General features: G+C 34.7%; 1 long non-coding RNA gene across 1 annotated transcript; it reads left to right on the top strand.

Moving 5' to 3' along the window:
- The first annotated feature begins 47,284 nt into the window (after window positions 1–47,284).
- LOC128780288 (uncharacterized) lies at window positions 47,285–112,952 on the top strand. The gene is made up of 3 exons (XR_008426244.1): window positions 47,285–47,387; window positions 90,997–91,043; window positions 112,881–112,952. It is a non-coding gene; the product is annotated as an uncharacterized lncRNA (long non-coding RNA).
- Window positions 112,953–144,179: the final 31,227 nt, after the last annotated feature.

Raw genomic sequence — 144,179 nt, 5'->3', positions numbered from 1 at the left:
TGAACATAGGAGTGCATATATATTTACAAATAAATGTTCTCCGAATTTTCAGGTAGACAGTAAGAGGCGTGGTTGCTGGGTCATATGGTAACTCTGTTCTTAATTTTTGAACCCCCATACTGGTTTCCATAGTGGCTGTCTAACTGAACACCGAGATCTTTAAAGGGCTGCCATATCTCATTTACCCATTTATTCTCCATGGAGAGATATTTAATGGAATGTACTGATTAGACAACAAGTGTTTGTTGGTTCATTTAGCAAATTTTGGTAAACAAAAATATATAAATGTAATTTATCACAAAAAATAGCAGTGATAATGCTATGTCAGAATCTAATTAGATCTACCTTTGTAATTTTCTCTTGAAAATAATATGCCTGAAATATGAACACATGACCTCTTTTTAACAATAAGATTGAGTAGCATCTCATACAAAATTTCCTCTACTCTGGTTAGTTTGTTATTTATTTCACCCAGACCATTTTCCATCCTTTGGAGTATTATAAAATGAGTCTAAATTATCCTTTACTTGAGAGTCCTTCAAATATTTGAAGATAGCCACAATCACTTGTTTATGTCTGCTTCAAGCTAAACATCTTCAGTTTTTTCCTGTTATAAAATGATTGCCAGACCCCTATTTTTCTACTATATTTTTTCCGTGATTAAGTACCTTTAGAAAATGGAGGAAGAATGTAGAAATTTTTAATGGTTTCTATACTCTTTTTTCATTTTTTCCTATTTAAAAATATGCAGCAATGAAAATGTAATCTTTCTGCCTCCTAATTTTAACTCTCAGAGGAAATTGAGTTGGATTCTGCTGTAATGTCATCTCCGCTTATTTAAACATACTCAAATACACACACACACACAGAATGCCTCTGTAGTTTTGTTCTAAGAAAAAAGAGAACTTCTTATAATATCACTATGTCATTTCTTCTCATGAAAACATTCTAAATCATGGATGTTTTTTGGTTACGCTCTACTTTCTCAGTAAAACTCTTAAAATGTTGCACTTAGGACTAAATGTAAATTTGGTTATAATTAATTTTATTAAGCATTTAATAGACACTAGAGACTGTACTTGATATTTAAAATATTATATCATTTTAATTTTCAAAACAGTATATGAGGTAGTATTCCAATTTTATATACGAAGAAATATGTTTAAAGAGATTAAATTGCTCAAGTTCACTCATGAATAGAAATATGTTTAAAGAGATTAAATTGCTCAAGATGACTCATGAATAGTGAGTTGCAAAGCTGTGTATCTATTTGCTTTTTCCCAGCTTGATTCAGAAAGTATTTCAGACCTTTATTCAGGGTCCACAAATCAACTATATAGCTTAAATGTGAAAAATAACATGAAAAACTCATCAAAACTGAGAACATGAAATTATGTCAAGAATGAGGCTAGTAAAAAATAAATAAAAATATGTACTTGTTAAAGATAACCACAGGTGTGGTACATACAGTTAGTGCTTTATGAGGCCAGTTATTTAGTTTACAAAGCTAATAGGATAAAATATTATTTTTAAAAATCCAGCTAGACTTGGCACTAAGAATAAAGAATATCTACGGTGTCCTTAGAAAAAAGACTCAAGGAATATGTAAAAGTGAACATTTTCATAAAAGATATAATGATAAATTTAGGGTTTTTATTTATAGTGTCCTGAAATAGTCAAAGTTCTGACACCAAAGCCTTAATCAGTAAGTCAATTCTATAGGACACCAAAAATTTTGTGTTCTGAAATACCTAGAGCCCTATTTATTGGGGTCTTGTTTTTGTTTGTTTTTTGCTTTTTTCATAGATCAGTTATAAAGTTTAAAACATCCAGAAGAATAAACAAATGGATTGTAAGCATTATCAGTATTTCTCTCTCTCTGTGTTATTGTATATGATATATAGTAATTTAACTTTAGATAATAAGAGATTTATATATATCTAGATATCTTACTATATGATATATACAAGTATATATATCTAGTAATTCAACTTTTGATAATTATCATACGGTAGTGGTTAAAGACATGTGTCATTATGAAGACAGCTATTATCTTTGGGAGTTAAATATAAACTGTAGACCTGGGAGTGGAAATGTGATAAATCTGATTTCATTCCAACTCCAGTACTTTTGCTAGTTGGTCTGTAAATGTAGACTTTTTGGTGCAAGCTAAGGAGAGATAATTATTTGAATTGATCTGGCAATTATACCTGTATTAATATCTTTCAAATAAGTTTATTATGAGTGGTTAAATATGCCTAATCCAAATTACTTCTGTCCTGTTTTATTTCTACTGTATCTCTCACACCTTACTCCTCAGGAAAAAAAAAATCCAACATTGATTTTCATCACAAATTCTCAGAGGCCAGACAACAAGTGACAGCCAACTATCATAAAATCCCTTAGGAAGTGGATGTTCCTGGGTCTATACCACAGCTGTGTCTTAAGGGAGTGGAAAATGGCTGCCATAGTCATTCTGTTGCCTAATGCATTTCTACCAGGAATATCACTGCCAAGCTTGCTGCAAAGTCAGAATGTGTAAGATTTTTTACATTAAGAATCTCTGCAAGTGACAGCAGCAGCAGGGAATCTTATGTAAACCAGTCCTTCCCTGTGAGTGGAATGACGTGCTTACCACTGATGACAACTCTAAATGTTGCCAATAGCTGCTGTTCTTAGAGAGAAATGGTAGGAGTAGTTTAGACTAGACCTATTTTCCTCCTTTGAAGACAAGGATGGGAAAGCTTATCTCCATCAGCTGGAAAAAGCAGGAGATCTGAAATGAGATAAGAATTAGGCTTGTCCTGGAACTTGCCTGAAGTGGGAGGACTCAATGGGGGTTAGGGAAACAGAGATGGTTTTGTGATAATTAATCACAATTAAAATTGAGGCCTAGGTTTTCTCTCTATAGTTGGCTACTGGCAGAAATGCTCTGGCCAGCAGACAAGTAGAGAGAAAACCATATAGATACTAGAAAAGCTGAAATAAGTACCTAGGCCAAATTTCAAAAATCATTTATAGAATATAGCCATTCAGATCAGGAATTCCTACACATGAAGGCAGCCAAGGTCCATCTTATACTACTTGTAAATACCTAAACTTTGGAAGTCAAGTTAGTCTTCTATAAAACAGAAATATTGAAAAGAAAAGATTTGAAATTCAAATTTTTGGCTTATGCATATATTCAACTTCATAGCATATATGAACTTTGAGTATGAGAAAGAATGAATGAAACTATTTGGAAATTTTAAACTGCATCATCTTTTTATTATTGTTAGTTTTGAGAATGCCTATAGACAAATTGATCTAATCAGATGAAAATGAAAAAACAGCTTTCTCATTATTCAGATGCAAATTTAGTATTAATCAGTCCCCAAAGGCTCTTTTTTATGAGCATGTACTTATAATTCTATTATATAAGGAGGTACCTTTTAAAAAATATCTACAGATTGATTTCTGCTCACATCTTCAATTTTATATCTTAAATAAAAATTGGTAATTTTCTTTAAATCCCTTAGTCAGTTGGGATTACTGATTCCCAGTAATACTAGTAACTTGCTTGCTGAGAACATGCATGACCTATTAAACCTTAAGAAATGAAGAAAATGTTGAGATAACTTTAATCTTCTCAGTGTAAACAACCAGGCTAAAACAACTTAATTTACTCTATGGCTCTTTCTTTATATCTTCATCTATAAAGGGATCAAAAATTAGTTGAAATATGTTACTTGAATAAATAAGAAAAGTGAGAAACTAGACATAATTAATAATTTTTATTGGACATTTTGTTTTCTGTGCATATTAATACCCATGATGACATTTATTTTTCTTTTTAAATGTCTGGCTTCTGAAAGACAGACATTTTACAACTCTCTCCCTGACTTGTAATGTCTTTGATATTTACAGAATTGGAAGGACTACAATTTTCTTGCAATAAAAAACTGCTGGTGTTTTTCCCCTTAGAGAACAATATTGAACAATGCATGTTCTATATCTAAGTAGTCTGAATAAAGTTTGCAAAATATCACTTATATTATTAAGACATACATGAAAATATATAGCAATTTGAGGAATGCTTATTTATACTTAATGAATTTTCATCTGAAACTCATATCTCAGTATATTGAAATGTAAAAATCACTCAGATTATCCCTGGGTTGACATGGAGTTTGTGAAAAAACTTACTTTTCAAAGAGGCAGTAGGAAAAACATTTAGCAAAGATGAAATTAAATGTTTCTTTGAAAAGAAAAATAAGTATGCTTTAGTAATTAAAAATCTATATATTTAAATTTTTAAAAAGTAGATAATTGTCTAGGATAATTATCTAGATGAAATGTCTATTTTAAGGTAATGGATCCTAACTATGAAATGTTTGAGATCTTCCTTATCAATGAACCATGTTCACATAATAGAATAATCAAGGGTGTGTTCACTCAAAAATATTTTAGTGTGAACTCCATGAATGATATGTGAAAATGACACATGAATGAGGTATGGCTCTGCATCAAGAGTTCTATACTAACATGGGAAATATCTACAAACAATTGAGTATTTAAAAAAGGGTAGGAAAAACTAAGTGCTAAGAAAAGATACAAGTAATGATTGGAATTTAAAGAAAGATGAGTATAATTTTGATTAGGAAAAACCTTAGTGAAAGTTAACACATGAAAGAAAATTAAGATTTTTGATAGGCAGAGAGGTTGAGTGATGTGTACTACTTAATAACAATAGAGTTCAGAGGTGTGTAATAGAGTTCAGATGCCTTATCTAGAAAGGAAGTTAAATGTGAATGGTCAGTGATTCTGATGAGTGGATACATGCAGCAGGAGATAGCCACAAGAAAAGTAGTTAACATAAAGTTATATAATGTATTGAACACCATTAAAGAAATTAGAATTTTAGTGTTTAAGACAGAGAGACAATTAAAGGTGTTCCAAAGGGAAGTGTTGTGATTCAACTCAAAACCTCCGAAGGGAAGATTAAATCTCTCACAAACATTCTGTCTAAGGAGTTTGAAATAGCCACATTCATCAAATGCGTGGGAAGGAAATACCTGAGATACAGGGAAGACCCAGAGGCCCAGTGTATGCTTCCTCCCTGCTACTTATCCAATCTACCTAAATAAACAAACAAATAAAAAACAGAAACCCAAATTTACTTCCTGTTTATGGCAATTATAAATAAAATTCTATGAATATTTGCAGATGTACCTTTCTGTCGACAAAATTTTTCACTTTCTTTGGAGAAACATCCATCCAGTAAATGTATGTCAAATTTTATGAGAAATTTCAAACTGTTTTCCAAAGTGCTTATGCCATTCAGCATGTGTATTAGCAACATGAAATTTCTAGGTGTTCTGCAAGCTTGTCACCACTTAGTGTTATCAGTCTTTTTAATGTTAGCCATTCTCATGGGTATACATTGGCATCTCCTTGTGGTTTTACTTTGCATTTCTCTGACAACTAATGATGCTGAGCTAGTTGTTATACTGCTATATGCCAGTGTAGGAGGTATTTTATGCAGTGTCTTTATAAAGACACCTCACTGCTGCCACTGTTTTTTGTTATGCCATTTGTCTCATTGCTGAGTTGTAGGAGTTTATATATTCTGGAATTGTGTTCTGTCTTGTTCTACCTGAAAAATAATTATGCCTAAATATTTTCTTGCATTGTGAACATAATAAACTTTTTTAGGTCGACTACTTTACCTCTAAAGTGACAAGGCACTAGACATTACTTTTCACGGCTTTCCATGTTGCTTATAGTAATACAGATTTAATTGTTAGAGTAGGGCAAAATAGCAGTAAGTCCAAGACTGTGTTGCAAATGAAAGAAATCAATCCTGGAATTTTAGGAAGCTGATGCTTTCTTTAGTTGAAGTGATTAAAAGTCAAGGAACATGTATAAAGGACAGATAGATGAAGCTAAAGGAGGTAGAATTGAGGGTGGGAGGTGGGGATGGGTGTGGCAAGGGGGAGTGGAGGAGGAGATTGGAGACAATTGTACTTGAAAAACAATAAAAAAAAGAAAAAGATAAATAAATGGATACACTTTTGGGAACAAAGTGTGTACTAGTGTTAAATAATATTTTGAATGTCATTTAAAATTGAAACTGAGCCCTGGCCAGTGTGATCCGATTGGTTGGAGCATCATCCTGTAAACTGAAAGGTCACAAGTTTGATTCTCAGTCAGGGCACATACCTGTATTGTGGATTCAGTCTCTGTTCAGGGTACATACAGGACACCAACTAATGGATCTCTCTCTCTTGAATTAAAAAAAAAAGTGAAAAGCACTGATTTTTTTAAAGATATGATTTTTAAGGACAGTAAAATAACTTATGAGAATACTGTTTAACCTTGGATTCAATAATTACTTTTAAAGATTTGCTGTCCATTTGAAGAAGTAAGTCTATTATACAACATAACAATGAAATGATAAAATAAAAAATGCCTTGAAATTTTTTTGTGTATACACCATGATATAAATTGGTCCACCAAATTAAGCACAATATTTGGATTCATTTATAACTGTAACATGGTACAATAATCAAATGTAGTCCAAATATGTTCCTTAAGAAAAGATAAATCAGTTTTCACCAAAACTTCACTTATTCATGGAATGTGTAATACAATGTAGAAATAAAATAATTGAAAGGGTAATGTATTCATTCTAAATATTGACTTATACTTACGTACAGGCAGCATCCTCTAGACTGGCTGGATACTAGAGGAGTCACTGAATATTGAAAGTTTTGTGATTACCAAATTGGAGATTTTTCCCATCAGTTCTACTTGGCATTATTTTCAGGGCTCTCCCTTATTAGGTTACTGTGAGATTGTGATATACATCAGGTTTGTATAAAAAGAGAGTGCTCCCACCAAAAACCCATGATTAACCAAGTCAGCAAGTCAGGGATGTGGGCAAACCAGCTGTGGCAATAAATGGTGATTGCAAGCTATTACCCATTTCTCTGGGTCTCGTGGCTACCTGTCTTTGTCAGGAGACTGTACTTTCTCACGAGTGATTTATGAGTTGAGGATGCTAATTGAAAGAAGTTAAAAATATTGATAATATTCCATACACTAGGTAGTCATGGAGGCTCAGAACTCTTATCACTCTTCAAGAAAGAACTTGCGCCCAGGCTGGTGTAGCTCAGTGGACTGAGTGCTGGCCTGCAAACCAAAAGGGTGCTGGTTCAATTCCCGGTCAGGGCAGATGCCTGGGTTGCAGGCCAGGTCCCCAGTGGGGGACATGCAAGAGGCAAGCACACATTGATGTTTCTCTCACCCTCTTTCTCCTTTCCATCCTCTCTCTCTAAAAATAAATAAATAAAATCTTAAAAAAAAAGAAAGAACTTGCCATCTACCTACAGAGTGTAGTTACCTTCTACTCTAGCTCATCAAACCTTCAGGATTTGCCTCAGCTTTCCTGATGGAATGAAGGTCTCTCTGCTCAGCCCTCAGCCAAAAAACTGAGCATGACAGTGCTAATAGGGTCAGGCTCCTTTAACTCAATGCAGGACCTCTCTAACCGGCAATTCTTATTGCTCCCATCCAGATTGGCCATGGATCTTCATTGAGGACTCCCTGCCCAGTCCTATTTTCTCTTTCCAGTCCTTTCACAACCATCAGATCAACAAACATCAGGGTGTGAACACTTTCCTTATCCAAGCTTATGTTCTCTACCTTTTATTTTTCATAGGCATTGCCTATCCTGAAGAACTTCTTGCACGGTTAGCTGTATCCCATCATCCATTTTTGGTTAAAAGTATATAAATTTGCAGTTATATAATTTTCTTGAATGCCTTTGCATATTGTGTTGGTTAACTATGTTAGAAGTTTGGTTTCCTGAAAGCTCTGTTCTTTTTACCTTGCCCACAAAGCTCCAGATAGCCATTGCCTGCATGGATTTTGGTCTTAAACCTCTATGTGATAACGCAATAATCTACCTGTTGAATTGATCTAGTTTAGATCAGTGGCTGCATAGCAGAATCACACAGGTGACTTTTAAAACAGACTGAAGCCAAACCCCAGTCCACAGATTCTTACCTAATTTGCTCATGGTGGAGCCAGGATTGAGAAGCCATAACATAAAGTCATTGTTGAGAAAGTAGACCCCATGACACTTGTCTCTAAAGTCCACATCCTCATCATAGCTTAAGAGTTTCACCATCCTTTAAGAAAAAGGAACATGAGAAGTCAAACACAGAGGTAAGCATTTGCTTCGATTTCTGCCCATTTATATTGCCCCTAGTAGATCTCTGCATTCTAGATCTGAGGCTCATATTTTGTATTTACAAATTGCATATTCATGACCTGATTCAGGAGTCCTAATTAGCAGGGATGGTGAGCTCCTGCAAAGATGGGGCAATGCCATTAATAATGCTGATCAGATGCCAAGAACTGTGATATAACCTTTGGAAAAATTGATCCCTCCTTATCAATGAGGGCTTTTCTTGTTATTAAATAAAAACAACAGAATTGTTCTTTTCTTATGTAATTTACTACATTGTGCTTAATTCTCAATTTTCTATTATTTATTTTTGTGTTTTTATTTTCAGTTTGTACCTGTTTTCATACATTAACTCACTTTTAATTAAGCAGATAAATTAAAACACATGGCATAACTTCCAGCAAAAATGAAAATTATTATATTTTTTGGACTATAAGACATACTTTCCCCCCAAATTTGGGAGGAAAATGGGGGTGCATCTTATAGTCCAAATGTAGCTTACCTGGCTCACTGGGGAGGGGGGGGGCAGCAATGGAGCAGGGATTTTTCCCTATTTCCACCTCTAAAACCTCGGTGCATCTTACGTTCCGGTGCATCGTGTAGTCTGAAAAATACAGTACCTAATCCTCAGAGTCTTGGCTCAAGCCATTGTTTCCTGGGAGACTGGTTTATGTTTGCCTACTGCATGTATGCATAAATATCAGCACATTTGGAGACACAGGATACCGCAGTGCTTTTATAGTTTAATTAAAAAGAAGAAATCTTCATCTTAATATGTAAAAATTCATAATAACGAATAATGATGGGATGTTTATTAGCATATCGACAATTAAAAATTATTTTCCACTTGTTCTTCAAGTTTATATGGTATAATTTACATGCTAATTTTATCTTAAAAACAAGAGTTGACAAACTATTGTTAGAATACAGATATTATAGTTATTTTTTTATTAATTCCATTTTATTAAATAATAATACACTGAAAAGAAATGATTTAAAAGGGAATAAAGCAAGCATTTTTATAAAACATAACTGCTATGTTTGCAATATTTTGATATAATGAAATATATAGCATGAACATAAATAGGAAAAACAAATTTAACAAGAAATAAATATCTACCTCTAGCTATTACATTTTATATGAATGGATTAGTTGAGTATGGTATATAAACAGATACACTGTTTCCTGTCTCTACAGATTCAATATAGTTTTCCTACAATTTATTTTTGATTAACAGAAGTACCAACTGCAGAGACTTATTAGTCCTCTTATTAAGTCAAAATAAGTAAATTTTTATAAAATGCTACAAATAGTTTTTTTTCACTTAGTGAGTAAAAGCCAAAAAATACTGCTGACATATTGGTAGCTAAATTCACTTGGCTTAGAAGACCACCTGCTGTGTAAGCAATTTGTATGGTGATGTCTAAGTTTAGCTACAGAATAAAAGTCACAGTGGACAATAAATAGGCTTAATTTAGAATGCAGTCATTCTATTTTTAGCCTAAACAATATATTTTTAAAAGCTTAATTCAATGTTCTATTTAAAAACTGTATGATTTCTCATAAAATAATCTAGAATCTGGATTTTTTTAATGTAAAAGATTTCCAAATGCTACTCCCACACTTACACAAGGGAACAGAGAATGCAGCCAAGCTTACTTAATTTTTTTACCCAAAATAATGAAACAGGTCATTCTACCTGCTTAGAGAGAGTCAGAAAAGTTTTTTAGAGAGACCACATGTCTGCTTAATAAAAACACATCCTCATGGAAATTACCATGGATTCCAATAAAAAGATTTAGTTCCCTGAAGAAATTTTGTGTGGGTGCCATAAGTCATATATTTTATCACGTCTCCTTTTCTCTAGCAACTACTAAACTACAAACTCCTAAAATTCTCCTCAGATCTGCTCTTTTCAAAATCTTTCTAAACCAATAAATGGAATCTCTTCTACATTATTTAAAGCAACAACCCTGGGTCATTTGGAATCCTCTTTTCCTGTCAGGACTAAGTTTTAAACTAAAATGTTACCTCATTGGTCTGTTTATTGTAAAGTGTGAATACTGAGTGGAAGTTTCTACTTCCTTGTAAGAAAAGCAATCCAGTATGGAGGATTTAATCTGATCGAAGGAGTGAAAATGAGGTAGGTTATTTATTTATTTATTTATTTATTTACTTATTTATTTTTCAATAACATGGGGTGAGTCTTTCAGAGCTGCAATGGCCTCTGTCTTACTTTTGGAGAGCCAGGTCCTTGAGTGCCACTGATTACTGGTGCTGTATGTACTTATTTATAAGGTACCTTGTAAAAGCTCAGTGATGGTTGGCGGTTTCTGCTGCATCACAAACCTCTCTTTAAATTACAGCCTTCCCCCTGCTTTTGCTGCAGTGATGAGGTGCCCAGTTCAGGGTTATTGTAGCCTGTTGTCATTTTCACCAAAGTGATGTCTATGCTACTGTCAGCAGTCTCAGTCGCCCTATCAGAGTTCTCTGGCCTTTCACTCTTAAGAACCCCAAGAAAACTTCCTGCTTATCCCTCATTCCCATTATTCACAGTCACATGAAATACTTCCTATATGATTTTCTTAATTTATTTAACAGATTATATATTTTGCATATTCATGCTGTTATTGTATGACTTTCTCATTAGAAGGTAAGGTCCATAGTAGACGTTCATATGTTTTTCGCTGCTATATTCTCAGGGCCCAGGACAGTCTACTTAATAGCAAACATCCCATAAATATTTGATGAATCATTAATTGCAATCTTCTACTAGCAAATGTAACTTCATGCTGTGTTGTGCTGAAGTAGAATGAGTATAAATTTTAAAAAGGTAATAAAAAGAAAAATATTTTAAATGCCTATAGATTTTTATCCCAAAAGCATAGCACAGCTATGATATTAGCTACTGTGGAAAGAGGAATAATGGCCCCACAAAGATATCTACCTCCAATTCCCTAGACCTAGAGAATATATTCCTTATAGGGCAAAAGGGAATTAAGGTTGCAGATGTGGTTAAGATTGCTAATCAGCCTGCCTTAAAAAGGGGAGCTTATTAGGGATTTTTTTGGTGGATCCATGGTAATCTTAAGGATTCTTAAAAGTGGAACAGGGAGACAGAAAAAGAGGTCATTGTAAGGAGTTGGCCCATAGTTGTTGACTTCGAAGATGAAGAAAGAAGCCATAACCCAAGACGAACAGGTAGTCACTAGACGCTTAAAAAAATGAAGAAAACAGATACTGTCCTGACTCCAGGAGAAAAAGGTGGCCCTGTGACACCTTGACTTTACTCCAGTGAGACTCACACCAGACTTCCAGTGTGCAGAATTATATGGCAACACAGTTGTATTATTTTAAGCCAAGTTTACAGCATTAATGGAAAATCAATAGTTTAAGTATTTTAATGTTTGACTCTCTACTTATCAGATAAAAGACTTACTTATGTATTTTTCTTTCAAAAGAAATATTTACACCTGCTTTGACTTTCAAGGGACTGGAGTCAATGATCTCTGGGTCACTGGATTTTAGGGCAAAGGCTTCAACATGAGTTTTTCACCTTGAATTAGGTGACACAGTGTGTATCATTCTAAATAAATATTCAAATGAATTAAGATATTTAGATGATATAAAATCTTGTCATTGAAAACACAAAATACAACTATAATTTATATATACAGAAAAATTATATAATTAAAATAAAACCCAATAAACATTTAATGCTTATTATTCTAAATATTCTCTCTCAAAAATTAATACAGTGATGCAAATACTCTGTCCCTCTCTATCAACTGGCTTAAAATGGCAAATTCCAGCTAATATCCCATGCTGTTGCATTCATTTAAGTTTTCAAACTAGTCGAAAACTTTTGTTAGTATCATTCAGTATTTAATCTTTGCAATTATTGAGTGATTATTCACTACAAATTAAGAAGAGATGAATCTTCTTGAATATTCCTTGTTTGAAACTCCATTGGTAAATACTATAGCAATGATTCTGTTCTCCATATTCCCAACACTTGCCCTTTTTCTTCAGTCAGAGATAACATAATCTGAAAATTATTTCCAACTTCCTTTTCCATTAGAGCATTTTAGAGTTCTTGCAGGCCCCAATCAGTATGGCTCAGTTGGTTGGGTGTTGTCCCACAGAACAAAAAGTCACTGCTTGATTTTGAATCAGGGTGAATACCTGGGTTGAAGGTTTGGTCCCTGGTCAGGGTACATATGGAAAGCAAAAGATTGCTGTTTTTCTTTCACATAGATATTTCTCTCCCTTTTTTTTTCTCCTTCCCTTCCCCTATCTGTAAAATCAGAAATAGAATATTTTTTAAAGTTTTTTATATTGATTACACTATTATAGTTGTCCCAATTTTTTCTCTCCATTATCCTCTCTCCACTCTGCACCCCTCTACCCTCAAAGCATCCCCCCCTTAGTTCATGCCCATGGGTTGTATATGTAAGTTCTTTGACTTCTCTATTTCCTACACTATTCTTAATCTCCCCCTGTCTATTTTATGCCTACCAATTATGCTTCTTATTCCCTATACCTTCCCCCTCATTCTCCCTCCCCCTCCCCATTGATAATCCTCCATGTGATCTTCATTTCTGTGATTCTGTTCCTATTCTAGTTGTTTGCTTAGTTTTTGTTTCTGTTTTCTAGGTTCAGTTGATGATAGTTATGAGCTTGTTGTCATTTTATTGTTCATAGTTTTTGACCTTCTTCTATTTCTTAGATGAATCCCCTGAACATTTCATATAATAAGGGCTTGGTGATGATGTACTCCTTTAACTTTACCTTATCTGGGAAGCACTTTATCTGCCCTTACATTCTAAATGATAGTTTTGTTGGATAGAGTAATATTGGATGTAGGTCTTTGCCTTTCATGACTTCAAATACTCTTTCCAGTTCCTTCTTACCTGCAAGGCTTCTTTTGAGAAATCACCTGATGGTCTTATGGGAACTTTTTGTAGGTAACTGTCTTCATTTCTCTTGCTGCTTTTAGGATTCTCTCCTTATCTTTAATCTTGGGTAAGTTAATTATGGTATGCATTGGTGTGTTCCTCCTTGGGTCCATTTTCTCTGGGCCTCTCTAGGCTTCCTGGACTTCCTGGAAGTCTATTTCCTTTGCCAGATTGGAGAAGTTTTCCTTCATTATTTGTTCAAGTAAGTTTTCAATTTCTTGCTCTTCCTCTTCTCCTTCTGGTACCCCTATGATTCAAATGCTGGAGTGTGTAAAGTTGTCCCAGAGGTTCCTCAGCCTCCCTCATTTTTTCGAATTCTTGTTTCTTCATTCTGTTCCAGTTGTGTATTTCTTTCATTTGTTCCAAATCATTGATTTCAGCCCTGGTTTCCTTCCCTTCACTGTTGGTTCTCTGAATATTTGCTTTATTTCACTCTGGTAGCTTTCATTTCTTCCTTTATTTTGTGACCAAGCTCAATCAGTTCTGTGAGCATCTTTATTACCAGTGTTTTGCACTCTGCATCAGATAGGCTGTGTATCTCTTCATTCCTTAGCTTTTTTTCTGGAGTTTTGATCTGTTCTTTCATTTGGGCCATATTCATTTGTCTCAGCGTACCTGTTACGTTATAAGGGGGAAGAGCCTTATGTATTCACCAGGGCAGGACAACCTTCTTTGTTGAATTGTGGTGCTGTCTGTTGGGGAGAGGTCAGAGAGGGAAAAATGCCACTCACTTGCTCTGCTATAGTCCCACTTTCCAACAAACTCTCCTGTGAGACTGGGAGTTTCTCCCACTATCACAATCCCCACAGTACTTTACTGCTAGAGGTTTTGAGTCTTTAGGTTCCCGGTGAGCCAGTCCCTCCTCACCCTTGGTCAGCCGCCTTGTTGCTGGTCCTCTCCACCTGCCTGGTTGCCCATCTCCACCCCTCCTACTAGTATGGATGAATGTTTCTTTAACTCGTTGGTTGTCAGAGTTCCACACAATTTCTGGCACTCCTGGTTGTTTATTGTTTTTAAATTTGTTATCGTTCTTTTGGTTGTGCAAGGAAGTGAAGCATTTGTACCTATGCCTCCATCTTGGCCAGAAATCCCTAGAATAAATTTTTTAAAAATACATTGTTGCTGTATTTTTCTAGAAATACTAACCTTAGCTTTTTGCTTTCAACATCTATTTCATGGTTACTTCCTTGGGTCATATTTTTATGTACATAGAATATGGCAAGATCTTTTAAAAACTGATATAGAATATTATACTCTTCAAGATAAAAGAAAGGTTTTTATATTTCTATGACCTCTTTTTTGTCTTAATGTCCATAGATGACTCCCTTTTGCAATTTTTACCACTCCTTTAATTTAGTACTGCAGTGTTCTAAATTCATGGAGAAAATTTTAAAAACAAAACAACAATAAAAATACAAAATAACCTATTAAATTATAGCTTCAGATTTGTGTGTGTAAGCTCCACAAATCTAAGAAAATAAAAAGTTCTCCATTGTACCTGTAGTATGGCCTTCTTTTTTAAAAAAAAATAATCTAGGATTAATTTTATGGTTGTGTAGGTCAGATTTAATTTACAGGTTATCTGTGATAGACTATGCTTATCCCTAGGGATGTCTAGTACCATAACATTGACTCTTGGACAAAATAGTGATGAAATATTCAAGCTAATGATTTGGAATGTGCTAAGCCCAAACTCTCCTAGAGGTGTCCTATATCAGCTTGTTAAAATTGTTTATTTTTAATGTATGGCTTATTCATCTAAACTTGGTTTATCTGACTAGAAATCCTGGCCTTATTGGCAATGTCAGAATAAGCAGTTAGTTAGTTATTAATGAAAGAGAAGAGGATTCTGGTCAAGCCTGATTAAGTTGGGAGACAGCAGTTTTATAGTCGACTAGACAGGAAAGATAGCCTTACAGCCGTGGGGGTTGGGGAGAGACTGCCAGGGGAAAATTTTTTACTAGGTGCATGCTCAGGAGAAGCCAAATGATGAAGCAGAACTGATGACATATTAGGCACCAGCTTGGGAAAATCTGGGCAAGGATTGGATTGGGGAAGGGCACAAGCCCAGGAAAATCCGGGAAAATGATTGGGTAATTTGAAAGAAAGCCTGCTCTTTCCCCAAGCACAAGGAAATATATAGCACCTAGGCAAATACCCAGTGAGCCCTCCTTGGAGAGTTCCAGTACCCTTCTTTCTCTCGGACACTTACTTTTTGCCTTCTATTCTTCTAAATTCCAAGAACCCCCACAAGACTTGCAACCAAGTAGTGGCATGGGACACTCCTGAATCCACGCAGCTACTACCCTATAACCTGTCTGATTTCTGCCTCTCTGAGAGTGTACTGTCACATTTTCCTCTAATAAATCTTGCCACTATTCCTTAAAACTCTTTCTATGTGAGTGTCCCTGAAATTCTTTTCTTGCAACACTGCCCATTTCCAGACTGTGCTGGGAAGAACTACCTTAGTCCACATCTTCCTCTGGTAACAGCAAATGTGATTATCGATAACCTTTCAGTAAACAAGTGTTTGGGTTTCCCTGAGACTGAGCCCTTTTACAATTATTTTCATAATTTGTGATGTGGAGATGAAGTTTACCCTATGAACTAAGTGAGAGGAATCTGGAAGGAATGATTGGATAACTCAGACCTGCCTGATGCTTTCTTCTCTTGCTGTATTAAATGTCTTGTCTTTTTTAAAGGCTTATGTTTGTACGCTCTGTGACATCTCACCAGTCTTTCAATTGTGTGACCCTCTGTACTTCAATGTCTGACTTTAGTAAAAGTCTGAGAGTTATGACCTTGGCAAGATTGTTTGGCTTCTCTAAGTACCAAATTTGCTTTTCTTAAATCATTTCTAATATTATCCTATTACTCTTGATATCTATATTAAGCACACTTGAAATTATTCCAAGTAAGTGTTCAAGTAATGGATGTTTTCCCTCCAGTTGTAAAAGTAGTAAGTTTAGAAAATGTTGCTCTTATTTGTTTTCCCATTTGGTGGATTCGATATTCTAAAAGCAGCAAAGGTGAAGAAGCACAGTAAAGGTAGCTACAAATGCTACAACCTAAACCAATTCACAAAAATCAACAGAAGAGTAAGCAGCATAATATTCCAGTATAGAATATCAATTGTCAGATAGTTAAGACAACTTGGATTCTGAATCTGTGTAACTACAACTGGAAGAAATAACAGGGATGACCATCCCCAAACAGTTTTGGGATGACTAAGATGACCCCTAAAGATACAAACTCTTCTCCATATGATCGCCGTCATTGTTCTCTATCTGAACCACTCACGTTCTATTTCCTTTATTTATCATCTATTATAGCCACAATAATTTAAATCTTTATCACCTATGTGTCACTAACTTTTATGCTAATTGACATGTTAATCTGATGATCTCTCATGGTCTTAATTTTGTTGGTTATATGAATTCTGTTTTGTTTAATCAAAATAGCACATGAAGATGGTCAAAAAAAGCTAAAAAGTAAAAACTAGATTAATAGCTTTCTAAGGTACAATAAGATAATGACTCTTCCTTTTCTGCTCTGGATTCTTACCACACTGATGCCATTGCTTTCAATTTCTAGCTCTTCCTCCTGGTTTTAACTTTTATTCAAAGTCACATTTTTCCCCATATTTTTTTTACTGTTGTCTAAGTACAGTTGTCTCCATTTTCTCTCCCACACTCTTCCCACCCCACCCATCCCCACTTCCCACCCTTGATCCTAACCCCTTTTGATTTTGTCCATGTGTCCTTTATACATGTTCCTGAGAGCCCTTTCCCCCTTTCCCCCATTATCCCCTCTCACCTCCCCTTTGGTTATTGTCAGTTTGTTCTTTATTTCAATATCTCTGATTATGTTTTGCTTGCTTGTATGTTTTATTGATTAGGTTCCACTTGTAAGTGAGATCACATGGTATTTGTCTTTCTCCTCCTGGCCTATTTCACTTAGCATAATTCTCTCCAGTTCCATCCATACTGTTGCAAAGGGTAGGAGCTCCTTCTTTCTTTCTGTTGCATAGTATTCCATCGTGTAAATGTACCATAGCTTTTTGGTCCATTCACTTACTGATGGGCACTTAGGTTGCTTCCAAGGTGCATAGCTTCTTTTGAATTTATGTTTCAGGGTTCTTTGGGCATAATCCCAGCAGTGGAATTGCCGGGTCAAAAGGCAGCTCTATTTTTAGTTTTCTGAGGAAATTCCATACTGTTTTTCACAGTGGCTGCACCAGTCTGCATTCCCACAACAGTATACTAGGGTTCCCTTTTCTCCACATCCTCTCCAACACTTGTTTGTTGATTTGGTTATGATGACCATTCTCACTGATGTGAAGGAGTATCTCATTGGGGTTTTAATATGCATCTCTCAGATGGCTACTGATGCTGATTATCTTTTCATATGTCTCTAGGTCCTTTGTATGTCCTCCCAGGAGAAGTGTCTGCTCACTCCTTTGCTCATTTTTTAATTGGGTTTTTTGTCTTCCTGGAGTGGAGTTGTATGAGTTCTTTATATATTTTGGATATCAAAGCCTCATCCGAGGTATCATTGGCTAATATGTTTTCCCATACAGTTGGTTCTCTTTTCATTTTGATGCTGTTTTCTTTAGCCCTTCAGAAGCTTTTTATTTTGATGAAGTCCCATTTCTTTATTCTTTCCTTTATGTCCCTTGCTCTAGGGGGCGTATTGGTGAAAATACTGCTGCGTGGAATATCTGAGATTTTCACATTTTTATACAATTATTTCTTGAATTTTTGGGTTTTAGGTATTTATTACTGACTCTCAAATATAAAAGATAAGAAATTAGCTCTCATAATTGCCCTAACTCCTACACACTCCAATACACCTATTTTCTTCTGCCATTTTACTCTTAAAGTAATTGTAACCTCTAATGTAATCTAATGTAATTGGAACATAATTTTGCTTAATTAAATATATAGTGCTTACCATTGACTACATAAACTCCTTCACAGCTGAGCTACTAAAGAACTATAATTATCTGTATGGGAGAATTAGTGGAACAAAAGAGTGGCTAAGGCAGAAACTAGCTAGGTGTCCTTCAATTCCATTTATCTTTTCCTAGATACATGGCTAGACAACATTTCCCAGATTCCCTTGCATTTGGCTTAGTCAACATGCCTGGATTCAAGAAAAAGGGATTTAATTAAAGTGGTATAAATCACTTCCCAGCTCCCCATGAAATTCTTCATGTTCCTTACCTTTATACAAGCTTAAGTTATATAAACAGAAAAAATCTCATAAACAACCAGTTGTCAGCTAAATCTCAGGATGGAAAGAGATTGTGACTGAGGAAGAGTGTCGAATGTCAATCAGAAGTACCAATTTAGGTCAATAGACTAATTTTCAGATTTCATCTGTTAAAAATTTGTTAAGTAACAATCTCGAGCACTTGCTATATTTTTCTATGCATTTTACTTGTATTAATTTACTTAATTCTCTAACAACTCTTCAATTTGATTTCCCTCATCTTATTGAAGAGGAGCCTCAGAAAGTTAATAAACAAAATTAGTTAACTGTATATATCTGGTAACTGGTGAAACTGAAATTTTACTTTATGCATTCAGATCCCAAAATTTATTTTTAACTATTTGAAGCTATTATAGTTCTTTCTAAACAAAGAGTCTAATAGTGGATCTTTGGGAATTCTTGCTGATTGTAAGCTCCTCTTAATATTCACAGGCAATTCCTCTGTTATTACTTGGCTCAGAATTTTATTTGTCCTGAGAGAGTGGAGGAACTGGACATAGGTAGTTATCTTAAAGATTAATGCAATACTTACCCCATTTTCCCTCCTGCAACTTTATGTTGTGGAAGCAGAGTTACATTTCTCTGAAAGTTAATCTAGGGACAACATATTAAAATGTCTTTCTTGGCATTCACAAAGCTGAAAACAGAATTTCAGTGAGAATCAAGATGTTCTCTAAATAGAGCCAAGAAAGAAAATTTGAAAAAAGATCAGGGGTGTCCAAGGTGAAATTTTATTGGGTCATAATTCATATTATGAGCCCACATTCTCATAGCTGAGCAATCACATTTTCTGTGCAATAATAACAATGTTGCCAGAGCCTTACAAAATGCTTTCTCATACATGGCTTCATTTAGTACATCTAATAAAACTAAAATGAGCATATTTCAGTATCGTTTTAAAGATAAACATTTTATTAATGTATAACATAAAGTGTACATATTGAAAGTGTAGAGCTCAATGGATTTTCACAACATGAAATCATCCATATAGCCATTGCTCTGAAGGAGAAAAGTAGCATTGACAACATGTCTTTCCTTAGTCAATTTCCTTCCCCAAATATAACTGCTGTCTGACTTTTGACACCACAGGTTAGTTTTATCTGGTTTTCAGGCTTATGTAGTTGAAGTCATAATGTTTACCCTCCTTTGTCTGTTAATTTTTCACTCTTTTTGTTAAATAATATTCCATGATATATTTATCCTTTTTTCTCTTGATGCGCATTTAGATTGTTTTCAGTTTATCCATTGTAAATTGTGCTTATCTGAACTACTTCTACATGTATTTTGGTGAACGTATATATAAATTTCTGTTAACTTTTTATCTATAAGTGGACTTGCCTAGTCTAGGGAATGAATGTATTTAGACTTAGATCCTATGACAAATGTTCCCATAGTGATTACATCAATACATATTAGCACCAGCAGCATAGGGGATTCCAGTTGCTCCATGCTCACACAAACACTTGTCAATCTTCTTATTTTTAGTATTCAGTGGGTTTATAATAGTGATGTCTCATTTTGTTATTAATTTGAATTTCTCTTATGATTAATGGGATTTATAACTACTCGTATATATACCATTAGCTATTCTGATACATATATTTTTGAAGTGCCTATTGAAGTCTTTTGGTCCCCCATCTCCTTTTATAACTGTATTTACTATCTTGTTGGTACTGAATTTTAGGAATTCTGTGTACAGAAGTTCTTTTTCAGATATGTCTATGGTCTGTGGTGTGCTATTTTACTCTCTTAATTATGTCATTTAATAAATAAATATTCTTAATTTTAATGCAGTCTATTTACTACATTTTCTTCCTTTAGGTAATGCTTTCTATATTTTGTTTAAGAAAACTTTCTATTTTCCAAGGTAATTAATAATTTATACTTGTTTTTTAAAGTTTTGTTTACCTATCACATTGAGAACACCAGTAGATATGGAATGGCTTTTTCTGTATGGTGTGATGTTGGATTTAACTTTTATCTTTATTATAGATGATGATCCAACTGACCTAGTATCATTTAGTGAAAGGGTGTTATTTTACAATGTACTACAGCTTCGCCTTTGTCACAACTCAACTAAACAGATGTGTGAATCTGTCTCTAGATGTGCTCTTCTATTCCATTGCCTTACCTGTCTAGTTTTGCAGTAGGTCACAATGTCTAATAGTGGAAGTCTTAATTTGTTTCTTTTTCTTTAGTAACTTGAAAACTTGCATTTTTATTTCCATTTTAAAATTATCTTGTCATTTTCCCATGAAATTGCTGAGATTTTGATTATTCTGATGTTTAGTCTACGGATCAGTTTGTGAAAAATTGATGCCCTAATATTATTGAGTCTTTAATTTTCCTCAATAATTTATGATGTTTTCAAAGTAGAGATCTTGTGCAGTTAGAATTATTCCTATGTTTTTGATACTAACTTAAGAGTTAGTATTTTAAAATTTTATTTTCTACTTATTATTAAGGTATGTACAAATAAAATTGATTTTTGTTTATTGACCTTATACCCATGTATATTATGTTTAATATTAATTCCAAAAGATTAAACAGAGTGACTATTGATTAAATAAAATTAAAATTAAAATTATTGATTTAAATAAAATTAAAATTAAGTATATAATAGTCAGTGGGTATATAATCAATCAATAAAAATCAATTTGATTTATGTATATCTTAAATATAAGTAGAAAATAAAATTTTAAGAGAAATAAAGAAATAATTATCCTTTTTGTTTCTGGACATTTTTTTTTCAGCAGAATTTTCTTTTTATTGGCTTTATTGGGGCGACATGGGTTAATAAAACCATGCAGGTTTCAAGTGTACAACTCTATAACACATCATCTGCATACGGCATCATGCACTTACCACCCATGGTGAAAGGTAGTGGTGATAGTGATCTTCACCTCATCACTAATCTTACTGGTAATGTTCTCAGTGTTTGACCTGTAAGAATAATGTTTGCTCTGCCTTTCTTCTAGATTGTCTTATTAGATTGGGGAAGTTTCTTTTTATTCCTGATTGAATGTGAACTGGATTTTTAAAAAGTTTTTCTGGATAGCTTAGATCAGGGGTGTCAAACTCATTTTCACCAGGGGCCACATCAGCCTCGAAGTTGCCCTCAAAGGGCCGAATGTAATTTTAGGACTGTATAAATGTGACTACTCCTCAACTAGGGGCAAGGAGCTCGGCGCTGCCGCTGGGTAGAAACAAGGTGCCAGGTCGGGTAAGACAAGGTGGAGGGCCGGATTCGGCCTTTGGGCCTTGTGTTTGCCACCTGTGGCTTAGATAATCATTTCATTTTTCTCTTTTTATTACAAATAATTCTGTGAATTACACTGAATGTGAAATGTGAAATTTCCTTATGTATCTGAACCCCCCCACTAATTATGAGTTATTATTTTCCTGAATATTGCTAGGTTTTACTTGTTAATCTTCAATTTGCTAATATTATTTTAATGAGAGAAATTTACATTTTTTCTAATGTCCTCATGGTTTGTGGCTAACAGGATTTAATGCAGGCCCCAATAAATTTTGAGGAGGAGGTTATTTACTTATACTTTCTTTTCTCTGTAAGAATTTGTGTGACATTTAAAGTGTTTCTTATGTATAAGTTATTCCCCAGTCATTGACGATGCTACCAGGGCTGGATTTATCTGTCTTCATGAAGTTTTTCTTTAAGCTAAAGGTTCGCTTGATAGAGATAAAGCTAACAGATTTTTTACTTCTTGCGTCAGTTTTGATGAGTTGTTTGTTAGAAACTTGATTTCATCTAAATTTTCAAATGTATTGGATAGAGTTTTTAATGATAAAAATATTTATATATCTGTAATCTATATTAATTATTTTTATTTTTGAAATTATTTATTTGTATGTTCTATAATTTCTTCTTAAGGGTGGCAGTAGTTTATCAATTTTACTATTATTTTCCAAGAACCAAGTCCTAGATGGGTTGTTTTTTCTTCTTGCCCAGTTGTTTTCTTTTTAGAAAAACTTTTGATTTCTACTATGTGTTTATGATTTTCTTCCTTATATTTTCTTTATGCTTAATATACTGTTTGTTTTAACACTTTTTAAATATATATAATTTATTCATTCTTTTCTAGTATATGCTATGTCAAAAAATTTTACATTATCATTCCTTTCCTAGGTATGTTTGATGAAAGCATTGGTCTGCTATAAGGTACTCTATTACATTTTAAAGAAGAAATATGTTATTAGCAGTTAATTATGTTTTTTATTTTAGTAAAAGTATTTCATGTTACTTTTTAAATTTTTATAATTTACAGTTGCAGATACATGTGTTTTTATGTAATATAAAATAATTGAAATAAATAATTTATTTACTTTTAAAATAATTGAATCTTCTATAATATTATGAAATATAACAATCTAATCATTTTAGACTCTTTGACGTCTTATTTATCATACTATGATATTTCACATCTTAGTACATATTTTCAATTATGATTTTTATGGCTTCATAGTATTCTATTATACAGTGGAATCATTATTTATATAATAGTTGTTATAGTCATGAAAATTTAGATTTTTCTCTTTTTTTAGTTTAACTTTTTCTCTAATAAGTATATTTATATATATTCTTAAAAATAACTTATTGTTTCCTTATGGTAGTCTCAGAAAATTGGAATTACCAGGTCAAAATGAGTTACCTCTTAAAGGCTTTTCATGTCTCAAGAAGATAAAGTATTTTTTCTTTCATTTATAGATGAATAAACTGAGGAGGGTACGTAATGCAGAAAATCAAATCTAGTGTATCTCCGAGGTGACATAAAAGCATATTTTACTGAGTCATCCTCTATAATTTGGTGTCTTGTTAGTGAGAAAATTTTATGTAATTTTATTATTATCAGAAATAAAATTCATCCATAAGAATATTGCATATTTCAGAGTAAAAGAAACATTTTAGAAAACAACATAATACATTGTGATATGAAATGACTCATGTTAGTTTTCAGAGAGTAGATGAATCTTAACAAGGAATCAGCTGCTCTGTCTCCCAGGTTACTTTCAGACCCTTTCAAATGTATCAGTATGTTCCTGACCATATCAATATTATTTCAAAAAGTTAAACAATGTACTTGAATTATTTGCAGATGGCAAGTAATTTACTAGAAGAGGAAAAATGTATGAATCTCAAGAGATATCGTGACCCACTAACTGTAGGACACAGACCTACACTGAATAATAATTTAAAGCTATTACTAAGATAATTAGTAAGCCAATCTGCTGCTGAAGGGGTTAGACCTTAGCTTCTCAATTTATTAAAAAGCAGATCCTGATCTGTGAATGAAAAGAACCCAAAGTTTACTAATACCATAACCCCAATATCTGTCTGCCATAAAAAGATAATGATTTAGTACACATTAATTTCAATTCTTCAGGTAATGAACATTATATCAGATAATTACATTATTGACATTTATTTTCATATTGCACTACTTAAAAATAATGTTAAAAATAATGTTCTAATATTTGACAACAGATACTAGGAAATATCTTTTTAGGAGAATTATTTCTAATTTAAATTAGAAATAGTTTTTTATACACAATATCTCTTTCCAGTTTTTATTGTGCTACATTTACAAGAGCAAAGTGAAATACTGGACAAGGTTAATGTATTGGATAAAATCACCCCCATGACAATACTTCGGCCTTGTCAAAAGAATTCTTAAAGGTTCACTTTACCAATATTTGTCAATCTATTTAGAGATAAAGATAATTTTTTCCCTATTTCAGTCTACGTTCTCTAATAAGCAAGCAGCTGCTTGCCATTGGCTAATCTAATATGAATAGAAGACCTCATGATAATAACCAATGGCCTCTCCCTCCACCCACTCATCTCTCTCTTTCACACTTTATATTAGATACAGACATTTGGATAAAGAGATATTAACTGCAAGATAGAGCCGAAACATTTGACTTTACCTTCTTTGGACAAATTTTATTATCCAGAATAGCGTTTGAATACACACTCTCAATTTCCTTGAAAATGGTTTTGTATTGGCTGTTAACTATTCTTTAACTATATTATTTGCATTTACAGTAGGAGAATCTATGAAGTCAGGTAGGAATCCATATGAGCCAGCAATCAAAACACCTGGTTCAACATAAACTCTGACACTGTGCCCTCTAATTAATTGGGAAATGAATTAATTTCTTGGGAAATTATTTTCCTTTTTTTACAAATGAAACATTTGAATTAGTGAATCACTAATTTTTTAAGCTCTGTATTTTGATAAATTCTTAAGAATTAAACTTATTAAATGTTTTTGAATACTTATGGATAATTCTGTATTAATCTCTATTCTTTGTAAACATGGGAAAGAAGCTTAGCACTGACACAACCATGTCCCGAGTGCTGATGTTCTAAGGAACGATTATTGAGGTAATAATATTTTAGTGAAAATTAGGACATGATTGAAGAGTATATAGAATAGAGAATCATAACAACATCCAAAAATGTGACAAATTGCTGGTTACTAAGTGCAATTACCAACCCAAGAACCAGTGCTCATAAAATAAAGTTTTAGGTTAAGCTTCCCAAAGTAGTTAGTACCAATAAATTTATGCATCATACAAAAATAAATTTCCCTCGCCATATAGGTATGGGTATAAAACTCTTTTCTGGTTCTAATTTACAATGACTTGTCGCAATTCAACTACTAGGTCATGGAAACTTATTGATTATATGTGCTTTGTGCAAGCATAATTCATGGTTCAATTATATTTTATAAACAAAATGTATTATAACTCATCTTTAAAATTAATGACAGTTAACACATAGTATACAAGCAATTTCACCCTTTAAAAGGAAAATAAATCCACATAACTTTAAGCTGATAATTTAAATGCAGGCTTGGAAAATACAGTGCTGCTGGGTACTTATCATTAATTCATTCTGGGACCCGGGAGGTCCCATTCTGATGAGTACAGAACAATGGAGCATTTTCTCTTGAGGGATGGCCTCATGACTCATTCAAGTTCTAGCAAGTGGGATGAGTCGCGGGCGAGCGCCAGGGCTGAAACATTTTTCTCGTCAAAATGCGGTAAGTCCGGGTTTTAACATGTTCTGAAGCCGCAAGTGCCGAGGTATGACTGTATTCAGAGCGGAGGAGGCGTGTGTATAGTAGAAGGCTCTAGGTTTGCATGTTGTCCTTCTATAAACCATGACCCTTCCTACCCTACATTACAATATTGTTAAAGCATACTTTTTAATATTGATTAATTTATACTAGAGGTAGAAATAATTCTCCAGTATTTCAATCTTTAACGCATGTTTACATAAAAGCAACATATGTGGTTATGTGTATTATGAATCTAGCTACCAATTAGTTTCCTTGTCCTAGATAATTCTGCCCCTCACTCTTCCACACTCAAGTCTAAAAGATACACTAACTAGAAACATTTTTAGGGAAATTTTTGTTCAAATGATGCTTTCTATTCTTGAATAGAACTAGACAGGATGAAACAATGTCTTCAGCACTGACTCTAACCTATCAAAAAATAAAGCACCAAAAACAAAACCAGAATCTATTTATTTGTTGATCTACAGTATTTATTTGTTGATTCAGAGGGTAATTTGAGATTGCTAATAGAGCATAAAACAGAACTGAAGAGAACACATTTTATTTCCGTGAATTCATTCCATTTGTGTGCCAACTCTTACTCTAGTATTTTTTCATGATAACATATTTTTGAGTCATAGTTTTATGTGTCAATAGTCAGTGGAAATATTTCTTACCATTAGTACATAAGAAAAAACACTTTTGAAATCATCTTAAAATTCTACCATATAAAAAACAACTTTTGTTGCCTTAGACATTATTTTGTCATTGAGAACTTAATAAAAAACTCAGAGCTCTGGATTTTGGACAGATATATTTGGTGTGAGAATTAAGTTCAGAGTACACAAGATTTTCACATATAATTAGTTTTTATTTATAATACTTCTGCACATTTACATAATCATTTACTTATGCTGTATATGTTACTTTTCTAATGTCACATACTTAGAATCTTAAGCAATGTTGTATAATTGTGATGACATAAGGCAACTGCATTTTGTTTATCAAATTAAGCAATTATGACAATGTATTTCTCTCAAAATGTAATAATGTGCCATTATTTATAAGAACATGAAATGTATTGTTAATTATTTAACTGTGTTCATATATGTATTATTATTTTCTCCATTAGAAAGGTTAACACTTGAGGGTAAAATATTATCCAGAAATGATAGTATAATAAAATGAGATGTGGAAGAAAAATGTTGTAAACATAATTAAGTGAACATAATAAAAGATGGCATATGATATCTATAAATGATCAAACTATTAAAATAATTCTTTGCACATTTTATGCTCACTCAGACAATACTAACTGTGGCACATTGGATATTTAGGATCAATTTTAAAGTTAGAGGACCATGTTGGAGAACAATCCATTAAGTCTACTGTATTCACTTCTACAAATGAAGTTGATACAATTAATATAATCTCATTATTATACAGGAGGAAGTCACCCCAGGATCAAAGAATGAAAGCTCATACAAAATATGATCAATAAACTGTAGTGATTTGAACACTTAGTGCTTCAGTTCCTATTACATGATCATTCCTAAATTAGCACCTATGACTATATCCATAGGTGGCAAATTTTACTTATGAAAAGCAATTCTATAGTGCTACCAAGTCTTCTATTTTGCTTTTGTGCTTTGAGCAAAAAGCATAATAATTGTACAATGCTACTGGTAGCATAGGTTGTTAGCTAGTTGTTAATAAAGAGGGAAGCAAAGAGTTCAGAGATAGTTGAACCGAAGGGTCTGAGGATCAAGAGCGTTTTTGCTTCAGTAGGAAGCTATAGCATAAACAGACTTATTTACACACTCCAGGGAGGACTGCTGCTGAGGATTAGTCTCCTTGCTGCAGACAGGAAATCTCTCTGGGGGAGCCGATGGCCAGAAATCCTCTGTTGGACATGTAGACAGTAGAAACCAAACGTTGTAAAAGAACTTTTGACATGCATGAGAGGAACCCAAATGGCTACCATAGAAGCCTGTGTCAGTCTAACCTGGGAAAGGGATCAGTTGATCCGGGGGTGGTCCTATCATAAACCCACAAAAGCTTGGGAAGTTGATTGGTTATTTCAAAAAAGTTCCTGGTCTGTCCCAAGCCCAAGATAATATAACCCAGTTTAATAAAGAAGCACCCACTCTTTCTCTCCCCCACCCCCATGCTCACCCTGTTTGTTTCTACATTCTCACCATAGTAACTGTGCAGGCATAGCAACACAGAAATTGTGGACACTGCCCTGGCTAGCACGACTCAGTTGATTAGGCGTTGTCCCACAAAGTGATAGGTCACCCATTTGATTCCTAAGCAGGGCACATGCCTGGGTTACATGTTCAACCTCCACTGGGGACATGCGAGAGGCCACCATTTGATGTTTCTCTTCTGACACTGATGTTTCTTTCTCACTCTTTCCCTCCCTCTCAAAGATAAATGAATTAACATTTAAAAAAAGAAATTCTGGACACTGGTCTTTGTTTTGGCTTTGCTGAAGACATGGTTGGACTTTTTCTATGGAAGGATGGATGGAGATGGGACATAAGAGCAGCCTTCTATTTCCACCTGAACAAACCTTGCCACATCACAATTTCCCATGCATGGGTCTGTGAAATGCTTTTCTCATGATCCCATGAAAAAGTTCCACTTTCACCAGCAACAGGAAAATGGGGATGTTTTTTCTTAGTATGAATTCACTGGCAGTAAGTAAGTTGCAAAAAAATAGACAATTTAATTATTTACTATCACCTTGTCAGTTTAAGTATTTATTTTTTATATTTGAGGCTATTTTTCTTTTCCTTTTTACTTTTAAAATCACAGCTGGAAAAAAAAAGAACAATGTTTCAGCTGGCTTTTGAAAGCAAAAACTTTGTGAAACTTATGCATTCTTCTGTGTGCACATTTGATTTAAAAGTTTTAAACAAATGCACCTGTGATTATGTGATTTATAATAAGAAACATATATTTGGTCTTCATCTATTATTTCTGTCACAAAGTTCTTACAATCTTGGGGTTTTCTGAATGATGAAAGGAAGAAAGCTGTGATTTGTTATGTTAAAAGGTGATTTTTATTTTATTTTTCACTTGCTTATTTTTTTATTGTTGTTTAATTACAATTATCTGCATTTTCTCCCCACCCCTCCACCCCACCCCAGCCAAATCCACCTCCCTCCCCTGCCTGTACCTTCCCCCTTGTTTTTGTCCATGTGTCCTTTATGTTCTTAACTTCAATGTCTCTGGTTATATTTTGTTTGCTTTTTTCTTTTGTTGACTATGTTCCAGTTCACTTTCTTTTCTGTAATTTATTTATTTGCTTATTGTTAATTAAATTTTATTGATTATGCTATTAGAATTGTCTAAATATTTCCCCCTTTGTCCTATCCACCCATCACCTCCCACCCCCTCAGGCAATCTCCATACTATTTTTCATGGCCATGGGCCATGTGTATAAGTCCTTTGGCTAACTCCATTTCCTACCTTCTACTTTACATCCCCCTGGCTATTCTGTAACTACCTATTTGTACCTTTGAATCTCCTCACCTCTTCACTCATTCCCTCTTATGCCCCTCTCATCTGGCAACCATAAAAATGCTCTCTGTATCCATAATTCTGTCTCTGTTCTTCTTGTTTGCTTAGTTTATTTTTTAGATTTAATTGTTGATAGATATGTATTTATTGCCATTTTATTGTTCACAGTGTTGATCTTCTTTTTCTTAAATAAGTCCCTTTAACATTTCATATAATACTGGTTTGGTGGTGATGAACTCATTTAGATTTTTCTTGTCTGGGAAGCTCTTTATCTGCCCTTTGATTCTAAATGATAGAATCTTTGCTGGATAGAGCAATCTTGGCTGTAGGTCCGGGCTTTTTATGACTTTGAATATTTCTTGCCACTCCCTGCTAGCCTACATAGTTTCTTTTGAGAACTCAGCGGACAGTTGTATGGGAACTTACCTATAGGTAACAGAAAGCTTTTCTCTTGCTGCTTTTAAGATTCTTTCTTTATCTTTAACCTTTGACATTTTAATTATGATGTGTCTTGGAGTGAGCCTCTTTTCATTCATCTTGTTTGGGACTCTCTGTGCTTCTTGGACTTGTGCATCTATTTTCCTCACCAAATTAGGGAATTTTTCTTTCATGATTTTTTCAGATAGATTTCTAATTTCTTGCTCTATCTCTTTTCTTTCTGGCACCTCTCTGATGTGAATGTTGGAGTGCTTGAAGTTGTCCCGGAAGCTGCTTACACTACCCACATTTATTTGGATTCTTTTTTCTTCTTGTTGTTCTGATTGATTGTTTTTTTGCTTCCTTATGTTCCAAATCATTGATTTGATTCTCAGCTTCATACACTCTACTGTTGTTTCCCTGTGAATTTCATGTCCATGGGTCATTCTTTATTTGAATTAATGACTTCTTCATCTCTCACTAGATCTTTTTTATGCTGCTGAGGTCCTCAGTAAATTCCTTGAGTATCCTTACATGGCCCAAATGAAACAACAGATTGAAACTCCAGAAAAGGAACTAAACAAAAGGGAGATAAGCAATCTATCAGATGCAGAGTTCAAAAGGTGATTTTTAGACCTCATCTAAGATTAAAGCCTGGTTGTCAGAAGACCAAACCATGTGAATAGAGGATTGGAACCTTTAGTTTCATACCCCTTGTATCTGGAGAGGGGAAAGGGGCTGGAGGTTGAGGTCCATCAGCAATAGCCCATGATATAATCAATCATGTCTATGTAATGAAACCTCCATAAAAACCTAAAAGGATGGGGTTTGAACAGCTTCTGTGTTGGTGAACACGTGGATATCCAGGGACAGCGACGTGCCTGGAGAGCTGTTCCATTTTCCCCTATCTTGCCCAATGAACCTCTTCCATTTAGATGTTTCTGTATCTAAGCTAATAAACCATAAGCTAATAAGAAAAAATGTTTCTCTAAGTTCTGTGAGTTGCTCTAGCAAATTAAAGCCAAGATGAGAGTCAATGGAACTTCCACTCTGTAACTGGTCTGTCAGAAACACAGGTGATGATAACCTGAGCTTGGGATTGGCATCTAAATTTGGGGTTAAGGGCAATCTTGTAGCACTGAACCCTTAACTTGTGGAATTGGAAGCTATCTCCAAATGTATGGTATCAGAATTGAGTTGAATTGCAGGACACCCAGCTGGTGCCAGAGAATTGTTTGCTGGCAAGGAACCGCCCCCACCCCCACTCTCATATACACACATACATTAGAATTGGAGTGCAAGGAACTTTAACATCCTTGACTGTTATCTGGTGTCCTGATTAATTTTCTTAATTCATCCTTTACATTCTTTAGTGTAAAAACCATCAGTGGTGAAATGCATTATGCATTTGGATTCATAGACTAGGTGTGTGGCAGAAGAGATATGAGTTTATGTGTACCATTCCCCCTTCCAAGCCAAACATCCAAAAGATAAAGTAAAAATGATAGTTGTCACAGATTATTTTGTGAATTAGGGTGAGACACAATTTTCTTTACTTTGATTTTAGAGAGTTTAGCTGACAGCCCAACTGAGTTCCTTGCAAACAAGCTATTTCTGAAACCTCACCTCCAAGTAAACTAATTAGCCAGATAAGTTATATCTTTATTTTGGCCAGAGAAAATTATATATATATTATATATCCTCACATCGTATAATTTATCTAGACTGTAAGATTTCAATAATGCAGTTTGAAACCTATGATTGCCTGTACAAAAATTATCACTCATTGGTCATTTTATACCTTGCTTCTCTTTTACAACATGGGATTTTACTTTGGAGCTACAATGACACCATTGCCTCCTGACTAATGAGCACAGTCTGGATACTTTCTGTTCAGTAGGGTGTAAAGGAAACTGAAGTGCCTTCAGTAAACTGCTCTGTTTCAGTGTGTTGTTTTACTTTAAAACAGTAATGACTGATGGTCAGCCTCTCTCTGCAGAGGAATTTTATGTCTGCAGTCTGTAAACACAGGTTTTGAGAGGACATATTCCAAATGTTAAAAGGAATTTTTATCCCTAGAGAGTAGGGCTACAAAACTTTTTCATTTTTTGATTAATATCTCATTTATTATAATTTGTTTTTTAATGAATCTTTTTTGTAATCAAAGGAAACCATAAAAATGTTTGTTTTTAAAAACTAAGTTCTACTGAACATAAAATATGGCAATGTGTTCCTGATGTGTTTGAAATAATCATGGCAAAATAGTGATTTACTACTAAACTATCAAGAAATTATTTGTATTTGATTTTTGCATAAGTTTCTAATTGTTACCATACCACTTGAGACCTGTTCATATTTATTAATATTCTTTTGCAACCATATGACACTTCAATAGAATTTAATGATTTAATAATACTACATATAATATTTTCAATATATTAAAGTATATTACTCTTATGAAAAAATCAATATTATGTGAGTGGTAAGATTTGAAGAAAGAAACTTAATTTTCTCACTTTTTAATGGCTAAAAAGGGAGACTTTTATTCCTTTATAATATACCCGTAAGGCCAATTTCTATGACAGTTTTATTGTACTTTCTCAGAGATGAAGACATTTCTCATTAATCTATATTCTAAGACATTGTAGGTGACTCAAATGCTAAAGAATCATTCACTTTAACTGTGAGGCTGAAAGTTCAGCTGTTCCAGAAGACTTTGTAATTTAAATAGGAAAATTAATTCATAAATATTTTTATATTTATAGTAGCACTTCTTAAAGCTTATAGAATGGGTCATGCAACAAAACTATAAATTAGTTTAAAAAATATGATTTAATATTTATGACACTAGAGACATATAAATGGAGATAAACTTCATCTTTTTATTGTTAGAGATGTGTTGTTTTTTAATAACTTTTACTTGTGGATTTTGTCTTTTCATTTTATAACTGCTCTAACAAAAGGATTGTGTCATCAAATTTAATATATTCATTATTCATGTAAAATACAGCAGGTTCAATATACATAGTAGAAACTACCTAGGACATTTTAATATTACTCATATTCTTTTACATTACATATGCATATTAAGACTTATGTTTTGTTTGTGATATTCACCTAAAACATTGTGTATTATATATAACTGCTATAAAAAGGTATTCAGTAAAGACAATTGAGATAAAAAGAGAATGTATTTCTTGTAAAAATTAATATAGTCAATAAAATCCCTAAAGAAACAGATACACTGATTTCTTAAAAATAAACTATACCATACTATAAGCTTTCTTGTTAAAGTATAAAAGGATATTATAATAAGCTACAAAACAAACCATGACATTTTTAAACTGGAAGGGGAATTTTAGGTGTTGTAACTTCTTTTCCTCCATTTTATAGCCAAAAATAATGGAAGCTCATAAAAAATTAAACCACTTGACCAAATTCACACAAATTGTAGAGAGCTAATCAGATCCTAGATGGTATGCTTAAATTATGTTTCTATAAACTTTATTTTATTTAAACATTTATTCCTTAATGTTTACTTCTTCCTATTACCTGTTTGAGGGACTCAGAATTTGTCAGCTATCACTCTTATTTACATTAAAAATAGTGACGACATTTATTCATTCACTTGGCAAAGATTTCTCGAGTACTGTTACTTAGGTGCCAGGTATTCAGTAGGGCTAAAAGCACATTGGAGAAAATAGCAGTCACGTTCCCTGCTCTCACAAGATAAATAATAAAAGGGCCAACAAACAAAAGTGATTTCCACATTATAAATGTTACAAAGAAAATAACACATGGCAACGTGTTGAAGAGTGACTAGAGTGTGGCCAGCCAGGGCCTTTGAGACAAGATCTGACGAAATGAGGAGAGCTAACACTGAAAAGATAGTGTACTAAAGCGTTTTAGGAGACAGCATAGGAAGACTAGATGCTCTAGAGAGAAAATAAGATCGGGCGTTTGAGGAACATTGAGCGAATCGTGAACGAGCATGGGAAAGAGGGATGAGATGGCATTCGGATAGTTTTCAGGCTCCAGCTCACAGAAAAGCCTTTTAGAAGTTGGGATTTTATTACAAGTACAAAGATAATCTATTGGGAAGTAGGCAACATATTCTATGATTTCCATTTTGAAAAAAATTGCTTTAGTTGCTTATTGATAATAGAGTAAAAAACAGCAGGAATGCAAATGTGGTTTGCATTAAATGAATCCTCTTGCCAAGAAGAATCATAAAAGCTTAATAAAACACCAAACGACTACTATAGCAACAATGACTACTTGAAAGCATCAGAGATTCAGATAAAGGGGAAAAACACTTAAAGAAATATTTATTTAAAATATGGTTTCCATATTCTTTTAAGGGCATTTGCTGATTCCCAGTACAGGAGAATAAAGGCCAGGTGGGAGGGGGTGTTGACCATGCACAGGGAAAATGGAAACATTGAAACAGGCTGAATAATCACTTTGGTATTGAGAGTATTTATAGTCCATAAGCCTACATGTGGGAGAAAACACAAATACACATATGTGGGAGAAAACACAAATACACATTAGAAATATTAAGTTAAATATCACCATCAGAATAGAAAAATTTGCAAAAACTCATGAAACTACCTTGTTATATTCTTTGTCAATAAACTTGAAAATCTAGATTAAATGAGTAGCTTTAAGAAAATATGATTTATTAAATAGAAAGAAATTTTAAAAAGATAGTTTGTGTATTTAAAAATGTACAAAAAGTTTATAAAGGAGCTTCCTTATAAAAAACACCAGGCTCAGATGAGGTAATATGATAATAAAATACAACTAATTTCCTAGAATTAGATTTACCTTTGATTCTGATTCTAAATGCCCTGAAATTCTTAATTATTTTTAATGTTGTCCAATTACAGTTGACATACAATATTGCATTAGTTTCAGTTGTACATCCCAGTGATTGGACTGTAAGACTTAGTAAGTAATCATCCCAATAAATCTCATACCAATCTGGCACCATACATAGTTATTACCATGTCTTTGACTGTATTCCCTATGTGGTACTTTACGTCCCCATGGCTATTATGTAACAATAAATTTATACTTTTTAAAAATCCTCACCTGAAGATGTTTTTCTTTACTGCTTTTAGTGAGAGAGGAGGTGGGAAGAGAGAGACAGACAGACAGATAGAGAAAGACAGAGAGAGAGACAGACATTGATATGAAAGAGAAACATCCATTGTTTCCCTCTGGTATGCACCATGACCAAGGATCAAACCGGCAACCTTTCAGTGTATGGACGATGTTCCAACTAACCAAGCCAAACCGGCCAGGGCCAATTTGTGCTTCTTAATCCCTTCACCTTTTTCATCCATCCCCTGAAACCCCTCCTATCTGGCAAGCGTCAAAATGTGCTCTGTATCTATTAGTCTGTTTCTATTCTGTTTGTTAATTTATTGTTTTTTAGATTCAACTGTTGATAGTTATGTGTTTATTGCCATTTTATTGTTCATATTTTTATCTTTTTTCCCTTTTTCTTAAAAAAAGATTCTTTAACATTTCATATTATACTTTGGTTTGGTGGTGATAACATTCTTTAGATTTTTATTTTCTTGGGAGGCTCTGTATATATCCTTGATTCCAAATGATATCTTTGCTGGGTAGAGTAATCTTGGTTGTAGGTCCTTGCTTTTCATCACTTTGAATATTTTTGTCACTCCTAAGTTTCTGTTGAGAAAACAGCTGACAGTCTATGAAAGCTCTTTTGTCAGTAATAACTGCTTTTTTCTTGCTGTTTTTAAGATTCTCTCTTTGTCTTTAACCTTTTACATTTTAATTATGATGCATCTTGCTGTGGACCCCTTTGGGTTCATCTTGTTTGGGACTCTCTGTCCTTCCTGGACTTGCATGTCTATTTCTTTCACCAGGTTAGGGAAGTTTTCTGTCATTATTTGTTCAAATAGGTTTTCAATTTATTGCTCTTTCTCTTCTCCTGCCAGCACCCACATGATACAAATCTCAAGTTATCCCAGAAGTTCCTTATGCTATCTTAATTTTGTTTTGTTTTTTTCTTTTGCTGCTTTGATTGGGTGTTTTTTGCTTTTCTATATTCCACATTGCTGATTTGACGTTCAATCTACTCTACTGTTGATTCACTGTAAATTATTCTTCATTTCACTTAGTGTATCCTTTATTTCTAGTTCTTTTCATTGGTTTCTATGTCTTTTTTCTTGCTGTTGAAATTCTCACTAAGTTCCCTGAAGTTCTCACTAAGTACTTTGAGCATTCTTAGAACCATTGTTTTGAACTCTGTATCTGGTCATTTGCTTGCATCCATTTCATTTAGTTTTTTACGGAGATTTCTCCTGTTCTTTTATTTGGAATCTCTTTCTTTGTCTCCACATTTTTGCTGCTTCACTATGCTTTTTTCTATTTATTAGATAAAGCTGCTACATCTTTGGACTTGGAAGAGTGACCTTATATAATAAGTATCCTGTAAGGCCTCAGAAGCAAAGCCTCCCTACTCACCGGAGCTAGGCACTCCAGGCACACCCCTGTGGGAACTGTGTGCATTTTCCTATTGTAGTTAAGCCTTGATTGCTGTTGGTGTCACTGGGAGGTATTCACCTCCAGGCTGATCAACTGTGGAGACTAGCTGCAACTACATACAGCATAGGGGCTGCTGTGCAGGACTCGACCCTACAGAGCAGGACTTGCTTCAGGGGGCTTTGGTGGTCACTGAGTCCACCCCTTGAGTGTGTAGCGTGTGGAGGTTGTCACACTGTAACCCGTCATGATGTAAATCTGTCCACTGGGTGCACTGGCTGTGGGGCCTCCAGGAGGTGCAAAGTAGCCACCTCCTGTGCCCTGCCTCAAGCCATCCATCACCAGCTGCAGAATGCCTGCTACTTGTGCTGAGCTTGGAGGTGCCCAGGAGAGGTCAACCTGTGAACCAAGGCTGTCTGCTGCTACTGCCAGGCCTGGGGGCTACTTAGCAAGAGGTATGGGGTAGGCAGAGGCCAGATGCTGCTTGCTTGAGAGATTTTTATGAAAGTCCAAAGCATGAGGCAAGAGAGGCCATTTGCATGGAAAAATCACTAGAAAGGGCTTGGATGGGCCCAGAAGTTGAGTGGGGCAGGGTCTCAGGGAATCACCAAGATAGGGGGAACAGTATGAGCCTTATTGATAGAGACTCACATATGGTACCTGCTTACCTACTCTGTGGGGTGTGTCTCAGGAAAGGAACAATCTGCCAGAACATTTGTCTGGCAGAAAGCTGTCCCCCCCCCAAGTTCTTGTTCTGATGCTGGATAATTAATTTTTTCACCATGTGTCCCTGGTTCCTGTCAAGCTCATGGCCCAGTGCTGGAGCTCAGAGGGAGTAAGTCCATGCATGGGTCCTTTAAGAGGAAATGCTTGGGACTCAAGAAGCCCTGTGTCTCACTCAGCCACAATCCCTGCTGTTATTTTTAGAGAAGGGAAGGACAAAGACAAGGGGAGAAAAATCAATGTGCAGTTGCCTCTCACACACCTGGCAACTGGGGACCTGGCCCACAACCCAGGCATGTACCCTGACTGGGAATTGAACCAGTGACCCTTTGGTTTGCAAGCCGGCACTCAGTCCACTGAGTCACATGTGCCAGGGCTGGTTTTCAGAGATAGAAGTTATGGAAACTTCTCTTCCTGGCTCTGGAACCCTGCAATTGGGATCTGTTGTGGGGCTGGGACCCTTTGATCCTCAGGAAGGACCTCCGCACCTGAGACATCCCTCTTGGTTTTTAGCCACTGCACTGGGTGTGGAACCAGCCCAATCTGGGTCTCTGCCCCTCCTACCAGTGTTGATGTGGCGGCTTATTTAAATTCCTATTTATAGGACTTCCATTCAGCTAGATATCAGGTGGTTCTGAATGAGCCCCTTGGAATTGTTGAATAATTGACAAGAAACCTTTAATGGAAAATGGAAAAGAGGTCAATCATCTTTCTACACTTTATATATAAAGTTTTAACAAATGAGGAGGGAAGGAACAGGGGATGATTTGTCACTTTCATTGAAAGTTACATCTTATTTTCTGATATTAAGAACAGATTTAAGCCCTGGCTGGTGTAGCTCAGTGGATTGAGCATGGGCCTGTGAACCAAACGGTTGCTGGTTCGATACCCAGTCAGGGCACATGCCTGGGTTGCAGGCCAGGTCCCCAGTGGGGGACACACAAGAGGCAACCACACATTGATGTTTCTCTCTCTCTCATTCTCTCTCCATCTCTCTAAAAGTAAATAAATAAAATCTTTAAAAAAGTGCATCATTAAAGATATTCTTACATTCCCCAACCCCCTTTTTTTTAGTCATCTACCCTACTACTCACACTTTGCAGAGGTAACTCTTAAGAGACATTTGTGTTTTCTTTCAGGAATTGTCTGAGCTTCTATAAATATGTACTAAAATGAAAGTATGAATGTTATACATTTTTTTGCAGTTTGCACTTATCCATTATTGATCTATAAGGAGAGATCTATTTCACTTTTTAAACAACTGCATAAAATATTGTCTTGATGTAGTATAATTTAACCAATCATTTTCTAAAGGGCAAAAATGTTTTTTTTCCAGTTTGATATTGGTTTTAGTTACTTTTCTATTCTAAACAACACAGTAAAAAGTGTACAACATTATATTACTTTCACCCCAATGATTAGACATTACATAACTTACTAAGTGGTCATCCTCATACATCTCATACCCATTCTTTTCATTTGGTATCTGGAAGTAGAATGTCCCGCTTGGGCTGAGATAGTTCCCACAAAGTCTCATGTATTTCAAGGAGTTGGGAGATATTCTGCAAAGTTCCTGGATTACTACTACTTTGGCAATTAAAATAAACAATTTCTGGAGGTAATTAAAATAAATATAAAAATAAAATAAAATAAACAATAACATCATTTTCTTTGCAGCTATTGTAACAAGGATATGAGAGCTGATATTTATTTGAAGAATCATGTCGTAGTCATTTAGTTAATATGGTGTAAATAAGATAGGGTTTTTTTGTTTTGTTTTGTTTTTTACCTCATATTATGGCCAGGGAGAGGGTGGGGGAATGGCAGGTGAACCAGGGATAATGGAAGAGCTCTGCCATAGTTATCACAGGCTCCCAAGGTTGTTTCCATTGTCACTATTTCTCAGGCAACAGGAAGAGAGGCTGAGAAAACCTAGGGCAAACATCTTTGAGTAGATGACCTGGAAGTGACACTTATTTCCATTAGGATCCTCTGATCATGTATGCCCACCAGGGAGGCTGAAAAGTGTAGCTGAGAGGCCACACATCTAACTCTTAGGATGTTCCTTTTACAAAAGAAAGAAGAGGAAACAAGGGGTGTGAGGATAGTCCATAGTCTCTATCACTGGGATAAAGAGGAAAAAAGGAACTGCACTGCCAAAAATATCATATGTCTCATTGACAGAAAGTCCATCTTCAGGTAATCCACACTCATAGTGAATTGGACTTACTCACTTCACCCTCTGATAAAATATAGGGATTTAGAATCACTGGGAATAAAAGACGATATATGTTGGCAAGTCTGAGATTATAAAAATCTTATGAATGAAGTATATATTTTGCTGAATTTCTAAATTGGGTCATGCCCATTGACTTTGATCTGAGAATTTTGATGCCACAAAGCCCCACTTCACTTTAACTAAATCAAATCTGGTAAGAATGATGTTTTCTCAATCATCCTGCATTTGGTCTTTCATGACAAGAGAGGAACCACTTAGGCAGACCTGCTTTCACTCTGTTCCTACCTTAGCGCCTTTGCCTCTGAAGCGATCTGTAATCCGTGGCAGTCCGTCTAGCAGTGGGAAATTTGGCCTTCCTACACAATACAATTTTCTGCTTTTCACCACTTTCTCATTCTGCATCGTTCACTAGTACTTCATTTTCTGTCCATATATCCTTTGTTATTCCTCATTGCCATCACATTTTAATTAGTATCTATCTCCCAATGATGAAGAAATTATTTGGCAGCTATTTTCAAAGTTGGTCTCATTTATCATTCTGTGATGTCCATATATTTTTGTTTAACTACATGGTAATTAGTTCTTCTGATTCTTAGTGCAGATCCTTCTTTTCTGAAATTTATCTACCTTATAGTGCTCTGAGTTCCTGTCTAAATAAAAAACAAAGATGGTTATTTTTATATATACATGCACACTTGGTAGAATATAGGAACTACCTTATGTTTCTTCAGGCCTTTATGGCAGTACTTGAGAGCTATTTTGAAGTTAGTATAAAACACTTAGAAAAAATCAAATTTATTCCCCAAAATTAAATTATAAACTCGAGGCATAATGGACTAGAGCTTAGATAATTGAATTCACATGAAAGAAACACACTAGCTCCCAGGCCCTTGTAGTTTGACTGTGTCCTAAGTGAATGCATTAGAAAATCTGAAGAAAGCATCTGCCAACTTAAAGATTGGCTCGTAATCTAAGGATGCAACGAAGGAAGAGAAAATTATAAAGCAATTGTTGCCAATGCCCAGATAAATCCTGCCTGGAGAGAGGTAGGAATTAGTAAATAAACTTTGAATATTTCCAGTCCCATTAACAAAACTATCACACATGTGAGATACCTGCATCTGACAGTCTTGTAACATTAGAATTCAATTTACCTTTTGGTTGTCCTGATGTCATATTTACCCCAAACTTTCCGATGTCTATTGGCTTCCCATATATTTTGCTATGGCAAGTATTAGCATACCAATGATATTTATACTTCTCACAGACAATTAACATATTGTCATTCTGATATGTTTTATACAAGAGCCAGTCTTTCAGGGCCTGGTCTCTTTGCACCTAATGAAAATAGCTCCCTGAAACTTAAAGATGGAGAATAGATTTGAAATGTGACAAACCATCGATGTTTAGCCTGGGACTGCCCAGCTCCAGGAATGCTTTTCTATGCTTCATAAATTAGAGTACTCACCACAATAACCTGGGGAACTTTAAGAATATAATTTAAGAAAAAGTTATTAATATACCTTGCCCCAGATCTACCAAATCAGAATATTTATCAATAAAACCCAATAACATCTAATCTATAAAATTACCCTGAGTCATTGTGATGTAATTAACCTAATAATACTCTAGTGGCACATGTTTATAAAACCATTGTGAGAATTTTACTATGCTGCAATTTTCATTCATTCTTTCTCAAGGAATTCTTACTATTTTAATGAAAATTCTGTACATATGTGCTTAATATTTAGAAAATACATATGTACACATATACATGTGTGTACACATATGTTGGCTTACAATGTGCATGACATATTAGACAATCATTACTAATATAACAGCCAGTAGTCATCTCCAGACTCTATATAGTTAATGCCCTCGGATTTTAAGTGGAGATTGACTAACAAAACATTAAATTATTGCAAATATTTTTAAATATTTTAAACAACTGTTATTTACTGCCTTATTCTGTTAAATGATGCTATCCTTTGTTGGTGAATCAGCTCTTTTGGGATCATTTGTGTGCTTTGAAATTTGTCAAATTTTTATTGCCCTGGAAAGTTGAAGCCAACATATTAGTAAAAGCTGTAAGTACAGTATTCTTTTTAATAATTACATGGATACATAAGTCCTACTGATTTACTTAATTCTACCTGATACTAAACCTAAAATTATCTAAGATGAATATATACTTACATATGAATGGATTTATTATTTACTTATTTATTTACATATGTAAGAGCAGTAAGAAAATGTGTTCAAAATAATAGATGTGAAGAAATCTTGGTGATGGGAAACAGGGTGGAGAAAGTCATGGGGCAGTTGATACAGCAAATAATGTCATGAGGTGCTGAACATAGCACAGCTCAGTAGGAAATATGTCAGTCGATACTAAAACAGAAACACTGATTGGTTTAACACATGCTCATTGGGATATCGTACTGGGTACTGGCAACATAACAGTGAACAAGGCATTCCCCTCACAGAACTTACATATAAAGAAGAAACTACAGTCTGTTTGTAAAGATGCAAAAAGATGGATGGAACTGGAGAGAGCATTATGCTAAGTGAAATAAGCCAGGCGGTGAGGGACAGATACCATATGATCTCACCTTTAACTGGAACATAATCAACAAAAGAAAAAAGCAAACAAAATATAGCCAGAGACATTGAAGTTAAGAACAATCTAACAGTAGTGTGAGGGGATGGGGGTGGGGTCAGTGGGGACAAGGGTTTTCAGGAACTACTATAAATGACACATGGACAAAACCAAGGGGGAGGGTGGAAGCAAGGGAGGGAGGTGGGTTTGGTTGGGGTGGGGGGGGAGGGGTAGAGAGAAAATGCAGGCAACTGTAATTGAACAACAATGAAGTAATTAAAAAACAAAAAGAAAATCAAACTTCAGGGTGGCTTCAACTACTACAATCTCTGAACTGTAAAAACTTAGAGTAAGTTTGTCAAGGCTGGACCTCTTGAATATAATTTTATTCTGACCCGAAGATAGCCATAGGCAAATTGAAAAGTCAATAAGTAGGTCTCAAAATAATATTTTGTCAATCAGAATCTATGTAAGATGAACATAATGCTTCTCTGTCCTCATTCCCTATACTTTCCTTCCCACCCAATTGCCTTTATGTCTTCGTATAATCTACTACACTTTTCTTCTCAGATTTATCCAACCAGCACAAGATATATTTCAACAAAACACCACATGCAACATTTCTGTTAAAAATTGAAAGAGGACAAGAAGCAGACCAAAATTTATACTTAAAAAGTTAGGAATATAAATATATTTAATATTGTTCTAATGGTAATCATTAAAACAAATAAAACAAAAATCTATTAACAATAGTTGACTGAAAAAAGGATATTTATTTGAGAGTATTATCATTTTTCTGGCCTTCTATGCCATTACAAAATATATTCACAACTTCTATAATATTAAAAAATAACTGAAATAGGTTTTGAATTTCTAGATAATCAGCACCAAGAAAACTTATTGGGAAAAAACACAACATAATATAATTTTGCCACATATTTTAATGTTTAAAGTCATCACCATCATTAATGTTACAATAAAAGAGAAAATGGGACAGGCTTCTAATTTTTAAGCCCTGACTTTGAGCCATGTGCTGTAAAGATACATATTGGCATTATTTACATAATTTTGTCTCCTCACCCAAATATGGAATTAATACCCCTGTGGCAGAGATGGAGGAACTTGAAGAAAATCTTTTAAAGTAGTTGATAGACTGTGTGAAAAAGAATCAGAGACACTAATAATGTATTTGCTTCTCTGTACTTCACAATTTTCAAAAGAAAAAAAAACCCTATTCCTTAGAGAAAGAAAACTGATATTTAATCTTGTGGGAACTTACACACAGAGAAATTTCACATATAGGTCATTATAAAAAAGGATAGCATGTAATAACACCCTTGCAATAAATAAAATGAGTTTTCCAGAGCTGTTTCTTATGTTTTAGAAATCTTTTCTAAATCAGAACAAGCAAAACAGAAATATATAAAAATTGACCATTTCTCTACTCTTCTTTCCTTCTCCCCTCTCCTCCCAGATTCTCACCCTTTAGAGATGATCAATTTCTCCCCTCTGCTTACTTGGGATAATGTCCTTCTGGCTATGCCTATATATTATTTGAACAACTTGATATTTTTCTAAGCTAGACAGTAAAAAGAAAATTCTGTGACTCTCTTCTCAACACACAGCTTTCTGATATAGTTTACCTTAACACAAAGATAAAGTGTTAAACTACGGCCAAAATAACTTAATTTCACATTCTTTATACAATCTCCTATTACTATTTCACCAATCAGTCAAATATTAATAGAATACATATTAGGTGCAATGTGTACTGTGGTCAGTAGGTTCAATTTATTTTTGCATTGCTTTACTTAAAATATTCATGAATTAATATAAACAGTATTTAAATAAAAATAGTACTGGCTGGAATTGGTAAGTGCAAAGAAAGAGCAGTGGATGTGTTCAAAGAATTCAAAGGAGATGGAGACTTCTTGTGACGGGGTCAGGGATTAATGGGAAAGATGATTAAATGAAAACTGACATTTACTGTGGGGTTTTTGGCATGTGAAGGAATAGTTTTAGGAAAGGAGGAGAACTTACTGTTGGAAAAAACAAAACAAAACAAATCAAAGGGAGATGAGGTAAAGAAACAAATCCAAAGGGAAAAGTAAAGATGAGTATGGGGGGAGTTGCAAAGAATTGTTAATAAGACCTTTAGATGCTTGTAACACCCTTGCTGGGGCAGTGTTTTGAAATTGTTTTCGTGGAGATCTAGGGAGTTTCACTTTTGGAAGTGCCTCAGAAACCTGGACGTGAGCAGGGATGGCAGACTAGACAGGACTCACTGAGGCACCATCTAGACTTTAACCAAAGAAGGTCATTTTTACTTATTTCTTTGGAGGGGTTGTGAAGGAGACCTCTGGTTTAAACTAAAGTGAAAGAAGTTCTACTTCAACTTAATAGAAAAAAGACAAGTTGTCAATTAAAAGACTTAGGAATAGCAGGATTGCAGCTGGGGTTTGTGGAATTAAACCAAGGATTAGGATATTTCTAAAACAGACTCAGTACTTGTGCTTCATGTGACTGCTCGTGGTATGTGACATGCGATTGCTTTATGTTTCTCAAGACAGTTCCATTGGGCCTGCTTGCAACTCTTACACCTTATACCTCATGGAACCACGTTAGAGAAAGACCACATTTCCTACAAATCTCCTGTTTGAAAAATCCCAAGAAAATTATTCTTTCTGGGTCAGGCGTCTGTCCCTGGACAAATTAAGTGGAACTGGAGGACAGTAGTGTGTAAAAGAACATGCCTTATCTGTTTTTATTCTCATCCTCACTCAACGTGCTGCAGGCCCGGGTAACTGCTAGACCCACATGGTTGTGGTTGCACGCATCCCAGCGAGAGAGAACGTGCAAATGAATGGAGCAAGTGCATTACTGAGCAAGCAAGATATAGCACTTCTTCGTTCCCCTGAGATTATATTAGCTTGGGTTTGGGACAGACCAGGTATTTTTTCAAAAGATGGTTCTTATCAGCTTTTGATAAGTCCACCGCTAGTTAGACTGACAGGCGTCTATGGTCAGCTCCTCCCCTGTTGCGCCCCAACAAGTTCCTGGAGTATGAAGCTGTAGCTTCCTGGTGAAGCAAACAGGCTCATGCACCACAGATTATTAAGCTCAATGCTACCTGCCTTTCCTCCATTTCTTTTTATTTTTTAAGGATTTTATTTATTTTTAGAGAGAGGGGAAGGGAGGAAGAAACAGATGGAGAGAAACATCAGTGTGTGGTTGCCTCTCATGTGCCCCCAACTGGAGACCAGGCCTGCAACCCAGGCATGTGCTCTGGCTGGGAATCGAACTAGCGACCTTTTGGTTTGCAGGCTGGCACTCAATGTAATAAACCACACCAGACACAGCTCCTCCCTTTCTTATTAATAAGTAGCCAACTACGTGTGGCAACACTAGATATGAAGTTCTAGGGAGGAGCACACTTTTCCCCTAGGGTAGGTCTCAGACCTTCCCCCTATCTCAGATGGGGCAAGACAAACAACTGAATTCTTTGGCTTTAATAGTGAAATCAGGAGCTTGCTTTCTACTGACCCTCATAAAACAGGACATTTCCTTAAAAGGAATGAGCTTCCAACTTTGGATTCCTGAAAAAATGACAGGTACCAGCTAAAATCCTGTACTGTTAGTTTTTCAACTCTTTAAGTGTGGTGGGAGAAGTTAAAAGGCACAATCATATTGAAATTCTGATAAAATCTGACTTATACATGAATTATAGTACTAAATTAGGTTCTAAAATTTGTCCTAATATTTACAGCATTTTGGCTCACTTAATTTATACTCAAAAATAGTTATGTTATATTTTAGCAAAATATATGTAACTATTTAACACTATTTCTATTTTTGCAAAATATTGTTAAAGCTTTTCTATTAAAAAGAAGCTGCCTGATTTTCAATTTTCATCTTTAAAAAGTCCCCTCTGAAATATCTAACCCCCACAAGCATAACACACACAAAAAATAAATCACAAAACATATTGTTATTTTTTCTTTGTGTTAGACTATCAAGTTTTTCTTAGTCTGGAGAGATTCGTTAGCTTCCATATTGTTATGCCTTCCACCGGAGACTCAGATTGCAGTAATAGAGCTCATTGCAACTCTTTTCTGATAACTTCCTGAAGAATATCTGAAAGCCCATTAACATGCAGTGCACTGAGCTGCTTCAGGGTTTGCAACTGTACTGGAGAAACAGAGAAAACCTTATACAGCTCCTCTGGGGTGTGTATAAATCTCTTCCCCTCCTACTGTGTATGCTGTATTAATAACTAAAACCATGCATGCTGGAGCAATTGTATAAGGAAGAGAATATTAAGGTTTTTCTTTTCTAAACACTTCTCTTATTACCACTGTCTTCAAATCTCTATGTAACTGATTATGAAACCTTTTTGCTTGATAAGTCACAAATTTGGCTGCTTTTCCATTTTTTCTTAGAGATTTGTCTTATGAATTATTTAATAATTCATAATATTTTGACCTCTATCCTCCCTTCTCCAGTGCTGTTTGCCAGCACACATCATCTACAATATTTGCTGTATGTCTTCTGGGTACAAGATGCCAAGAATCAGGTGCTCTTCTTCCACCTCTTAGAAGCTGCAGTGCAGTACCAGATGGCCAACACAAGGACTGCAGCATTTTTTGCTCCTTTTGCTTGGCTGCTTCTCCTATTTTGACTTAAATAGTAGCTGTTGTGTATCTTCTACTGAACCCCCTGGTTAAATTTGCCTTCCCAATGTCATTGCCTCTTTGGTAGTGGATTGAAGCCTTTCTATTACACTCAAGTTTTTACCTTGCTCATTTGAGGTGACACCCCTAGCATTAATCCCAAATGGTTGTCCCATTTATCCCCTCTATTGACCATGTGCAACATCTCATTTCCTTCCTCAAGAGCAAACCTTAATATTGTTGACCCGCTGGGAGAATGGAAATGAAAGCCCCCTTTCCATTGTGTACAGTTTCCCATTTTCACCAATTGATTGTTAAAATTTCCTGAGTGAGACTTACAAGATCACAAAATCTTCAATGCTTTAAGATTTTTTCCTCTTTTACTCTTTAACAAAAATAATATTTATATAAATTGTGAAATGATGTAAGGAACTATATTTGGGGAGTCATAAATTTATGAGATTAAGAGTATGGAACATAAAGAGAAAGAAAAGTTTCCTATTGCCCCATCCTCAGTAAGGCAGAAGCGGCTGAAGTAGACTCCAATACCACCCACTAGCATCTGTATTTAAAGGTGCAATGCATTCTCTTCTTCTTCATATAATTTTGAATTCTAACCACACATTTCCATCTAGTGTATAACTTGATTTCCACAATCCTAATTTTAACAAAGTTTTCCCTGAGTTAAAATGAGTTATTCTTATTGTTGCTATGCACAGATTTGTATCATGCTTAGAACTTCTAATGAAGTTAGAAGGAAAACAGAAAGAAATTTTCCTCTTCTGGAAAACTAACAAATTTCAAGGAGGTTTGCTGTGTAACAATGCATCCTAATTCAGTGGTTCAAACCACTTATTTTTCACAAGCATGCAGGTCATCTGATTGGCTGATCTGGTCTGGACTCCTTTTGGTGGTCTTCTGGTTTCAATTCAGTCCACTCTCATGTAGTAGAGCAAATAAAATTAATTAATTTAGACTGGCATGTCTGGGTTTTGATTCGTTCCACCTATCTCTCATCTTCTCTTGAGACCAGGCACCAGCTGGGGCACATCCTTCTCATGGTGACAACAGAAGTGCAAGAATGAAGGCACTTTACAAGCTTCTCCCTGCATCACGTCAGCTGAAATTCCGTTTACAAGTAAGCTATATGACCAATTTAAGAGTCTAGAAGTGAAAAAGAAGCCCCACTTTCAGTGGGAGCCAGAGAGAAGTTACTGTACAAATGGAGTCAATACAGGGAGGGGCGAAGAATTGGGAACACCACTGCAGTCCAGCACACTATGTATAATGGTGAAATACGCATATATAGATCTCTCTAGAGTTATATCTGCTTCCCTAGCCATCATTTATTAGCTAAGTGTTTATAGTAAATACACAGCTTTAATATATGTTTTAATGTAATCTGTTATACAGTATATCTGTTTAAATATATATTTAATAAACAAAAAACTATTTTTTTCTAAAAGTGAGATGAGTGAGTAATCACAGCATGTGATCCCACTTACTAGTAATTAGGGTGAATCTAAAGGGGAAACCCATTTTCCAAGCTAGTTACTGTTTTCACATCCTGATCTGTTTGCAATATAGCTAAATGCAAGTCTTTGGAGACTATCCTGTAGGCAAACAAGGACTGGCAAGCAGAACAAATAGGTAAACAGCAATAACCAAAGGGATCCGTCTGAACTGTTCAAATAGCATTATTATACAGCTAAAGTGTTCTTCGTATAAGTTGTTAATGTGATTGCAGTTTTTAACTTTCTAACCCTCCCCTTTCCCATTTTTCTTATCTATCAGTCATGCAAACAAAAACCATATAGAAAAAAGTAGCTTTTGTGAGAATAGTTACCATTTCTTGTGCATTGCTATGTGTCAAGATATCTTGCAAGTTATTTTATACTACCTCTAATTCTTCCAAAAAAGGCAGGGTAGGTACTATAATCATCAAAATACATGGTCTTCATAACAATAAATATTAATAGGATTTTCTTGAATCATACATGTTTAAATAAAAACAAATGTTGCTCAGTAGTAACTTAAGTTCATAAAATCTTTGAAAAGAGAAAAAGAGTATCTCAGTGTTATGCTGTTACCATGACATTAACTTAAAATTTATTTATCATGGTGTCTATCAAGAGTGACTCCTTTATATCACCTCTTCACAGGGCAGAAATCTGTCAGTCAGACTTTACTGAAAAGACTACCCTTGATTTTGAGCAAATTCAAATAATTCATTTTACTCAATTCACATGTTGAACACAAAATGATCCCTTCAATAAAAAAGAAATGTCTTCAGAAGACTGTTCAGCACATTCAAATAACCATTGTAACTAAGGTTGAATCAAGAATTGGAAGTTTATTCGTGTCTTGTATCATAGGTATGAACATTTAGTTCATGTTTCAAATTGTCATATTTATACATAAGTTTATGTTTATATTTTAGCTAAGGAAATGCATAAAATGAGAGGACAGGCACACAGAAATAAGAACAGAAGAACAAATAGAGCCCAAGCAGTGACTACGATTAGAGCATTTTGGCCTGAGGCATGTACAATAACTATGGACGATTGAATACTTTACTGTTTCTAGAAATGATGCATCTGGTATTGCTTTGAGGGTGATAGTGAGTCAAAGCAAGAGAATGTTTAATTACTTTGCTCCCACATCTGGGTCTGTCTGTTCCTTGATCAATAGAGAACATCGGTCTTTCAGATACTCATTTTTTCTCAGAAATGTCAACACTGTGCTCTACAAGGAATTGGAAACGGAACACTTTTTCAAATAGATTATTTACATTTAGTGTACTAATGTAGAATCCCTTCAAGATATTCAGATTTGTTTCAGTTGAAAATGAATTTCGTATGTGATATGACTTGAGTTGGTATTTTTGCAGTTATAATGTTGTGTGAACATTGAAATATTATTTAAAGTTGTTTTCAATTTGAGGAAGTAAAGGTCATTAATTTGGAGTTGTTCCCACTTGAGAAAACTCAAAATGTTCAAAACACTGTTTTTGAATAGCATCTTAGAATCGCTCTCCCCAATTTAAATCACAACATTCCACATTGGCTTACTAGAAATGTAGTAAAAAGTTCAGCAGGACTAAAACAAAATAGGAATCATCTTGAAATTGGGAAGGAGTTGGATACAAAGGAAGTTGGAGACCAGAGAAAAGAACTGGGGCAGCAGAGTTGTGCAGGCTATTGTGCCGTGCCTTCACTAAGCTCCTGTGAAATGTCTTTACTGAGCTTTCTAAAACTCGTATCATGTTATAGAAACTTAGAAATTTTATCATTTTTGCTAGTAACTTTTTTCTGTAGAACTTTAAAATTTTTATTTAGTTTTTAATTGTGTTTATCGCATTACCATTTATCCCCCTTATACCCTCTCCCACCTCCCCCCACCTCCTCCCCCCATCACAGGGACCACACTGTTGTCCATGTCCATGAATCCTTTTTCTTCTTTGTCTGGTCCCTCCATCCCCCAAACCTCCCACACCAAGCTGTTAGCCTGTTCCTTATCTGCGAGTCTGTCTCTATTTTGCTTGTTAGTTCAGTTTATTCATTAGATTCCACATATGAGTGAAATTATATGGTATTTGTCTTATTTCTGACTGGCTTATTTCACTTAACATAATGTTCTCCAGGTTCATCCATGCTGTCACAGAGGGTGAGTCTTTCTATTTTATGGCTCAGTAGTATTCCATTGTATAATAACTTACTTTTGAATGGTCATCTTCTCACGTTTGGTTTTCTTTACTGATTTTCTTTGAACTGTCTGTAAATCAATGCAATAAGAACTTTTGTATTATATATCTCTGATGAGCATTTTTTTACACTATAGTGTGGAAAAAAGACCAGATTGATTGAAGTCATCAGGAATATTCTCTATTATATAACACTGAGTGTGAGTGAGTCCTATTATACCTTCATGGATAAAAGTCTTACAGAATGGCTTCAAATAGAGTGACCGGGGGAGTGTATAAAGAAAAAAAAAAAAAGCAACGTTTGACTGTGTTAGAGATAGAAAAGTCTGAATGTGGAAAAATCACCTTTCAAAGTAAGTGGGAAAATGTCTGCATAAAATACAGGACAAAATAAAATATAGGAGAAAATATAAAGTTGAATTGCAATTTAAATTAAAAGCTTGTTATGTTATTTTTACGGGAAGATAGTAAATGCATAATCTTACAAACAGCTCTTTTTCTCTGCCCAACTGTTTCTTACAACAACACTGAAAAACCACACATCGTATTATTAGATCATCTAATGCACCTCTTCTTTGTGAAATAACTATACTCTTCTCTTGAGAGAATGTCAATCAAAATTGTCAACCCAAACAATTCCATGTGTGAAAAACACTTCTTCTTTTTCTTTTTAGAAAAAGAATAAGATTGTGTTGTTTTATTGAACATACACAATGTGTAAGAAACTATGCTATTTTATTTAATTTAACCCTGTCAGATAGGTATTACTGTCATTACTACTAGTACTACTGCTACTGTTTCTATCAGTAATATTTAAATAATTCTTAAAAAGTGAGTCAGTGTGAGGTTAGATAAGTAGTTAACTTCATCAAGGACACAAAACTACATGTGAAAAAGCTGGGATTATGTTTTCAGTACATCATGACATGAGGATTAAGAGACTGAGATTTGAAAGAATGAAATTTACTGTATATTAGCTACAGCTCACTCAGCTAAAATTAAGCACAAAGTTTCCTATCTCACTCAGACAGATGTCTGTAGTGGGTCAGCTGGGAGATTGACTCCTGGTAGTCCTTCCTCTGGAACCTGCATTAGAGGGGATGCCACCCCCTCAGGTGTTGCAAAGAAAAAAGTGAATCCCATTCTAAAGCTTTCATGTGTTACTTCCATTCACATTTTATTAGCCCAAGGAACTAATGAGGTTACTCATAATTTCAAGGAAATTAGAAGTACAATTCTACTCAGAAGAACTAAAATATTCTTAACAGACCTAATGATCATTATATTTATTTGATCTTCTCCAAGAGAATAATAAACATTTTTTCTTCACCAAAGATTACAAATTGAGTTTACCATACCTAAAAGTTAAAAAAAATTACCATTGGGTTTTACCTAATATGTAAAACACATGACATTTTGGTAGACTGTTTATGTATTTTTTGAAAAATTAGTTTTTATAATGATCTTTGGTATTTTGCTTATGTAGTTTCAAAGAAAAGCTCTAGAAGAATGTTTTAATGGGTATAACTTCAGTATTTAGAATAGTGACTGGAAGATATTAGCCACCCAAAAAATAACTGTTGATTGAATAGTCTGAGTAATTCTAGTAAGTGGGTTGCCTTTAGAAGATATTTAAATATTTGTAGTCTTAATAAGAAAGAAATGATACCATAGATTTTGTCTTATTACATTATTAATTGGCCTAGGAAACCAGAAAAATGGTACAAACAGAAAAAGTAATAATAGTGGAAAATAGGTTAATTTTTTCATAAGGATTTTTTTAGATATTACTCTGTGAGGGGAGAATAGGGAATGTCGGAATTGCTAACATTCATTTTAAGGCTGACCTCATATTTACTGCTTACTTGAGAAGAAAATTAAGGTTCTGGAGCTGATTATCCACAGCTGTAGGCTGTCACAATTAAGAGAATGTTTGATCTCCTGTACATTTTAACCTGGACAGGTCTTACTCTGGGTTAGGGCAGAGTACTAAACCATTTTGTGTGTCTCACACATTTGATATTCCCAGAATCTGAGTTGAGGGTGAATAGCAGGTTTTAACTCTTAGATAACTTGAAATCTTTAGGATGGGGTCCTGGCTATGGAGGTTGGCAAAACTAAAGCATGATATATTCCTTAAAAAGGTCATTTTTCCTATGTCATAATGCCACAGTTAAATATTTAGATTTGTTTTCTTCAAGTAAATTGTTCATGAACAACAGAAAGATGTATTTAATGTTCCAGATTCTCATTTACTGAATTGCAAAGTGAGTTCTCTGAATGATTTATTATTTTATTTTTTATGTGTGTCAACCATCATATTTCAACATCTATGATATCTCTATTCATTTTCATAATATAATTGCATATCTAATAAACATAAGACTGTTTGAAAAAGCATTAAAATTCATAGCCTGCAGAAAGGAATAATATAATGTTAAAAATCAAAGGCAAGACCTTCTGCCTTGAATAAACCATCCAGATAAAACTGAGACTATTTTATTCAAGATAGTAAATAACCCAATGCCTTCATTAACCTTTATTCTTTTTTATTAGCAGTCTTGGCACCATGGCTCTGAGCTGAGCCCAGCAGGCTACCCATGAAGTGACATTTTAAAGACTGGCAAAGCAACACACTTTTTTGTCAGAGTCTATCTTGAGTTTTTTGTCCTCCACAGCAGGAGAAAGGCTCTTCGGATCCTTTTGTCCTTTTGAAAAGAGATTTGAGTGCTTGTACACAGAGGCACCTGAATATAAGAATTTTCCTTGCCAACATGAGAAACAAATTACTTGCCTTTTTATTTAACATAGAAGAGCAGGTGTTTGAGGTGGTTGAAAAGTATCTCAAACTAAGTTTAGCCAAAGAAAAATCTTCAACACAATTTTTGAGACTTCCTTAAGGAAATATTTTATTTTATGAATATAACTGGGCATTTAAGTAGAATCTTTTCTGTTTTGCTGTTTTCTCTGATAATGGAAATGATTATTTACAGCAAGCAGTTAGATAAGATGTGGTAGTCCAAAAAAGAAATGACTGGAGACCATATACCATTTGGAGGTGGCGATGATGTGCATGTAGCAGTGTGGCTGAATATTAATAAAGTGCAGCTAAATGAAAAAGGGAAAAGATATTTACACATATATAACATCATGTATGTTAATTAAAAAGCATCAATTCAATATAACAATACACACTTCTTTTTAAGAAGGTATAGATCAAAGCAATACACATTGAATGCTTTAGCATTGACTGTTCCCTAGGTTGAGAATGTGGAATGGGAGTCAGAATGTAGAATAGCAGACTGCAAATAAAAAGAGACAGAGGGAGAGAGAGAGGGAGAGAGAGAGAGAACAAGAAAACGACCTGTGTAGTACCATCTGTGGTACATAAGAATTATAATTAACTCAGATACCTTCCTTTTAGGTGAAAAAAATTCCAATGAATCGATTCTGAGAAATATTTGAAACTCTCTTGTCCTCTAAAAATGATGTATTGATAAAGAAACCACGTCTCAGGAATAATTGGGACAGAAGGATAAGGGAGACAAGAGAAAATAATTACATATATTTAGTACCTAATGCATAGTATTCTTTATGCATTTTGATTATATATATATATAAATTCATTTTTATATATCTTGAAATCCCTTTTTTCTGTATCAGGATTTGCTTGAGGAATAACACAATAAACAACACAAAGTCCAGACACTCCTGTAGTTTATTTCTATAGGGAGATCAAAAATACACAAACAAGTAATTCTATAGCATCTGGTAGTAATAAGTGCTATGAAGAAAAATGTAAAAAGAGAAGTGATAACTAGTGACTGGGAACTATATTTAGAGAGAGATAAAGGAGAGTTCTTTGAGAAGGTCACATTTGAGCAGAGCTTTGAGAAATACTAGATTCCTAAGGTCATGCAATAATTAATGGAATTGAGCTGCAAACATGGCTCTGTATTATAAAAGCCTGTAATAAGGGTGCATTTTCTAACCATAAACAAATAATTGGTTTTCTATAATTAAATATAAACTATTTTGAGCTGACATTTGAAATGATGGCAGAAAACAACTTAATAAATTCTAGGATAACTATTTTCTCATTTAAAATAAGTCAATTTAGTATTGTAATTAATCACTCTAACATTCTTTCCTTCTCCATGCGATTTATCTAAGCAACAGTGATGACAAAGTAGAGGTGGACAAGGAGGTAATGTGGCATCAGTTCCAGATGAGCTTAATAAAAGCATACGTTCCACAATTGTTTCATGTCGTTTCACTCAACGGACCTCTATTACCCGCACCAACTAGTACTGTGAAGTCAGCAACTGTTCCCGCATTCGCATTCCAGTCTGCTCTCCTTGGCTGCCAGGTTGCACTCAAGTCACGCAAACCATTCTTGTTACATTAACAATGGCTAGGCTTTTTCCAGAGAGACCTCATATATTTAGACATTGAGTTAAAAAAAATCCAATGACTTGCTTTTTTTAGTAGAATACTCCTAAAATAAAAAGACTGATAAAAGTAAAGAGTGCATGCTCGGGAAAAGAAATTCAAGTACTGCTAAGCACAAGAAAGCTGGTGTAGCCATCTTTGCCCAGGGATTTCTATTGTATTCTCATGGGCGTGGCTCGCTGCAGCAGTGGTAGGGGACTTAGCTGACTTTGCAGCAGGGATACCCACGAGGGCAGCAGGTGACGGGACCCAATAGGGACTGCTGTTAGGCTCCTGTGAAATAACTTCAAGGGGAATTGTCAGATATTTTTGTTTCAAATGAGGAGAGTTTTTTGTGGCACTACATTATTATGATATGTATGCCATTCAGGGACAAATAATGTCATATTGACTATAAGTAACACTTTCTGACTTGTGTTACAGGTGAGATGTGGGGAAATATGAATTGTGCCTTATTACTTTTGGTTACAATTTCCAAGAGACACTGACTGTTAACTGATGGGCCATTATTGACCTATCAAATGCATATTATGTCTGCAAATAAGTCACCTAGGATACTACTAAATATTGGGCAAATTTTTAAATGTCAATCATTTTTTGAATCAAACTATGAGGGAGGTTACAGATCTTTCATAAATATCAAATGAATTATATCTAAACCAGAATAAATTATAGTGTCCACAATGATAATAAAATAATAGTACCAGATTTAACTTTTGGGCATTATGTATATTAGGTACCAAGCACAGTTGGTACTTACTTTACATATTATTTAATTTTCAAAGTAATCAATATAGTAATTATATTATCACTATTTTTGGCTATGAAATGTAAAATTCAGTGAACCTGTGTGTTTTTGAGGTAACGTAGGAGAATTTAGTGCTATACTTCCAAGAAAAGTCATAGTCTGTTTCTCTGATTTATTTTTTTCTCCTTAGCACTTATCACTAGCAAATCCTGGTATTTATTATACCTTTTGTTTTTCTAATTGTTTCTTTCCCCAGTTAGAAAGACATTCCTTGAGAGCAAAGATTTCTATTGTTTGATCACTGTTCTTTTCCCAGCACCTCTAAAACTTTGTGTCAGAGTAACAACAAATTTTTTTAAGTATATTTTATTGATTATGCTATTACAGCTGTCCCAATTTATTTCCTCCCCTTTATTGTCCTCCTTCGTGCACTGCTCCCCTCACCCTCCAGCATCCCCCTCATGGTTCATGTCCATGGGTCGTGCATGTAAGTTTTTTGGCTTCTCAATTTCCTATACTGTTTTTAACCTCCCCCTGACTATTTTGTGCCTATCTAAAAGAATAAATGAGTGATCTGTAATTAAGAATTTAGCTTAATTCAATGCCTATTAATTCCAACATCTCTATTATGGAGAGATAGGATGGTGTCTATGGGATATTCCACCTGCCTGTGAAGCCTTTGTTCAAAGAGAGAATTTGTCTTTCTTAATAATAATGGTATAAATCATAATATTACGTAAATTGTCAAAAAGAATAGATTTAAAAGTTTCAAAATAAATTACCAAAAGGAAGTCAGTAAAAATGATGAGGTAAGAAAAATAATAAATGAAATAAAAATGAGTGTGAATTAATAATAGCATTTACAAAATGTAGAAATTAAGGAGATAAATGAACACATATTTGCACATTACTCAAGGAATATAATTACATGTTTTGTGATTTAAGATTTTGATATCATTTTGGACACAAACTGAAGCCACTAGCTATGTGTTAACTAAAAATAAAATGATTTACTTTAACAAAAGTCAAACATGTTTCAATTCTATGTGTATTGTAGTTGATAGAGAATACTATATGTTTACCTCCCCTCTTGCTCATACTATGGTTTTTAAACAAGCATAAATAATGTTCAGTTCTTTAGAACAGCAAGAGCAGAATCTTGCCTCTGGCATTAATTAATCGGTGGCTTGTAAAGTTGAGAGGCACAATTTCATTTATGTAAATATTCTGTTTCAATTACTGGGAGTCATAGATGAATCGTGAATAGCATAGTTAAAAGAACAAATCAAGATGTACTTCAATTAGTACAGTCAGGCCTTTCTATGCAGGGGTAGAAAGAATCTGAAAGGAATTTCATGTTTTGTACTCACTTTGAATTCATAATTTATTTTTGAAACTGTTATCGCTATTGTGTCAATGCTCATAAAGATTTTCTTGTTAAAATCACTAATTTTATTATAAACTCTTAAATATGTAACTGAATCCCTTATTTTGTGTGTATGTATTTTGCCTAATCTGTTATGAATGTGTTCTCTTTTCCTTCAGTCAACATGTAAACTTGTATCAGGCTTGTATGTCTATTGGACAACTGATGTTAATAATAATAGCTAACATTCATTGAGTGCTTACTGTGACCTAGAATTTTTTCCTAACACTTTCTGTATATTAACTTATTTTTCTTAAACACAATATGTGAAGTGCTTACTGTTATGATTGCTCTCATTTACCAGATGGGAAAACTGAGGCTAGTGGAAGTTAATCATCCAGGTGATATAACCCGTGGGCTGTGGATCCAGGATTGAAACACAGGTAGCCTGGACTAGAGCACAAGTCACTAAATACTATAATGACACTAATTATTATGAACATTACAAAATAGCACCTACCACTTATGAGATAAACATGGTGCTAGATGTTTTACATAGATTATCATCTCTTCATTAATCTACTAGTCCTCTTTCCTTAGAGCCAATGACTATAGATGTGCACATCAATTTTTGCATTTTCTTATTTCTACTAATAACACATCAATATTTACACCACTATCACACTTTAATGCTGACAAGCAATGAACAGTAAGACTCGGATTCAGGTAGTGTAAGTCCTCCCACATTTCACCTTTCTTTTCCTTTTTTTTTTTGGTATTCTAGATTATTTGCATTTCTATATAAATTTTAAAATAAGTTTTATATTTCTTGATATAAAAAAGGTTGTTTCCTTATTGTTAAATTTTAAAGGTTGTTTATTTTGGATGACAATCCTTTAGTAGATACATCCATTTCAAACAATTTCTTCCAGTTTGTGGTTTGTTTTATCATTCTTTTAATATCGTCTTGAATTTTTAAAATTTTAATAAAATCCAGTTTATAAATTTTTTTTCTTCCTGGATCATGTCTTTGGTGTTACATCTAAAAATGATTCACCCACTCAAGGTCATCTAGGTTTTTCTCTGTGTTACCTTCTAGGAGTTTTAATGTTTTGTATTTTACATTTAAGTATTCTGTGGATGGCCAGAAGTTCCAATACCACTTGTTGATGAGACTCTCTCTGCTCCATTGTATTGGCTTTTGTTCTTTTGTCAAAGATCTGTTGACTCTGCTTTTGGGGCTCTATTCTGTTCCATTGACCTATTTGCCTACTTTTTTCATAAAAACAACCTCTTCAACAAATGGTATAGGGAGATCTGGACAGCTACATGCAAAAAAATGAAACTTGACCACTGACTTACACCATATACAAAAATAAACTCAAGATGGTTAAAAGATGTAAATATAAGTCATGACACCTTGAAGTCCCAGAGGAGAACATAGGCAGGAAAATCTCAGGTATTCCAGGCAGCAATATTTTCACTGATGTGAGCCCTAGAGCAAGGGACAAAAAGGAAAGAATAAAGAAATGGGACCTCATCAAAATAAAAAAGCTTCTGCACAGCTAAAGAAAACATCAGCAAAATGAAAAGGGAACCAACTGTATGGGAAAATATATTTGCAAATGATACCTTGGACAAAGGTTTGATCTCCAAATTATATAAAGAACTCACATGCCTCTGCTCCAGGAAAACAAACAACCCAATTAAAAAATGGGCAAAGGACCTGAACAAACACTTGTCCAAGGAGGACATACAGAGGGCCCAGAGACATACCACACTGTCTTCACTACTGTAGTTTTATAGTCTTGAAGTCTAGTAGTGCCAGTTCTACAAATTTGTTATCTTTCCTTTTAGTATTCTGTTTGTATTCTGGGTCTTTTGCCTATTCACATACATTTTAGAATTATTTTGTCAAAATCCATAAGATAACTTGCTGAGATTTTAACTGGGGTTGCATTGAATCTATAGATCAATTTGGGAAGAGCTGGCATCTTGACAAAACTGTGTTTTCCAATATATGAACATAGATTCTCTCTCCACTTATTTAGTTCTTTGACTTGATTTTTTTTATCATAGGTTTGTATTTTTGTCAAATAGATCATTTCCATATTTTGTTAGATTATTAGATTGGATTTATATTTATATAAGTATTTCAGTTTTGGCTGTGCTAATGCAAATGTATTGCATTTTTAATTTCAAATTTCTCTCTTTTATTGTTAGTATGTAGAAAAGCAATTGACTTTTATGTTAACATTACATCTTATAACCTTGCTATAAATTGCTTATTTGTTCCAGAAGGTTTTTTCTTTTGTTAATTCTTTAAGACTTTCTTAGATATATGGTCATGTCATCTGTGAACAAAGAGAGTTTTATATCTTCCTTCTCAATCTGTATAACTTTTATTTCCCTTTCCTTTTTTATTGTATCTGCTAGTACATCCATTACTATAGGGTGGGGCAAAAGTGGGTTTAAAGTAGTTTGCATGGAAAATATATAATAATTAATAAATTATAATACAAGAATAAACTTTGTTTCACATACTCATAACTGTAAACCTACTTCCGTCCCACCCTGTATGTTGAAAATCTCAGGAAGGTCATCCTTGGCTTATTCCTGATTCTGGTGGAAAGCTTTGAGTTTCTTACCATTAAGTATGATGTTAGCTGTAGGTTTTCATGTAGACAGTCTATCAAGTTAAGTAAGTTCCCCTTAATTCCTAAATTAGTAGGTTTTTCAATTGTTGTTGTTATGAACAGATGTTTGATTTTGTCAAATGCTTTTTCTACGATTCTGAATATGATCATGTGATTTTTACTTTTTAACCTGTTGATGGGATGGGTTACTTAAGTTGCATATTCAATGTTGAACCAGCCTTGCATACTTGGGATAAATCCCTACTTGGTCTTGGTGTATAATTCTTTTTACATTTTTTATGGATTTGATCTGCTAATATTTTGTTCAAGATTTTTGCATCTATGTTCATGAGAGATATTGGTCTGAGGTTTTATTTTCTTATAATGTTTTTGTCTGGTTTTGACATTAGGTTAATCTTGGCCTAATACAATTAGTTAAGAAAAAATCACTTTGCTTCTATTTTCTGGAAAAGATTGTAAAGAATTTGTATAATTTCATTCTTAAATGTTTTGTAGAATTACAAGTGAACTCATAAACTTGTGTTTTCTGTTTTGGAGTATTATTAATTTTTAATTAAATTTATTTAATAGACACAGTCCTATTCAGAATGTCTATTTCTTCTCTGAATTTTGAAAAATTGTGTCTTTCAAGGACTTGATCCATTTAAACCATGTTTCCAACTTGTTAGCATAGTGTTGTTCATAGTGTTCCTTTATTATCCTTCTAATGTTCCTAAGGTCTAGAGTAATGTCACCTCTTTTATTTATGATGTTATTAACTTGTGTGTCCTCTCTTTTTATTAGTTAGCTTGGCTAGGGGGTTATCAATTTTATTGAACTTTTCAAAGAACCAGCTTGTAGTTCCATTGATTTTTCTCTATTGATTTCCAGTTTTTAATTTTATTGATTTCTACATTAATTCTTATTTCTTTTCTTCTGCTTATTTTTTTCATTTTCTTAGGTGGAAACTTAGATTATTTAGTTTAGATTTTTCTCCTTTTCTAATATTTGTATGGCAATTCAATAAATTTCCCACCAATTAACTGCTTTCATTTCATCTCACAAATTTTGATAAGTTGTGTTTCCATTTTTTTAAAATTTTTATTGTTATTCAATTACAGTTGTATGCCTTTTCTCCCCATCCCTCCACCCCACCCCAGGTGAACCCACCTCCCACCCCCACCTCCACCCTCCCCCTTGGTTTTGTCTATGTGTCCTTTATAGTAGTTCCTGTAATCCCCTCTTCCCACTGTCCCCCCACCCCCCGCCCTGGCTATTCTTAGATTGTTCTTAACTTCAATGTCTCTGGTTATATTTTGTTTGCTTTTTTCTTCTATTGATTATGTTCCAGTTAAAGGTGAGATCATATGGTATTTGTCCCTCACCGCCTGGCTTATTTCACTTAGCATAATGCTCTCCAGTTTCATCCATGCTGTTGCAAAGGGTATAAGCTCCTTCTTTCTCTCTGCTGCGTAGAATTCCATTGTGTAAATATACCATAGTTTTTGGATCCACTCGTTTGCTGATGGGCACTTCGGTTGCTTCCAGTACTTAGCTATTGTAAATTGTGCTGCTATGAACATTGGGGTGCACTTTTATTCAGCTCAAAATTGTTTAATTTCTGAGATTTTTTCTTTGATTCATGTATTACTTAGAATTTTGTTGTTTAATATCCATCTATTTTTGAATTTTCCAATAATCTTTGTTATTGATTTATAATTTAACTTCATTATGGTCTGAGAACAGATATTATATAATTTATATTCTTATATATTTATTCAGCTGTTTTATGATCCAGAATGTGGTTTATCTTGGGAAAATAAAGTAGTTTAAAGATGTCCAATATATCCAGTTGATGGTGTTGAGTTCAACTGTGCCTTCACTGATTTTCTGTCACTGGATCTGTTCATTTTTGAGAGAGGGGTGTTGAAGTCTCCAACTTATAATAGTAATTTCATCTGTTTCTTCTCATAGTTCTATCAGTTTTGTGCCTCATGTAGTTTGACAGTTTGTTGTTAGGTTGTTAGGTGCACATGTGGAATTATTATGTTGTCTTTTGGAAGTGACTCCTTTATCATTATGTAATACTCCTTTATCCCTGATAACTTCAGTTTGCTTTGAATTCTGCTTTGTCTAAAGTTAATATAGGTACTCCTGCTTTCTTTTTTTAGTGTTAGTATGGCATATTTTCCTCCATCCTGTAACTTTTAATCTATATATATTTATATTTATGTGAGTTTTGTAGACCACATATAATTAGCTCTTGTTTTTTGACCCACTCTGATAATGTCTGTCTTTTAATTGGTACATTTAGATCATTGTTGTACATAATGATTATTGATATCTTTGGATCAATATCACCTATATTTGGAACTGTTTGATAGTGTGAGTACTTTTAATTACAAAGTAGTTTTAATTTATCTCTCCTACATGTTGTATCATTGCTATCATTCATATTACTTACACATAACAATACTTAAGTATATACATATATATATACATACATAATTAAATATATTGTTGCTATTATTGTTTGCACTACTGTTATCAGTTCATTTCATTAAAATAAGAAAATAAAGTTTTAATTATATGTTCACTTATTTCTTCTTTGATGGTCTTCCTTTCTTCATGTACACTTGGCTTTCCAATCTATATCATTTTCCTTGTTCTAAGGATCTTCCTTTAACATTTCTTGCAAGGCAGATCTATTTGCAATGAAGTTCCTGTATTTTTGTTTGTCTGAGAGAGTCTTAATTTCTCCATAACTTTTGAATGATAATTTTGTGAAGTGTAACATTCTAGGATGTTGTATATTTTTCTCTGAACATTTTAATTATTTTACTTCACTCTCTTGATTGCATGGTTTCTGGGGAAAATTAAAATGTAATTCTTGTTTTTGTTCCTCTATGCTTAAGGTGTTTTTCTCCCTCTGCTTTCTTTTAGGACGTTTTCTTTATTTTTGTTTTTTCTTTAGTTTAAAGATGATGTGCCCAGGTATAGATTTTTTTTTTTTCCATTTATAAATCTGTTTAGTGTTCTCTGAACTTACTGGATCAGTGGTTTGTTGTCTGACTTTAATTTGAGGAAATGCTCAGTCACTGATGTATTAACTATTTCTTCTGTTCCTTTCTTTCTCCTTTTTCTGGAAATCCTATTACATATACAGGGGTGGGCAAAAGTAAGTTTACAGTTGGAATACATGAAATATAAAGTTTACTCTTGCATTATTATTCATTAATTATTGTATTATTTTCCATGAAAACAACTGCAAACCTACTTTTGTCATTGTCTCACAGACCTTCCATATTCTGTCCTTTTAATTTTTCACTTTTGTTCTCTTTGCTTTTCAGTTTTTGAAATTTCTATTAATATATCCTCAAGTTCAAAGATTTTTTCCTTAGCTGTGTCCAGTCTACTATAAGGTCATTAAAAAATTCTTTATGTTAGCTTTTTATCGCCATCATTTTATTGCTGTCAACAGTGCCCATTTGTTCTTGTATAACACCCCCTTTATCCATTAGAGCCCTTAGCATATTACTAACAGTTGTTTTAAATTCCTGGTGTGATAATTCTAAATTTCCTGCCATGTCTAGTTTAGATGCTGCTGCTTTCTTTCTTTCCTTTTTGTTCCCCTTTAATTCCACCTTTTAATTTTTTTTGATAGCTGGACATGATGAACTGGGTAAAATAAACTGCTCTAAATAAGCCTTTAGTAATGGGATAGTGAGTTGTTTGGGGAGGAAAAGCATTATTATTGTCCTATGATGAGGTTGCAGTCTTTGGGGGAACTTATGCCTCTAGACTGTGAACTTTAACAGTATTGCTCCATTTTTTATCCCTCTTACATGGGACAGGGTGTCTCGAGTGTCATGGAGATAAGTATTTACCTTTGCCAGGTTGGTGAGGTTCTGATGAAACCCCAGCAGGTTAGGCTGCAGCTTCTCCTGAGGGAAGAAGGCCTTGTTAAGAAGATTAGAGAGCTCTGGCACAATTCAGAATGGTTTTTTCTTCTCTCTCTGCCAGAAGCACAAGGGCTTCTTCTCATGTTTACTGTGGGAACCCAGTCAAGGTCCTAGGGATAAATCTCACAGTATTGTAAGAGTGACTCAATCACTTTGGAGCTTTAACTCCTGGGCTTGTCCCCAATGAGCCTCCCAGAATTTATCAGTCAGGATTCGGATTGCCCTATGCCAGCACTAGTGCTGTGGCAATTCTCCTTGTGAGTCTCTTCTCCAGTAAGCCAGGACCCCCACCCTGTCTTCACCTGGGTTCTCTCCAGTTTGGGGGTAGCACTTTGCTGTGTCTTCTCTTGCAGATCCAAGAAGAGTTGTTGACTTTTCAGTCTGTTCAGCTTTTTACATATCAAAAACTGCCAAATTCTTTCCAGAGTGTCTGCACCAATTTACCTCCCCCCCCCATGATTATATAAGTGATCCAGGTTTTCTACATCCTCACTGCTACTGATGGCTACAAAGTTTATTGTATACATCTTTAACATATCCAAGTCTACCTTCAAAAGTATTTAACTATTCAAAAGATATACTATTGCACATAACACAAGAACCTTGCAACAATATACTTCCATTTCTCTTCTTCCAGCTTTTGTACTGTAGCCATATCTTTTACTTCTAAATATCTGATAACCCCCCAAATGCATTGTTTTTGCTTTCTCTTTAAATAATTTACTGTACTTAAAGACATATAATTAACATGTATTTATATATATTTATGAAATAACTGGTTCTAATGCTCACCATTTTTTTTTGTTCAGATCCAAGTTTCCACACAGTATTATTTAAGGTATTGTTTTCCTTCTGCTTACAGGACTGTCTTTATAACCTCATATAGTGTACATCTGCTGGTGATGGTTTTTTCAGCATCCAAATGCCTTGAAATTCTTTATTTCGCCTATATTTTTAACATGTTTTGTGTTGCTGGGTAAAGAATCCTATGTTAAGAAGTTCGTTGTATTTCCTTTTGGTGGGGAGAGAGTTGTTTCTGTACTCAAAGGATGTTGCTGTCTTGAAAGTTGCATTATTTTGAGAAGCGAACTGGTACTATCCTTATTTTGTTCATTGTGTAATATGGCCTCTCCTTCTGGCTGGTTTTAAAATATTCTCTTTATAACCAGTTTAAAGCAATTTAATTCTGATGTGCCTTGGTGAAGTTTTCTCCATGTTTGTGTGTGTGAAATTAATTGTGTTTCTTTGATCTGTATTTTTATATTTTTTAACAATTTTGGGGGAAATTCTAGTCATTATGCCTGCAGGTATATTTTCTATCCCTTTCTTTTCTCCTTCAGGAATTTTAATTACCTTTTATATTTTGTTACTTTGGTTGTCCTACAGCTTACTGATTTTCTGTTCATTTTTTCTCCTTCTTGTAATCTGTATAATATTTTAATTTCAGTTAATTAAGTTTTTCCTCATTATGGACCATATTTTCTTGTGTCTTTGCATACTTTGAAATTATAGATTCAGTGAAAGATATTGTGAATTTTCTTGTGCTGAATAATTTTTATATTCCTAAGAATATTCTTGACCTTTTTACTGGGATTCAGCTTAGTTCATTAAAATCAATTTTGTCCCCTTCAGGTCTTGATTTTATGCTCTGTACATGGTACCAGGGAAGCATTTAGTCCAGACTCATTCTTTCTCCCTAATACTAGGGACTAGGGCAGGACTTTTCTAGGGTCTTTTTTTTGAAGTAAAGTGTACTGACACAGACATTTATTTATTTACTTTCTCTAGCTGTTTTGTGCTACCATGGAAAGGAAGAGTAGATATACCGAAGACCACGGGGCTCACAAAGCCTGGCCCTTTAGGAAGAAGGATGCCAGTTGTCACCCTGATGGATGCCTCACGAGTTGTGAAGTTTCTAGTGTGCCTTTTAGAAACAGTCATTATCTGGCTGTGTGTTGTTCTTCCTCTGGTCTCACGTCGTCGGTCACACATATGATAGTCAGTACTCAGATGAGTATGGAGAGGGACTGTCCGCAGATCTCTGGAGTCCTTTCTTCATGTCGCCATCACCTATATGGGGCTGTGTTGCATGAATCCTAGCCATGTGGCTTCCCTGAACTCTCATGTCTGTCTACTCAACTCTGCTTGGTTTTCCTCTCTCAGCCCTGTGGCTGAGAATCTTTCTCCAGGCAGAATGCATAGGGATCACTTTAGCATTTCCCATCTCTCAGGGATTGCTAGCCTTTGTTGCCTGATATTCAATAATCTGAGAGCCTTTGTTTTATATATTTTGTCATCTTTTTTCTCTTTCAGTTGTTTAAAAGGAGAGGAATTAAATAATTCATGAAATTCAGTTCCCATTATTTGATCTTGCCTGGAAATAGAATGACAAGAATTAATTTTTTAAATAAAAGACTCAATATGAAACTCATATAAAAGTATTAATTTGGAGAGATGAAGGAGTGTTTTATGCAAGTAATCTTTGGTAGGTTTAAGTAAATGTAAGAAAAACTTAGCTATTAGCAGTGACGATATTATATAGGCAATTTTATTTAATACGTGCAGTTTCAATCCAATAATTAGAGTATCTCTAAGATATCTTCCAACATAGATCATCTTTTTAAAAAATAAATGGTTCGTGTTTACTGTCATTGCCCTCTAGTCAAAGACCATTGGGAACACACTTGTAATTGAGTAAATTACTTTTCTTCTAAAAAGAAGGACGAAAACACTATTGGAAAGCATCTCACTAAGAGGCTGTTAGGAAGGACTTTGCGGAAGCAGGGCTTTGTTCTAGATCGGATGTTGTCAGGAAGTGGGGACAACTCTCTGGTTGAGTTTCTAATAAACATCATCCCTAAGGCAGGAGGAATAAATTGGGGCTAAAAATGTAATTGGTAAAGAAGCAGCAGTCAGTCATACTAATCGGACTTGAACTGTTTGGTCTTTTTTGTGTCTTAGGTAATGATTCTATTGCCTGTGTTCAGCCAGGATTATAGAATGTCTTTTGTTTTGGTCTTAATTCATTGACATCGCAGAGTAGCCTGGTTTGATGTTGATGTTCTGTGAGTGTGTTTATGTACAACAGAGCACAAGGCTGTGAGTGCCAGGCCAACTCGAGATGTCAGAGGTTGTTTTTCTCTTCTTATTGTCAGGTTGTAAAGAGCAGCATGGAGGACTGGCAAGGACCCTGAACTGGGATTCATAAGCCTTGGGTCACTATCATCCTTCTCTTATAATGTATGTCCTTGGATATGTAAACTAAAACTTCTGGGTCTTGGGGTTTAATTTACCCTGGTTAAATTTCTGGACCTAACTCCCTAAAATGAGTAAAATTAGAGGTTTAAATTTGAAGATTTCTAAAGCTATTTCCATTTCTTACATTTTATAAATAGAAAGTTTGTTTTAAAGCTAACAGAATTCCATTCTGAAATGTTGAATAAAATAAAACCACTAGGGAGTTTATTCATTATTTCTTTAGATATAGGCTTTGTCGTATGGATAAAAGGTGTCTATTTTCTGTGTATAGCTTGCTGAATCTCTGGGAACCAGTCCATGAACAAAGCTGTGCCATTTGATCTTTCCCAACAATGCTGATGATAATACTTGTAATTTGTTGAGTGGCTCTAAAAATAATATCATTAATTTTATTTCCTTTTCATAGGAAAGAAAACATCACACATAATTATTTTAATTATCTTTCCTACAATCTCAAATCAATATGTTTTGTAAAGTTTATTGTTTAGTGTATTTTATGGCTGAGTTTATAAACAAGTCAGAAAATGTTCACAATTTTATAATTATATATTCATCACTAGGGTTCTTATTTTTGTCATTCTTCCTTCTGTGTAGCTACTTGTTGCTGGTAAAACCTCACATTTTAGCAATGAGTCCTTTCAAAATATTTCACACCTAGGTAATCTAAAAGGAGGGTAGGCTTTTTTGTTGGCTTGTTGGTTGGTTTTTGCCTTGGCTTTCCATGGAGGTTCTGCTCTTTGTTGAAAGTTTATCTTCTGTCTTTCCTAACTGATTAGGAATATTATAGGAATATTTGCCATATTATGGTATAAAATAATTTCAGCAGACAACATGCCTTTATGTGTGTTAGAGTATTCTACGCATGATCCTCTCAATGTACATCCTGAGCTGCTAAGTCAGATTGTTTCCTTCAGTATGTGTAAATCCTCCACGAATGGCTCAGTCAGTGGCTAGAGCAAAGTGCTACCTGTCTGTCTGGTGTGGGATCTCTTCCAAATTGACAGATGGCCTTGCTTTATCTGTCTGCTCCCAGGACAGTTCCTAGGAGAATCACAGGCTGAATGTACAAAGATACAGTGAGAGTTTAGCCTTTAAGTAACCAGTGAGAATCTGCTTAGATTTACCTTTTCTTTTAACTTAAAAAAGTCATCAAACATGGGCATGTGATAACTTGGTTACAAATATGATGGAGATGGAAATATAAAGTTTAGGATTTTATTAATTGCAAATATTCTCATACATTTTTGCATATCTGGTTTAACTTGCCTCTTTTTTTGGAACAGTTTATTGACATAGAAGGTTGATATAGGATGTGGTGGAGTTTATCTTTTGGAGTTGTGTCGGGGGGCTTTAACACAGCCCCCCAGGTCCGCCACGGATGAAGAAAAAGACTACCAAGACATGATCTGCTTGGGGAGGAAAGGTGGCCATTTCTCTCAAGGGGAGAAGGGCCCAGAGCCTCTTTCTCCAGGGGCTTTTATTAGGTTCATTCGCATAGGAATACGGATAAAGCTCGTCAATCATTGTCAGCCAGTAAGGGTTAAACAATACATGATTTACAGAGAACTTTGAGGGCTTATTCTGAGTTACAGCCAATTAGTTAGAGGGCCATAAAACTTTAGGCGCCAGACTCATCTCAGGTCTGGACCCTTATCTCTTAAACTGAGGGTACAAATTAAGTAGGTTTCACAGGAATGTATGTATTTTTCTCAGGCCTGATTCCCCAGGGAATCCGCCCCTCCCAGCACTGGACTGCACTGCCCTCTGTTATTGCTTCAGGCTTAAGTCAGGCAAGGGAAGTAAGGCAGCCAAGAGATTAGGAGACTTCTTGCAGACAGAATGAGGACTCAGGCTATTTCAAAGCCGAGGGGCGAGGGTCCATCACCCCCTTTTTCCACAGCCCCCCCCCACCCCGAGTCCTTCCCTGCAGCCCTCTTCCATGACCAGAGCCTGTCTTAGGTTGATCCTCCCTTGAGGATTCTTACCCGTCATTGGCTAACTGGCCAAGCTCAGGGCCAAGCAGGGTGAAGTGGGCAGAGGTGGCACACCTGCCAGGGAGACAAGCTTTGTCTCCTTAGTGGCTTATGGTCCCAATTCTGACTCAGCCTTAACCATGGGGGGTTACAGCCTCTGAAACCAGGCAGGGCAGTTCCCAACAGAGTTGCAGTCTACTTCCCAGAAAAACCCTTTTGCATTGTTTTTAGCCTTAAATGTATTATCAGATCAACAGCGATCTTAGCATTTATTACAGGAAATTAAATATGCACATGATAGTCATATCAAAGAACTGACCATATAGCTGGCGAGATGAGGTGTTAAATATGAAAAACTATAAAAACTAAGACTTTCTAAGAGGAAATGATAATAATATCATGTTTGCAACATAGGTATTTCTGAAATAAACCCCTCTTTATGGAATTTTATTCTTTTCTTTAAATGAAATATTATGTGTAGAATTCAATGTCAATGTTTTCGCAGTATTTTCTGCAAAATTAAAAGAAAAAAATATGAACATGTGGCTGGCATCTCCATTTAGATCATAGTTACAGAAATACAAACACACACACATAAGCAGAAAGCCATAGTTATAGATAAACATATTCATGTATAAATAACTTCATAGAGAAAGTGGAATTTGCAGTGCATTTTAAATAATTAAGAAGATTAAAATAGAAAGGAGAGAACATAGAGCTTTTGAGGAAGAAAAACTGTATATACAAAGACATAGCATTGGGAGAATTGTCCTAAATACGGAGGATGGAAAGAAGACTAAACAAGAATGAGCGAGGGTTTGTGGGAGAGAAACAAAACATTAGATTGGATGGGTAAAACAATGCTAGTGTTTGGAGGGTCTTCAGCTGACTTTTAGAAGATAAGTATTACATTGTCTTTGCTATTCCATTAAGCAAAATAGTTTTTATTGTGATGAAAATAAATTTCTCATCTGCCAGAGGAAATGTAAATTATATAAATTTAGATATGCAACCTAGAAGCCAGCATAGCAAAGCTGACATGGAAAAAATATTGCATTTGAGGATTTTAGTTTGTTACTATGACAAATTTACTTAAGCTAAGTCTCAATTTTCTCTTTTGTGAATTCTGGGTTAGAGTAATAATACCATCTTATGGTATGTTCAAATAAAACAATATAATATACCTTTTAAAATGCTTCTTAAAACAATATTTACTCTTATTAGTCATTCACTTTTTAATTAAAAACTCTAAAAATCTACATATGATTATATAAGGGCTTGGCTAGTGGAGGTTACATGCAAAACAAATGCTTGGATCTAGAGAAATACAATTTTTTCCTTTTCATGGTGCATAACTTCTTTACAGTTCTTTCACAGTTTTGCTCAAGTAGAGCTTTTCCCAGCTGCACACTGGCTGAGAGATCTGCAGCTGTTGCAACACATCAGGCCAAAGCTATGCCACTCTCTGTAACTACAGTCCAGGGAGGCATTAGAAGTAATTGTAGGACTTGGTAACTGAAGAGCATAATAGAGAGAAAAATATCAAAACTAGCTCTTTCCTTATTTAGAATTCCCGAAGAATAATGCTGCTAGTGAAAAAAAAAGGCGTTGTAGGACATAGAAACATTTTTGTGGTCATAATTAGGGAGTTCAATTTTGAATAAAATGTTCGCCCTTTCGGACATGTTGAGAGTTGGTTGCTAGTGAGTCATCTAAGTGAAGACACTCAGCAGTGTGTTGCACATATACCCACATTGTACAACAGAGTGGGTGGGCCTGGGCACTCATTTTAAAGAAAGAAGAAAAGGAATACCTGGAAGACAAGAAAGAATATCGAAAGTGGTAAAACACCCCTCAATGGTGTGGCTTAGTAGATTGGGTCATGCCACAAGCCGAAAGGTGGCTGGTTCGACTCCTGGTCAGGGTACCTGCCTGGGTTGTGGGCCAAGTACCTGGTTGGAGGCACGCAAGAGCCAGCCAATCAATGCTTCTCTTTAACATCAGTGTTTCTCTTCCTCTCTTTCTTCCTCTGTTCCCCCTCTCTAAAAATAAATAAATAAAATCTTTGAAGATGGTAAAAACAGAAACAAATCAAGAAATACAATCTTAAGGAAATAAGTTTTTTTAAAACAGATGTGGTCAGTGGAGACAGGTAGCACATTATTCAAGGAAGTAAGGACTGAGTATGTTTGACTAGAAAAATATTTGATTTGGTTAGAATATTTTTATTTTAAAAGAGCAGTTTCATTACAAAAGAAGCTTGGGGATTGAAGACTCAGGAAAAAACCCAAGTGAAACAGAATACGTAACACTAGAATGGATCAAAGTACAGAAAAACTAGCCCAAGAATCTGAGGAAATCAGGAACATGTGTGTGGCAAGGAGGGGGGCTTATTATATAGTGTGTGTCATATGTATTGTATGGGGAGGGTGATAGTGATGGAAGGACTCAGTAAAGGCAAAGTCGGACGCTTGGTAGAGGGAATTGGAGGAGGAAAATAGGTAAGGATAATGATCTCTGAAATAGTTCAACGTCAGAACCATTAAGCTATGAAGTCGAAAGCTGAGGTTCTTTGCAGAGAGAAGGTCCTGCCTCTTAACAAAATATGTTGGTATCTCTGAAACAGTTTTTTCCAGCTCCTTATAGCTTTCTTAGTTTCTATAATGTCCCTAAAAATGGTGTGCACTCTGATAGAAAAACTGCTTTATAGTGATTTTTTAATGCTGATGGGAAAACATGTTATCTATGAAGCCTCTAGAGGCATAAAGTTTGTTTTTAAATAAGATTTTATTTATTTACTTTTAGACAGAGGGAAAGGGGAGGAAAATGAGAGGGAGAGAAATATCAATGTGTGGTTGTCTCTTGTGTGTCCCCTACTGGGGAACTGGCCCGCAACCCAGGCATGTGCCCTGACTGGGAATTGAACCATCAACCCTTTGGTTTGCAGGCCATTGCTCAATCCATTAAGTCATGCCAGCCAGGGCAGCATAAACAGTTTTGAAGAGCCACCAGCAAGTCAATAAGTTTAAAAATCTGTGAGATAAAGTCAATGATCAGAATTAACATGGAAATTTTTGTTACAGAAAGGCAATATGATATAGCAAAAGAGTTTTGAGATTAGAAAGACCTGGATTGAATTCTGTCTTTGCCATTTGGAGAATATTTCAAAGTCCATTTATTTCTTTAGCCATTAAAAGAGATGTTCATATCTGCCTTTATAACAAGAGTTTTGTGAGGATTTAATAAGTCAACAAGACATGTTGAAATGCTTTAAAGATGATAAAGCACTGTACAAATTGAAAATGTTAGAATTATTTTTATTACATGGTGATTATTTTTACCTAGTTGATAATGGATAAAATATGTGACTTAAATTTGAAGACCTTGGTATTTTAAAAATAATTTAACTAAAGAAGACTATTCCAAATGACGATAAGAATTAAAATGAAGAGATTTAGAGAAGACATAAGGGTTGTTGGTCAGGAAGTTCTATTTGTGAGAAGCAACAGACTTTTCTCCCAGTCACTGAGTAGAAACAAGAGAGCTGGCAATTTACTTGAGAACACAATATGGTCTATGATATTTTCAGGGAAGGGCCTATTTTCCATTAGAACATGCAACCAGAGATAAAAGGAGAGTCAAGACACAATAAGTATCTGTTCTTTTACATATATTACTATATTTGATGAATTCAAATACAATGGAGTAATACAATTATCAACTCCATTTTACGCATGAAGAAACTAGGAAAAGATATTAAGTAATAGTCTCAGTTCATCTTATAAGCAGTAAATGTTCTTTTTCTACTTCCAGTCTAGTTTTGTCAAAAAAAAAGAAAAAAAAAAAAGCTCATGATCTTTCCAAAACTACTCTGGAGCCTTAAATTTTAGATAAGATTGGGTTTATGTGAATGTCACAGGATTGAACTAAGTTTCTTGAACATTTCTGACTTTTTTTTAGTTGTTATATTCCAGGTGTGTTTTTAATCTAAGTCTAGATTTACCCAAACATACGAGATTTTCCTATGCCCAAGATAGCTTGATAATTAGGTTCAGGTGATAAGTGTACAGCCCTCTCTTTCATCTTAATGGTTTTTGATTGGACATACTGAACATGCTAATGAGTCCTGCTGTGAGGGTCTGGAAGTAGAGTTGAGGAAGGGAAAATGGAGGCAGGATTTCTCTCTTCTCTCTGTATATTTGATAAGAATAATCTAATATTCTTAAACAGAATATCTCTAAGCCAAGAAAAATTCATTTAAATTTTGGCAAATTCTTAAGATTTGGAAAGGAGTCTAAGGAAGAAAAATGCAAATGATCTCCTTTGAATATCCAGACAACTTCCTAGACTGAAAAAAAATGTTGAATGAAGACAATACTAGGCAATAACATAATATGTACTAAAATATGTTATTTCAGGAACCAAATGATTTGCATAGAAAGTATAGATTTTATAAGTATGTATTCAAAAGAGTTAAATCTGAGCTTCTATGTATTATTTAAATAATTTAGTAACTAATTCAATTAAAATAAAAACATTTAAAAATATTTAGTTCTAATAAAAAAATTCTGTCTTCTCCAAGATTTTAGATACATTCATTTCATCATCAATATTCTCAGTTTTATTTTATATTTGCTTCATTTACCTAATAGCAGATCTATTAGGAATTTCCATAATTGAGTTTTTTCCTTGTAAAATACACTTTTAATTTGTGTTAGTTTAGAAATAAGTGAATGAGTGACAGAGGAATATGTTTTTGCAGGTAGGAAGCAATATTGTTAATTTCCCCCAAGTGAATAGTCAACCATGCCAGAAATTGCTAAATAATTAAAATAGAAAGATAGAGAATGCACACACCTGTTGTAAGTAATTTGCCAAGTGAGTTTTATTATCAAAGCTGTTTTCTTGGAGCTGACACGAAGAAAACTGGTTGTTTTTGAAGATCTAGACAAATGGTCAAGCAACCCATTATCACAACAATACATTTTTGTGGATCTGCTAGAAGTTTTTTAGGTTCAAGTGACAAAAAGCCTGTCTAATTCCTCCCCTTCTAAATCCATATCTAAGGGAATATGAATTTCTAGAAATGTAGAGAAAATAATTCTCATTTCATTTTCTTTTTAACTCATTATAGACATGTCAACAAAATTAGCCACCAAAATATTAGCTGATCCCCTACTGAGAAGCCGAATAGTTCATCCAAGAGGATACAAACCTAATTAGGAACTATGAAGGCCGAAGGAATTAAGGACTCTTTCAAATGCCTTCTACTCCTAAATTCTACTAATTGTTTTGTGTTTACTAATGGGCTTTGATAATAACAGTTCAAAAATATGAACAAAAGAGCTAATTTTTTATTGACTTGTTTTATTTCTCTTAGTGATGTATATGTCACAATATACATGAATAATACATATGTAGATAATGTGTATATATATAATATGTCTATACATGGTATATATCACACAATAATGCTTATAGTATTATATTATTTTGAATATTAAAAGATAATCATACAAATATATATTTTACACACAAATACATATATATGTACATATATAATTCTAAATAATATTACTAACTGTAAAAATTTATACCTCGTGATTCTTGAAAAGTAAAGCTGTTCAGAGGAACTGGTGTTGTCTGATGCGCCTTTGCTGCTGTGGGTGCGGTTGTCCATCTGTACTGAAATCTCTGAGGAGGGAATGAGAGCCCCAGCATCAAGAGAGGGGTGGAACAGGATTCCTTCTTTCTTCCTGCTCTGTCATCCACTCAAACCACGCTTCCTTTTTCCCACCTCTAACTACTACTGACAGTAGACATGAAATTTAACTTTTTTTCCCCTTTATTGCCCTGCTCAAAAGTAGTTGGAGGTAGAATGGGGAGGATGCAAGTTCCCCCTTTCTAATTTTTAACACAGAGTGATCAGCCCCCACTTACCCACAAATGCAGAAATATGTATTATAGAACAATCTCAGAAGGAAAATAAACAATATAAGGCAAAATATATTTGTAACTCAGAAATGTGATAAAAAGGAAATTTTATAGAACACAAGAAAGACTCAATAAAATTTGAAATATGTGGTAGTATCTTTGTTCTTCTGCAGCAACAAGACTGGATTTTATGGTTGTTATTTAGATTGAAAGAGAAAAACAAAGGTAAGCTGTGTATAAGTTACAATGACCAACTTTGAGTTGCCACCTCTCCAACCATGTGAGTAACTCTGTATTCTATCAATACCAGCAATCACAGACACGCCTCACCCTGTAATAGAATACTTTTATTCTCCCCTCTCTCCCTCATTGTCTGGATAGGCAGCTTTTTAACTTCTGGGAATGTTGCTCACTTTCCCAGTAGGAGTTGCCTTTTTTCTGTACGATTACCACATTGGATATGCCTGATGCAGAACTGCCTACTGCATCTCCAAGGAGAAAATATATGAACTATTTTTACTTCTGTTATATCACTGGATTGAGAGTTAGCTTCATAGGCCTGATGTACTTATACTTGTTTCAGTATTATATAGCAAAGTGCCTGGCTCTCTTGTTCTCATTTAGTAAGTCTTTTCCCAATGTATCTAAAATGTACCTGTTTAAAAACAATCTAGGTCACAGTGTTTTAAAATGATCTATTTACAAATAAAATTGCACTAAGATTTTTATAATTGCTATTTAATATTAGTTAATAATATTAAGAGGTAACTATTATCAAAAACAAACAAAACCAAAGTTAATTAAGTAATGAAAAACAAATTAATAAAAACAGCACCCTTTAACTCAAAACTCCTCCATTGTATAATTTCACTTAATAACACAACCTGGCCCTGGCTGGTGTGGCTCAGTGGATTGAATGCGAGCTTGCAAACCAAAGGGTCGCTGGTTTGATTCCCAGTCAGGTCACATGCGTGGTTGCAGGCCAGGTCCTCAGTGGGGGGCACGCAAGGGGCCATCACACATCGATGTTTCTCTCCCTCTCTTTCTCCTTCCCGTCCCCCCTCTCTAAAAATAAATAAATAAAATCTTTTAAAAAATAATGCAATCTTCTATTGATTAAACAGAGACTTGGTGTCTGGTTAATTTCATATCTTCATACAAATTTTAACATATACATACATGTAGCTAACAGTATACATAATATTTTAATAGTGGTACTAAGTGTAATAGTTAACTTTATTTAATAATAAAAGTTATTAAATATTAATTTTAACAATTTATACAAGGTCTGGCACAAATAACTCCCTTTTTTATTACAAAATCTTTTATTACAAAATCATAAGCATGTGATTCTGTAACAACAATAGAACACTCAAGAACACTGTATGAAATATTAGGTAAAATATTTAAATTAAAACTATATAATTATTACACCCATATTATTACCCTACCAACCACACTGAAGCAGGGGTTACTTCTGCTGAACCCTGTATTATAGTCATGATTATAAACAATCTGATTATTTAAACAGCAAATATATATTTTGGATAATATTACTTAAAGGACATTTTAGGCTAATGAATATTAAAAATGACTGGAAAGGTAATATGAGTGAAGCTTAAAAGCCTTTAGGTAATTTACCATTAGAAGTGTATGAGGGGGACCCCAAAACAACTGGAATTTATTTATAAAAAATTGTGTATTTATTCTTACATTTTTGAACTTCAGTCACCTTCAAAGTACTCTGGGTTTGATGCAATACACCTATGGAAATTATTTTTTCCACTGCTGAAAGCAGTTGAACTTGTCGATTTTGACGCCTTTTAGTGCCTCTGCCTTATTTTTCTGTTTTACCTCTTCCACATCGGCAAAATGTTTCCCTGTGAGGACTTTTCCCAGGGAAACAAACAAAAAGTTGCTCAGCGCAAGATTGAGTGAATAGGGAGGGTGGAACGCAGGGATCATACCTTTTCTTTTTGGTCTAAAACTGCTGAGCACTGACTGAGGTGTGGGCAGATGCCCTCATAAAGTAACTCACCCATCATGAAGTGGGCAAAATGGTTAAAAGAGTCTTCAAAAAATTCACTGAAGCTGAATGCAGCCTCTCACAACAACATCAGCCAATATTCTGATACAGATGGGTTCCTAGAACACTCACCTAGTAAGGTCCCCCTTATCTCTCCTAACTCGTTAAAGAAGGAAAGGAAGACACTGGGTTTGTTTTCTAAAACAAGTCATTATTCACATAGAGAAGGACACAATTTTTTACCTGAAGTTCCAATTTTTAACTTTATGCAAAGCCATCTCCCCCACTCATTTAGTAAAATAAGATTATATTACACATTATTGTTATTGAACTTAATTGTCCCTGCCCACTGTACATTGAAAACTAGTGTATTTAATTAGCACTGATACTTTTGATTGCAGAAAAAGAGAAACAAAGCAATATTTATTTTATGCCTGTTGTTATCACCTCAAAACAGCTTTGTGAAATATGTATTATTTTTAGACACAAAAGTAAAACATCTGAGATTTTATGTTTTATTATAAAACTATTATTTAGCAAATTTATTATCAAATATGTAGTCTGCCTGCCTATAAAAACTAACTCCTTGTATAACACACTACCTCATCCCTAGTGTACTCAACTGTGTACTTTCTTAAAATATTTTTTAACTTTCTGGTACTTGTTAGTTTCTCAAGTGGGCTATAAGACCCTTAATGATAGGGAGCCTGGGATTCCAAAAGAATAAACTTTGAAGTATGGGGTTTGAATTTTCATCTGGCAGGTAGAAAATCCTTCTGAATCTCATTTTACTGATATGTAAAATGGGATTATGATATTACCCTGATGAATTTGTGAATAAGAATAAATATGAATGTTTGACTTCATATTAACAGGTATTTTCTGCCTGCCAGTATAGACCAATTCCTTCCTAATTTCATATACATAATGTATTTTATTTTAATTTCTCATTGGGTCTCTCACAGTATTGAGAATCAGTAAAAAATGAGCTAATCACATTTAGGTAGTACATACCTTTGTAAACATTATCTGTCGTTACAGCCTTATGTCAATCTTGTGAGACATTGACCTGCCCCAGCGTTTACCCCACTGCTCTTCTGGACCTCTGTGTTGTCCATGGGTATTTGGTCTTATCTATGGTGCCATAGCTTTACATACACTTCTAGATGTTCTCTCTGAGTTCCAGACTCCATATGTTCAACTATCTACTTGAAATCGCCACTTGCTTATCTAATAGATATATAAAAACCAATACTACTGACACAGAATTCTTCATTTCTGCAATCCGTAACCTAGTTCTTCCCTAGCCTTTACCAACCTCAGTAAATTTAGAAACTTCCATCCATTAACTTGTTCAGGCAAAACCCCTACAAGTCTTCACGTTTCCTTTCTTTTACTTATGATCCCACAAATCCTACCCAATAGCAACTCTTATTTGCCTACTGGCCAAATGTATACCTGAAATTATCCACCTCTTTCTGCTTCTATTATCATCAGAATGGATCATCTCTGATCTGTATGACCATAGTAGCTTTCTGACAAGTCAGTTCCTTCTAACTGCACACTCTACACAAGAGCCAGAAGGATGTTTTTAAACATGTACAGTACAGATCTCACTCTGATGGCCTCCCATTACAGGAGAAAAATTCAAACTTCTTCTCCTGCCCTACCAGTCCTGCATGACATGGTTTCTGCCTAATTTCCCCCCTTACTATACTTCAGCCACATTTTTGGAGGAGTTTTTTGAATAACCAATTTGTTCTGCCTCCAAAAAATGGATACTACCTTAACCTGAATATACTCCAGCAGTTCTCTGCGTCTCTTTATAGAACAAGGTCTCTTCTTGCATCGCAGGCCTCAACTCCATATTGTGTCTTTATTTGGTCCTTTCCCCATGACACCATCAACTGTGTGGTTAATTTCCTTCACAGCACTTATTGCTATTGGGTTATCCATTTTTTATTTGTACCTGCTTTTTGAATATAAAATCATAAACAGTTCATGAGGGCAAAGGTATTTTATATGTTATTCACCTCCATATTGCCAAGTACCTAGAACATTGACTGATATCTACAGGTTCTCAGTTAATATTTGTTGAATGAATGAATGAATGAATGGGTGGAAAAGAGATATTATATCCATTCATAATACATATGTGCACATATGTATATACATTACATGTATATATGTATACATACATACATATACATACATACACATCATAATGATAATAGACACAGGGAGTATAAAAACTCTAAACAAAAATAAGACTAAACAGAAGTCAGCTGATGGAAATAGGTGTGTATACAAAAGGTGTGTGGTATACATTCATCAATGGTTGACACATAAGCATAGATTTATAAAATATACCTTCAGGAATTCTTCTGAGCAATTTTTTAATTATAAAGACATTTTTGAGGATAAGTGGCTAGTCTTTTACATATTTCTACTCAAGTCAGTATGAAATTCACTGAGATACATGATTTCCTTCCAAGAAATGTCAATATACAATTCAAATGCATCCTCATCAACTGGGGTTAAACTGGTTTCTTCACACTTTCTGTTTTGTGGTCCTAACTGAAGATGTGACTATCAAATACCATCCAAACAGGCATTATGGATTTCATTTTCCGTAGTGTATACTTGTTGCCTAAGCGAAGTAGATGCAGCCAGAGTTGCTGCGTTGCTCAGCTTCGAGGGTGTCTTGTGTGCTGTGCCCCCTGGAGGTGTGCAATGATGCAATTGTGGCAATGATTGTGGGAGAATCTCCTCTTAGCCACAGTACATTCACATATTTTGTTGTAATTATTTTTTCCAACTATGCTCTTCTGGGTTCCTGCCCAATAATCAAACTTATCAAATGTAGTTGTTTTTAACTGGCATTATTAATTTTCATGTTCTACTTCATGTAGGAAGGGCACAAGAGAGATCTATCATGACCCATCTAGAAGTATAACATTAAGATTCCAGGAATAACCTGAGGCAGATTTTTGAGGACAAAGCATTTTGTTCCTCTGAAGGAAAGCCTTCACATGACAGAATGAAGGAGAATGGAAGCTGGGTTAGCGTCTAAAAGGGACTGTAACTTGGTCAGTTATTCAGCAAATGCGACGCTGCATTAAGGAACTCCCCCAAAGTAGCTGTGAACTATGAAATAGGTTCTGATCAAACCAGGAAAAAGAAAGGGGAGAGAGAAATTCGTTGAGCTGTGCCTCTCTTTGCTATTCTCAACTAGAATTGGGCCTTCCTCTCTGAGCTCCAAGGACAGTTTGTCTATTTCTGTACTAGAACTTGACCACGTTTCAGTTGTGCGTGCCATGCCATCCATCTCACACTACCTTACAGCTTCCTCAAGAGAGGAATCTGACCTGGATTTTTCTGTTTCTCATGGGTGCCAATAATAGACCATAGCATTTGGGTTTTAAAGTTCATTAGTAACAGTAACTAACATGGCTATCTTTTTAAGTGTTCATGAGAGATCTGGTAAGATATATGAAAATCATCTGCTGGCAGAAAAAAGAAGGAATGAATGAAGAAGACAAAAGAGGAATCAGCAACTCCTAGTTAGAATTGCTTTTTGGACAAGAAGGCTTTGATTTAAGAGCTAAGTTTTCCTCCTCATGTTTGTAAACCTTAGATTTATCTGAGGTCCACTGGAGGTAAAACACCAAGTATCCAGACACCAAATAACAGTTTGCATCGACAAGGTGACAGCTTGCTCCTAATGTTTATGCAATTAAAGATCTATCTGGAAGCCACTGCTGTTGCCAACATGAAAGTCTTCTGCCTCAGTGACTCTCCCACACATTCCAATCCCTCAACATGTGTCCCATTAATTTCTTAAAAGAGCAGCAATTAACTCCAGGTGTCTCTTTGGGCAAAGGCATATTCCTGGCTCATTTGTGAAATTGCATATTTTCTAACAATCCCCTTTACTGTCTATATTCAAAGAAAGTGCATTTACCTATTAATAATGCAATATGCTATGAATTCAAGATTTCTCTAGTAAATATTGGCTCTAACTCTCCAGTGTCTCTCAGAGCTCACTTGTGTAACCTTGGACAGATCTTTCAGCCTGCATTTTCTCTTTTATTTATTGACTCATTTAAAAAATTTAACTTATTTTCCCATTAGAGTCGACATAGAATGTTATATTTGTTTCAGGTACACAACATAGTGATTAGATATTTATATACTTAGAAGTTTTCCCCCAGTACGTCTAGTCACCCTATTTTATGCCTTACCAAGTTATTAGTGAAGGGAAAGAGGAAGTGAAATACAATACTGTGAAAGTCAGAAATACAGACGTGAGACCCTGGAGGGAGGTAGTGTCGGATGGGCGGCTCCCCACAGAGACACTGCCTACCAGTGACTAATCCTCAGTATTGTAGCGCATGCAGGGCTCGTGTCCTTGCCTAAATTGTCAGGAAGGAATCGAGAAGAACACAGCTAGGAGAGAATATTTAAAAATAAATGAAGTGCCAAGGAAGCAGAAAAAAAGGTAATCAGAATATTTGCATCATTCCTCCCCTCACCAGTTGAACATGATCAGGTTTGATGACAAAAATGTAGCCTTCCAATGGGAATGCTTTCTCCAGTGTGTCTTCTGTTATTATCTGAAAAATCACTTGTATCATTCCCTGTTCAATGTGAACCCAGGGAAATATATCTTTGAATATTATTTTTCTTAGTAATAATTTCAAGGAATTTAAAGCTGTGTAATATATAAAGAATTTTTGTATGAAGGATTAGAATGTCTGTCTCTGGTTTAATGTCTGAAAAATGGCCTAAACCACCCAATTTACCTCAATATTTTGTTGTTCCTTTTGTTAGACTTACTGTTTGGACAGGTAGGCAAACAACATAGTTGCAGTAAGGAAAACCACTTCTCAATATTTGACTTTTAAAATGCATACATTTTAGTATGAGAAGATATTTAATTTTCATCTTCAAAAATTGCTGCATTTCACATTTTTTACTGTGATATTTTGGCTTTAGGAGACATTAATTATAAAAATAGAAATTGATCATTTGAATTTAATGGGATTTCTTAGAGTAGTTTTATTTTTTTCTACTGGTGAGTTACAGTCAGATTATACCCTGTATAAAAAGAGCAATTTCTTCTCCCAGTATGTCAGGGCAAGTAGTTAGTTGTATGATTTCAAAGACAATACAAACACAACTTTTTAAATTGAAAAATAAATTTATGCAACTAAAATTCAATAATTAGTAATGAATAAACAAAAATGGATTAAAAGTGAGAGTTTTCAGAAAGCATTTCTTTAAAACATAAATTAAATGTGTCTGTAATGGTAAACTCAAACTAAGAAACTGTTTAGTCTTAATTCAACCATTCCAAGCATATTTCCAGAGGGACAATAAATCCATATGTTCTGCACTCCTAGACTAGCATGCTATATTATGCGACTTCTTATTTCCTATTTCCCCAGGTCCTGGCTAAATGATCTATTTCTTGTGCTCTCAGAAATCAAAATTCTTTGATTTTGACCCAGAGCTAAAAAAGTGATATTTTGCTTCTTATTATCTTTTACAGTTCAATTTATCTCTTTAAAGGAGATTGACATGTCTCTTTGGTCTCAAGCTACATCAAAACTAACAATTTCCCCAGGGTGGGATCCATTTCAGAAGGCCAGAGGTATAACAGAAGGAAAGGTGACGCCTTTGTTGTGAAGTTTTCACCTCTGTCTGGTTCAGAGGCATGCTAATGGGGTAAAAAGATGAAAAGACCCTGAAGTTACATTCAGAACAAAGGAGACAAATAGTCTTAAAATCAACACTTTCTCTGAGTAACAGAAAATAGAATATTAATTTCAAGTATTGCATATTATTAAAATAGTATATATATTTTACAATTTATTTTTCTTTTCTGGGAAATAAACTTACATAACAAGTTTAGCATTAATGATATTAACTATTGTTGGTTTGTTATTATGTGGTTTATTCTTCATTCATTGAGCAATGATCTAGTTTATTATAAGAATGATAACAGTGATACTTATTGTGTGCTCACTGTGTTCCAGGTATTGTTCTAAGCACGTATATATATTTTTAATGAATTGACTCATTCTATCCTCTTGATAATCTGAGAGATTGGTATGTTTTTAACACCATTTTTTTTTAGTTAAGAAAACTGAGGCAGAAGAAGATAATTAGTTTTAAATCTCATATGTAGTTAATGATGTAGATTAAATTCTTATCTAAGGAACCTGGTTCCAAAGTCCACCACATCTCTTTTATGGGAATAGTGGTAGATGACACAGGCTCTACTTTCAAAGAGCTTAAGCTCTAGAAGGGAGGAATGGGGTTTGCAAATGTGTGACACACGGCAGGAAGTCAAGGGAGACTGGAAGCACATAGCAAGGCCTGTCAAAGACAGAGCTGCCTTCAAGCAGCTCACATTTTCCCCAAGACAGGGAGGGGAATGTCAACAAATGCAGATATATAAACAATGAATCCACTGAAAGTGTTAGATGTCATTTTGCAGCAATCACAGTGGAAAATGTCACAAATCTCTGTGTGACAGATTAGAAAATGGTTTCCTGAATCTTGGAAAAAAAAAGTAGATGACAGAGAGTAAGGGTACATACGGAAAGGAAAAAGTCAAAAGAAGTGAACACTAAGAAGAAATAAACGAGTCTGATGCCGCATGAAGCAGACATGTCTGAGAATAGCAGGCGCTTCAGTTTGCTGGAGCATAGGAGGTGGGATGGACATCTATTTCGATGATGTGGTATCTCAACCTGGGGGAAAGAAGATAACTGAAGGAAAAAACCAGATAAAATGCTGTTTCCTTTTCTATGTAAAAATCCTCAGCCAATCACAAACACTCTTGTAAAAATAAAAAGGGGCTTACTAAAATATAGTCCTTGGTAACAGGTACTTCTACAGAGTCAGTCCCTCTAATCCACAATTTTTTCAACCATTTATTCACTCATAGTGGCTATATGTATATTTTCAAGAATTATGAGTCAGTTGTGCAAACAAACCATTACTGAAAAAATGAATAATAAAAACTTACAATTAAATATGTTATATTAGAGAGAAAGATAATACTCAAAACATAACTTTTAAAATGTATTTTACTATCCTTTATGCTCTTGAAGTTATTATTGATAATACTTGTATTATAAAATAGAAATACTACATAGTCATGTATCTCTTTCCAACTCACATTACATTCAATGATCAGCTTGTTATCTAAGAATCACCATCCTAGAAATATTTACATCATGAAAACCAACAAATCTATAAATCAGTATTTTCCCCTGTGGGGACCTGGTTGTTAAACATTTACACACCACTGCTCATTCATAAAATATCAGTACAAAGTGCATCACCATGTGTTCTCACCTTCTCTAACTGGGGTTTGTCAGTACCCTAGCCCCTCATTACAAATTAAAAGCTGAAGCTCCTCTGCATCTATTAGTACCATCAGAAGGTCTAGAATAACCTCTAACTGCCACCCTACGATATATTCTCCGTTTTCTGGCTCAGTAGTTCTCAGCCCTGGCTACAGATTAGAATCACCCAAAGACTGTGAGGATGCACCCTGATGGGTGTGGCCAGTTCCACCCCTGGCCAGGGCACACGCCTGGGTTTCAGGCTGGGTGTCCGGTGGGGCGCGCATTGATGTGCATAAGAAGCCGCACATCAGTGTTTCTCTTCCTCTCTTTCTCCCTCCCTTCCCTCTCTCTAAAAACAAATCAATGAAATATTTTTTAAAAAAAGAATGTAAAAATATTTCCAATGCCCAAGTCTATCTCTGCACTTGAATCAGATCATTAACCAGTGAGAACTGGGCATCCGTATTAAAAAAAAAATGTGTATTTCCAAGGGGATTGTACTTGTGCATCCAAGTCCGAGAAGCTTCCCCAGAAGTCATAAGTAATAGGAGTATTGCTAGAACAATGAGTCATGTTTTGTTGCGAGGAGAGAATATATTTCATCTCCCACAAAGTAAGCATGGGAGAGAAGCATGTGATTTTGAGAAAGACAAACAGAGGTCATGCTTAAAAAACAGTGTTTTATACTTAACTAAAAACAGGGTTTTTTTGCTTACTGTTCCATCACCCTCCCTTTCCTCAGCCAGAAATAGTGCCCTTTCATAACACCTCTTTGTTCAGTTAGTGCCCAGTGCCGCCTCCCCAGGCTGCAAACTCAGTGAGGGCAACCGGGTCAGAATTCATTTTGTTGCCTGTTTCCTCAAAGACTTATCATCTTCCTCTGCTTCGGTCGAGGAAATCTATTTTAATCCTTTGAAACATAAAAGAATCTAGTTTTATCCCATTCATCAGGACAATGCACCCCCTCTCCTGGTCCTCTCATTTCTAAGGAAAGGTACCTTTAGTGATTCCAAGGTACTGCCCTTTTCTTCTTTCTAAGGGAAGACGTTTTTGGCAAATCCCAGAAAACCTTATGAACTTTTTCCTTCTTTGGAAGAAAATAACACGAGCTAATCTTTATAAGGAGAGTTATTTTACAAGGTAAAAAATATAAAAGAGGAAAAATGTATGTGTCTCTCTCTCTCTCCACCTTCAAACCACCATTCACACTGCTATGCTAGTTTCTTTCTTACGCATGTGTATTTCAACACTTTAAAAAAATCAGTCTCCTTGGATGGACAAACTTTAAGGACACCCTCATGATCCCTGAACCCTGGTGTTTACAGTTTTGTATAATCCTATCCCCTGGAGTGTTGTTAGGACCTGTGACTTACTTTTAACAAATAGAATATAGCAAGAGTGATGGGATATCACACTCATAATTACATTATGTTATAGAAACTCCATTGTGCTAGTTGACTTGCTTTCATCTCCCTCTCTCTCTTCGTGCATTTTGAAGAGGCACAGGACTGAATGCTGCCATCAACCACCCAAGTGGGGAAATACCGGCTGCCTTAAGTCCAGTCTCCAGATAAGGGCTCCGCCCTGGTTCACACATTGATTGAAGCAGAGGATCCAGCTAAAGCCATGAATAGATTTCTGACATAATATAAAAATGTTACTTTAACCTATTAAGATTGTAGTAATTTGTTATTCAGCAAAGAAAACTAATACGGTCACCTTTAAAATAATTTCCAGTTCTTCAGTATGACACCCAAAGTCCTAAATGGTTGACCCCAACATCTTTTTAGCTTCCTCTCCTGCCAGTCAACTGATCCAAAACCTACCGAAAGTCCCATGTACATTTACACTTCACCTTCAATTCCCTTGCTCATATTCTTCCCTCTGCTTAGGATGATTTTCCCATTTAACATAGACAGCAACCTTTTAACCTCGAAAACCAAATATAATAGCCACTCTATGCCATCTATGAAAGCACCTACCACCCAATGCCCCTCAAGGTCAACTTTATCGACTCCATTTTGTCTGTTTGTTCTTATAACATTTCCTCCATACCCCTCTAATAATGCTTATCATGCTGTGCCAGGGTCAATTTTTGTGGGTTTTTTCTTGTTATATTGCGAGTTTTGTGAGAATGAGCACTTTATATATGTTCCCAGAACCTGGGAGAGTGACTGACATTTAGCTGGCCTCCAGTACATGTGGGCTAAGCTGAATCAAACTGAATTGGTGTTCCCCCAGTAAAGAATTTCAGTGTTTGGCACATTGTGGGCACAATCACTTTTTAATTACTGTGTATAATAACTTATATTCTTAACAACATTATCTAAGAGGAAAAGAATTGTTGTGGACAGTAAACTGCTTAAATAAAATAAAAGCAATTCAGGCTACAGAAATTAACTAATGGATTTTTCTGATAACATTAGGGGCTGGCAATCGCATTTCATAATTATATGATGCTTAGAGAAGACTTGAATAAATACATAGGATCGTAACATTTTGATGCAGAAGAAAATGAGTCAACTAAAAATCTCATAGAGAAATGTGTACAGAATTGTTTTTAAAAGAAGCCAACATATTGAGAATCAAACCAAAAAAAATAAAAAAGCTCACTTTCAATTAGTCATATAACTCAGTGTTCTGCAATAGACTAGCCACCAAAGTACTTTAGGGTTAAGGGTAGGTAACCTTTAGAGTGACTTGGAAATATAATAATATAATATAAATTCATTGCAGGAAGTGAAAGTAGAATCTAGGGAATAGGATGGAATTCCATCAGTATATTAAGATGTTAGACATAATAATGAAAATCACGTAAAGACTAAAGTCTAATATATTTGAACCAAGGGTGTTGATCTCTCCAAGGTATAAGAAGCTTTCCTTTGAAAGTAAAAGAAAGGAATGATGTGATCAATATACAATTTTAATATCTGGGAAAACCTCATCTCAAGTGTTATAAATTATTTATAGCCAACAAGGGAAGGTATGGCTAGCACCTCCCAGAATATTGCCGAGTCTTTATTCTCTAAATTTTCAGTCATGTATTTCTCCTGAATTTCTGCTGGAAGTCCAGTAGCTCCAAGTAACATCAACATGAGCTTTGCTGAGCTGGGAAACTCTCAAATGCTTGCCGTCTTCCTCAGAGGGGATTGTCTCTCTGCTTTAATTAAGGAACATACACAGAGACTTCTACTGATTCTAGAGCCTCAGCCAAAAGAAGCACTTCTGAGTTCCATAACTTTCTGGATATATCATCATAGGCAAATTTTAAAAGTTCTTTTTTTAATTTAGTATCTTTCATTGATTATGCTTTCAATTTCAGCATTCTCGTATAAAAAATTATATTAACTTCCTATCCTGTGGCTGTTAATGGACACCTGATATCTTAGCTTGAATATCAACTTAGCCCAACACTGTCTCGTATGTAGTACGTGATTCAGATCTATCCAGCAGTTCTTGTTTTCTTTGGATATTAGATAACTGAGGGACTTGCAATGACATTGGGGTTTACTACTGAAACTCAAGGTTTATAATAGTTTTGGCCCCACATGTTCAAGGAGACCCTGCTCTCATGCATGTATCATAGAGCTGAGCTGTCTGCCCCCACCCCACTTCTGCTTATACTTATTTTTAGGGGACTGGTGGAGTGAATCCTGAGAAAATGCTCTTATTTTGTTATTTTGTTTCTGAGTGACTTGAGGGTGCTAGAAGAAATTTAAACTGAGTGCGGTATTGTTAATTTTGCAACTGGAAACCAAGTTAAAATAAGAAATTCTCTATTTTCTATTTTTCTTTCTTTCTAGGTATGTACCTCTCTACTAAGTGTGTGATGTTTTTAGACAGCAGACTGGGTCACAAAACAAATAATCTCTAAATGCTGCACAACTTGACACTGAGTATGATTTTTATTTGAACTACTGCCCTGGAAGTGACAATTTTATGTGTGCCAGGAACTTTTTATCATCCAATACAAAATAAAATAACACTAACGGTATGGATTCTTCTGCATCTTGTTTTTTTAACCCTCAAGGAACAGAAGATACATAAGATGACTATCTGTTTATTTCAATTTCTTATTTCTAAGAACATCACAAAATGTTGGGTGTTTACTTTAAAAGTTTAAAATTTTTAATTTAAAGAACTATTTTTGGAATAAAAAATTATCTATGCCAGGTTCAGCTCTTTGCTATCCTCACTGAAGACAAATTATGACATCTCATTCACTTAGCTACAGCTGAATTGCTCTACTCACAGAATTTTTAAAACTTAGAAAATTCAACTACTGCACCTATGCCATTAGATTTGATCAGCTTTGGCTTTGTTAATTATTTTAATTGTATTTTAAATGAATTCTAAATTAAAAATTAATGATAAATTAATGAGAATTAATTATTCTCAAGAGTGAGGTTTTTGACACATTCCCGAGTAAAAAGGAAGAGCATGAGATTTATCTCACTTGACTTGACAGCGTGAAAAATATAGAAAGAACACTCAATTTAGATTAAAAAGATCTTGGTTATTCCACCTCCACCATCATAGTCTGTGTGCTTTTGGTCAGGCCACTAAATTTTGTAAAAACTTGCATGATAATTTCAGTCCTGTTTAAGTTACATGATTTTGAGATACATGAACACACTTTACATTGCAAAGTGTACAAAATTTAAACAATTATTTTAGAGATTGTTTCCAGTTATAGACTCAAATTACATTTGTAATGATGTATTTTAACAACCGAATGTTTATTCCACCAACTGAAATTCAATTAAATATCTGCAGAGCACAATGGACACATAACCTTTTTTGGTATATTTATTTGATTTATGTATATAAATAAATGTACTCATCATAAGAGCCATTTTTACCACTCATTGAAGAATAAATATGCAAAAACTATGAAACACTCATATTAACCAACATTTCATATCTGTTACATTATTTTTCCTTCCCACTATTTGTTTAGCATTTTCTTCTATTACCTGTAAATCCAATATCAATGGTTGATATGTCTGTCTCCTAGAGTTAATGGAATGCTGCGAGGGAAGCACTACATCTTTCAAAACTAATACAGTATTTGTACTACTGCCGTAACAACAAACACACATTGATGTAATCATTTCACAGTGTACAGGTACTAGAATTTGGTCTTTATAATCACTCATCTATATGAAGTTGAAACAAAGAGTTATATTAATTACTTAGGGTCAATCGGTTGATTATTCAATAGATATATATTGACAAGCACGTTTTTAGTCTATCTTTGGATTAGTAAAATTTCAAGTATTCATTTATTCCTCTGTTGTGGACAGCAAATCTTAACTGAGCTATTAACTTGATCAGAAATTAGCCAATATGTTGTGATACTAAGTACTGATGAACAACATCCACTGAAAGGATGCGTTATTCATAAACAATCTTTAGTATCTTCTCAAGTCACAAGTACTACTTTGAAATTCATCTAGTTCCTCAATAAAAATGTGTTAGTAACATAGCAATTTGCCAGTTACTTGAAAGGACATAAAGATAATCTATTATGAAATAATCTACTTTAGCTGATTTAAAACAAGACATATAATGAAACTGCCTAACTCAAGGTGGTATGAGCCAAGTACCAAAATAAATAGTTCAGACAAAAATATCATAGGATGCTATAGAGAGAAACTGGCATTTTTTCCTGATAAGCAGGTACAAAAAGATATTCTCATATATCTTATATATGATTCTAACTGTATGACTAGATTTTAATAGGTTACATCATATAGACACTCATCTGTATTTCATCTGTTTTTTTTTCTGTCTCCCATTATTGTTTATACATTAAGTACATCAAGATTGCATCATTGGAAACCACAGCTCTAGGTGTCTAGTTGGGTAGGATGACAAGTTTTGGAAGGTTTAATGAAGAATATAAACTTTATATTGTGTAGAATTTTGGTGATTTGGAAACAGTGGGTGATACATTCTGCATACAAATTCTGCGGAATCAAGGGTGGGAAGTGGGGATGCTGGGGTGGGAGGGAGTGGTGGGGGGGAAATTGAGACAACTGTACTTGAACAATGATAAGAAAAGTTAAAAAAAAGAGTGAGGGTAAATACTAACTTGCTCAATGTTGATATCTTACAAGATGCCCTGCCCCACTCTAGAGATGGTCTCAGACAGTGAAAAATCTTTTGTGACTTGAGAACACCCCATGGAAATTATACAAGTAAGTATATAGGACAATCAACTTGGTAAAATATTGAGGGGTCAGATCAAAGCTAGAAACCACTCTTAAGCCATGCTGAGTATCTGCAGCCACAAAGCATGGAACGAAGACCTTGACCAAGTCAGAGAAGGGAGTGCCACCCCAGATATAAAGGATGTGTTAGCAGAATAGTGAGGGAAGCCAGTGTTGACGTATCATAGGAGAATTTCTCTGTAGTTCCTGATTACATTGGGGAAGGAACTGATGCTTCCTACATATTGTAAAGTATGAGGCTTTGACACTCTGCTCTGACAAATCACTCTATGCTGCCATAGAATGCAATAAACAATAGGTACAACGCATCTGATCCTCTCTCTCTGCATTTCCCCTCATTAAACACTGCCTAGTACTGTTATTGATGTTCCCTATTCATTTGCCTTTGCTTGTTTCACTGATAGTAATAAGAATGTATACTTCAGGAACTGATAGAAAATCCATTCTCAAGCACAGATTTTCTGTCTGGGGAGGAGGAGGGACAAGTTTGCATATACTCATAAAGTGATGCAGAAAGCTTTTGTTTATTATAGACTCATGTAGGGATCCACTTGTCATTCACTGTCATGGTTGGGCATCTTATGGCACTTCCTTCAATACCAAACTTTAAGACAGACAATTTTTCTTTTAATTCTCGAAGTGGGGGTGAGGGGTATTTATGATGGGATTCCAGCTTATGAGAGGTATCAATATGAAGTTACAAAGTAATGTGTTCCCTGGCTTTTTCCTTCTTGTTCCTACTACTTTTAATCTATAAAAACTGAAACTTCAGTTCACTAAGTATCTAATACATACCACTATACATATGTATATATAAAACATACATGATATATATATGTGTATATGTGTATGTGTGTGTATATATACATATATATAAAACTATATTACTCACTGTGAATATATTCTAGTCTGTAGCTTTTTCCCTCATTGGGTTTTTAATTTAAATCATTATACTTTACATTAAAAAATTTCATTTGGCTTTGTTTACAAATCTGCCCAATAAAATTTTATTGTTTCTTATTTCTGACCATTTTTTCAACTTTGTACAAAAAACAGTTTTTAAAAAATACCTGTCTGTAATTTCTGTAGGTGTGTCCCTGTTGCCTCGGTGGAGGAGTGGCTAGATTATGCTCCTGGTGAGTACTTTTCTTGTTGCTATTGCTAAAAGATTTTGACTACAAACTACTCACTTTTATTAGAAAATTATTTGAGGAAATTCTGTGTGGCCTAGGATTATGGCAGGTTTCTCCAGAGATAATCTGTTGTGCTTTGCCAAGTATTTTGGGTGCATCCAATTGGAAGCCATATTAAACCATGTTAACACTTTGAGGAGCTTGGGAATTCATGGATGGTATGAATTTGGGTTGCAAACACACTTGAGAACTGGCTCTGAGAGGCAGGTCCACCATTGCTCTCCTCAATGACAAAGCATGTATACTGTATTTCTTAATTCCTCGTTTATAAGTAAAAATGACATAGACAGGTGTGAGAACAAACACAAGTGGTTCATGGTAAGTACTTAAGTCCACTCATGTCAACACCAGTCGTTAAGATTTATAGTTTATGGAGTGTGTTGTCTAATCCAGCAAGTCAGGTGAGTTTATTAAATATAGATAAAAGTAATTTTTATCTATATTTTTGTTTGGCTGGACTCTAGGGTAATTGAGGTAAAACTAAAAGATCTAAGGATACATATAAATCATATAACACCCTAATTGTCAAGTTAGGAATTATGGATATTATTCGGAGTTGGTCATGAAAAATCCTTAAACGTTCGTGTAGCTTTTTGTGTCAGTATTGGGATAAAAATAAGAGCTCTGTCTGAGATAATTCTACCAATAACGGATAGAATTTTTAAATTATGTATGGAAATCTGGAGATGAGGAGGTCAAGAGAGTTTATTATAGTAAATCAGGCGAGAAAGAAAGAGTTTGAACTAAGGTAGTGGTACTGAGGATAAATACAATTGGCCAGTATGAGAATGATAGTAGGATTTGAAAGGTACTTAGCAAATGATAGTGTCAGGAGAGAATTGCAGAATCTGAGGTAAGTTGCATCTATTACCAGTAATAAACAATGGAATTAATCACGAAGTGTCATTTACACCATCAAAACCTGTGTTATCAACTCATCAAGATTAAAGACAATTGGAAGAGACTAAGTTATAATAGACTAACAGTTGTTTTGAAGCAATGAGTTATTTCTAAAAATCTAGAGGTAGAAAATATCAAGACAGGATTTTATCTTCTGTTTTCCAATGTCATATACATGGCACATAAAGTATATTTCAGCATAAAGAGCAAGTGTCTTCTAATTTTATCTTCATTCCTTTCACTTAATCAGTAATTTGTTAGCAAACAGTAAGGGTATATAAACATTAAGAAACCTAGGTTAAGGGCGTATATGTGAAAAAGTTTATTAAAAACAAATGAATTTCCTCTATTGTACTTGTAAAATTTTGAATTATTATTACAATAACTTCTACTTCCTGTGTACTTGCAAAGATAACATCTGGATATATTTAGGATTAAAACTTCTCACCAACTAAAAAGGAAAGTAAAAATTATCTTAAAAAACCCCATACAATTTCTCCCTACTTGTAAAACAGCTGTTGCTTCTGATGCTTCAGTTTCTGGTTGAATAACAAGTAAATACATGATACCCTGAAGAGAATTTTCAATTACATTAGATGAATAAACCACGATGAATAAACTGTAAACTCTGACCACACCAATATATGGAAAAAATCAATTATTTATATTATTTCATTGTCTTAGATATTAAGACAGAGCCCAATATAGGAACTGAACATTTTAATATAACATCTTTTAATTACGTGACAATCAAGCCAGTCATAAATGACAATGCAAATGTGTCCTCAACATTACTGAAAGTAGCAGATGCGCCATGTACACTTTGCGCCTTTGCTTCCTCTTTTGAGTTTACCTACACACGGATTGTGCAAACCCCCCAAAGGGAAGTGATTATCCTTACTAACCTTAAAGACAGTAATACTTAGTGAATGCGTATCAGATATATTTAATATTTGCATGGGAACTGGGAGCAAGTTATGTATAATCATAAGACTTGTTTTGGTTTTATAGCCACAAGTATTCTTTTCTTTACAACTTGCTCTCTAACTATGGCTTACACTGTTAATTCCTAAAATAGATTATCTGTCTTAGTTCAGTAAATTCTGCCCAGCAGTTGTGTGCTCAAATATACTAATAAAATTATAATGACCATCCAATTTGGAATCTCAATCTCAGAATTTTCTATTCTAATGGGTATTTCCTTCAGTTGGTTGCTGTTTTCCATCTTAACAGTGCTTCTGCTTTCTTGAGTGATGCCCTGTCTGGCACAAAGAAAGTTGTGAAGCTACTTATTGTTCAGGTCCCACAGCCCTGCTCTCTTCCATTATTGGTGTATCGTCTTCTCCACCCCCGGTAACAGGGTAGTAGGTACCATTGGAGTAGGAGTCTTGTCTATTGTCTTTCGTCTATTTGGTACCAGTAACAGTTGTCGGTGATTTCAGTGTATCTGGCAGATGTGGTTTTCTTGGGCAGCAATCAGTTTTACCTCACCAGCCCATTAGGATCCAGAGGAGGTAGACTCATTTCCCTTCATCCCCCGCCAGTGCTCCCCCATGCCTCATTACCTTCCTAGGTGCACTACTCAGAGTTGACTAAGTAAACATTGAGACAAATCATAGGTTCCTTCCTCAACTAGCTACATGTTCCCTCTTGCAGAGCCCCAAGGTGCAGCTGGGTGCTCCTGTATAAACCCAGGGCAGAGCTGGGAAGAGATGAGTCCACAATATACCTTCCAGGCAAAATATACTGTGGCCTTCTCATAGTTAACAAAGGGCAATTTGTCAGATATCAAACTAAAAAAGTCATAGATGAGAACTGAGAACAAGGTCTACAACTTTTATTCAGATTTATCCAAATCGCTAGCAGAAATATAGCGAGTACCTTTTATGCTATTGTATTGTGGGAGTGAAAAGCAGTTTAGACAATGTATCTTAAAACACCAAGAAAGCTAACCTGTTTCATTGAGCATTCTATGATACTGTCGTCATTTTAAATAGGTGGAAAACAATCTTGTTTTTCAATTTTATCAAATGCTGTTGTTGTTGATGCTGTTCTTGATGGAAATATGCAACAATTTGGTGGATAATGTGAAGAAAAAAAGTGTTTTGGTGGTTTTATTTGACATGTAAAATCATGCTATGGAATCAGTGCACATGCACCTACTTCCTGTAAGCACGTAATCTACAATTACCTTTAAAGTGTTTTCTATTCCCTTGATGTATCATTACATGTCTGTGGTATAAATCATTACTATGATTTTAACAACTCGGTACTTTACAGTAGTTAAACATATATAGCTATCAGTTGTCCAGTTATCTTACTAAACAGATTTCAAAGTTCACTCTGCGTGCCTGCCAAGTTATTTCAAGATTCTGATTATTAGTTCATATTTGAATTTATATTACCCATTTCAGTCTGACCTTTGCCATAAGAAGCAATTCTAATTTGGAGATGTGTAATTTGTTAAGTCCCATTTATTCTTATTTAATACCTCAAATAGATATTGCTTTCTAAAAATTGCTGATCTTACTATTGGAAAAAAATGCAAAGGATTCAAGGTCACCTTGGGAAGTTTGAAAAAAATTTTGCTTGGTCATTTTCCATATACAATATAAAATACTCATGGTTCATACTGCTAGCTAAATGACCTTTGTGCCACTTTTAAGTTTCTATTATCATTGTGTCAAGTTTGTCACATATATGTGGTATGTACATATATATACCATGGTAGAGACATATATGTAATTTATGTGATCAAACAAATTAGTTATCATAGACATTTTAAAATAATTTAATAATTCTGGAAATAAATTGTTCAAAACTGACAATCTAAGATAATTCATTATTTGGTTGAATTTAATAGTTATAAGATTTGTCAGTACAAACATATATTGTCATCCTACATAAAACAAATGGGCAGGACTGGAATTAGCGATGCATGCCTCCCACAAAGGCATTTTCTCACCTCTGCCACAGCCCTGCGCCCCTGACTTTAATGTCTCCAGAACATCAATCCCAGGATCAACCATGCCATCCCTAATCAAACCTATGTCACCTAACAAAATGAGAACGAGGAAGTGCATTGAGTTTGGGTGGTCATAGAAACTCCTAGTTCAGGTTTTTGCAACTCTGACTGTAAGTCAGAATCATATGTACAGTGTCTGAAAAATCATCCAAAATTGGAAAATAGGGCAAAAAGTGGGTGATAATATACTTTCAGTGTTGTACTAGACTAAACAGCACTGAAAATTATTTAAGGGAATGTACTTCATTTGATCCACCATTTACTAAACATTTGATTAAACCTCCAGACATATTAAAGTTAGAGGTTGGCTTGTAGATTTTGTCCAGGAAAGATATAAATAATTTCTGCCTCGTGGAACACATAACCCAAAGATTCTGTTAGCCCTGGTGGACAGTAACTGATTTTGTAACCCATCATCCTAGCTTCTCAGCTGTTTTTTTGAGTCAGTCTTACTGTCATTTTACTCTCATGAATAGTGAGTTAAATACAATTTTAAGTTTTTTCTATTTTTTTCTATTAAGCTATTTGAAAGTTATAGTTTAAGAATAGCTTTTGACATATGTGGGTATGTAAGCCATAATACAGGTTCCCCAGTTGGAGACCAGTGCTCCAGATCCATAGGTTTTCCAGGATAATATTAAGGAAAAATCATCAAAATGATGATGTTTATGAAGGTTGTGTTCTGTATTCTACTGGTACCTAGCTAATGCCTCACCCTCATTAACATCTTCATCTGCTATGCTTCTCCTCATTTTTAAGACCCACCCAAATATTGTTTCCTCTGAGTCTTGTCTTATTCCCACCTGAGTGCAACCCACAGTTTCTTTTCTCTTGTAATCTTGTGGTATTTTACTCACATTTCTATTATACTGTAAATTCAGTTTATGTGTCACTTTCATTAAGCTATTATTTACTTGGGCAGAGATTTTGTTGAGCTGGCTTCTAACTCATTGACAAGGAGAGAATGTGAACACAGTGGAAGTATGCTGATTCACACTAACTCAAGAATGAGTGAATAATGAAGGAATACATTAACAGCGGACAGGACCAAGTCATCATATTAGACTAAGGCAAACAAGTCAACCTGATAAAGAGCATAGTGGGTTGCGTTGGAATTGGATAGGATGGAAAAGAGTGAGACAGTACTGGCCAAATCAGGAATGAGCTTGCAGACAGTATTATTAAAAATCTTTCAGTTAAAGAAGCTGACTTCAGGTTCTTTATGTTAGGTTACAAATTAATTGCTTTTGTAAATATATTTAAAATAAAACTTCATCTAAATAAGTTGTTTGTATAAAACTTTACCCAAGTCAACATACCATATACAGTTTTGATATATAAAATTATTTACAAACCTTAAAACATTCAATTAAACAACAGGTATGTTCCTTACTACCTAGTGAAATTTGGTAAGGAAATAATTTTCAGTTATACTACAGTTTGGAGTGCATGAAGAATTACATTTCTCAATATAACTCCTGATATAAAATGAAACATCCATTTTTTTTTTATTTCTCTCCTGAGGGAATACTTCAGATTCACTGAAGAACTGCAAGCCAAAAGAAACAGCCAAACTTTTTTGTAGAATATTTTCAAAGGAAAATTTATTTTTGAAAGTATGAGGTTTTTTTTTTTTAAGTTTCTGTGAATTGCATTCTCTTTCTGTGTCAGAGTGCCGACCTGCTTCTGTGTTGTGCCTTACTTTCTCTTCCAGCCCCTTCTGTTTTTCTTTCATGTCTCTCCTTGTTAAGTTGTATCTTCTTGTGGGATTAGACCTGAAGGTTTTCACGTTTTTGAGTTTTTCTTAAATCAGGTGTGGTTGCAATCAGGTAACTGTGTGGAGGGGTAAGGATCAGTAAGAACGGACTAGAGGGAAGGAAGGCCACGCTGAGAAGAAAGGCCAAGACAAGAACAGAGAAAAGGGGAAGCAGTGATAGCAATTAACACAGGTGTCCTTTTGCTTCAGGATCTGGAGAAATGATTGGTTAAATATAAGCTACCTCTAAAGTCCTTTATTGCACTTTTTTTTTTTTTTTGCATGAAACCAACCAAGTTGATGGGATGACTACATTTACAGATCTGAACTCTGCTTTGGAAGTAACAATGACCTAGCCCAAATAACTGTGGGGGGGGGGACAGAAAACCTCTGGAAAATTCTACAGTGAATTCCAGTTAGATGAATCTCAAAAGTTCATTTTTCTAAACTATCATAATGGACAAATTGCTAAGTATTAGTGCTGTAAATGGAATATGCATCTTTATTTCCCTAGCTTTTCTTCTCTTATATTCAGTAATCCTAAACTGTTTGATTTAATCCAATGTGTTTGTAGATGAGAGAGGAAAGAAACAAATCTTAGCATTGCTTTGTTTGAAAAATTAAGCTGCTGCTATCAACCTTCCCTGTTTTCTTAAATGTCTGATTGGTAAAGTAGATTGCAACAATTCCTCCCACTCTCCTCTTCAGAAGGTACAAATTTAATTATTAATTAAAGACAAGCATTTTGATCCTGGTTTTACCTTGAAAATCAGATGCACTCTGGGAGGTCTATTAGAATTAGTTTTCAGTGGTCGATTATGATACTATTAAGACAGGATATTTTAAAATGCTATACTTAGAAATGAGTCATGAGAAAGAAGGGGGTATGTTTCTACACTTAGAGAAACAAAAGAACATTAATCAAGCGTTGTTTTCCCTGCACCTCCCTGAATAAAAACTTGAGAATTTCATAGACAATTAAATCTATTTTATACTATTTTTAAAATATTGTATATCTGTTACAAATTTAATTCTGGAAAACTATGTGAAATCTGCTATTATAGAAAAACATTTTAATGCATATAAATTGTTATAGCAGAAACCAAGCACAAAAACATAAAGTTGGCATATTATCTAGAACCTTCCTTTTCTTCTGTCTCCCTGGGAAGATAGTGGCTATCGAATGCCAAGATACTGCTTAGACAGTATTTGTTTCAATTATCCACGCTGGTTCTGTTCCTCATTGTTACAGATATAATAGATCCTTTGATTAGACGTGTTAAAAAGGATTTGGGTCCTCCAGATGCATGAGGAACTTCCCTGATACGTGATAGTTTGTGACAGGCCCAAGACAAACTTGATCTCATCCACTGTGGGTCAGCTTGTGAGGATGAACAGGTTGTGGGCAGTCTTAGCTCACAGTCTCACATCTACTGCTGAGCATAGCTTCAGGTTACTCTGCGTGATTTGTGTATAGTCATATGTGTAGTAGTAACATTCTCTGGTTTTAAAGGAAAGTGAACCAATCACTTTTCTGTGTTTAAAAGTAAGGAAATCTGAAGGAAAACAAGGATGGTTTTAATTTAGATAAGAGGAGTTTTGGAAAAATAAAAAGTAGAATAATGAATTTTCTGTTCCTCTGATATAGAAATGACAAATACTTCAAAAATTTTATATGCATACAGAAGAAAGGAGAGAGAGAGAAAAAGAATGAGAGAAACTACTGTTTATTTCCAAACACAAATTTTTTCACTCTGATAAAAATTACTGTATTGAAATTTGAGAGGAAGAAAAAATTGTTGCATTAAATTCATAAATAATTTTAGTTCTATATTTATTGAATATTTAATTGTCTAAAAGGATCACTTAATATTATTAGTTATGTTTCATGTCATAGAGAATATAATACAATTTTTAATTAATCTTCACATTTTTGTTGCAGTTACAAATGAAATTGTTTCCTCCATTTCTTTTTCTGAAATTTCACTGTTATATATAGGAATGCCATGGATTTTTGTACATTTATTTTGTATCCTGCAACTTTGTTTATTGTTTCTAATATTTTTCAGTGGAATCTTTAAAGTTTTCTATATAAAGAATCATATTACCTGCAAAAAGTGACAATTTTACTTCTTTACTGCCCATTTGGATGCCTTTTATTTTCTCTCTTGCCTGAATCAACTTACCAAAGTATTTGAAGGACCAAACTATAAAGCATTATTAAGAGATTGAAAAAGACACAAATGGAAAGATATGCCATATTCAAGAATTGGAGGAATCAACATAGTTACAATGTCTCTATTAACTAAATAGCTAAATACCTTGAATAGCTAAAGCAATCCTGAGAAAAAGAACAAAGCTAGAGGTATCATACTGTCTGATTTAAAGCTATACTACAAAGCAACGATAATCAAAACAGCATGGTATTGTCAGAAAAACAGACACACAGACCAATGGAATAGAGTGAGAACCAGGAAATAAACCCACATGTATATGGGCACATAATTTTTGACAAAGGAGCCAAAAACATGCAATGGACAAAAGAAAGCCTCTTCAATGAATGGTGCTGGGTAAAGGGTAAAGGAGGTAAAACATATGGTGACAGAAGGTTTGATTTTGAGTGATGAGTACACAATGCAACATCCAGATATGTAGTGTAGAATTGTACATTTCAAACCTATATAATCTTATTATCCCATCTCAACCCAATAAATTAATTTACAAGAAAAAATTTAAACAATAATAGTCTTTATATATATATGAGTCTTTATTCAGGAATGTGTAGCCTTTATGTGTGCTAAGTATTTACTGTATGCATGTACGCATGCATGTATTTTAATAGAAGATAATCATCTAACCAAATATTTTTCCCCTAAATTTTAAAACTTAGTAGCTAATATTTCTCTACTTTATTAGTTTATTTAGGGTCTCTGAGTTTTATATGTTTCCTTGATTATCTCCACTCCTCTATATTTATTGTATGGATCCTGAACTTTCTTATAACAATAATACATATTTGTGGATTGACATATAACGAATAAAAACTTCACATGAACTCAGCAATTTTAAAATAAATTTACATATTTATCCCATTTGCAGACAGAATTTTCAGTAGAACAAAGTCTAACTTTTCTCAATTAACAAAGCCATGGCCTCCTTCTCATAGTTGGTTAGCTCCCTACCCTAGATATCCATGGTTTTGGAAAATAAAGATTTCATACCATTCCTGTCATTTGATTACTATAATTAACTGGTAATTTTATATTACTTTGCTTGTATTCAAGTAGGACAAATTTTCCTACTGTGTAGAAGCTGTGAATTGGTAAAAACCTGTATTAAAGAGATAATGTTGTATGGCCCTGGCTAATATGGCTCAGTGGATTGAGTGCTGGCCTGCGAACCAAAGGATCACTGGTTTGATTCCCAGGCAGGGCACATGCCTGGGTTGTGCACCAGGTCTCTATTAGGGGGCATGTGAGGCTCAACCACATGTTGATGTTTCTCTTCCTATCTTTCTCCCTCCCTTCCCCTCTCTTTTATAAATAAATAAAATCTTTTTTTAAAAAAAGAGACAGATAATGTTGTATGGTGTCAGGTGGTAGTAGAGTTATTGGAGGGAATCACCTGGTAAGTTGTATAAATGCCTACCCACTTTACTATACACCTGAAACTAATACAATATAAAAAAATATATTTTTAAGCTAATGTCTATTATACCACAAAGTGCTGGAAAGCTGTGAGAGGAGCAAGTGAGAGGAGCTGATATAGGTTTGAGCCACATTCTCAAAGATGCACAATGGCCAATGTGAAAGTTCCTTTACCCAGTATGCCGTTCACCAAGAAACTTGGTTGAGCTGCTTTATTCTCTCCTCAAAGTCCTTGATGCACAGATGTGGTTAATCTGTAGACCCTAAACATCTGAAGTAGATTCTGCTCACATACCTTTCAGGATTTTTTTTTATTAGAATGTTACTTTTGTTCTAAAAGCCATAGAGTATTTTTATGCCTCAGGCAATCTTTAGATGAATAAATATTTCAAGGTTTTACTTCATAGGTTTAAAACAGAATATTTATTTATATTCATGAACAAAAAGGAAAAAATATTAAGCTAAATGTACAATATCTTCAAAAGTAATTATAAAACTAAGTATATATGTGTATACACACACACACGTATCTCAACACATGAACACACTATGGTACAAATGATTGCATTTCTCACCCCACACATAAAGACTGTGAGGGTGTGTGTGCATGCATGTACCCATTTTATACACCATAAATAATAGTTAAGGAATTACTAATTTCCCAAAATAAAGTTATGCACTTTTAAATATTCAACAAAATTGCAAGACATTCATAGCTGTCCACAGTCCAGCAGATCTATAACACTGCATATTCAGTCTTCGATCTTGGATAACAGTCTACTTTATTTTATAGGGTAAGTGTTTAGAAAAAATCAAATCAGTTGGTCTGTAATATACTATACAACACTTAAGAATGGGTAAGATATAAGGTGATAATTGATAAAATGAGAATGGTAAATGTTGACAGTTTTTAAAATGGTTGAAATTAGTTAGGGATTTTTATGCTTCATTTTGTATTATTAAATTTCCATAATAAAAAAATACATCAACTTTCCTCATCAGCCAATTCTACATAATTTTAAGTGATTTTTTTGATTTTTTTTAAATTTTTTTTGATTTTTTTTCTTGAAAGACATCTAGTCATCATGAGAAAATGTACACTCTCTTGTCCTCATAGAACTATAAACTATTCAAGTTTAGACATTATGAAACACTTTAATCTTGAATTAGTGGACAGAATGAAATTGCTCCAGGACAATGTAATAGAAATGGCAAGGGTAACCGATGCTAAGTCTGAAAATAGTTTAATGAATTATACACAGCATATAAGAATATTAACATTTCCATGCATTGAATTATTTGATTACCTATATGACTGGCATGTTTAATGCAAAATGGTTTCAGAAAACCACCAAAATATTAATTAAATTTGATTTCACACAATTATTAAAGTTATAGCATTTGAAGTTCATATAATAGTGCTCTTAAGGAAATTTATATGTAGAAATTTTAAAGCCATACAGAAAGTCACCAAAATGAAAATAATAAAATATCATTCTGGTAAATCCCACAGAGTATTAATTTATATGATGTTATTTACATAAATATACAAATAAAAATAAGATAAATTCTTATGTAAAGAATATATGTAGGACAGTTTTAATTCTTGAGGAAGCTATCTTATTTCTTTCAGAAAATTTACTTCATGCTCAAATAATAATGCTTATATTACATAAAGAATCATCAAAAATAATATAAAAAATTATTTTGTTTCTCCAAAAAATTAATATTATTTTACTTGTGAATTGAAAAAAAGAAGCATTAAGGTAATTGCATAGATTGCAATTTGTACACATCTCCTATAGATTTAACACATTAAAAATTAAACTTTTCAAATAATTAATACATAAAAATAATGCATGTCTAATTTTCTCCAAAACACTGGGAAGACATTAATGAATTGTCTATAAATAGCTTTGCAACACAAAATTTCTAAGTAATTTAATTGGTATAACTAATCTGTAGATCACGTATAAAGAATCTGGATATGACTGAGTTATATTTACATAAACTTACAGCTATTTTAGGCAATTATAATACCTTTAGAATCATCATCTAAATTTATTTATCATGTTCTTTTGACTTATCCCTTGCTCTTCTTTCCACCATTCCTCCTCTTTCACCTACCCTCTGGCAGCTGTCAGTCTGTTCCATGTTTCCATATCTCTGGTTCTATTTTGCTCATTAGCTTATTTTGTTCATTAGATTCCTCTTATAAGTGAGATCATGTGGTATTAGTCAAAGAACATGTATGAATGGTCCATGGACATGAACGATGGTGTGGGGATTGACCATGGGAGTGGGGATGGGCTGGGCAGAGGAGGGAAAAGGGGGAAAACTGGACAACTGTAACAGAATAAACATTAATAAACAATAAAATTGCTTATCAAAGAAATTTTAAAACATGTAATGCGTTTGATAAACTAGGGCTATAATAAGTACTGCTCTATAAACTAAATCCAGTAGGCAAAGATCACATTAAAAAAGTGAGTTGTAACACTGAAGTCAAACATGCATGACATCTAGGAACATGTTATATTTACATATTCAAAAGTTTTATATATTTGAATATGTACAATATATAATATATGCATAAATACATAAAATTTATATATAAAATATAATATATAAATTATAAATACATATAAATATATATCATTTATATATAAATATATATTTAATCCATATTAAACATATATGAATTTATATATAAATATATATATGGAAAAATTAAATTTCTTTAAGGAAATAAGATATTTAGGAAGACAGCAGAACATTTCCATATATATTCATATATTTATACATATTTAATATATATAAATTTATACATATCTAAATTCTTATACATTTAATATATAAATATATAATATAACATATAATTATATAATAATATATCATCACACATCATATTATATATTATATTATTATATACATATTATATATGATCAACACATATCACATATATTATAATATATAATACTATATATTGTATATAATAGCATCATATATTATATTATATTAATATTTTATATAACATACAATACAACTATATTAATATAATATATAATACATAATATAATACATAATATATAATAAAATTATAGATGTGATTATATAATATGCTATGTATTGATATATTATATAATTAATATAATCTATAATATATTAATATAATATATAATACAGTCTATAGTATATTCGTATAACATAATTTATATATTGATATAATACATAACACATAAACTATATATTGATACACAGTGTATTAATACATTAATATATATTAATATAATCTATAATGTGTATCATATAATATATTACTACAAATTAATATAGTATATATTAATATTTAATATTATATCATATCTATTATATTATATTATATTATATTTAATACAACATATACCATATTAATGTTTTAATATATATAAACTATATAAATATATATAAAAATATATATAAGGAAATGTTCTGCTTTCTTCCTAAATATCCTATTGTCTTGAAGAAATTTAAATTTTTGTTTATTAATAAAGGGTAACATTTTCCAAGTTTCAAAAGTCAAAATAAAATAAACTGAGAAATCTAATCCCATATAGTTCCTAGTCATCATTTTTCCCTTCTCAATATGGAAAATCACTCTCTGTTCCTTTATATCATTCAACTGTTTCTTAACACACAATCAAGTATATATATTTTTATTTCCTTTGTGTTCCTACATACAGAAGTAACATATTTTATATTGTCTCTAGTGCTCTCATTTATTCACTTGGCAATATATCCTAGAGCTCTTCTCACATCAATTCATAGAAAGTTTCTTTACTTTTCTATAGTTGTGTAGTTTTCCACTGTTCAGATGGAACAGCTGAACAGCTTTATTTAAACAGCCCCCTGTTGATGGAACATTTCCCTTCATACTGAGAAGAAAATTCTGAAATTGTTACCATGATTATATTCTGTACATTATCTCTAACTTCCCTATTTTTCTGATTTATGCCACTTTTCTCCATTCCCACTAAACTCCAAGCACATATACATTCTCTTTATTTTAGGGGTATTTTAAGCCAGTGTTTTTCAGTCCGGAGTCCATATTTATATTGCCTAGAATAGTTTAAATATACAAATATATAAATGTCTAATTTTCTGCCTTTAGATATACTAATGAATAAATGTCTTATAATGTTGAATTCAATTTGCTGATATTTAATTTTATTAGTTTTCTATCCCTGCATAACAAATGACCATAAAGCTATTGGTTTAAAGCAACATACACCTCAGGCTTCACCCCTTACTACATAACAGGTGCTCCGAGACAAAAAAAAAAAAAAAAAAAAAAAAAAGCCCAAATGAAAGAACAGATCAAAGCTCCAGAAATAATACAACTAAGTGATAAAAAGATAGCCAAACTATCAGATGCACAGTTCAAAACACAATCAGGATCCTCACAGAATTGGTTGAATGTGGTCACCAATTAGATGAAAAAATGAAGGCTATGCTAAGTGAAATAAAGGAAAATGTACCAAGAACTAACAGTGAAGGGAAGGAAACTAGGACTCAAATCAGCGATTTGGACCAGAAGGAAGAAAGAAATATTCAACCAGAACAGAATGAAGAAACAGGAATTCAGAAGAATGAGGAAAGGCTTAGGAACCTCCAGGACATCTTGAAACATTCCAACATCTGAATCATAGGGGTACCTGAAGGAGAAGAGGAAGAGCAAGAAATTAAAAACTCACTTGAACAAATAATGAAGGAGAACTTCCCCAATCTGGTGAAGGAAATAAACTTCCAGGAAGTCCAGGAAGCTCAGAGAGTCCCAAAGAACTTGGACCCAAGGAGGAACACACCAAGGCACATCATAATTACATTACCCAAGATTAAAGATAAGGAGAGAATCTTAAAAGCAGCAAGAGAAAAGGATAGAGTTACCTACAAAGGAGTGCCCATAAGACTGTCAGCTGATTTCTGAAAAGAAACCTTGCAGGCAAGAAGTATTTGAAGTCATGAAAGGCAAGGACCTACATCCAAGATTACTCTATCCAGCAAAGCTATCATTTAGAATGGAAGGGCAGAGAAAGTGCTTTCCAGATAAGGTCAAGTTAAAGGAGTTCATCATCACCCAGCCCTTATTATATGAAATGTTAAAGGGACTTATCTAAGAAAAAGACAATAAAAACTATGAAGAGTAAAATGACAAAAAACTCACAGTTATTAACAACTGAACCTAAACCAAAAACAAAAACAAACTAAGCAAAAAACTAGAATAGGATCAGAATCACAGAAATGGAGATCACATGGAGGGTTGTCAGTGGGGGAGTAGGAGGGAGAAAGATGGGGAAAAGGTACAGAGAATAAGTAGCATAAATGGTAGGTAGGAAATAGACAGGGGGAGGTTAAGAATAGTATAGGAAATGTAGAAGCCAAAGAACCTATATGTATGACCCATGGACATGAACTAAAGGGGGAGAATTTGGGTGGGAGGGGGTGTGCAGGGCAGAAGGGAATAAAGGGGAGAAAATGGGACAACTCAAATAACATAATCAATAAAATATATTAAAAATTAAAAACATAAGACAACATACACTTATTACTTTGTAGTTCATAGATCAGAAATCTAACACGGATCTCACAGGATTGAAATCAAACTGTCAGCGGGGCTATGTTACTTTCAGGAAGGTCTAATGGACTATCAATTTCCTTGCCATTTTCATCATTTAGAAGCCATTCATATTCCTTTGCCCATGCTTCCTTCCTGTACCTTCAAAGCCAGCAACATTTCATCTCTCTGATCATAACTGGAAAAAGTCTCCACTATTAAAAGGAGCCATGACATTAGATTGGGCTAATCAGGAAATCTATAGTAATTTCCCACATTTCAAGGTCCTTAATGACATCTGTAAAATTCCTTTTGCCATGTAAGATAATGCCTTCGCAGGTTCTGGGGATTAGGGTGTGAATATCTTTGGTGGAAGCCATTATTCTGGTGACCATAGGAGTATTTAATTTATATTCATATATAAATTTAGTTTTGTTTTCATTGCTGAGCAGATTTTGGTATAATGGCTAATTGATAACATTAATTGTGGCAGCTTCAATGCTCTTTATGATTAAATTTACTTGATAGAACTTATCTATAATACAGTATATGTCCAGTGATTTTTACTGAGTTGGGATTAATGATAAATTTTTCAAAGCATTACATGGTCATTTATTTAAAAATATATTTATTGATTTCCTGGGCACCATTGAATTTAATATAGAAATATCTTTACATTCATAGAGTTGTTGATTTTTATGGTAGAAACAAACGATAAATATGATCAACAAGAAGATGTGTTATGTAGTGATATCTGCTAAAAGAAAAAAAAATAAAGGAGAAAAAAGCAAGATAAATTACAAGGGATTGTAATTTTAGGCAGAATGATCAGGGAAGTCCTCTTAAAAGTTAACATTTGTGTAAAACCCCACAGAAGGAAGGGAGTGAACATGAGAATATCTTGAGAATATTCTAATCAGACATAGTAGAAGGGGATGGAGTCAAAGAAATAATGGAAAACATTATTAATTTACAACACTGTGGGTCATGGGAATAACCTTTTGTTTTTCAATTAGAGAGATGAGTTAACATAGAAAGATTTTGAACAGAGAAGTGAAATTATTTGACTTTAGTCTAACAAGATGATATTGACTACTCTGTTGTACTACAGTGAAGGTAGACATGGGTGGAAGCAGAGAACCTATTGAAAATTTTAAATCCAAAAAGATGATAGCTTAGGCCATGGGAGCTAACAATAGCTCCCCTCATATGGTTGGATTTTAGGTATACTTTGAAAGTTGATTGGTGGATTAGATGTAGGGTATAAAAAAGTAAACAGGAATAACTACACAAGATCTTTGGTTTGAGAAAATAGAGTAGCAATTGAGTGAGATGGAGAATCCTGTGGCATGAATAGATTTGGGGAAAATAGAAACTTAGTTTTAGACAAGTTAGATGTAAGATGCTTATAAACATCTATATACAGATATTGACTGGGAAGTTAAATATATATGTTTGACATAATGGGAGGTATCCAAAAATGAAGATTGAATTTGAGAGCTGCCAATATCAATGATAATTGTGACTTGGGATAACCCATGGAATGATGGTACGAAGGAAAAAGAAGTCCAAGGGCTGAGTCCTGGGAACCTGAGAGATAGTGGCCAGAAGGGAAGTAGGTTTGATGGAAGCCAAAAGAACATGTTTTAAAGAGAAGAGAGTGACCTGTTATGTTAAATGTTGCTGCTAAGTCACATAAGATAAGGACTGAGAGTTGAGCTCTGAATTTAGCAACGTGGAGTGTTTTGTTGAGCTTGGTAACAAAAGTGTCAGTGGAAAAGTAAGGATAAATCTTGATTTGAAGTAGTTTCAAGAGATAATGGGAAAGGAAAATTGTGATATTGTAGCAGAAAGAGGGGAAATTGCTAAAGCAGTGAGTGGAAGAGAGATGACCCTGTCCTGGGCACAAGTGGAGGAGTTGACCTTAGTGAGTAGCATGGCAGGTACAATAATAGTAACAGGAGAGAAGAAGACAGTTGAAGGTAAGTGGCTAGAAGTGGTGGTACAAGCTCACAAGAGTTCTCTGCCAGTGGCTTCTATATTTCTTGTGAAATGATTGCCTGATTGTATTACTTATTTTTTATTATTTTTATTTTTAGAAAACCTCCCATACTCATGAAATTTTCAAATTTGTTAGTATAGAATTTCCTTACTTTTTAAGTTTTTGTTACTGCATCACCAAATTAACTAATATATATGTATATATGTACATATTTAAATTTTGTCTCACTTTTTATATTTATTACTCTATTCAGAAGTTGTCTATTTGAAGCACTTTAAGGTGATCCAGTAGAACATGATTTTGAACCAATGCTTTAGGTTATTTGGATTAACAAGTTCCATATATAGCTGTAAAGTAAGATATTGACAAACAGTGGCTACATTTTTGGTCCTTTGACTCATTACTGTGGAGCAATAGCTCATTTCCAGATAGACATAAAAATTAAAATCAAAATTTAAAGAACATGCTAGATACCACTAACATTTCTAGTTCTTTCTCTCTAAAGCAGGTTTTGTTTCAAAAATTCACTATTCACCACCCTCGCTCTTGGGAATTTTCATCCTTCAGGATCTTTATTTTGAGAAACAACTCTATTTAGTAATATACCAAAAAACAATCTTACATAAGAATAGTTTTCTGTGCTTAAGTCCCAGAAACTATTTTATTCCCATCTTTCTCCTTGTTACTTTTGTCCTATCCACTTACCTACATAACACTCACTCCCACAATGCAGTTGATAATGAAATTATGAGCACTTCTGGTCAGTCAGTGCCTTGGAAGCCATCACTAAGAAGTCCTGGCCATGAATTGGGAAGCCAGCCTATAACCAGCATGCATTATCAATTCCTACGTGTCCCTGACCTTCCCTACATAGTTCAACTCCTACACAGTAGGAATGATCAGTTCTGGGCTTCACATCACACATAAAGAGGGCCTGAACCATATCCCACTACAAGCTCTTTTTTGGCTCACTGAATGCTATTTCATTACATGTATTGGCAAAGGCATTACCAAACTTCTCATTTGGAACAATCATTTATACAACCAGCCAAAAGGCTCAGGGTAAATCAATGTGATCTAGCACACATACACTCGTTTCTGCTGTGATTTGTTGACATTCAGTTCTTAGCCTGAGGTTTAACTAGCCATAGGACTGAGGAGATTTAGCTTAGAATAATAGACCTACAGGTCTATACTCCTATTGTAAGAAAAATGTTCAAAATAAACTTCACAATAATAAATAATTAACCACAAATATCTTACATTTGTCAAGACTTGAAAATAATGTTTGAATATGATGTAGATTTCTCTCTTCAATTGTATTTAATTTTCCTGTTGACTCTCTGGGTTTCTTATTAAAAATGGAGCTTTGAAATAAACAGGCGCTTGCACGCCAGCGTATCTCCCCAGTGCGCTGTGATTGTCTTCAGTGTGAGCTGATGAAAGAAAAACAAACAATAAGATGTTGTCCTCAACGTAGTCATTAAAAATGAGACCAGCCAAAGCAAAAATGACCCTGAGAGTGAAAACATAATCCATTCCAAACTGAATGAGTGAGCCATTTGTGTTGGAAAGGAGATATTCTACCACAAAGGTACTAGTGCTGACTCTGGTGTTTCCAGGTTCAGGTCTAAAATGAAATTTAGGTATAAATTCAAGTGATCACAACTTTCACTTTTTTGTATGGTCTAAGTTATTTTCATGTTTACTATTTTTTATTTGCTATTCTTTAAATGGGAAAATATTAGAGTTATTCTTCAGATGAAAAAATTTAGATGAAGATGTTGTATTTAGATATGAAATGATTACAAAGTTTACATTAAATATGGTATAATATGTATGCTGAATTGTTTCAAAGGATACGTTTTCAAAAGGTGTGGTTATTTTGCTTAGGCCATGCAATTCAAATAACTGCCCGCCCGACGCCTCCCAAACGCCTTTTCAGTGTAAACTCCTTTTAATGCTGCATATTAGAATCACCTGGAAAGTTCAAATGTTGAACAACAACATCAGACTCTAGGCTTAGTCTTCACCCCTAAAGATTCTCATTTTTAATGGGTCTGTCATGCAGCCTAGTCATCAGCATTTTTAAACTCCCTTCCCATAGCACAGATAATTCTGATGTGCAGCATGAATTGAGAGTTATCGATGGTATATTTGGGAAGAATCTTCGAAGTCCACCCATATCTCAACTGCTCTCCAGATTGCTCTAAATGCATGGGCCTCTGCTTAAATTTATGTCTTAAATTTAAGATCTTGTGTTAAATTTTGAGATTGCCACTTGTAATTGCCAAGCTTTCCTCAGCCAAATGGTGTTGCGTAGAAAGATCACTTTTTCTGTTCTTTAGTCCCCCCAAATAAAGCAGGACTATTTGGCATAGCAAAAGAGAATTACATGGTAAAATAAAGTATGGTCTGTTTTTGAGGGGAAAAGGATGCATAAACTATATTTATACTTATGGGCAAACCTGCGTTTATATATTGGTTTCGTGTGGTGATTCCATCCACTTTTTTTCTACAAGAGACTAGAACTTTTCAAATCTCTAGAACATAAAAATCTGCTCCTTTTGATATTTGAATTCCCATCATTACTTTCCTTCTAGGGTCCTTTGTCCTACCTCTGCCCCAGGCACTCCACAGGATATGATATTTTTCAGAAATATTGTTAGAGGATTAGCTGAGAAGCAAAGACCCAAAACATAGTTGTTTAAATACTGTCATTGTTCATCTCTTTCTCCTATAAATATATGGGAGCATGACAGCTACAAAATCTCTGAGACCCAAAATACTTGTATAGCCTTAAATGAATAGTCCACAATGAAATTCCATCATTATATTCAGGATGGAAGGAACGAACATTTCCTGGAAACTGCCTAGTAGCATGTCTACTTGAATCCAGTTTTCATGTATTTGATTGCATGGCTACATCTACAGCCTTTGTTGCAAAGAACAAAATATCCAGACCAAACAAAATGGAAGTTTTTGAAGAGGAGAATAGGTACAGACTTTAGCAGCTAGAATTCAACATAACAGTAAAATTCAACATAATCTAAAACAGGATTTGAAATTAAGTTAAGGAAAAAGTTGGGAGTAGATTTTAATGCTAAAAATTCAATCTCCTTCAAGGCCTCTCCACCATAGTGGGGTAAAAGTATATATGGAAGATTTAGCATATGCTGCTCACAGCCCCCTTTAGGACCAAGGAACATGTTCCCCAACTAGTGGGAGTGTAGAAGGCAGATTGCTTGTAGCCAAGCCCTTCTTTAGGAATTTCCTTCGACTAAAGGGAGTTGCCTCACCCACAACTATGCCTCTTGTGGGGTGACAGCCCACATCTGATAATTAGTCAACGTAAAGGTATAAAGATCTCCCACTATGTTTCAGTTTTGGACAACTCAGAAGCATCATACTAGCTCCTAAGTTCCCTGGTCGGTTTGACTGAGGCCACTGGTGTCCCTTCATCTCAGTTCAGATTGTCCCTCTGCACAATCCTGATTTCCTCACTTCCTCTCAGGTGTTTTCTCTAAAAGCATCAGCAATAAACCTTGTGCATGCAAGCTTCTGTCAAGAGGTTGTGTTCTAAAGAACCAAATCAAGGAGAGTTGATGCCAAGATTGGACTAAGCTGGGTCATTGGCAAGATGACTGGAAATGAGGGCCTCATTGTGGACAGCAAGTAAGGGTCCTCCTAACCCCTCACACACTGTAATGGTATGTTTACATTTTCCTCTGAGGGGAACTGGGATAGCATATTCATAGAACAAAATGTACTGGTGGATACAATGTATCAAAATATCAAAGTTTTGGAAAAGAAGAAATTATGGAGACTATGAAGTCCTGGGCAATCTCTGAGGACTATCAATGTATCAGAAAAAAAACAATAAAGAGCTGAGGGCAACTAACTCACCAATTGAAAGGGCTTTCTGAGAGTCAGAAGTTCTCCTTATCAACATTTAAAGAATTTTACTATTACGTGCAACAAGAGGAAAGAAAAATCTCAGGACCAGGCCCAGAATTTAAATATATAAAAGAAATAAAACTCCTAAGCCATTTGAATTCTCAGCTGTCTCAGATCTGCTATGCCAAGGCCAGGGTTCTGATAGGGCCTCAGTCTTCAGATAGAGATATTTGGATAGATGAACTCAAGAATCTTATAAATCCAGGTATCTCTGAATTGTCTGGACCAATAAAATGGTGCCACACTTGCTGTTGGAGGCTGATGATCTCCCTTGCTTCAGGATCATGCAGATGCCTCATTAGCTTTCCATTCTGTATCCTTATGACATAGATCTCCTCTGGTACTCACCTCTTTTCATATGCATAAGACAAATAACTAGGGTCAAATTAAAACATAACTTGCCTGAAGAAAGGCTGGTCTGCTAAGGAAGGAAATGGAAAACATATTAAATATGCCAAATGTCCTGCCAATTATGTATGACAAGAGCCATGAGAGTATAAGTGAAGTTAAATCATGGAAGTTCTAGATCAACGGAGGTGAAGCATAAAACTAGGTAGGGAATAGATTGTTAAAATGCGAACACTCTCTCATGATACGGGAGTTAATACCTTTAGTTCCAAAGGACCTTCGAAAATGTGGCTAACATGCTACAGAAATGACTCTTGGGTGCTTGAAAGAACAGGTGGGTCCAAATTACGTGAAGCAGAAATGCCAGTGTTGTTGTGGCAGATAAAGATGTGGTCAGAAAGCCCAGAATAGTGGGCAGAGTGGATAAACTACTAAAGCCGGAAAACTCATCATTTGTGTCTAGTCTCTGGGAAGAGCCAACAGACACTTCATTTACCAATGTAGTAAGGGAGCCAACATCGTTGAGATCCTAACGACAACTCTTCTCTACAGGTCGTGATTGACTGTAGGAGATACTGTCAAAGAATTGGGCTTCGTAACAGCAATGGCGGTGATCAAATGTAGAATTAATAGAGACCACATAGTGGTACGTAATCATCAAAAACAAGGTAGTCATAATTACTGTAATGGGTGACAGAGTGGTACTGAGTGGAGGAATGATAATTTTCAGATAACTATGGATTTAAATGTAATTATAGAGCATTATCTTCCTAAGAACAAAATATTAATAAACTTTATTTTTGTAATGAGAATCCCCTCTTTGACAAAAGGGTAATACTATTTTGAAAATTCAGTTTAGGAATGTCAGATTATAGCAACAAATGGAAAATAAGAAAATAAAACCCCATTTTACACTTATGTTTTATAAAATTCCCTTTTCCTAACGAACAGCCATCTTGTTTTAACAACAAGAACAACAACAAAAAGAGAACAAAATAGATGGGCAGCCAATAAAGATATTAGATCAGAATTCTGATGGAAGCTGCTCCAAGAGAAATTCCTAAAAATGTTTTCAGTTTGTCACCCTAATATGGCTGCATGACCCAGAAACTGCCTTCTGAAGAAAAGGCAAAGTCCCAATGAGAAAGGACTCTCTAATACCACAATGTGGTACTTGGTAATAATTCCCCTAGACTTTATGCAAAAGGACCATGATACTTACACAGATAACAGTACAATAGGAGTCAAGAACCAGTGTACAAAGAATCTAAATGACATTAATACCTGACCTCGAGGAATCAGTATGATCTCCTCCTACCTCTATTAACGTGTAGGTGAATGGGGCACAGGTAGTAGTCAGAGTCCTGGCACTGGCTCTCGTGAACTCACGTGATGGAAATTTCCTGGTCTTCAAATGTATAGTTCAATGGTAGTTGACTGAACACACACATAGTTTATTAGTTTAAGAGCTGTTGTACTGTAGTGAGCCAAGAAGAAGCATCTGATGCTGTTCCTCCCCCTGGCCAAGTGGTATTTTTATTGAATATAAAGCATCAACTTCCAGGGAAAATATCAGAGATTTGTTCCATCTTTAAATATCTAAAGTTTGCAAGAGGTTAATTGGCATCCTATCCCCATTTAGTTCATGATCTAGAACCTACAAAAAAGGTGGTTCCTGGCAGATGACAGTTGGCTATCACAAACTCAGCCAAGTAATAGCCCCAACTGTAGCTGCTATGCCAAATATAACTTCTTTATGAAAGCAGGTTAGCTCAGCTGCAGGCGTGCAGCCATGATCGGGTGAAACATTTTTTCCATCCCTTTCAAGATAATTGATCAAAAGCAGTTCACATTTATGTGGGACAAACAAGATAATACATTTAACATTGAGCTTGACGGCTATCTTAATTGTTCTGCCCTAATAAACTCAGAAGGGGGCTGGACCATCTGGACATTTCCCAGAAGATAAAAATTGGTCCACTATTTTTTATGACATTAAGTTAATTAAACCAGATGAGCAAGACATGTCAAGTAAATGGGAGGCCTTGGTAGGACACATATGCTCCAGAAGTTGGACATGAACTCTATAATGTTTCAGAGGCCTGAAGATTTGAGAGGTTTAGTGGTCAGAGGCATGCCAGAAAATCCACTCCAAAATAAAGGGCAAAATTAAGGCAACTCACACTTTTCACACCTAAGGAAGCAAAACATTTGGGAGGCATCTTCAGGCTCTGCAGGCAGCCTAGTCCTCACATCAGAATATATGAAAACTGCTCTAATTTCTTTAGGAAGTGACATGAAGCATTTCCAAATTTAAGCTGGGCTCATAAGAGGAAAAGGCTCTTTAGCTTGTCCAGATCAGTGCAAATGATATTGATACTTGGGCAAAACAACCAGTAGTCCTTGTGGTACCTATCACAGTCAGTTTTATGTTTCAGAGTGACGGGACTAAGTGATGCCCAGGTAGCTGGTCAACATTATTTCTGGGTTTGTCTGTGAGCTGTTATTTACCTTCTCCTGCCCTAGGACACTGGTGCTCCTAACTTTCAAGTTTTGAGACTCAGATTGGGACATACACCATTCTCCTCACCCCTTCTCAGGACTTCGGACTGAGACAGAATTATGCTACCAGTTTCCCTCCTTCTTCAAATTGCCAATAGCAGGTGATGGCACTTTTCTGTAACTGCATGAGCCAATTCCTATAATAAACAAATCTATATATCAATTTATCGCTGTCTTTCTATTGATTATGTATCATCTATGTATCATCACCTCTCTATCTAATCTCCGATGGGTTCAGTTGATGTGGAAAACCTCGACTAATACAGTGCTACAGCAGTGTTTCTCACCCTCAGAACTATCAACATTTCAGGCGAGATAATTCTTTGTTGTGGGAACTGTTCTTTACGTTGCAGAATGCAAACCATCTTAAGCATGTTTTTTGGATTTTAAGAGAATTAAATTATAAAACATTAATAGGAAAGTATTTAGAAATTTACAAATAGTTGGAAATTATGGCACATATAAGTAATTGGTTAAAGAGGAAATCTCAAGGAGAGAATTTAAAAAATATATAGAAATATCCAACATGTTGAAATTTGTAGTGTTCAACTGAAATGATGCTTAGAGAAAATGTATAGATGTAAATTATATATTAAAAACATTAAATTAGGAATCTAAGCTTTGACATTAAGAAACAAACAAAAGTACCTAAACCAAAACAAGCAGTAGGAATAGAATAATATAAGCAAGAGTACACATCAATAAAACTAACAAAATAGAGAATGAGATATAAAATCAACCCAACCCAAACCTGTTTATTGAAAATATCAATAAAATTGACAAGAAAAGAGAGGTGATATAATTTATCAATACCAGCAATTAAAGGGAGGGGCATCACTGAAGACTCGACAGACATTTGAAAATATTTTAAGGAAATACTATGAAAAACACCATGGCCCCAAATTCAGCAACTTTGAAGAAATGGACCGGTTCCTTGAATGATGCAAATTAATAAATCATACTTGTGAATTAACAGATACCAAGAATAATGTCATACCTTTTAAAGAAATTGAATTCATAGTTTAAAATCTTTCAAAATAAAACCAAAAAAACTTCAGGCCTACATTGTTTCAATCGTGATTTCTACCAATCACTTCAGGAAGAAATACTACTAACCTTTCACTAACTCATAAGAAAATAGAATAAAACACTTTGTTCATATTCTGAAGCTGGCATTACTCGCATATCAAAACCAGGCAAAGACATAACAAGTAAGACAACTACAAGCCATAATTTTTCATAAACATAGACAAAGTAAACAAAATATATAATAAAATATTAGTAAATCAAATCTCTAAAAAGGATACCATACTATGCTTAAGTGTGGCTTATACCAGGAATACAAGACTGGTTCAAAATTTGAAAACCAATCAATGTAATTCAGCATATTAACTGAGTTAAAAAGGAATACCACTTAAGATAAAAGGAAAATGATCTAACCTGACAAGTTGCATATATTGAACAGCTTATATCTAATATATTTAAGGATAAGTGACTGAATGCTTTTTGACTAAAATTAGGAATATGACAAAGATTTCCTTTTAATATTTCTATTCAATATCATACTGGAAGTCCCAGGCAGTGCAATAAAACAAAAATGAATAAAGGGCATTCAGATTGGAAAAGAAAGAAAATCTGTCTTTAGTTAGAGAAAACATGACTGTCTCTATAGATAATCCAAAGACTCTGTATAAAAGCTCCTATTACCAAGCCAGGCAGTGAAAGACAAATACCATATGATCTCACCTATAAGTGAAACCTAATCAACAAAACAAAAAAACAAGCAAAATATAACTAGAGACATTGAAATAAAGAATAAAGTGACAGTAACCAGAGGGGAGGGGGCAGAAGGATAATGGGGGAAAGAAGGCGAAGGGTCCTCAAGGCACACGTATTAAGGAACCATGGACAAAACCAAAGGCTGGTAGGATTAAGGGGGTTGGTTAGGTGGGGGAGGATGGTGAGGGAAAAATGGAGACAATTGTACTTGAACAACAATAAAAAAAGCTCCTATTACCAGTAAATTAATTTTATAAAACCCCAAGATAAAAGGTAAATGTTAAAAAATTGTTTTATATACTCTAGTAATGAAATACTGGAATTTAAAAATCTTATAAAGTACCACTTCCAAGAGAACAAAATTAAATATTTATGATAACTACAAATCATTAATGTAAAAATTAAATTTGAAAGAATGAGTTTTGTTTATTTGTTAGTTTTAATGAAGAGATTTTAATATATCAATTTTTCCAAAATTGATTTATAATTCAAACACAATTGCAACTAAAATCCCAACAGACATTTCTTTTGAGGCATCAGGAAACTAATTCTAAAATAAATGGTGATCAAGTAGTTAGGATAACTAAAACAATTTTGAAAAATATGAAACAAGCTGTAATTACACTATGTGGTATCAAAATGCCTCATAAAGCTATGGTAATAGGATACTTTGTCATTGGTGAAAGGATTGGATAGCCACATAGATTAATGGAGAGTAGAGTTCAGACATATCCAAAGTACTATACTCAACTGACTTTGACAAGGTTGCAAATGTGAAGAAAAAAACAAAACAAAACAGCCTTTATCACAAAGGTTGGTAAAACAATTGATAATCTAAATGTAAAACAAAACAAAAACAAAAACAAAATATTACTTCACATCCTCATGCACTTTACACCTAAAATTAACTCAAAATGGATAATCTATCTAAAGGTAAAATGTAAAAATATAAAATTTCAAAAATATACATGCAATAGTACACAAACCTTATTTCCTTACTTTTCGTTCCCTGAATATTTCTTTAAAAAAATTTTTTTGATTGTTATTCAATTACAGCTGTCTGCATTTTGTCCCCATCCCTCCACCCCACCCCAGCCAAACCCACCTCCCTCCCCAACCTCCATTCTCCCCCTTGATTTTGTCCTTGTGTCCTTTATAGTAGTTCCTGTAAACCCCTCTTCCCACTAGCCCCTCCCCACTCCCCTCTGGCTATTGTTACATTGTTCTTAACTAAAATGTCTCTCATTATATTTTGTTTGCATTTTTCTTTTGTTGATTATGTTCCAGTTAAAGGTGAGATCATATGGTATTTGTCCCTCACCGCCTGGCTTATTTCACTTAGCATAAAGCTCTCCAGTTCCATCCATGCCATTGCAAAGGGTATAAGCTCCTTCTTTCTCTCTGCTGTGTAGAATTCCATTGTGTAAATGTACCATAGATTTTTGATCCACTCATTAGGTTGCTTCCAGTACTTAGCTATTGTAAATTGTGCTGCTATGAACATTGGTCTTTCCCTGAGTATTTCAATATGTTTTTGATGTCTGGTTCATTAGCTGGTTGGTTTTTTTGAGAGTAGGAAAACTTAATGCACGCTTCTCTCATCTTCCATTGACCAGCCTTATATAATCTCATAGTGATAATGATGATCAATAAATACTTGTTAATTGACAGATTAATTTCCCTTACATGTTATGGTTTTCCCTAAAATATCACACACTTCTTAAAGGTGTGATTTTTTTAAAATTTAGGAATATTATTAAGTGCAAAGAAGAGTTTAACTGTTAAATTAGCAACCATTTAGCAACAGAGCAGAAGGTAGAAGTTAGATGTTAGTGAAGTATAATTTTAGCTCAAAGTGTGAGTTTTAATTGAATGCTATTGCTAGTAATACAGATGTAAAAGAATAATCACTTGTTAAGTGTAGAAACAAAGTGATTATGAAAGTTAAAACGGTGAATTGAAACAGGCAGGTAAATGGAGGGTCTTGTTAGCACAGCATCATATTCTAAAAAATAAAGTTGTATTCAGTGAGCCCAAGACAACAAGGTAAACAATTCTTGGTGTTCAAGTTCAATATTTTGAACACTTTAGTGAATTTTGGAGTCAAAGGGAAAATATAATATTTGACACATTTGCCTCTTGAAGGCAGTTACTACTCATGTCTATTGATTGTAGTATTCTAGTACTTAAATTACCTTTGAACTTTTGGACCCAAATTTATTTTTTAAGAGAATAAGTTGAATAATTTTATGGGCCATCTTTTAGGAGAATAAGTTGAGTGATTAGAAGGTAGTTTTAATTTTATTAACCTTATGATGTTAATATAAATTTAAAAGATAGTGCACAATTTGAAATAATGAACCTCTCTCTAACATAGAAAGTGAGGTAGATGTAGAGAATTTTGCCAATAGGTATGAATTATGGAATAAAATCCAAAAGAATATATAATTTGTTTTGGCAGTTACATTTGAGGCCATAATGATTATGCATGTTATTCATTATTTCTATTTTGTCCACCCTTTTGCTGTACATACAGTTTTTCCATTGTCTTCACACTTCAGCTAGATGTCAGAAGTAGCCATGTCTTAGGGTACGTGGGAACCATATGTATGGTCAAACTTGCAGATTTTGCCTGTCCTGGCTCATTTGGAAATTCAGTAACCTCTCTTAAAAGTACGAGTGTGCCAGTGTACAAAGCTCATTGTTACTTGATACCAAAAATGAAGTTTTCTGCACGTAAAAGTCAGAATCAGAATATCAATAATTAAGAGCACATTTTTTGTGGATATGGAAGAGATTAGCCTAATTATGCAGAAGGGCAAGATAGGGAGAAATTTGGTAGGGTGTTTGCATAAGACGAGGTAATGATCATTTCTTGGCGACAGAATAACTGTAATGGTGATGGATAGACTAGGCTTCCACACTTTATGCTATGCTACGTCAGGAACTTGGAAATAACTCTGAAGTTACTTGGTAGTATATGAAATCTCACTCAATTCTCAATTCAAGCAACAGATTATAGTCTAAGGCATTAATATAAACCTTCTTCTAAATGAAATAATTAAATCCATTCATATATTATGCTGAGGATACAACTTCACCTGGGATAATTGTTGCCCTCTCTATATATGACTGGTAGTACTGAGTACTTCTTTGAGTCTTAAATAATTTTCAAACTTTTGAGGAATAACAAACCCACAATATTAATCTATCTGGTAGTGAAGGGCCATGGGTGTCTTTGAGGCAATGCTTATATTATTTTAGGAAAATTTAATGAAAATGACTTCATAAAACTCAGGTCAGAAACTTGATAGTGAAGGGGAATGCTTGTTTTCTTGAACCTTTCCACTCTGGAGCCAAACAGCAGGACGGATCTGGTTCTAGTGAAACTCAATATACTCTGTGGCCTGGGATTAGGGTGTAACTTTATGTATGTGAAGGAGTTGGATTTACTATAGAAAAGGAAAAAACTTACATGGTTCTCAGCTCTGTCTTATCAGTCCTAGAATAGTGAGATGTATCAATGAGAAAATGATGTTTCTGTAGTAGCCCCTGAATGTTTAATGGAATATATTTCCATTAAACAAAATCCTTTGGTTATTATATTTGAGCATTAGCTGTTGCCTTTCCTCTAATATTTTTCTTGGGAAGACCTAGTTTTAGAGCAATATACAACTGCCTTAAGACTTAGAAATGTATTTATTTATAAATAAATGTATTTATTTTTTGTCCACTTTTGGTCATGTTCCTAGATCCAGAAGTTATTGTCTTGTCTAAGTGGCCTATGTTTTTTTCCCCTTCCCTCCCCTCCCTTCCCTTCCCTTCCCTTCCTTTCCCTTCCCTTCCCTTCCCTTCCCTTCCCTTCTTCCCTTCCTTTCTCTTCTTCTCTCCTTTTATTTCTTTTGTCTGTTCCCTTCTCTTTCCTTTTATTTATTTTCTTTCCTTCTCTTTTCTTTATATATACTGCATTTCTTTCTAGGCAATGTCTGAGAATATCCTAGAATGTGTAAATAGTGATGGTTTTGTAATCTAGTTTCACTGTACCCATTGTTCTCTCATTGTTATAAAATATGTGAATAAGTGGTTCCTCTTAACAACAGACATTGTATTGGCTGGACAGCTATTGTTGTCAAAAGTTTTGATGACGTAAAGTGATATGAGCTTGGAAAACACATTTGAAAGAAAAATTGGGTGATTCCTTTCCCAGCAACTTCACATATAGGTAGATTTCTAGGTTACTGGAGAAAAGTCAAAGATTCCCAATGTTCTTACATTTCAATACAGGGCCTTACAGATGTGTATGATGAAATTAAGAAAAATACCTTTTTCTCCATTTCCCCCCAGTTACTCCTTTTTACAATTTAACAGGATGCACTGAACTAATTAAACTCAATCAGGTCTGGTAGCTTGTCAAGATGAGAGAAATTTTTATTAAAAAGTATGTAAAGCTACTCATATTAGAGATACCTTTTCTTGCTTCTAAATTCACAGTGTTTGGGTCATAACTAAGACAAGACACTTCTGTTTTCCTCTCTGCCTTAATGAGCGCTCCACACTATTTGTAGCACACAGGATTACAGTGTTACCCAATTAGCAAAGTATACAGGATGCAAGGCTTATCTGTATTCTGCTCGAAATTGAGTCATGCATCTTCTACCATCCTCATTGTTTTGTCCTCCTCAGAGATGCTCATTATCATGCATAGCCTTTGCTTTTTGGCAGAATAGATAATGTCCTTTGGGGGTTGAACCTCAAAGTAACTTGACATCCTCATTAGCTTATATGGCAACTGCAGTGTAAACACCCTTACAATGAAGAGTTGTCTCAAATTCTTATCATTTATTTCTCCCTCTATTTGTTACACACAATCTTATATTATTATAGATCAGCAAAAATGAGAAGAAAACCAAAAGAAATCAAGCATATTTTTAAATATATTTTTAGTGTATGTCTAAGTACATATGGCTATTTTTTTCTCATAAGCTAAGAGGCAGGTGTTCTATGAAAATAAAACTTAGTAGTTCACATAGCCATTTAATGTTGTCATTTTGTAAAATTTGAAGTTTGAAAGGGATGTTCGAGATTGCTGAGAGTACCCATCTTATTTTATAGATGATGTTGCACAGACCTAAAGACAGGAAAAGACTCACCGAAACTGGCAGAAGAAAATTAAATTGACAGAGAATTTTTCTAAGCCAACTCTGTTTAATGCATGTTATAGTATGCTTAAGTATTTTAAAATATGAAGATGTAATATAGGTCTGGCAGAGAGATTTGCCTACATTTTTCCTTTCTATACCATCCTCCAGATTACTATAATATGTACATTTGAACATGGCATTTTTCTCTTTAAAATGCTTGGCTAGTTCTTCATCACCTATAACCATATTTCACAAACTCGTATGATCATCAGAATCCCAGAGCACCTACCATATGAAGCTCCTCATTCAGTAATCAAGAACATATTGTCTTATAATTGCTTACCAGGTATGTAGTTTCAGGGGAAGATCATTGTGACTGGACACTTTTTTCTTCATCCTGTATGTGTATCAGACAATCTATTATTACTCTCTTCCAACCAAAATATATCCCCCCTTCACTGGGCCAGAAGTGCACTTTTATAAATCACTTTATGAGATGCCTACCAGGGGCAAGGTGTGCCATTCACAAGGATCAAAGAGTTACTTGGAGTGTGTGGTGATGAATTAAGAAATGGCTGTGGCTTTCAGAAGTGCCAGAGGTTGAATTTAATTGAAGCAGTTGGTAGACTAATTGACTTTGCAAATGTCTTCACAAGATATCGTCACTAACCACACAGTTATAAATACGTCTTCATAATTGTGGAATAGAAAGGTATAGGAGTAAACATTTATATCCATATCCTCATTATGTCGAGGGACCTTGGAGATCTGAGTGTCCCAGTTCAGAGCTGTGCTGCATTTGTAAAATGATAGGTCAGTCTCTAAAAGTAACGTTATAATAAAACATTAAATCTTTTGCTTTCATCTTTGAAGCACATTAAAAGAGGATCAAAAGACATAATCCAAATTATTAAAAGCCTTTTATTCCCTTTCCCCTTCATTTTCTAGTTCCTTAAAACCCTCTGAAGATTCTCACCCCACAAACCACAGTTATGTCATTGCTTATTTATCTTGGATAACTTTATGTTCTTGACAGTTTTTGTCCCCACTGGAATCACTAATCACATTCACGACACACCTTCATAGCTCCCAAGATGATAACCCTGAAGCTGCCGGCTGCTCCTTTCTGGGAGGAGTAGACTCTACCATGCTTGCTGCTTTTCTCACTAGAACCTGCCTTCCTCTTCTAGTCTCAGTAAGAAAGAGGCAGCAGTATCTGATTGTAGAGACGTGCGTGCTAATAATTATATAAATTATATAATTTCAATATTTCTAATTTTAAATGTTCAGTGTACAAAATACACAAAAATGAAACATTAATAAAAACCACCTGCATTTCTACTACAATGATAAACACGATTAACAGATCATTGTGTCTTTTTTCCAGTTATGTACATATATGTATTTTTTAACAAATACAACCCAATAACAGGATTTAGATTATACTGTATATACAAGTTTCTATTCATACTTATCCCATGATGATGTCTCCAAAAAATATTAAATACTTACATACAAATGTAATTTTAAAAATAGTTGTGTTATATGAATATACCATCATTTCTTTCACCATTCTCATGTATGTGAAGAATCCATAATGAAATAAACTTTAGAGCCCTTGCTGGTGTGGCTCAGTGGATAGAGCACCATCCTGCAGACCAAAGAGTCACTGGTTCAATTCCCAGTCAGGGCAAATGCCTGTGTTGCAGGCCGGGTCCCCAGTAGGGGGCATGTGAGAGGCAATCACACATTGATGTTTCCCTCTCTTTCTCCCTTCCCATCTGTCTAAAAATAAATAAATAAAATCTTTAAAAAAAAAAGAAATAAACTTTAGAAGTTTCCATTTTAGGAAAAACTCCAATTTCAATACCTGAGGAGAGTCCCAGTTACTTTTGAAAACTCTTTGGAACTTCAAAGACCCACAGATACTTTCAACTACAAAAGAAAATATTTGGTATAAAATAAGCAAGTTTAGATCCAGTTGAACATTCTTTTTAGGTTACCTAAAAGTTAAGTCAAGCTGTCACTCCCTCTATTCCAGTGGAGAAAATAAATATTTTTAATTTATATTTTTTAAATTAAATTTTAAATTCAGCTTGCAAAGTTCTTCAAATTTTGTTTTTCATAATAACCATAAGTATATACTCATCAGCACATATTTTAAAGTCACTGTAATCATGCAATTACTTCATCAATCTGACACAGACAGTACTTGTTTTTCATGGTAATTTTATTCAGTACTTTGCAGCCCAGACACACTAAAAATTCATTTTTCTAAACAAATGAAATTGGAGCCATCAGTGAAAAAAAGCTGAATCTGATGGAATTTTTAAGTAAGTGCCAACTTCAGTATTCAATTTATTTATTCAATAAGAGGACAATTGAAGGCTAAAGAGAAAAACAACATGTCTCAATCAGATTCTAGATTCATAGCTTAGCCCTGTAAAAGAAGTTACCAAATAATGTAGAATAATACATTTTTCTTTCTCTGAGCCCCTTACCAAAGAAGCTTTCAAAGTTGCAAAAGTTAATCTTCTAGTAACCTTGTAAAACTGGCTCAATCCACAGTTTTCAGATGAAGAAACTAAGCAACGGATAGGTTAATATCATAGTGTAAAATGCAAATAGCAGCCTTGCAAGCATAGCCAACATAACTTTTGCACTGTGTTTACTCTTATACCTACCTACCTACCTGATGTCCTTCTTGGCAAAAGGTAATATTATCATGACAGTAATGACACTAATAGCAATAGGACAATGAAGATGGCTACTAACATTACCACTAATAATAGTGATAATCCTAACAACAATAGCAATAGAAACAAAAGATTATTATGATTGGGAAAGTTTGAGAAGATTCAAAAATCTTAATCAAAACAAATTAAAATGAGGAAATGCCATTCTAAAGAAAGTTTTGTATTTTTAAGAGAAGATTCTGTTTAGCTTATCATCCTCCAAATTAAATAAGCATAGGGGAGCAAGTTATAAGATTGGATTGCTTTCTGACAGCTAAGGTCGGGGGGAGATTGGGGGGAGGGATTGAACAGAAGGAAAAAGGATTCATCACCATTTACAACAGTGTGGTGATTGTGGGGTGGGGGAGTGGGGAATATAACAGGACTAAGGGGTAATGAAAAATATATAATATTTTTAAATACTAAAAAAAGTTGACAATTGAGGATCTGAACTATTTCCAATGTCATTTAAAAATTTTTGCAACATAAAAAATAAAAAATTAAAAATTAAAAAAATAAAAAAAAATTTTGCAACAAAAGAGATATGTTTTTATAATTATTAATAGGATAGTTCCTACATTTCAATAGTATTTGTTACTTGGAATTATTTTCCTAAATCTTATTTATCATATTTACAGCTAATGTCTTTTCTATACCTGTAATCTACTTTCTATTATTTATAATCTTATCTAGGTCTATAATCTCTTATCTATATCTGTATAACTTGATAGATATTATCTATAAGATAAATTTTATTATTCCCATTTTAAAAAAGAAAAAAAAAGGCTCAACAAAAGCAAGCCATTTATCTGGAGGAAAACAGTGTGAGGGGAAAGAAACGTGGTGCTATGGCTTTGGTCCCTCGTATTCTGACCTTAGATTCGCAGAGCAGTGCAACTGTCTTTCACTCGTACCTACTATTGCTGAATTCATGAATTTAATGCAGCTTTTGAGACCCTTGCATTTCTCACTTCCTTGAAAGCAAATTATTAAATAAGTAAATAAATAAATGTTTACTTTAGAAAGGAGGTTAAATCTAAATTAAGCAGAGACTGGCATTGACTGATTTCAAACTTAAAAAATATCATAACATACCTAGAGGCTTGTATTTTAAAAAATAAATTTCATTTTCCTCTGTAAAATTTAAAAAAATGTTATATTGCTTTCTGAAAATCAATCTTATTTATTTTATCTTGATCTACTGATTAATTATAAAAGGCAAAGATGACTTTTTTTTCTCCAAAGTTTTGGCAGGAATGTATAGATTCAACTGAATGAAACTGTAAGTCAAAAAAGAGGAACAAATTTTACATGATTTACCTAATATACCCAAGCTTATTTAGTTTCTCACATCCAACAGTTATCCAGCTAGTTTTCTCTTGATCTGTTTGCCTCCACTACTAACCCTATAGGCCTACCTAATCTCCTCCTGAACCCCACTTGCTTCTTTCCTCTAAGACATCCTTTCTTCATATCTGTAGCCAAGAGGAAGACATTTTTAACATTGCCTAGACTGTTGGTTTTTGAGGTTAAAGCTCTACATCATGGGTCTTATACCATTAAACTGGTGCCTGCATGGAATTTCACTAAATAGTAACTAAATCCATTAGCCATTTTCCCAAGAGCAGAGTTTGAAGCTCTTGGTAGATTTTGGAATCAGTACTAGGTATGAATTCATTTCTAACTTTATAAATACAACAACTGTGGGCAAATTCAACTTCCCAAGCCTCAATATTTTAACCTGCAAAATAGGAATTCTAATTCTTGCTTTAAAGGGAGGCTGAGGTTTTAATGACATAACAGTAAAATGTATTATAATATATAATATGTTTAATAATGCCATATATGTATAACAAAATGAACAATTAGTGAAATAGATGGTGGGAGCCAGGTTTCCATTTGCTGTAGGGGGAGTTAACAGATAAGCAAGGAGAAGAGGTTGGAAAGATCCTTGTTATGGATTAGATTTGGAGACTTAATATAAACTCATATTTAGATTAATATAGATGCAAATGGTTACATAAAGAAATATTTATAGGTAGGTATATATTTATAGGTTAGTGCACAAAGATATATTTCCTTACTCTGTCTGCCAAGAAGGTCCAGAAATAACAATACCCCAGTAGCAATGAGTTGCATCTAGCATCCAGACCACGATCCCTAATACATTTAAAATAAAAGAAACCGTGGACCCCTGGATAGATGGTTTGTTTTAGGACTGTACTGTAGCAGGAAACATACAGGATGAGCCTGGGGCATCTTGAAGTATCATAAAGTAAAAGAGTGCTGAAAACAAAAACAAATCACCCTATAATGAAGAAATTTGTAATGAAGACACAGAAGCCAATTAAAATAGCTCCCAAAGGCCAAGCTGACACAATGTGAACAACAAAATAAAAGTAGTATTAGATACAGCACAAAGTATAAATAAGTGACCATGAGTGCTTTTTGATATAAATAAAAGATTGGAATAATTAAATAAATGAGGAAGAAGAGACAAATAATTGATGTAGATACTTCAATACTTCATGTTCAAGGAGGTGAAGCAATACTTCCACTTAAATGTGTGTGGGCTGAGCATAGTGAAGTTCCTCCAGGAATACAGAAAAAAAAGAGTAAGCTTACAGTGGAGAAACCTGACAAAGACATCAGCCAGGTAATGAAGGTGAACAGTGTTAAGTCGTGCTGATAGGTTGTACCCTTGATATGATGTCATGAAAATGGCATTTAGCTCTATGGTCTTCCTCTCGAAAACACATAACCCCAGTGAAATCATTAAAACAACAACAACAGCAACAACACAAAAAACACCAGACAAATTCTATAGGGAAAAAAATGCCCGACAAGTACTCTTCAAAATTTTCAAGGTCATTACAACAAGGAAAATCCGAGTAATTGTGAAAGCAATGAGTAGCCTAAGAATATATGACAAATATAATGCTATATCCTGGCTGGAATCCTGGAACAAAAGAAAAGCATTGTGATTAGTGTTTGTCTAGAGCTGGGAGATGGGGAGAATGGTGACTGATTGCTAACTGGTACCCAGTTTGTTTGGGGGTGACTTAAATATTCTGCAATTCAATCATTGTGATCATCGAGCCACTCTGAATATACTAAAAGCCACTTAGTTGTACCCTTTAAATGGATGACTCATGTGGTGAGGTATGTCTCAGTAAAGCTATTTTTAAAAACATTAGTCTAAGGTGAAAGTACATTTTAATGATTTTTCTCTGAATTGCCACTTCTTTTCTATTAAGAGTAGCAAGCCTTGAAAAATAGCTAACATTCTCATGAGTGACAGGGACCCAGAAATCATTTGGAAGAAGAGCCACACAGAAAAAGGTTGGATTCTATAAAAATCTAAGTCCTCAGATGTTTCCAGCTTGATAAAATAGCGATTACTTTTAGTAATACATTCCACATCAGCCTCGTGTTACAGGACAGAACAGCAAAGCCAGATCCCTAAATTCCTTTGACTCTACAGGATCTATTTCTGCCCGTGGATATGCTCCAACTTACATGGGTATAATAAATTTTATCCTGCTTTAGTTATGTCAATTAGGTTTTACTGTGCTCCCAACTTAAGCTTCTAGGACCTACTCCTTATTTTTCTGTCTTTGCATGACATTACAAATGTCAGGGAGCTTCAGATTTGCCTCTTCTTCTTGCTTTATTATATTAACCTGATTTGCTAAGCCTTTTTACTACTTAAGTACATAGAGATGGAAATAATAATCCTTTTTCCTTTTTACAGTTTTGTTAAGTCTGTGACTAAGTCAATTGAGAAATTCATCATTTCAGTTTAAAAAGTAGTCAAACCAGCTGTTTGGTCAATCAAAATGACCTAATGTTTTAGTGATTATATAAACACAGCCTAAGTGTGTTGAAACACTCCATATAAATATTATAAATCAGAATGATATTCCCCAAATGGTACCTCAGCAATTTCTAACTCATATAATTTTCCTAACCACTAAATTTATCCTTTGTATAATGTTGTTTAATGTTTATGTAGTTGTACTGGTTGGATTTTCATTGAGATCCATGGCCTTTAAGTGCGGTAGCCTTCTTAGTTATGGTTACAGAGTACTGATGTTTGCTCATGCAAGAGCCAATTGTTCATATGTTTGCATATGATGTGACTTCTTCAGAAATAATCATTTGCTTTTATTTCTTTGCATCTTCAGAGATTGCACACTGATTTTGATGACTAAAATTTATTTGAGACTAACTCAATTTTTAAGCAATTTAACTATAATTATCAAAATCTTGATTAAAGGAAGCTTAGCTAGTTAGCTTAATTTCAAATACATTGTCTCTCATTAGATTTATTTACTTTTGTTGTGCCTTTTTTGAACTATAAGAAATATTGAACTACATAGAACTCCCTGTCTTGTGTTTTCAGTTGTAATAATTACTATTATTTATACTTAGTTATTTTTATTCAATAAATACTTGTGAAATGAGAAAAAAGAGAGTCCAAGAGAAACAATTTGATTACAATATAGTTCTTGCCATCAGTCTATAGCTGTAATGTCTTCTTATTGCCATCATCTATAAAACCCTTGATCACTGCTTCTAATTCCTGGAATGATTTAGCACCTTATTTACTGTTATTTTCTCCAATACCACTATTTTCATAAGTTCTGGTAATATCAAGAATCATCTTTCAAAAGTTTGTGACTTGATTTTGACTTAATCCCTTCACCTAATTTTATCTGCCACATTTCATCCGTACTCCCTGCTATAGATAGACACATCACAGACACTGTCAATATCAGCCTCTTGTATCATCTGAATTTTATCATTCCACCATCTGAATGCAATCCTGTTTTATACTGCCAACATTTCTCTCTTTTCTATCACCTGCTCTCTAGTTCTCTAATAAATTACAAGCCTACACAATGATGAAGTGGGATTTAATCCAGGGCTGCAAGGGGGGTTCAACATCCGCAAATCAACAACTATAATGCATTGTATTAACACAATAAAAGGCTAAAAATCATGTGATCATGTGGTCATCTCAAAAATGCAGGAAAAACATTTAACAAAATTCATTGTCCTTTTGATTAAAATTTTTAACAAACTATGTATAGATGGAATGTAACTAAAAACTATAAGGCCATATATGATACCAAAAGAACAATGCAACTACAACAAATCAAAAGCTCTGTATAGCAAAGACAACTGTAAGATAACTAAGAGGCAACTTATATAATTGGAGAAAATATTTGCAAACCACATATCTGATAAAGGGTTAATACCCAAATAAGGATCTCATATAACTCAATAGCAAAAAATAGTAACTCACTGTAAAAAAGTCAAAGGACATAAATAGCTATTTTCCCAAGGAAGAAATAGATATAGTCAATAGGTAATGTAGAGGTAATCAACATCACTAATTGACAGGAAAATGAAAATCGAAACCATGAGATATCACCTCATACCTTTTAGATGTTTATTATCAAAACTATGAGATAGAACAAATGCTGGCAAGGATGCAGAGAAGAGGGAATGCTTGTGCACTGTTGGTGTGAATGCGAACTGCTGCAGTCATTATGGAAACAGTATAGAGGTTCATCAAGAAATTAAAAATAAGACTACTATACCATCCAGAAATCCTACTTTTTATATAAAATATTGATTTTTGAGCAAATGTGCAGGTCTACTATGTGTGGATTTTTTTCAATAATATACGGTTGGCCCTCTGTATCCCTGAGTTTTGCATCTATGGATTCAACCAACTATAGATAAAAACACTATTTTCAATCTGCAGACGGGAATCCACAGATGCAAAGGGCCAACTCCATGCATTGTTCTACACCATTTTACATGAGAGATGTGAGCATTGTGGGTTTTCACATCTGTGGTTGGTCCTGGAACCAATCTTCTGCAAATAATGAGGGACTTTAGTTAAGTTTTTGAGGAGTCAAAGGTTAAATGCAGATTTTTGGCTGTGTAGGGCTGAGTGTCCCTAACCTCCATGTTGATCACCTCAACTGTACACTCAGAAAAAATAAAATCATTATCTCAAAGAGAGACTTGTATTCCCATGTTCATAGCAACATCATTCACAATAGCCAAGATATAGAAACAATGTTAGTGTTTATTGATGGAAAATAGTTAAAAGATATGTGTGTATATATTTATATGTCTGTGTGGCTGGTGTTCCTGCTTGTCTGACTGGTGTGGCTCAGTGGACTGAGTGCTGGTCTGTGAACCAAAGGGTAGCTGCTTCAATTTCCAGTCAGGGCAGATGCCTGGATTGTGGGTGCACGAGAGGTGACCACACATTGGTGTTTCCCTCTCTTTCTCCCTCTTTTCCCCTCCAAAAATAAATAAATAAAATCTTTAAAAAAAAAAAGAAAAGAAAGGATCTTGTCATTTCAGGCAACATGGGTGAACTTGAAAGATGTTATAGTGAATGAGATAAGCCAGGCATTACATGCATGTGAAAAGTATTACTTGTATGTGAAAAGTAAAAATAAATAAATAAAAACAAGTCAAACTCATAGAAATAGTTAAAAGATAATTGCCAGGGTTGGAGGGTGGGGGAAATAGTGAGAGGTTAGTAAAAGTGTACAAAATTTCAGTTATAAGATGAATAAGGTTGAGGATCTAATGAATAACATGCTAACTAGAGTTACAAACATTTTATTGTGTAGTTGAAATTTCCTAAGAGATTAAAGTTTAAATATGTGCGTGTGTGTTGAGAGAGGGAGAGAGAGAGATATTTATTAAGTGATGGATGTTTTACTTAACTGAAAGAGGAAATCATTTCACAATATATTTGTATATTAAATCATCATATTGTACACTTGATTATTTTAATTATATTTTATTGATGATGCTATTACAGTTGTCCTAATTTTTCCACTTTTGCCTCCCTCCACCCAGCTTCCCCCTACAACTCCCTCAGGCAATCCTCAACCATTGTCCATGTCCACGGGTCATGCATATGTGTTCTTTGGCTACTCTATTTCCTATGCTGTACTTTACATCCCTATGACTATTTTGTTACTATCAATTTGTACTTCTTAATCTCTTCACCTTTTTCACTGATCCCACCAACAACCCCCCATCTGGCAACCATCAACATGCTCTCAGTATCTATTATTTTGTTTCTGTTCTCCTTCTTTGTCTATTTTGTTTCTTTGATTCAATTGTTGATTGATATGCATTTATTGTCATTTTATTATTCATATTTTTTAACTTCTTAAAGAAGACCTTTTAACATTTCATATAATGCTGGTTTGGAGATGATGGACTCTAGCTTTTTCTGTTTGGGAAGCTCTTTTACTTTTTCTTATTTTTAAAGATTTTTTCTCTTTTTTTGTGATTATTTATTGCTGTTCAATTACAGTTGTCTGTATTTTCTCGCCACCGCTCCCCTACACCTCAGCCAAACCCACCTCCCTCCCTTGCTTCCACCCTCCCCCTTGGTTTTCTCCATGTGTCCTTTACAGTAGTTCCTGAAAACCCTTCTCCCCAGTGTCCCCTCCCCCCTATTGTTAGATTGTTCTTAATTTCAATGTTTCTGGTTATATTTTGTTTGTTTGTTTTTTTTCTTTTGTCGATTATGTTCCAGTTAAAGGTGAGATCATATGCTATTTGTCTCTCACCGCCTGGCTTATTTTATTTAGCATAATTCTCTCCAGTTCCATCCATGCTGTTGCAAAGGGCATAAGCTCCTTCTTTCTCTCTGCTGCATAGAATTTCATTGTGTAAATGTACCATAGTTTTTTGATCAACTCATTTGCTGATGGGCACTCAGGTTGATTCCAGCACTTGGCTATTGTAAATTGTGCTGCTATGAACATTGGGGTGCATAGGTTCTTTTGAATTGGTGCTTCAGGGCTCTTAGGGTATAGTCCCAGCAGAGGAATTGCTGGGTCAAAAGGCAGTTCCATTTTTAGTTTTCTAAGGAAATTCCATACTGTTTTCCACAGTGTCTGCACCAGTCTGCATTCCCACCAACAGTGCACTAGGGTTCCGTTTTCTCCACATCCTCTCCAACACTTGTTTGTTGATTTGTTTATGATGGCCATTCTGACCTGTGTCAGGTGGTAACTCATTGTGGTTTTAATTTGCATCTCTCTGATGGCTAGTGATGCTGAGCATCTTTTCATATGTCTTTGGGCCCTCTGTATGTCCTCCTTGGAGAAGTGTCTGTTCAAGTCCTTTGCCCATTTTTTAATTGGATTTTTTGTCTTCCTGGAGTGGAGTTGTGTGAGTTCTTTATATATTTTGGAGATCAAACTCTTGTCTGAGGTATCATTGGCAAATATGTTTTCCCACACTGTTGGTTCTCTTTTCATTTTGCTGATGTTTTCTTTAGCCTTCAGAAGCTTTTTATTGTGATGAGATCCCATTTGTTTATTCTTTCCTTTATGTCCCTTGCTTTAGGGGACATATCCATGAAGATGTTGCTGCGTGGAATGTCTGAGATTTTCCTACTGATGTTTTTTCCTCTAGGACTTTTATTGTGTCACAACTTATATTTAAGTCTTTTATCCACCTTAAATTTATTTTTGTGTATGGTGTAAGTTGGTGGTCGGGTTTCATTTTTTTGCACGTAGCTGTCCAGATCTCCCAACACCATTTGTTGAAGAGACTATTTTTAGTCCATTTTATGCTTCTTCCCCCTTTGTCAAATATTAATTGACTATAGAGACTTGGGTTTATTTCTGGGCTCTCTGTTCTGTTCCATTGGTCTATGTGCCTGTTTTTATGCCAGTACTATGCTGTTTTGATTACAGTGGCCTTGTAATACAGTTTGATATCAGGTATTGTGATCCTTCCTGCTTTGTTCTTCTTTCTCAAAATTGCTGCAGCTATTCGGGGTTGTTTATGGTTCCATATAAATTTATGAAATGTTTGTTCTATATCTGTGAAATATGTCATTGGTACTTTAATAGGGATTGCATTGAATCCGTAAATTGCTTTGGGTAGTATGGCCATTTTGATGATGTTAATTCTTCCAATCCATGAGCATGGTACGTGCTTTCATTTGTTTTTGTCTTCCTTAATTTCTTTCTTCAATGTTGTGTAGTTTTCTGAGTACAGGTCTTTTACCACCTTTGTTAGGTTTATTCCTAGGTACTTTATTTTTCTTGTTGTTGTATCAAATGGGATTTTTTCCCGGATTTCTGTTTCTGATATTTCATTGTTGGTATACAAGAATGCCTTTCATTTCTGAGTATTGACTTTGTATCCAGCTGTTTTGCCAATTTCATTCATTAGGTCGAGTAGTTTTTTGGTGGAATCTATAGGATTTTCCATGTATGCTATCATGTCATCTGCAAACAGTGACAGTTTCATTTCCTCCTTTCCAATGTGGATGTCTTTTATTGCTTTTTTTTGTCTGTTTGCTGTGGCTAGGACTCCCAGTACTATGTTGAATAGGAGTGGTGAAAGCAGGCATCCTTGTCTTGTTTCTGATCTTAATGGGAAAGCTCTAAGTTTTTGTCCATTGAGTATGATGTTGGCTGTAGGTCTCTCATATATGGCCTTTATTATGTTGAGGAATGCTCCCTCTATTCCCACTTTGCTGAGTGTTTTTATCATAAATGTGTGATGTACCTTATCAAATTCTTTTTCCACATCTATTGATATAATCATGTGATTTTTGTGTTTCATTTTGTTTATGTGGTGTATTATGTTTATTGATCTAGAATATTGTACCATCCTTGCATCCCTGGGATGAATCCCACTTGGTCATGGTGGATGATCTTTTCAATGTATTGCTGGATGCGGTTTGCCAATATCTTGTTGAGGATTTTAGCATGTATGTTCATCAGCGATATTGGCCTGAAGTTTTCTTTCTTTGTTATGTCTTTATCTGGTTTGGGGATTAGGATGATGCTGGCTTCATAAAAAGAGTTTGGTAGTCTTCCATCTTCTTGAATTTTTTTGTAATAATCTATGGAGTATGAGGGTTAGCTCTCCCTTAAATGCTTTGTAAAATTCTCATGTGAAACCCTCTGATCCAGGGCTTTTGTGTGTCAGAAGCTTTTTGATTACTATTTCAATTTCATCAGCTGTTATCTGTCTGTTCAGGCTTTCTGCTTCTTCTTTATTGAGTTTTAGAAGATTATATTTTTCTAGAAATTTGTCCATTTCACATAGGTGTTCAAATTTCTTGGCATACAGTTCTTTGTAGTAATTTCTTACAATCCTTTGTATTTCCATGATATCAATTGTAATCTCTCTTCTTTCATTTCTAATTGTTTTTATTTGGATCCTCTCTCTTTTTTTCTTGATGAGTCTGCTTAAAAGCTTGTCGATTTTGTTTATCTTTTCAAAGAACCAGCTCCTGGATTCACTGATCCTTAGAATTCTGACTTTAGTCTATGTCATTTAATTCTGCTCTGATCTTGGTTATTTCCTTCCTTCCTTCTACTTGCTCTGGGTTGTCTTTGTTCTTGTTCCTCGAGTTCTTGTAGGCAGAGGGTTAGGTTGATTATTTGAAATGTTTCTATCTTTTTTAGGTAGGCCTGTATTGCTATGAACTTCCCTTTCAGGACTGCCTTCACTGTGTCCTATAAGCTTTGGATTGTTGTGAGTTCATTTCGTTTGTTTCCAGAAACTTTTTGATTTCTTCCCTAATCTCATTCTTCACCCATTCATTGTTTAATAGCACGCTATTCAATCTCCATGGGTTTGAGTGTTTTGGATTTTTTCCCTTGAGGTTGGTTTCTAGTTTCAGTCCCTTGTGGTCAGAGAAAATGCTTGATATGATTTCAACTTTCTTGAACTTGTTGAGGCTTGTTTTGTGTCCTATCATGTGGTCTATCTTTGAAAATATTCCATGTGCACATGAAAAGAATATGTATTTTGCTTCTTTGGGATGAAAGACTCTATATATATCAGTTAAGTCCATTTCATCTAGGGCATTGTTCAATGCCACAGTATCTTTGTTGATATTTTGTTTGGAAGATCTGTCCATTTTTGATAGTGGGGTGTTAACATCTCCTACTATGATTGTGTTGCTGTCAATATCTTTCTTGAAATCCTCCAAGATTTTCTTTATGTATTTGGGTGCTCCTATGTTGGGTGCATATATATTTCCAATATTTATGTCTTCTTGATGGATTTTTCCCATGAGTATTAGGAAGTGATGGAAGTTCTTTTTCTATCCTTCAATTCTAAATGATAGCTTTTCTGAGTAATCTTGGTTGTAGGTCCTTGCTTTCCATGACTTTGAATATTTCTTGCCAATCTCTTCTAGCCTAAAAAGGTTTTTATTATTATTTTTTTTGAGAAATCAATTGATAGTCTTCTGCAAATCCCCCTGCAAGGAACTAACTCCCTTTATCTTGCTGCTTTTAAGATGCTCTGTTTTTAACCTTTGACGTTTTAATTATAATGTATCTTGGTGTGTGCCTTTTTGGGTTCATCTTGTTTGGGACTCTGTACTCCCCAGACTTGTATGTCTATTTCCTTCACCAAGTTAAGAAGGTGTCTGTCATTATTTTTTCAAATAGGTTTCCAATTTCTTTCTATCTCTCTGTTCCTTCTGGTGCCCCTGTGATGAGAATGTTGGTATGCATGAAGTTGTCTCAGAGACTACTTACACTATCCTCATTTTTTTTTAATTCTTTTTTCTTCTTGCTGTTCTGATTGGTTTTTTGCCTCCTTATATTCCAAACCACTGATATGATTCTTGGCTTCATGCACTCTACTGTTGTTTCTCTGTAAATTGCTCTTTATTTTCATTAGTGTATCCTTCATTTTTGACTAGATACTTTTTATGCTGTTGAGGTTCTCATTAGGTTTCTTGAAATCTTTTTAATCAGTGTTTTAAACTTTGCAACTAGTAGCTTGCTTATCTCCATTTTGTTTAGTTCCTTTTCTGCAGTTTTGTTCTGTTCTTTTATTTGGCTCATGTTTGTATGTCTCCTCATTTTGTCAGCCTCCTTGTGTTTGTTCCTACGTATTAGGTAGGGCTACTATGTCTCGTAGCCCTACCTAATTAAATGGTGTAATGTAGTAGGTATCTTGTAGGGCCTACTGGCACAGCCTCCCTTATAACCCAAATTGGGAAGCTTTCTGTCAAGATGGAGGCATAGGTAAACATGGCTCACCTCCTCACACAACCACAAATTACAACTAATCTATAAAACAACTATCATTAAGAACCATCAGAAATGGAGCTGAATGGAAGTCCTACCACTACAGAATTAAGGAAGAAACTATATCAAGACTGGTAGGAGAAGAAGATGCACAGAATGAGCTGGTCCCATATGTGTGTGGTAGATTTTTTTTGAAGGATATCTCAGGAGTAAAGGGTTCCAGCCCTATAACATGTCCCCAAGCCCAGGGCTCCAATGCCAGGAAGAGAAGTCATTATAACTCCTGGCTGTAAATACCAGCAGAGACTGAGGCTGTGGAAGACAGGAACTGCCAGACTCCCTGGCAGTTCCTCTTAAAAGACCTGTGCATGGAGTTACACAGACTCATTCCCTCTGTGCTCCAGCATAGAAAGGGGGTAGCAGCTGAAAGGCATCAGAGACATACAGGGAGGAACTGATTTGTCCAGCAACAGGACAAGAGCTGGGGAACTGCTTTCTGCCAGATAGAACTGCTGGCAGAAGTCACTGTTTCTTTGCTGACTTCTGTCACACAGAGCCACAGATCACTGCTGGCAGGCAGGAGCTATATCTGAGACACCATCAATGTGGCTTACACTGTTCACTCACTCTGGTGATTCCCCTGAGGCCTTGTCCCACCCAACTTTCAATCCCATCCAAGCTGTTTCCAGTGGCTTTCCCATATGAATGGCTTATCTTGGCCCACGCTTCAGATATTCCTAAATTCCCTCCAACAAGTAGCAACTGGCATCAGTGAGCCCCATATTTCTTGCTAAGTTTCCCCAGTCCTGGCACTAGCAGCAGCTGGTCTTGGTTCAGAGCTTAGCCTTGCCTGGCCACCTCCAAACCTAGCACAAGTAGCAGCCATCTGCAAATCATTTTGTAGCTTATGCTGTGTGATCCCAGACAGAACACAGGCAGTGGCAGACATTGAACTTGCCAACAGCAATCCTGGCTCAACTATAACAGGAGGGTGTAATAGCAGTCCAAACAATGGCACACCTCGAATACATATTGTACACTTTAAATGTCTTAAAGTCCTCCCTGGCTGGTGTGGCTCAGTGGATTGAGTGCCATCCTGAGAACCAAAGGATCATTGGTTTGATTTCCAGTCTAGGGCACGTGCCTAGGTTACAGGCCATGACACCAGTAGGAGTCGCATGAGAGGCAACCACACATTGATGTTTCTTTCCCTCTCTTTCTCCCTCCCTTCACCTCTCTAAAGATAAGTAAGTAAAATCTTTTTAAAAAGATTAAGACTATTATAAGAAGGGAGAGAAATAAACTATAGTATAAAATCTAGTGACTTCATACGCACAAACTTGATGGACAAGAAATAAATGTGAAAAAGCTATGCAGGAAAGAAAACACTGTTGGTGGGAATGCAGACTGGTGCAGCTACTGTGGCAAATAGTATGGAATTTCCTCAGAAAATTAAAAATGGAACTGCCTTTTGACCTGGCAATTCCACTGCTGGGATTATACCCTAAGAATCCCAAAACACCAGTTCAAAAGGATCTATGCACCCCAATGTTCATAGTGGCACAATTTACAACAGCCAAGCATTGGAAGCAACCTCAATGCCCATCAGTGCATGAGTGGATCAAAAAACTCTGGTACATTTACAGGATGGAATACTACACAGCAGAAAGAAAGAAGGAGCTTATACCATTTGCAACAGCATGGATGGATCTGGAAAGCATTATTCTAAGTGAAATAAACCAGGCAGTGAAAGAAAAATACCCCATGATCTCACCTATAAGTGGAACCTAATCAACAAAACAAACAAGCAAGCAAAATATAACCAGAGACACTGAAATAAAGAACAAACTGACAGTAACCAGAGGGGAGGTGGGAGGGGATAATGGGAGGGAGAAAGGGGAAAGGTCATCAAGGAACATCCATAAAGGACACATGGACAAAATCACAGGGGGGTAGGATTGAGGGTGAGAGGTGGGGATGGGTGGGGTAAGGGGAGTGGTGGGGGGAAAATGGAGACAACTGTACAACAATAAAAATCAATGAACAACAATAAAAAAATAAAATATTAAAAAAAGAATATTACTGTATACATTCTTGATCATAATTTTTAGCTACATGAATGTATCTCTTTTAGTTATTTGAGTGGAACTACTAAGTCATTAGGTATGATTTGGTAGAAAGTGGCAATCACTTCTCTAAAGTCTTATACTGATTTATATTCTCACCATCACTACAGGTGTTCCAATGACTCACAACACATGGAATTGTCTCTTTCTGGTGAAGATGTATGATCCTGTGGTTTCAATTATAGCTAATGATCATCTTTTTTATACTTATGGACCATTTGAATACCCTCTTTTAGGAAGTGCCTGTTCAAATGTTATTTCCCTTTTTTTGAAAAAATGGTATCATGTATCTTTTTTCTTGTTGACTTGAAGGAATCCTTTCTATGTTCAAGTACAAGTCCTTTGTAGTATATTCGCATTACATACATCTTACCATAGAACTTCCATACACCTTCTACTCTGTGTCTTTATTATTCATATATTAATGGAGTCTTTTGATAATCAGGCATCTTTAATTTTAATATACTCTAATTACTTTTTTCTTTTTGTACTATTTAAGAAATTTTTCTGTTCTTTTTTCTTTGATTTTTAATTTTTGTTGAATGTTAAGAACAGTGTTTTCTTTTACAATATCTAGAAGACAAAGGACCCCACGTTTTAATTTTATTACTATATACAGCTTTGAAAGGACACTTGCAATCTATCTAATTAAAGATTTATTCATCAAAAGCTTTAACAATTAAAATATATTCTACCCTAAAAGTATCACTAATAATACTTAACACTTTCAAGAGCTTTAGTTAATTGTAAAATAATACTTCTCAAATGACATTATTGAAATTAAGAATAAAGAAAATTAGAGTATTGGTCTACTTCAAGAAGAGGATACATTTTATATTTGAGAACACAGAATTATTTAAACTTCTCACTAGCAAATCTGGCTATATTTTCTTGATTTAACAGTTAATTACACTGGAGCTAATTATTTAACCTCATAATAAGTAATTCAGCAGAAACTACAGTATATTCCCTCTGAAAATACAAATAAGCAATAAACATTTTCCTTTAATTTACTTTTATTTTTAATTTTCAAATGATAGTTTGATTGTCTGATTTCAGTCCAGTAAGCTTATATAAGTATTAAGTAAAAATGAAATCTCCCTTGATGTTCTGAGTAACCATAAAAGCCGCTTGAAGGAAAAAAAATAATAAAGGTGATTATCATAAACTTTCTAGAGCCTGCTTGCTGCTCGACTTGGATCCAGCCATGATGAAAAGGCATGGCTCCACTTCCAGAGTGTGCAGTTATTTTCAAAATGCAAATTGGTTTTTACTTATGTATGGAAAATTTGAAATTGTTCCTAAAAAACACATTCAGAGATAGTAGTGGCTACTGTGAATTAAAGTCAGTATCTCATCATACACTTCAAGTTTAGGAAACTGTGTAATAGTTTAGAAACCATTTGCTCAAGTAAATGAAGTTAGATATAATCTCTTTTAAAAAATGATTGCACATTTTTGTATTCCATTTTTGGGCTCATCAACTGTGCTGTTTTCCCCTCAAATAACTTGTGCTATTCCAATGTGGTTTTAATATGAATATAACTGTCAAATCATTTTTACCCAAGATTATATAGTTAATATATAAATACAATTTGAGTGTCATCAAAAAGCATTATACAATATTAACATAATTAAAATTAACTGTTTAGTTTAAGTTTGCCATTTAACAAAGAACATGTTTTTAAAGTAGGTAAATGTGCTGTAGAATTCATAAAGAGAGCTAAGTATAAAAAGGAGGAACTTCTAGTATTTACCTTTGTTAAAGATTTTTTGCAGTGGGCTTCTTTATATATACCATATGATCTCACCTTTAACTGGAACATAATAAATAGAAGAAAAAAGGAAACAAAATATAACCAGAGACATTGAAGTTAAGAACAATCTAACAATGGTCAGGGGGGAGTGGGGAGGGGACAGTGAGGAGAGGGGATAACAGGAACTACTATAAAGGACACATGGACAAAATCAAGGGGGAGGGTGGAAGTGGGGAGGGAGGGGGGTTCAGCTGGGGTGGGGTGGAGGGATGGGGAGAAAAGGCACACAACTGTAATTGAATAACAATAAAAATTTAAACTAAAAAAAACACTATTATAAAAAATGGATAAATAAATTTGACTTCATTAAAGTGAAAAAAAAAGATTTTTTGCAGAAGACTCAGGATAGGTGAAAAAATGGGCTAATTTTTATGATAATTTCTTTGATGGTGTCGCTTAGCTTGTCCTACTGCTACTACTTTACCATTGGTGCCCCTGCCAATTCCAAGTGTCAGAATTTGAAAGAAAATGGGATGTGGTGTCTGCAGACATGGCTGGCTCAGGAAACAGTCAAGTCTCTGTTCATGTTTGATGTCACCGAGGAGGTCCCTTTCTTGCTAGCAGTGAGGATGAGAAAGAAATGAGTCAAAACCAAGGGGAGGGGGATGGAATCAGGGGAGAGAGGTGGGGATGGCTGGGTTTGGGGGGAGTGGTGGGAGGAAAGGCAAACAACTGTACTTGAACAACAATTAAAAAAAGAAATGACAAAAAAGAGGGGGGAAAAAAAGAAGTTTAGAGCAAGAGTTTACAGTGAAAATGTGAGTAGGCATGAGAAGACCAAAGGAGACCAAAGCCAGGAGACATGTAAGAGGATAACAGAAACAAAAGATGGGGTCCTTCCTAAGACCACATTAGGAGATATAATAGAAGTGACTGAAAAGTGTCTGTGAATTACAGCCATTTCAGTTTAAATATCCATTTTGTCATTTCCTACATCTGAGATTTTATACACAAATCGTCACATTGTATATAGAGTAACAGCTATTGCTGCTTCAGGAATTTGTTGTAAAATTTAATATTTCATGGATAGTCCTTAAGAACAGTGCCATGAACATATGAATAGTCAATATTATTACTCTTGTTAATATAATTCAATATGTCTATTCACTTCTAATCTTAATTATAGTTTATTCCTTTTATGAAGACTTCTCCCTACATATCCGAAAATTTCCATATAGCTCTCATAATCCTCAAGTCAAATAGTGCCAGGATTAAAGTTTTTAATCATAAAATTTTTCTTTCTTATTTTTTCCATTCTTCTCTTCTTTACTCTCTTATCTGTCTCTTGCTTGTTTTACTCCCACCCCTTTACTCTCCATCTCTTCTGTAATTCTTTGTCAAACACATGTAGATAGGTTTTGGATATAAGCAGAGTAATATAATTTAAATCAAGGAGATGTTATAGCTGGCAAAAAAACAACATAAAGAAATAGTTATAACACTGTAATATGTTATAAATATTGAATATGAATTAATTTTAGTTTACTAAATTGGGTAAACTTGAAAAGTAAAAAAAAACCCCACATAAATTTACATTATCTATTTAGTAGGGTTGTTAAGAGTAATTTCCATAGATTCCAAAGCATAACAACAACCACAAAAAGCTTTCAGAACATATTGTATTAATTTCATAGGGCTGCCATAACAATATACCACAAACCTGGTGGCTTAAACTGATAGAAGTGTATTCTTTCACAGTTCTGGAAATCATAAGTCTGAAATTAAGGTGGTGCCACAGGCACATACTCCTTCTGAAGGCTGTAGGAATGTATCCTTTCTTGCCTCTTTCTGGCTTCTGGTAGCTCTTGGCAATCTTTGCCATTCTTTATCTCATAACAGTATCACTGTATTCTCTGCCTCCATGTTCACAAGACCCCTTCTGTGGCACCATTCTGTCAGGAGGCACAGCCTGAGGACCCATACAACCAGCAGCAGCTGCAGAGTTCGGCTTGTAGCCCTGCTCCATTAGAGAGATTAAAATACTTAGGAATAAATTTATCCAAGGAGGTAAAAGATCCATGTACTGAAACTATAAAACATTTATGAAAAAAATTGAAGACACAGATGAATAGAAAAACATTCCATATTTATAGAACTGAAGAATTACTAGTGTTAAAAATTCTGTACTATCCAATGGTATCTATGGCTTCAATGCAATCCTTATCAAAATTCCAGTGCCATTTTTTACAGAAATATAAAAAAAAATCCAAAAGTTGTATGGAAACACCAAAGACTACAAATGGCCAAAGTGACCTTAAGAAAGAAGAATAAAACTGGAGGAATCACACTTCCTGGTTTCAAACTATATTAAAATGCTATAGTAATGAAAACAGGTTGGTACTACCATAAAAACACATAGACCAATAGTGTTGGGAATCACCCTGCCTGGGTTCAGAAGCTGTAATCCCTCCTGGCTAAGGCTGAGTCAAAAGACCTTGGGACCATAAGCAATTTAGGAGACAAAGCTTATCTTCCTGGTAGGGGCACTGCCTCTGACCCCTTTCACTTCACCCTGCTTGGCCCAGGGCAGATGACGGGTTAGCCAATGACACGTAAGATTCCTCAAAGGAGGGATGACCTAAGACAGGTATGGTTGCAAAGGGGCCCTCAGGGAAGGACTTGGGGGGCTATAGGAAAAGAGGGTGATGGACCCTTGCCCCTCAGCTTTGACATAGCCTGAGTCCTCATTCTGTCTTCAAGAAGTATCCTAATCTCTTGACTGCCTTACTTCCCCTCCCTGACTTAAGCCTGAAACAATGCCTTAAGCATGAAACAATACCTTAAGCCTGAAAAAATGCTGGAGGTGGGTGCAGCCCTATGCTGGAAAGGATGTGTACCCTAGGGTGATCAGGCTTGAGAAAGAATGCATAAAATCCTATGAAACCTACTTTGCTAATACCCTCAATTTAAATGATAAGGGTCTAAGCTGAAATAAGTTTGTTCCCCTAAGTTTTATCGCCCTTTAGCCATCTGACCCTGATTCTAAATAAGCCCTCATAGTTCTTTGAGTGTTACCTATTGTTTGATCATTTCTGCCTGACAATGATTGATGAGCTTTATGTATATGCCCTGTATTCCTATGCAAAATAAACCCAATAAAAGCCTGGCCAGGTAAGGGAGGGGGCCTGCCCTCTCTTTCATTGAGAGAATGGCAGTGTCATCCCTTTTCCTCCACAGAATTTCTGTGGTCCGTGTGAATTTGTCTCATCTCATCCATAATGCCATGGACACTGCAGGCCTGTGTCCGCATTACAATAGCATAGAATTGAGGACCCCAAAATAAACCCATGCATATATAGTGATATTTGACACAGGAGCCAAGAATACTCAATGGGAAAAGGTTAATCTTTTTAGTCAATAGTTTGGAAAAACTGACTATTTACATGCAAAAGGATAAAATTGGACCCCTATCTTATACCAGTCACAAAAATTAACTCATATGAATTAAAAACTTAAAACGTATAACCTGAGACTGTAAAATTCCTAGAAAACATATGGGAAAAGCTCATTGATGTTGCTATTTGTAGTGATCTTTTTTTGTAATGACACCAAGAGCACAAGTTACAAAAGTAAAAATAAGCAAGTGTGACTACATCAAACTGAAAAGCTTCTGCAAA

The sequence above is a fragment of the Desmodus rotundus genome, chromosome 2 (assembly GCF_022682495.2).
Source record: "Desmodus rotundus isolate HL8 chromosome 2, HLdesRot8A.1, whole genome shotgun sequence".
Taxonomy (NCBI): Eukaryota; Metazoa; Chordata; class Mammalia; order Chiroptera; family Phyllostomidae; genus Desmodus; species Desmodus rotundus.
The sequence above is the reverse complement of the archived record's forward strand: the minus strand, read 5'-3'. Positions and strand labels throughout refer to the sequence as shown.